General features: G+C 49.6%; 1 protein-coding gene across 1 annotated transcript; it reads right to left on the bottom strand.

Moving 5' to 3' along the window:
• Positions 1-18,901: 18,901 nt before the first annotated feature.
• Positions 18,902-117,141, bottom strand: SCN5A (sodium voltage-gated channel alpha subunit 5). The gene is made up of 28 exons (XM_081288520.1): positions 116,979-117,141; positions 99,511-99,835; positions 96,950-97,067; positions 90,547-90,637; positions 89,019-89,147; positions 82,649-82,740; positions 79,172-79,402; positions 77,644-77,707; positions 76,218-76,359; positions 75,523-75,720; positions 74,267-74,446; positions 73,294-73,665; positions 67,979-68,111; positions 67,341-67,579; positions 56,921-57,094; positions 55,281-55,637; positions 50,489-50,929; positions 48,953-49,114; positions 45,999-46,119; positions 44,973-45,127; positions 36,638-36,811; positions 32,816-32,938; positions 30,942-31,223; positions 28,440-28,493; positions 27,700-27,841; positions 26,702-26,802; positions 25,201-25,471; positions 18,902-22,392 (listed from the first exon to the last, which is right to left on the bottom strand). The coding sequence occupies exons 2-28, from the start codon at positions 99,781-99,783 to the stop codon at positions 21,152-21,154; spliced, it is 6,060 nt and encodes a 2,019-aa protein (XP_081144646.1). The 5' UTR covers positions 99,784-99,835; positions 116,979-117,141; the 3' UTR covers positions 18,902-21,151.
• Between the last annotated feature and the right edge of the window lie 12,147 nt (positions 117,142-129,288).

The raw sequence follows: 129,288 nt of genomic DNA, 5'->3' as shown, positions 1-129,288 counted from the left end.
GTTTCATTTATTTCCTCTTTTTTTTCTTGAACCATTTCAAAGTAATTTGTGTTTTTTTTTTTTTTTTAAGTAATTTGTAGACCTAACAGTTCATTTTTTCCCCCCTTGGGAATTGAACTCGGGCGCGTGATCACTGAGCCACATCCCCAGCCCTATTTTGTATTTTATTTAGAGACAGGGTTTCACTGAGTTGCTTATTGCCTCACTTTTGCTGAGGCTGGCTTTGAACTCGCCATCCTCCTGTCTCAGCCTCCCAAGCCGCTGGGATTATAGGCATGCACCACTGTGCCTGGCTTCACACTTCACTTTTTAATACTTCACCTTATATTAACCTAAGAACAAGGATATTCCCCTGTTTTCCTAAAGTATATTATCAAATCTAGGAAAATTACCAAGGATTCAATATCATCTAATAAATAATTGCCATTAAAATTTGCTATTGTGCTCCAAAATATCTTTTAGATTCTTTAAAATGTAGGTTTTGATCAAAGTTTCTATTGTCATGACTCATCTCTTAATCTAGAACCATCTACCTGGTTGGTGTCAAAAGAATACAGATTGCCCAAGCATGCTTTTGAGATGTTGATTGATAAGATCTGATGTGAGGTTAGAATTTATTTTTTAAACAAGTGACACTGGTGATTCAGATGGTCACCTGGGGTTTGGAGTCAGCCTGTTCACTACTCTGCCCCCACCTGCATTCCCTATTAGGGGCCCTGTCAGACAAGTGGTCTTTGTGCTCCTGAATCTCTGAGGGAGTACTTTTTCATCCCTTTGGGCCCAAGCTGCCATATTTTCTCTGTAGTAGAGCATAAAATTCAGCCAAAACTTAACTCCTGCTCATCAATGGCAGGCCTAAACTGCCTGACAGAGTGGCTGGCACCTGCCTTCACCTGATAGTTCTTTAGAGACAGGAAGCTCATGAAGCTGTCAGGGCATCTCTTCATGCTCAAGTGCTCATGGATTTTATGTCCCCTCATGATGCAGCCGTTGCATCTGGGCAAAACATTCAGGATGGGAGATAGCAATTGGGTCAGGATTGAGTTCTCTTCTTAGGGACACTCTGCTCTCCTCACAATACCATTGGTTCATGTGGGATTCACTCCAGCTAACTGCTCAAGGTCGTTTTCACAGCATCTACTGTCAAATCAATTCCCCATTATGCACTTACATAGTCAGGTTTTGGAACCCAAATGTGGGATATTATGTATGCCCAACTTTTGAGATGTCCTCTTATTGCATTTTCTACCCATCTTCGAGTAAGTTCACATTCTTGATGATCCTGATTTGGCCATCTGACATATTAGCTGTGCCTCTCAGCTTTGAGATTGCAGATTGTATAAACAGGCTTCCAGTGTGTTTGTTGAAAACATTGAACGAGACAGAACCCAAGAAGATCCCTTTGGTAAAACATTCATCTTAAATGGCAGCCCACATCCCACACCCAAGAAGCTTCATGTGATGATGTGCTCTGATCATTTCTGCCAAATTAATTTGTTTCTTTAAAAACACTATGTTGACTACAGAGTATAGAAATGGGTCTTCATGACAATTTGCCCGTGAGTTACTCTAGGACAGGGAGAGTGCCTGCTATGTCTCTAGGTCCACATGGCATGACTGGGCCAATGCTTTAGACACATGCAGCAGGTAAGGAGGCACACTTGGATTGGGTGCCTGTCTCATCATCCTCTTCAGTGGGGCAGCCTTGAGCAGTGACTTCCTCCTCCTCCATCAGGTTCCTCATCTAGGAACAGGTTTAGATGACCTGAAGGATCGGTTGGGGATTGAATAGATAACATATGTAGTTTATTGAGCTCTTAATAAGTGGTAGCCAGTTACTAAACATTCTTGAGGTTGATTATCAGGTGGTTGATGAAGGTTATGTTGTCCTTAGAGGCTGAAGTACAGGGCCTGACCTCAGTATGGTGTTAAGCTGTGGACCAGTTGGAAGCAGTTCTGTCTTTTCCCAAATCTGAAGACTTTGATATGCTGCTACCACCTCATTAACCATATCAGCCATTTATAGTTTGTAAAGCACTTTCCCAGTAACATTCCACCTCTTGGTTCTACTTCACAAGCGAGGAAATGAAAACTCAAGGAATTTATCAGGGTTTTCAAGCAAAAATCTTAATGTTTACCCTCTACCCCTGAAGGACACTCATTATTTCAATTCGCTTTATGATTCAGTCATTTATGCAGTTACTCAGTCCTGCAGTGTGCTTCTCGGGGTTCTGCAAATAGTAGGTGATCAAATGTCTTAGAATTACCCAACAAGTCAGAAAAGTGGAGTGTATCATGTCCTAACTATTCATTTTCCCTATGGGGGGACCAGAGATGGTGAGGTCCAGGGCCTGGCTCTGTGGTTGAGGGCAGATCTGTGAGTGTGGCAGAACAGCAGGTCTGTGTCTTGGATTGATAACACCAGGTACTGAGCTTTGCTGACAGCATACCTGGGTTTCCAGGGGACTTTGCCCTGTGTCTCCCACATTAGCTCTGCGGTCTGTGCAGTCTAGTCTGGTCTGAGGCAGCCTACCCTATGGGAGGATGCGAGTGAGAAGGTGACAGTGTGCTGAGCAGGGGTTTCTGTATGCTTGGGCCTGGGGAAGCAGAGCTAAAATTAGATCTTCCAACTGTGTGCAGGTGTGAAACCCCACCCTCTCCCTCACCCCCAGCCATGATTTCAGAATGTATGTCCTCTCTCTCTTCCGGCCCAAGTTACTCCACAGGCACAAGATGAAAGGTCTGTTTCTGGTAATGTCAGGGATCCCTTCTACCCAAATGTCCTCTAAGGCTATGGGGGTGGGAACAGTGGCAGGCAGTATCCTTGAGTTTGCTGAGCCTTGCCATACTTCTGAGGCCTGGGTACAGCTGTCTTCTTGTTAGACCACCAGGAAGGCTAAGCAGTGCATTGCAGGGCTGAGCATATACACAAATGACCTAATTATAAAGTCAATTGAAATAACAGAACACCTTTCAGGGGTAGAGGGTAAACATTAGATTGGGCACTTGATGTCACCACCCATGAAAGGTCGCTGACTTCTGCTGGTCTCCCAATTGATGTGCTCTGTGCCCCCACTCAGCTTACTTCAGAGAGAGCCTTGGATTCCTCTGCCGGCCATTGTGATTCAGACACAGGTGGAGAAGGCCTGGTCTGGAGCAGAGATGGAAGAGCCCTGGCCTGGGGGATCTTACGCAGGTAAGTGGAGCCCTGGACAACATGACCTGATTGCGCCTTTTCTCCCTACGTGAGGCTAAAACTTAAATAGACTATCACTGCTCAGGGATAAATGTACCTGCCATTCTTCTTCACTATGTCCTTTGGGACTCTGCTTTTGTCCCCAGGCTCGGATCCTTGCTTGTTCTTCTGGTCTGGGGTCAGAGCCTATCTTTTGGCTCTGGCTTTTAAGGGTACTTGTGACATGATTTTAGGTAAGCAGCATCTCCTTAGTCCTCAGTTCCCTACCTGTAAAGAGAAGTGTTTGGCTAGACCATCTCTGGGGTCCCTCCCTATTTGGTGTCTTAATTGCATAGAGCAGAGCCTTCTCTGGAGAAAGGCAGCCTGCTGGGGTGGTTTGCAGAGGAGGCGTGGTGGGACAGGCGGGAGGCCACAGGGGCAGAGTGGCCGAGGGCCTCTGAGGAGGTGTGAATGAGGGAGGCAGAGCAGGGCCAGTGTGGACAGGCCTGTCCCGGCCCTATCTCCCGTCTGAGACACCCTCTCCACACCCCAGCCCCTGATAAGCGGGTGTGAGCCACGGCCGCCTTGTGACAGGCCCTTCGGCAGGGAGGGTGATGGCGGGGGTCCACTCCACTTCTGAATTCAGACGTCAGCATCTTTCTCCCCTCACCCCCATTTGCCTGCCAGATTAGGCAGGCCAACCAACTAGGCATCCTTCCTGACACTCGGCCCTGGCTCTGAGACTTAGTTCCTACTCCATGAGATCTGGCAGGGAGCAGACTCCTCCAGTCTTCTCTGGCAAAGTGCCAAACAGGATGGCCCCCCACCCTCCCAGGCCTGTTCCTGCAGCCACTGCTGCTGCTTCTGCTGCTGCTGCTTTTTGTTTTGGTGCTAGGGATCAATTACCCAGGGGTGCTTTACCACTGAGCCACATCCCCAGTCTTTTTATCTTTTGAGACAGGGTCTCTGCCAACTAGGCCAACCTCTAACTTTCAATCCTCCTGCCTCAGCCTCCCCAGTTGTTGATATTACAGGTATGCTCCACTGCTCCTGGCAGACCTGTTCTTATTAACTGATGGATCTCAATAGCTCGTCTTCTTTTGTCCTTACCCCATCTTCTCAAGTCCCTGTGGCCATCAGCTTCCAGCCATCCTCCCCCAGCTCCAGCTTTTGGGCCCCTCCTCTGACTGGGCCCACCCACACTTTTTCTTCGAAGGCCCCAGCTACTGTTCACCAGATGGCCAAGCCCCCTTATTTGTGGGTTTGTGGCCTGGGGGTGTACAGAGAAGTTTTTTGTTTTGTTTTGGTACTGAGGATTAAACTCAGGGGCACTCAACTACTGAGCCACATCCCCAGCCCTATTTTGTATTTTATTTAGAGACAGGATCTCACTGAGTGCTTTAGTGCCTTGCTGTTGCTGAGGCTGGCTTTGAACTCATGATCCTCCCATCTCAGCCTCCCAAGCTGCTGGGATTACAGGTTTGTGCCACTGTGCCCAGCTCAGAGAAGTCTTAAAGAAAGGAAAAAAGCTTGAAATTCTAGGGAAGGAAAAGGAAGACAAATAGGACTGAGCCAGAGGCCACAGGAAACTCTCTGGTATGGAGGGTCTGTCCAGGGCCCTATCACCCTGCAGTCCAAGTCCCTAAACCTTAAGGCACTTAACTCTGAACTTCCTTTCACTTTCTGAATGACTCTCTTCTCTGTTCAGATCTGAAGATTTTTGGGGAGTTTGTAGGCCGTAACCATTCTATACCAGTTGTGTGTGTGTGTGTGTGTGTGTGTGTGTGTGTGTGTGTGTGAGGTGGGTGGGAGAGGGAGAGGGGGAGAGAGAGAAGAGTGCTTGTCTTCCCCTGTGCGTTTCTGTCTGGGGGTTCCATTCTCCACATCTGCAGAGCAGCAGATCACTCTGGCTATGAGCACAGACTTCAGAGCCAGATGGATTGATCTGAGATCAAATCCTAGCTCTGCTATCTCACCATGTGGGAAGTTGGGCAAGTAGTTTAACTGCTGTGTGCCTCGGTTTGCCCATCTATAAAACAGCAGAACTGTTGTGAAGGGTTTTGAATAGTGCCTGCTACTAAAAAGTACCATTAACTTTTGTTTTTTATTAATATTTTTGTAAATTTCATTTTAATATAATGATAAAGTTACAGAATGTTGCAAGAAATCCCCACATATCTTCTATGCACATTTACCAATTGTTTATATTTTGATCATTTATCATTTTCTCTTTTTCCTCATATACCTATGTCAGTAGTGTACTCTATATTTTGCTTATACTAAACATAACACATCAACATATACATATGCACACATTTTGTGTGTGTGTGTCTGTGTGTGTGTGTGTGTGTTGCCGGAGATTGAACCCAGGGCCTCATGCAGTGTGAGGCAAGCTCTGTACTACTAAACCATGTCCCCATACACATATGCACACATTTTTTTTTTCTGAATTACTTAAGAATAAATGCCTTTTTAAACCCCGAAATATGTCATTGTCCACTGGTGAAGACAAGGATCTCTTACAGAACCACAGTCATTATCAAAAAAAGGTAAGATTGACCTAGTACTTTTTTTTTTTTTAGTTGTAGTTGGACACAATACCTTTATTTATTTATTTTTATGCCTTTATTTATTTATTTTTATGTGGTGCTGAGTATCGAACCCGGGGCCTCACACGTCCTAGGCGAGTGCTCTACCACTGAGCCACAATCTCAGCTTCATGACCTAGTATTTTTGGCTAGTTCGCAGTACATATCCACATTTCATTAGTTGTATCCCTCTTACCTCTTTTATGTCCTCTTTTAGGTAATCTCAGAGTTACCTATTGCATTTCATTGTCATATACCTTTAGCCTTTTCATTCTGAAAAAGTTCATCAGCCTTTCTTGGTGTTTCTTGAAGAGTGTAGGTCAGTTAGTTTGTAGAATGATACTCTCAAATTCTGTTGCATGTTTCCTCATTACAATTTCAGGTTATGCATTTCCAGCAAGATTACTACAAAGGTTATGTCTGTTTTTGAGTATTATGTCAGGAGGCAAGCAATGTCGATTTTTCTACTTGGTAGAGATGTTACCTTTAAATCGCTTGATTTTTAGTAGCACCTGCAGAATCCCACGCTGAGAAGAACTGTCTTTGTAACTAATACATAATTGTAGAAGGACACTTCAAGATTGTTCCTCATCAAACTTTTACCATGTTTTTCACCCATTGATGGTTTTCTGCTCCATCATTTCCTTCTAAACTTACTAGTTGGCCCAAACTGGTTCCTGTGTCCTTTGTCATACTTGCATCAGTCCCTGAGCACTTTCTTCATTTTCTGGAACAACAAGATGTTCCAAACTCATCTGATATTTTCTCTGGTCTTGCTCTGAATTAACCATTTTACCAATGAGTCTTGGTTCCTTTTTAATGGAGGATGGAATTAGAAACCAAGCTTTGGCTGCTGGTGTGCTCATCAATACTGGTGTGCTATTGCTTCTTGTTGACCATTTAAAAAATCTCTTTACTTATATGTAAATGGGGGGACACTGAAGAATATATTAGCTTAGGGATGGAAATAGGGCAAAGGAGCAAGATGAGGAGGTAGAGAGCCCCCTTCTCCAGCTCTCTGGGTCCTTCCTGATTTCTCTTTCCTTTCTTTCTCCCTCCGTCATGACCTCATCTCCCCTTTCTTGGTCAGAATTCCTCTAGAGGTTCCAGTGTGGGAATCTCTGAGGCCGTTTCCCCAGCCACATGTGTGTTATCAGAGGCAGACAACTATGTGACCTTTATGTGTGAACAGCCAAAGGCAAAGATAATTTACGAGAAAGTTTTTGCTTAGAATAATCTGGTGACAAGGTGATTGGGGAAGACACATTTGGAAGATTTCCACCTGGAAATGTTCCTTCTTTTCGCATGAAAGCACTCAGGCCAATGCCCGCGTGGAGGCTGGGGATGGGCTGCTGTTGGAGGTCCCTGTCCAATTGAGTCTCAAGGTTCTGGGGACCAGTCAGGAGGATTTAAATGCTGGCCCAGCTCACTCTTCTGTGCACAGGTAACAGGTACAGTTGAATGGCTTAGTCATGCAACTGTGGAGTGAGTGGGTAGCCTTGTTCCCCATTTAGTTAACTGTTTTGATTTTCAAATCAAAGCTTCCTGTCCCTGAGATTGTGGGTATGCAGAGCTGGTCCCTGCAGCAAGTGCAGCAGTTTCTGTAAGGACCTCAGAGTCTCTGGGAGGGAAGAAAGTACCACCCAACCGCTGCTTCCTAGAATTGAAGAGCAGAAGACCTTTTGGCATGGAGTTGGGAGGGCACACTAAAGGCTTTGGCCCAGGGGGCTTCTGAAAAAAAAAAAAATGTCTCAAGGATGAAAAGAGTCTAGATGCTGAGGTTAACAAGTAGGGCGAGGACATTGTTCAGAGTCCTGCAGACTCTGCCATGCTAAGATTGTACCTGTGCTCTTGACCTGGGATTGTGGTTATCCACAGGAGTGTCACCTAGAGATGGGTCCAACTGGGAGCCCTGGGTCCCCTGGACTTTCAGGAATGGGTCTATCTTCTGGTAGCCTGGGCTGGACCCGCTGAGGATGTGGTGTCTTCTCCAGTGGCGCAGCTGTGCTGGTTAGATCCCACCCCCCCCCCCTTTTTTTAAATTAGTTCAAGCAGAAGGTGAAAGTCCCTCAAAGGAAGGACTGCATGTCACGTAAATTCTTTTTTTTTTTTTTTTTTAAAGAGAGAGAGAGAGATGAGAGAGAGAGAGAGAGAGAGAATTTTTCAATATTTATTTTTTAGTTTTCGGCAGACACAACATCTTTGTTTGTATGCGGTGCTGAGGATCGAACCCGGGCCGCACGCATGCCAGGTGAGCGCGCCACCGCTTGAGCCACATTGCCAGCCCCATCACGTAAATTCTTGATTGGTTAGCAGAAGAAATTAGAAGTGGGTGGAGGCCACCTTTTGAGCTTTGTGCTTAAGGGACAGTTCATACAGCTGCATCCACAGCTACCAGAGGAGCCAGTGCTTTGCCCATCCCCAGCAGTTGCGCCTGCATCGCCAGCAACACTTGCTCTTTTCAGAGTTTGTCCTGTGAGGCAAGATGGGGGCAGATGGGACCCTGAGCATATTCTTAGGTGGAATAAGCCCCCAGGGGGTCACCCATTCACCCATTGCCAAAGCTCAGTGGGGCAGATGGGAAGGAGGCCTGAGGGCCTGCCTGGAGGTGATCTGAGGTGGCTTTTTGTGGCACCTCCCTGCTGTCTTAGCCAGAGCCCTCAGGAGCCTCCTTTCCCACTGCCCAGTGCACTGCCTTTCTCACATCTGCAGTAGCTCCCACTTTTCTCACTCTCCATGGTCTCTATCCTGTTCTAAGCCACTCATCTCTCCCCACAGAGGCCACCTGGCTGGTTTCTTCTCATTCATTTTTTTGTCTCCTTCAAACCTTTCCCTCAGAGCAGGAGGTGGGATCTTTCTAAAGCACAAGTGTGATTAGCAGTCGCACCCTTTGCTCCAAATTTAAAAAAAAAAAATGGGTGTGTTAACAATAAACTAAACCTCTTCCAATGGCTCTGCCTACGTGGGATCTGTGCACATGATTGTGTCCCCCTTCAGGTCAACTCCAGTGCCATGTCTTCAAGAGTGGTCTTCCGTGACCCTGTCCCCTGGATAGTCTTACTCATTGCACTTTCTCTTTCCTTCCCAGTAACTTTGTAACTGCAGACATAGGGTTCTTTGTACAGAGTTTGAGGTTTCTGTGTCTCCCAATTTGACTGTGAGCTACATGAAGTCAGAGTCCCTGACTCTTTTGCTCATTAGAACTTCAGAATCTACAAGAAGTTCTATTTGTGTTTGCTCAATGAGGAATGGGCTCAGTTTCCTCTACTGGTCCTCTTTGGCTGACCTTATTTGGTGACAGTGAAGGAGGGAGGAGACCCCCTCTGGCTCTGGAGCCTCCTGTCACTCTCTCTAGAGGTGGCCACTGGTGTCAGCCCAGCTGCCTGGGCTTTGGCTCTGCTGCTTGACATACATTATCCTCCAAACGTCAGGAAAGAAGGAGTCTGGTCAAGTGGCAGGTAGGGCTGGCAGGGGGCAGACTTATGGCCGCACCGTGAGGCTATCCTTGAGGCTGTCTAGTCTTCAGATGGGGTGCAGGGACAGACAGATTGGCTCTGAGGGGCTTTGTGGCTGAGGCCTAGAGGCAGTGGGTGGTGCGGGTGGCACTCAGGTGGTGACTGGCCCAGGGAGAGGAAGACAAGGAGGGGCCAGGGTGCCAAGAGGCTTTTGGCGAGGGGTGGTGGCTGGGCAGGGCTGCCCACAATTGAGGAGGTGACAATGAGTGTCAAGAGCATGTTTAGTGGACTTGAAGGGCTGGGAGGATGGGGAGGGCAGAAGTTGGTCTCCCCCTGACCTTGCCCCTGCTCTTTGCCTCTCATCTTCCCCACCCTCAGGCTCTCTGGTCTCTTCATGCCTCTGCTTCTCCCTGATCTGGTCTTTAAGAGCTCTGTAACCTCCAGTCCCTGAACCCCTCAGCCCTCCCGGCCACTCCGCTTCCCCACTCAAACCCCCACCGACTCCTGCCCTGCCGGTGGCCTGGGCCCTACTGAGCTGCTGTGCCCTTCTCTCATCACCTCCTCCTCGCTCCCTGTGGCACCCTGGCGCCAGCCCCAGATCTGTGTGTGCTGATTGCCCAACACGCCCGCCCTCCTCCCTACCCCACTGCCCCTGAGGGAGGGGCTCAGGGACTTGAGATGCTTTGCTCATGGGTCCAGCTTTCCCACAGAGGTCAGGGGGGATGAGGGTGGAGATGATGGAGGCCTGGACCCCACGGAGCTGTGGAACTGTCTGGGAGAGGTCCTGGGGGGTGGGCGGGTGGGGAGAGCATACTGAGCCACTGTGGGGCAGGGATGGGACCTCACACTGCTTTCCCCAGCCTCCCAGTGACTCTTGGTCTTCCCTGGTGTCACTGCTGTTCCCAACTCTTCCATCTCCCTGGTCCTTACAGTTTCTCGTGGTCCCTTCCTTTGGAAGCTGAACCCTAGGCCATTCCTTGAGCCAACAGTCAGGAATGAGCTTCCTGCTGCCTGATGTGTGTAACTCCAGTGCCCCACTTGCAGGTGGCTGCTGGGGTGGCCCACGGGGCCAGGAAGGAACCTGAACAGTGTATCAATAAACAGAGTAATTCCAGGACTCAGTGGATGGGATTTAGAGATCGCAGCATCCCCACACCCCTGCAGTCATTTATAGATGAAAACAGGGTCTGAAGAGGGAAATTGGATTGAGATGAACAAGTCACATAGGGATTAGTAATCATCATCATCACCATTGTACTGAACATTTATCAAGTACTTACTGTGTACCAGGGATTATTGTAAATTATTCATGTCTTAACTTCCACAATCCTCACATTACCCTGGGAAGTAAGTGTTGTTGTTATCCCCATTTCACAGATGAAGAGACAGAGAAGTAGAACAGTGAGGTCAGTTTGCCCAGATTATACAGTAAGTTCATGGCATGGTCTTTCTCCTTGGGAACAGTGATCTAAGTATATAAGCATATTTTTAGAGTTCTTTAGAAACAGTGGCAGACATTTCACCAAAGAAGATATAAATATCCAGTAAACATGAAAACACACTCAGCAACATTAATCATCATGGAAATGCAAAATAAAGTTAGGAAATGGACTTTCTGGAATGGCTAATGTTAAAAGAAAAAATTAAAAAGACTGATAATACCAAATGTTGGCTTGGATATGGAGCAACTAGAACTCTCATTGCTGAAGGAAAAGCATACACTTTGGAAAAAATTTTTCTTCAAAAGTTTAATATACACTTACACTTATAACTTTAAAATTCTTTTCCTAGGTTTTTACTCAAGAGATAAAAACATAACCACACAAACATCTGCAGGCAAATGTTCATGGTAGCTTCATTCATCATAGCAAAAAAAAATTGAGCTACCGAAATGTCCATCAAGTATCGAATGGAAAGCAAACTGTGGTACATCCATGTAACGGAATTCCACTTGTTCTTTTGTAAAAAGAAACAAACCGAAGAAGGTGACAGCACTGATGATGGCAAATGCATTATGGAGACAGACAGGCACAAAAGGCTAAATATGACATTATTCCATTTATATGAACTCTCCAGAAAATGCAAATCTAGAGGAACAGAAAGCAGAGTAGTGCTTACCAGGAGCTGGGGGTGGGAAAATTGTAAACTTGAAGGAGGTGAGAGACCTTATGTGTGGAGATGTTTGTTATCTTATTTATGGTGGTGGTTATCCTGCTTATTAATTTTCAAAACTTAACAAACTGTGCATTTAAAAAGGGCAAATACTGTATTGATATGTAAATAATACCTCACTAAATCTGATTTAAAAATTAAAAACAGCTAGGCACTGTGGCACACGCCTGTAATCCCTGCAGCTCCGGAGGCTGAGGCAGGAGGATCCTGAGTTCAAAGCCAGCCTCAGCAACTTAGAGAGGCCCTAAGCAACTCAATGAGACCCTGTCTCTAAATAAAATATAAAAAAAGACTGGGAATGTTGCTCAGTGGTTAAACACCTCTGAGTTCCATCCCAGGTTACTAAATAAATAAATAAATACATAAAAAATAAATAAAAACGGTGGACCAGTAAAATTAGAAGATAGAATGGTCATGGTCGGCCTCGTTGCAAAAGTGACATCTGTGAAAAGTCTTGAGGAGGAGGGGGTGGCCAGCTCCTCCCTGGGGAAGAGCACGTCAGGCAGAGAGAAGGTTCTAAGCAAAGGGGTGGTGTGAGATGACTTGATTTTAACAGTCCCATTGGCGGACATGCCGAGAAGAGTGGGGAGCAAGGCCCCCTTAGGAGGCCATTGTGAAGATCAGGGGAGATGATGGAGCTCGGACAGTGTGGTGGCAGTGGAGGTGTTGAGAGTGGTTGGATTTGGGATATATTCTGAAGGCAGAGCCAACAGGATTTCCTGCCGGATGGGATGTGGGGTGTGAGACAAAGAGGAGGCAAGGGTGACGTCAAGGTTTTTGGCTTGAGCAGCTGGAAATCCAGCCGGGCACCCCCTGTGGGCACTGTTGAGTGGTTTTAACCGTCTCCTGGGGCCTGTGGGAGAAGTCAAGACGGAGACAGGAGGGAGGGGCAGCTGGGCCTGCTCCCAGCTCTGGGGCTCAGGGAATGGGCTGCACATTCTGGTTATTCCATTACCCTTTATTTATTGGCCTTATTGGCTTTTGTCATTTCCTTGTTGTCTCCTGTCTGGAGTGAAGACTATAAATGTGATAGATTGACACAGGATACAGGAGGCCCAATTATCTCTGTTCAACTGACCTCTCCTCTTGGACCAGCCCTCCCCAGCCTCCCTCACCCCTGCAGCGGCTCCTACAGCCTTGTCACAGAAGCAGCCTGGCTTTGGCCTTCCAGAAAAATGGCTGCCCCCACAGGAGAGATGGCTTTAAAGACAAATATTGGAAGCAATCTCAGCCCCCTGTTAGATGTACTTAACATTCCAGCCCACGTAGAGGTGGCCACAGGGCAGGGCAGGCAGGACAGGACATACTGCTGGTCAACCCACATCCGGGAAAGGGGGCTCTGCTACGACCACACACGCCTTTCTGGAATCTGAGCTAGCCTGTCTCTCCACAAATGCTGGGATGATGGGGCTTTTCTCTCCAGCAGCAGGTGCCTGGCAGCTGCCTGGGGATGCCAGGCCCGTGAGCTGGCATGGGAGGAAGTGCTTGTCAGGGTGGTCATTACACGTGCCTGGCTCAGGATGGCTCTGGCTAGACCCCTGTGGATCAGGCTGACTTGGGATACCCACAGGAGGGTGGCCTCCCACTGGGTCCCAGGGGCACTCTGGGATCCCCCTAGATAGCTTGGCAGGGGTTGAGTGTCACTTCTGAACAAATTCCCTCGCTACCCCCTCTGATGGCCCTTTGGCCTGTCTGCCTGCCTCTGTCCCTGGAAATGTCCTGAGGCCCTAGCCCTAGAGGGTTTGGGACAGGAAGCCTGAGATTTATTCCCAGGACTTTGGACATCTCCCTATGCCCCCCAGCTCCCTGCCCGACATGGACTCTGATTACCCACTGGGCCTAGCCGATGCGTGAGTGCCTGTGTGTGAGTCCATACATGTCTCCCCATCTGGGTGAGAATCTCAAATGGCCCTGCATCTGGCTTCCTTCCAGAAAAACACACAGTAGAAAGTGGGACTGCTAGTGAGAAAAGGGACAGGAGACCTCAGAGGACAGGAAGGATTCAAATGGAGAGGAGAATCCAGGTGAATCTGGCAGAGTGGGTTGATGGAGGGACAGGTCTGTGTCTTTTGCAAACATTCCTGATGCCTCATCTGCTCCAGGCACTGTGGTGGGTACTGGAGTCTGAGCTGTGCACAGCCTGGCCCTCTTTAGCCCCAGCGAGTGGCACAGGACTGGTGTGCTCAGAGCCCTGGAGCTAGGGGGTAGCAGGTGCAGAGGCAGTATGTCAGCACAGGCAGACCCTGAGAAGCAGCTGGGGTCAGAAGACACCAGTCCTTGAGGCTTCCCTGAGCCCACTGGGAGTCTGCTGCCATGATCTTCCTTTGCTCTGGGTCGCTGCCTTTGTTTGTTGCCTCCACCTGTAAGAGTGCCTGGGCCTCTGTCTCCCAGCTCCTCCCAGTCTCCCGGGCACTGAGTCTCGTGGCTGTCATGGCTGGTGGTGGAGGAGCTGCTGGTATGGGGGTAGGGGAGCTGCCAAAGCCCTGGCCCCAGGGTGAGAGCTGACGTCTGTCCAGGAGCATCTCTCCCTGCCAAGGGCTGAGCTCCTCGAGCTGAATGCCTTCCCTCTGACGTGGGAGCCGGCATCTGTCACTCATAGAGCCACCCGCCTGGACCCCAGCATCACCCCAGCGTGGCCCAGTGACGGCTGCAGCATTGCTGCAAGCACAGGCCTCCTCTCCTGACCTTGTCCCTGACCACACTCATACCTGTGTCCAGGTGAGCCTGCCCACATCCAAGGGCAGCAAAGGCCCACTTCGAGCTTCTGGGGAAGATCCCACAGAGGGGCCGAGAACCCCAGACTCCAAGCCTTGGATAGAGGTGGGTAGTTAGTTGGGTCTCTTCTCTCACTACAGTGAGACCCCAATCCCTCTCAGCCTCATGGTAGGGGCTGCATCTCATACACCAACCCCTGCAGTGCATTCAGGAGACCATGATTGAGTTCCTAGCATAAGCCAGTCTCTGGGTGAGGTCCCGGCATGCAATTAAGGAAAACAGACATGGGCCTGACCTTGTGTTTCTTTTACATTCTGTCCTCTGGGGTTTCTAGTAAGACATTTATTTGACATCACTCACCAAGGTATACATACAGGCATGCCCCCCAAGTTTTATGTCTATCAGAAAGAGCAGTTTCACAAATGGACTTTTTAGAATGGACTTTTCCTGCCTTGGTTTTGACCAAGGGACCAATGTCAAGGGTTCCAAGGTTTCACACCATGTGTCTCTCATAGGCAGATTGTTTACAAGGGAAATAGCAAAAGAAACTCAGTCACTTTAGGTTTTAAAAAGGGTTCTGAGAAAGCACATTAGGGAAGAGGGAACCTGCAAGTGGGTTTCCTTTGGAGAGAGCTGTCCTATGTTTTCACTAGGACCCTGCAGCCTTCTCTTGGTAGGGGGGCTGTGGGGGACATCGCCACCTTTTAAACCCAGGCCTGGTAAGAGAGCTTCAATGGGCTTCTCAGGGAGGTGTGTTTGAGATATGATAGACATGGAGGTCTGGATCTCTCTGGGCTTGAGAAAGCTCAAGTGGATGCATGACTGTGATTTGACTCTGGCCCTGGCAACTTTGAATGAGGGTCTGGGGTCAGCTGTTCTGGGGGCTGGAGGTGCTGCAGAGTGTGCTGCTGTCAGGGCATGGGAACAAGTGCTTCTAGTGTTTCCCATGGACCAGAGGTGGGCAGGCAGAGAGAGAACCAGTGTGTGCCACCACAGTATGGCTGCCTGCGGGGATCAGGGGTCTGGGCAGGAAGAGGGAACCATGGGAGTCTATAGGCAAGAGAAGAAGCCCCTGGAAGAGAGATGCACTTCCTTTCAGAGAGAAGGTTCAATAGGTCGTTGCTAAGAAAACCCACAGAAATACCTGCGTGAGAATCCCTCTGATGGTCTGCCTGGCCTGGGGAGGAGAAGCCATCTGGTCACTCTGTCTACTCATGGTGCTGACACTCTGAGCCAGGCTGAGACTGGATTTACAAGAAAAGTGACTGTTGGCTGCTATTCTGTTATCCAAGACTAAAGCTATGGGATCCATCTGCCTGGGTCTCATCCAGAGCCAGGAGGATGCTCTCCACAGAATTAAGCTGAAAGGGACAGGGAGGGACAGAAATAAGAAATGACATCTCTCACATCAGGGGTCCTCTGTGTTCACATACTGTCTCTGCAGGCATTTGTAAGGAGGGATATTGGGTGCTGTGGTGCCAGGGTTCAGGGGTGTGGGGAGAAATGGAGAAGGGGCTGGGCAGTGTCAGGGAAGGTTCCCAGAGGAAGGGACATTCAGGTGAGACCTGAGGCTGAGCAGGAAGGAGAATACTGTTCTAGGTGGAGGGAGCAGCAGCTGGAGAGGCTGAGGAGAATCCTGGAGCCATTGAGGGGTTGGAGAGATGCTGTTACAATGGTTGGGAGGGCTGAGGCCTTGGAGGGTTGCCTTGATCCCGAGGCTACAAGAAGCCACCGGGAGGTTTTATCCAGGGGGTCATTATCTTGGATTAAAATATCACTCTGGCAGCTGAGTAAAGAGTTTGGAATGGATGAAGTTGGAGGAAGAAATTGCTCTGGTGGTCTCCGTGCGGCAAGACACTGGCCTCAAAAAGGAAGGGGTAACAGAATGGAATCATGTGGTGGGATTTGAAAGACACCACGATGGTGGAACCAACAGGGGTTGGTTGGACAGGTGAGTGGCTGAGGGAGAGCAGCAGGACGATGGCGTCTGAGGGTGTCTTCACAGCCAGGCTTGAGGGTAAGATAGAGGAAGTCAGTGTTGGACACTTTGGCCTTGAAAGCTTTGCAGATGCCCAAAGTAGGCAGCTGGATATGCTGGCCTGGGGCATGGTGGAGTAGCCAGGGATCAAGGTAAAGATTTGGGACTCTTGGGCTGGGGATGTGGCTCGGTGGTGGAGGGCTTGCCTAGCATGCATGAGGTCCTGGACTTGATCCCAGTACTGGAGCCGGGAGTAGGGGTGGTAGGGAGATTCACGCTGTCTTCAAACCCATGTTTTGAATATTTTTCACTCTTCCTAGGCGAGGGCCTGGGGCCTAAAGAGCTTGCACATTTAGTCAGACCTGGAGGATGTGCTCCTGAAGGAGCCGGAAAGACGATCAAAAGGACAAGAGGAGGGCTGGGGATGTGTCTCAAGCGGTAGCGTGCTCGCCTGGCATGCGTGTGGCCCGGGTTCGATCCTCAGCACCACATACAAACAAAGATGTTGTGCCCGCCGAGAACTAAAAAAAAAAATAAAAAATAAATTAAAAAAAAAGGACAAGAGGAAGCACAGGCAATAAGGATTAAACCGACAGACTGGATTTCATGAAAACAGGAATTTTGTGACTCCGAAGACCATATCAACTGAGCAAAAAGGCAACCCACTGGAGAGGAGAAAATATTTGCAAATGATATAGCTGAGAATAAAGAACTTCTAAAACAAAAAACCTAAAGAGCCTAATTTAAAAATGGTCAAAGGCCTTACATGGAAATCTCTTCCAAAAAGGTATAAAAATGGCCAATAAGTGTACAAAATATGTTCAGCATCAATAAAGGTGGGAAGTGTCATCAAATAAGCAAAATAAGCCAAACCCCCAAAACCAAAGGCCGAATGTTTTCTCTGAGAAGCGGATGCTGATCCATATGGGGCGGGGGGTAAGGGAAGAATGAAGAAACTTTGGATTGTGCAGAGGGGAGTGAGGGGAGGGGTGGGGCTGTGGGGATGGGAAGGACGGTGGAGTGAGACATTATTACCCTATGTACATGTATGACATTACTGATGTGACTCTACACCATGTACAGTCAGAGGAGGGAGGTTTGGTCCATTTGTGTACAATGTGTCAAAATGCATTCTACTGTCATGTATAACTAATTAGAACAAATTTTAAAAAATTATAATGAGATACAATCTTATACCCATTAGAATGACTACTACCAACCAACCAACAAACAGAAAATAACAACTGTTGTGAGGACATGGAGAAATTGGACTCCTTGTGCACTGCAGGTAGGAATGTAAAATAGTACAGCCCCTGTGGAAAATAATATGGCTGTTCCCCAAAAGATGAAACAAAATTATTACATGCTCCAACAATTTCCCTTCTGAGCATATGCCCCAAAGGGTTGAAAGTAGGGTCTCCAAGAGATACTTGTATACCATTTTCATAGAAGCAGCATTCACAATTGCTAGCTAGCACATGGAAGCAACCACAGTGTCCACTAAGGGGTGAATAGATACACAGATAAACAAAGTGTGATATATCCATTCAATGGAATATTATTTGTCATTTTAAAAGGAAGGACAGTCTCACACTTGCTGTTATTGACATACTCTGAGAACATTATGCGAAATGACCAGTCAGAACAAGACAAATACTGGGTGAGCCCACGTTTTTGAGGCACTTATAGTAGTCAAAAATCCTAGATACAAGCTGGATGTGGTAGCACACACCTGTAATCCCAATGACTTGGGAGGCTGAGGCAGGAAGATTGCAAGTTTGAGGCCAGCCTCAGCAACTTAGTGAGACCCTGTTTCAAAAAATAAAAAGTGCTGGTGGTGTGGCTCAGTGGCTAAGCACACTGCTGGGTTCAATTCGTGGTACAAAAAATAAATTTAAAAAAAATGTGTGTGTGTGTGTGTGTGTGTGTGTGTGTGTGTGTATCACAGACACAGCATTGCTAGTGGCTGGAAGGAGAGAGGACTGAGGAATTAGTGTTTAATGGGTACAGTGTTCCTCCTATTTTACAAGATGAAGAGAGTCCTGGAGATGCGTGGTGGTGATGGTGGCCCAATGATGTGGATGTGTTTAATATCACACTTAATAATAATGGGAAGGATGGTGAATTTTATGCTGTGTGTATTTTACCACAAATTTAAAATTTGGGAAAAGAAAAGAAAGCAGGTGGAAATGCTGGAGTGGATAGTGGCCACGGGGGCACGGGAAATGCAGGGAAGGGGAGGCTCTTCCCCAGGGGGCTGCTGTCCATGGAGTGAAATGTGGCAGAGAGATGCAGATGAGGACAGAGGCAGCAGCACTGCACCCAGTGGCACAGAGGTCCTGCAGCTGGTGTCCTTTTGGTGTCTGGTTGGGAAGACAGCTGGGAGCCACAGTGGGCTGAGGAGCGAGGCGGAGAAGCCACTGCCAGGTGTCACATGGGTACAGTCCACCAGCCCCACTCAAAGCCCCGGACTGCGAGTCTTGGAAAGCAGGGCCTGGGTGTCCTCTCCTGGGTTACCCACTGCTCTGCCTGCACCCCACTTATGCTGGTCTGGCCCATGCTTCTGGCTATTTTCCAAGGAAAAGGACCCACACTCTTGGTCTTTGGAATCTCCCTTCCCCCACCCCAACACTATTGCTCTCCAGACTTTCTCAGGCCAAGGCCTCCTCACAGCCTGCCTGAGCCTCTGCCACCACTCCTGTCAACTCTCAGCACAAGAACGGAGCCCAGACCAAGTCATGTAAGCCATTTATTGGTTTGTTTTAAAAATATGTATTTTCTTTATACACGAAGTTTGGTGAGAAGTGCTCAATTAGTTCAGACAACATCTGGCACTTGATGCGTGTCCCTCTCTCCTATTTCCTACTCTCTTCTTCCCTCCTGCTGGTCATTGTGTAGTTCTGGGGGAAAAAAATGAGAGCCATGCTGTGCTACGAAGTCAGGTCTACCTTGTCCCTGCCCTCAGGCGCAGCGCCTGCAGCCAGCCCCGGACACCTGTCGCCAGGCTCCCGGGGCTGTCCATACGCACAAAAACCACAGTCTCTTTCCGGCCAGCTGGGCTGGCAGCCCAGCCTGCCGCCCAGCCACATTCCTGCATGGGCAGCGGGCAGTGAGTGCCAGGGAGGGGCATTCACCTCTGCAAGCCTTGAGAGCAAAGCACAGAGAGCTACAAAAATAAATCTCCACTCAGAGAAGTGTCACGGGGACAGTTAAAACCAAGTCCCACACTGGACTCAAAGGGAAAATGGGAGAAGTCTCTGGGGGTGTTTGGGGTGGGGGCTGGGGCTGCCACCAAGGGAGCTGGGGTGACGAGAAGAAACATAATACTTTACTCGACAGCAGTGCCCCCTTCGGCACCGCTACGAGCGTGTGCCATGAGCGTTGGGAACCTCCAGCCCTCCGACAGCTCGGCGAGGTAGGTTAGGAGCAGCCAGCCCAGAGTACAGGTGAGACTGAGGTGGCCTGTGAGCTGGATGCCCCCTGGCAGAGGGGTGGCTCTGCTGGAGAGCTGGAATTGGGCAGTGGTGGGGGGTGCCCCTGCCTGCTCAGGCTCTGCCAGCTGACCCTGTCACCAGGGCAACAGTTCCCTACGTTAAAAGATTTGCATATGCTAAATAGGATTGTCAGCAGCTGAAGAGGTCCTGGGGTGATTGGACTAGTAAAGGTAGTTTTCCCTGAAAAAGCCTTCTCACAAGGGTCACAGGACCCTGCCCCGGAGGAGGTCCTGTATATGAGTGCCCCCAGTGCCTGGGCTGAGCCAGAGAAGCTGGCCCTGAGCCACAATGCTCCCTTTCCCAGAGGAGCTCATGGGGAATAACTCCTTCTAGTGCAAGAGAACCAGGCCTGACCGGCCAAAGGTCCCTTCCCTGCACAGGGCCAAGCTACCCTCTCCACTTCCATGCCACTCTGCCTGGAGACAAGCTGGGGCACACACAGGAGTCCCTTCCTCGCATGGTCAGAGGAGAAAGACTGGGAGGAGAGCTTGGGAGATGGCAATAGGTTCCTTTCTTCACATGGGCTGAGAGGCTCCCACATCTGGGCACCGTTAAACCTAGCTCTAAACCCGTATAACTTGGCCTCTCTTCCCTTGGCCTACTGGGCAGGGCCTGCTAGGTTCTAGGAGGAGGGACTAGCTGTGGGTCCGGCCATGAATGGCTGGCTCCCCTGTGCCCTTGGGCTTTAACATTAATACTCTTACTGGAGGGACTAAGTTCAGCTCTGGGACCAAGGCCACTCCCTTCTGGAAGCTTTTCATTTTTGTAGGATTGACCCCATTGTGACCTGCATAAAAAGGCAGGGAGTTGGGGCATGGGACCTTGGGGACAATGAAAGGCCAGAGAGTGCTCCACTGACAAGAACCCCATCCATGGAGCCAGAAGGAAAGGCCTTTCTTCCTTGGGCCAGGGATACAGGTGGCTGCCTGACATTGGCCTGACGTGTGGCCCGCGTCTGGCCTCTGTGTATGTGAGGAGTGTGTGCACATGCGTGAGTGGGTGAGGGACTTTGGCCTTCCTGGCACCTCAGCCCAGCAGCAGGGGAACTCCAAACCTCCCCTGGGCAGAGAAGGCCTGCGGGAGCCACACTGGATTCCACTTTTGCTTTGAGGACAGAGTTCTGGCAGCTCCGTAGACACTCTTGTTCAGGGTTGAGAAGAGGCAGCAGGAATTGCTGCCTTCACCCATGGGAAAAAAAAATGTTAGTTCTTTGCTCAAGTAAAAAAATATCAAATATAATAAATTTATGAAAGCCCATTCACAACATATACAGTCTGTTTGATATTTCACCTCAGCAGCTGGGATGAAGTTGCTTTTCAGAGCCCCAGGGTGCTGCCTCACCAGAGAGGCCACTGCTGTGTAGAGCCTCCAGGGACAGGCCTCCCAAGGTGGCCACGGGCTCCTCCAACTGTCAACACAGTTGCCACAGAACTCTGCCTTGTGGATCCACGGGGCTGAGACCTGCTACTCACCCCCAAACTCAAAGCCAGGAAGGCCCCAGCAGATGCTGATTTTGAGCGTATTCAGGTGTGTCCTGATACAACAGGGTGTGTCCTGGCCAGCTGGGGCCAGGCTCACACTATTGACTCGCGGTCCCTGTCCGGGGATGGGGGGAAGTCTGCGAGATCTTCGCTGCGGCTGTAGTCAGATACCCGCAGCTGGAGGTTATCGCTAGTGGCCCTGGTGACACTGTCATAGGAGGGTGGGAAGGACGTGGAGGAGATGGAGGAGCTGGAGGGTGGGCCACCACGCTGGGAGAAATTCTCATTCATCATGTAGGCGATGAGACCCTCTCGCTCAGGGGCATCCTCTTCGGAGAGACCACTGCTGCCCACCCGCTGGCGGAAGAGGAAGGAGGCGTGCTTCACGGAGCGCTGCAGCAAGTGCCTCCGGAAGGCCCGCTGGATGACCGTGGCCGACACCTCCTCGTGCTTGCGCCGGAGTGTGGTGGTGATGGGCTCATAGGAGATCTTAGATGGGTTGGCCGCCATGAACTTCTCCTCCATCTGGATCTTCAGGGCATCCATCTCCCCAGACTCTCCCAGGACCCTCTTGGTGAAGGCAAAGAGGATGTCCATGCAGTGGATCCGGTCCCCGCTCACCATGGGCAGGTCCATGTTGATGAGGCTTATCTGGTTGGGCTTGGCGATTCGGAGCGGCTCAGAGAGGGCATCGGCAAAGTCGGACAGGGCTGAATACTCAATGAACTGGGTGGCCTCGGGGTCGAATTTCTCCCAGATCTCATAGAACATGTCAAAATCGTCCTCACTCAAGGGCTCTGTGCTCTCCTCTGTGGCCACGCTAAAGTTCTCCAGGATGATGGCGATGTACATGTTGACCACGATGAGGAAGGAGATGATGATGTAGGTGGTGAAGAAGAGGATGCCCACGGCTGGGCTCCCACAGTTCCCCCGGGAGCCATTGCTGTTGGGCAGATTGGGGTCGCAGTAGGGGGGGCCTGTGTTGAGGATGGGGCTGAGGAGGCCATCCCAGCCGGCTGACGTGGTGATCTGGAAGAGGCACAGCATGCTGTTGGCGAAGGTCTGGAAGTTGAACATGTCATCGATCCCGGCCTCCCACTTGACGTAAGCGAAGTTGGCCATGCCGAAGATGGAGTAGATGAACATGACGAGGAAGAGCAGCAGCCCGATATTGAAGAGGGCAGGCAGGGACATCATGAGGGCAAAGAGCAGCGTGCGGATCCCCTTGGCCCCTCGGATCAGTCTGAGGATGCGACCGATTCGGGCCAGGCGGATGACGCGGAAGAGCGTGGGGGAGAAGAAGTACTTCTGGATGATGTCTGAGAGCACGGTACCTGCGGGAAACAAAAGAGACTGTGGCCACTGATGGCACCTCTTGTCCTGCTTGCAGGCCAGAATTACTGTGTACAGTGAGGAGCCAGGGAGAAAAGGCTCTTCCAGGAAACTTGGATCAAGTGATGGGACCCTGCCTCCTCTTACCTCTCTATGATCCAGGAAAGGAGGACCAACCTCCTTTACAAAATGCCTTCTTGGTCCCTTTATTCCTTACTCTTCCAGGTATACCTGCACAACAGAGCTGAACTAGGCCCATCTTCTACATCACAGGTTCTGAGGCCAGAGGGGACTTAATTAGCATCTTGGCAGCCCAGCTTGGACAAGAACTCAGGCCTTTCAGCTCCTCCCTACTCAAAGTGTGGTCTGAGGACCAGCAGCTGTGGTAGCTCCTAGGTGCTTATTGGAAATGCAAAATCTCAGCTCCACCCCCCAGCTGATTTCTTTTTAATAAGCCCAGATAATTTTTGTGCAGGGAGGACAAGAAACAGTGGCCTTGAATCAGTGCTCCTGTCAGCACTCCAAGCCTGTCTTCTCTCAGCCTCTCTGTGACGGTTCCTGTCACCTCCCAACTCTGCCTTCCTCCAGGGTTTCCCATCCCTGTGTCTCTAGTGACTACATGGATTTGGAATTTTAAGGAACATAGATATAAATTGTAGAAGAAAGAATAAAATAAACTTGCTTCCTATTGGTCCAAGTGACAATTCCAGACTCCTCATATAATAATAATGTTGCTGGCTGACACATGTCAATAGGGCACTGGCCGAGCACTTTATAGCCTTCATTTCATTTAGTCCTTCTCATCACCCCAAGAAAGTGAGCTGACATAATCCTCTTCCCTTTCCAGAAGAGGAAACTGAGAGGCGAGGTAACTTACTCAAGTTGCCACCTAAGTGAGAAGCTAGGATTTGACCCAGACACTCTGGCTCCAAGTTGACCTCTTACTCATGCCTCTCTGTAGGGCCCAACCTCTGAGACCAGCAGGTGATCCTGAAGTACATGTTGCACCCCTGGAAGCCTTTCTTCAATGGTTCCTTCCTGCTTCTGATGTTTTACGTTCTCTAAAGCTTCTCTCCAGCCTCACAAGGCACACTGTCATCCACACCCCCATCTGGAACCAAAGGGCATTCCTGACCTTGCTTTATGCTTTAACCACCTGCCTATTACTGTAGCAACAGCAGTGCATGCATTACTGTTTGGGTTCACCAGAGAGAGAAGGATGCATATGGCAGAAAGACAAAGGTCAGAGTCACCCTAAAGGCAGAGATTCCAACAGGAGTGGGGTCAAGAGTTTGGGCTCTGAGCACAAATGACAAAAGAAAAATGTTAAATTAGACTTCATAAAAGTTAAAAAAAATTCATGCCTCAGTAGATACTACCTCCCATACACAGACTGGGAAAAATATTTGCAAGTCATGTATCTGATAAGGGATTATTATACAGAACACAGAAAGGACTCTTATAACTCCATAATAAAAAAGATAAATAGCCTAACTTTTAATGTGCAAAGCATATTTGTGCAAAGAGATTTCTCTATGGAAGATATATAAATGACTGATAAGCACGTGAAAAAATATTCAGCATCAGTAGTCACCAGGGAAATATAAACCAAAACCTCAGTGAGATAGTGTTTCATACCCACCAGGATGGTTATAATTTCAAAAATACAGTAACACATACTGGTGATGAGGTAGAATAATAGGAATCCTTATACATCAACGGTAGGAATATAAAATGACACAGCCACTTAGGAAAAGGTTTGGCAGTCCCTCTGAATTATAGATTAGTGATTGCCAGGGGTGGAGGGATAGAAAATATGGACAGCTACTAAATGGGTAGTTTCTCTTGGGGGTGAGGAAAATATTCTAAAATTAGTGGTAATGGTTGCACAGCTCTGTGAATATCCACTCATGCATCACATAACATTTTAGTCAATGACAGGACCACATATATGAAAATGGTCCTATAAGATTATGTTGTGTCGGGATGCTGTAGCCATCTTACTTTGCATTAAGTATACTCTGATGGTCACTCAGTGATGAATTGACTAATGACACAGAATATTTCCCTGTTATTAAATTGTTAACACACCAATTGTATACTATCAACTGAATTTTATAAATTAACTTTCTGTGAATCTTATGGTACATGAATTACATCTCAATAAAGCTATTACATAAATAACTTGGAATCTGAGGCCAAACAGACACACTGAAGATTCTATCTGTGCTGCTCCCTAGTTGTATGATATTCCTCCCTCACAGCTGAGGTGAGTTGCATGAAGCAGGTGATGTCTGAAGGAAGCTGGCGCACATCTTGGTGGACTCCAGAATTCTCCATTTCCAGGTATTACTTCTATCCTAGCAGGTCACCTACTTCCCATCCAGGGGGGATCTCACCTCACCCTACATGAGTCTCTTCCTCCTTCAGCCTAAGGTGAGGGCTTTCCTTTGGTGGTCAGAAGATCATCCACAGTGCCTACTCCCTCTCCTAAACTCATCCTTGAAGCTCTCTGAACAACCAGGGTGCCCAGGAGGGTGGGATCAGGAGAGAGTACTGAGTTTTCTGCCATCTTGGCTCCTTTGGATTAAGTGGGCCCTTCCAGACAAGTACTCTCTAAAGGGGTGTGTGAGTTTGTGTGTGTATGTGTGTGTGTGTGTGTGTGTGTGTGTGTGTGTGTGTGTAGGGGTGAAGAATGCAGAGAAAAAAGAAGGAAGGAGCCTAGTGTTGTCATTAAGGAGAGGCCAAAGGGCTGGAGGAGAGGCCTGACCTGGGGCAGGCTTTTCTGTCTGTCTGACTTGCATACCCACCCACGATGGAGAGGATGACAACCACGAAGTCGAAGATGTTCCAGCTGTTGGTGAAGTAATAGTGGCGCAGGGCAGCCATCTTGACAATACACTCGCCTGTGAAGATGGCCACGAAGAGCAGGTTGATCTTGGCCAAGATGTTGACCTTCTCAGGGCTTTGGTCATCTGTCTCCACCATCATGGTCACCATGTTCAAGCAGATGAGAAACATGATGGTGACGTCAAAGGCCTGCTTGGTCACAATGTCGAATATGAAGCCCTGGTACTTGTTCTGAAAGGAGGAGGGAGTGGGATAAGCTTCCCAGATGGGCTAGCACACTGCTCCCATCACTGCCCCTCTCCCAGGCTACCCCTCCTCCAACTCCATCCTTGGGTGAGGCCAAAGCCCCCACCATCCCACCGTGATGAGTGCTGAGGAAGAAGTTGCAGAGATGAAAACAGTTGTATTTTCCTGCCTAAACACTCCCTGGGATTTGAGCAAAGCTCCTTCCCTCCATGAGGCCTTCCCTGATGGATCCTCAGGGAGAGATTTTTCCCATCCTGAGTTTCCTTAGCATACTGTTCACTGTGCTTCTTTTCGTTCCCACAGTCTGAAGGTCAAATGAAAACTTCAATCCTAATAATTATATGAGACCTCAGATGAATACACTCTACTCTTTTATGGAATTGATTTTATTTATTCTGCCAAATAAAACTATTTTATATTTATATGCATCTTTTAAAAATATAATTATTTTAAGTTGTTGATAGACCTTTATTTTACTCATTTATTTATATGTGGTGCTGAGAATCGAACCCAGTGCCTCACACATGCTAGGCAGGCACTCCACCACTGAGCCACAACCCCAGCCCTATGTGTATCTTTAACTGTAAGTCAATCCAGATTATTTGGGGGGGGAGAAATAATATTATAATTAATTAAGCATATACATATACACCGAACTAACCTATAACAAAGCATAGTAAACAGACGAAATGATGAATGAGGTCTTAAAAAGTGGGTCTGCCACTAATGAGGTAGTGATGTAGGTTACATCACCTAATTCTTTTGAGTATTTCTTCCCACCCTTCCCCCACCTTTGCAGGGAATGACTTGATGGGGCCAAGGGAGTCAGCCTAGCCGAGGACTCAGCAGCCCCTCCTGGCTCCGTTCACCAGGGGACTTGATTACAGCCCCCTGCCTGCTCAGGGGGATCCAAGGACAAGGCTGTGAATGGAGGTGGGGCTGCAAAAGCTACCTGCTCTCCTTGGGGAAAACCTCTACCCCTTAGCGTTAGGAGGAGGCTCACGGGAAGCAGACGTGTTCCAGTGGATATGTAGTGTCCCCTGGAGACCACAGCCTTCTTGTGCTTTTGCCCCCACCTGTGTGGGGCTGAGACAGTATCTCTCAGCTGGGCTGAAAGATGGTGAGGAGACCCCAATGGCTTGCTATGTGGCTGTGGTAGGGGTGCCAGGGTTCCCCCAGAATATCCTCCCTACTCTGCTAAGAAACCTGGCTCACCAGGGGCCGTGGGATGGGCTTCTGGGGCTTCTTGGAGCCCAGCTTCTTCATGGCATTGTAGTATTTCTTCTGTTCCTCTGTCATGAAGATGTCCTGGCCCCCTAAGTGCAGATAGACAGGCACCAGACTCATTTTGGGGTTCTCAGAGGCCTAGTATGGAGGGCATAGGGGTCTTGCTTCCTTGATGAGGGTGCTAGGGTCTTCTACCTCCTCACTTCTTCTCATGGTGCAGGAAGTATGTCCCTAACATTTCTGCACCAGAAATTCTTCCCCAGGATCCCTGTCCTCATTCATCTGGAGTTCTTGCTGGCTTTCTGAGTTGCAAATCCAATTCTCCCTATGACCTTTCCCTCTTCTTGGCTCAGTCTGCCCTGGGGTTCTTTCTACCCACCTGGTTTACCTGCAACCCAATCGTGGCCCATCTGATGGAGCTCCAGGAAGACCTTGAGCCTCTGCATTTCTCCACCCAGGGCTCCTAATCATGGATCAGTGTTGAGAGCCACAGCCCAAGGGGCCCCAGCAAACTTCCAGCTGCCAGCTGATGATTGGCTCACAGCGGCCCCAGCAACTTCTAGCTGCCAACTGATTGGCTCCTCTTCGGTGATGCTCACTGGGCTGTTTCCCCGCCCTTTCAGACCACGGAGCTGCTCATTGGGGGACTTTTTTTGGCTCCACCCACACGACCCAGTCAATCATCAGCTGAATGGGTGAGTGGCTCTCAACAGATCAGGTGAATAGCCCCCAGCTCTTACCCCTGCTTTCTCGGGAGCCTTGTCTCAGGTAGACTAGGGCAGGCCTCTCACCAAAGCCCCTTATCATATTCTTACAGGCCGAGGCACAGCTATATTCATGGAAGTACCCCCCGTGGGATTCCAACAGGAGCAGAAAAAGGACCATCCTTAAGGGGGAGGGCAAGATGGGCCCTAGAGCCAGAATGGCTCCTCAGTCCCCAGCACCCTGCCTTTCCCTGCCCAGCCCAGGTGGAGCCAGTGCTCTACGTATCTTTTTCTTCTGCTGGTTGAAGTTGTCGATGATGACACCGATGAAAAGGTTCAGGGTGAAGAAAGACCCAAAGATGATGAAGACGACAAAGTAGATGTACATGTAGAGGTTGTACTCCCACTGCGGCTGCTCCTCATACTAGGGGAGAAATCAGACGGGGAGGTCAGACAGGCTGAGGCCTCAGGGATCAGGCAGGCAGGGGGTGTGGCAGAGAGCCATTCTGGGGGACAGGGTTTGTCCAGAGGAAGATGTGTGCAGGTGTGTGTGGCTGTGTCTGTGAACAGAGTGGAGACCGAGGTAGGTAGGACAGAGGTGAAGGGGGTGAATGGTGGCAGGCAGGACGTCAGGCATGCTGGGCTCAGGGCCTGGCACTGTGTCAGTATGTGGCTTCAGCCTGTGGGCCATTGGGAGGTTGGAGTATATTGGGGCCTCTCATTAATGAACTGTCAGTGTGATTGGGTAGGGTGAAAGGACAAAGAAGAAACTTCATTTCCATCTCTATTGCTTCCAGCCCATTCTGAGTATACTATATTGAGTTTGGAGGACTTCTTGAGAGATCACCCAACTTTGCCTCAGGGCTATGTCCAGGGATGCTAAAGCCCAGGTTGACACACTAGACATTGTCCTTGAAGATCTTGCCCTGAGCTTTTAGATATGGACACAGATTCCCTGGAAGCTAAACAGGCTGGAGTTTCAGATGCCTAATTTGGTGGGAGAGGTCAGTGTGACAACCTACCCCTCTGGAATCCACAGCTGCATACATAATGTCCATCCAGCCTTTAAATGTTGCCTAGGAGAAAAAGAGAAGATTAAGAAAATCATTTAGCTTTGCATCTTGCTTGAGTTAGGTAGAGCCCTTGTCTGGACCAATGAGGCCGGGCTTTTCCTATAAGAAGCAAGAGAGCCCCACTCACCCATTCAGTAGTGTCCAAAAGGCTGGGCAGTCCAGGGAAAGATCTTGTTTAGGGCTAGGGGGGCGGGGTGGGAAGCAGCTGAGCAGACACCCTAAGGAGGTCATGCAGTGTGAAATAAGCTTCATGACTGAGGCCAAGAGTCTGCCCTTCCGATGTGCACAGTTTAGATTCTAACTCAACATAGAGTTCCTACGGTGGGAGTGAGGGATGGAGAGGTGGGTCTTGAACTCTGTTCCAGTTCACGATTCAGTGCTGCCCTGTTTAGGCACCTCAGAGAACCATGAAGAAGTCCCTGAAGAATCCCAACCTTGCCTCATACTTAAGGGGTTCCTTTTGCTAATGGTGTGCTGTTAAGTGGCTAACAAATGGATTTCAAGAAGGAAAAAAGAAGTTCCTCACTGTCTGTTTACCAATTTCTCTGATTTAAATATTCTCACCATGCCTGATTTCAAGTTGCCAGAGTGTTGTGACTGAACCCAAAGTCAGGAAAAGATACACAGGAGAACAGCATTACAGCGTTTCCTACTGTTCAGACAGAAGCAATGAAAATAACTTCAACAGCACAGATGATAATGCAAAGTTATGCTGGGATCGGAGTATTTATCATCTTTGTTTGAACATCATTTAGTTAATTATATGTTTATAATATTTAATTTTTTATAATGGCTGTGTTTAACCACCAGCTTGCAAAATTTCTGCAAATGTCCCAATCGGCTCTTGTGGGCTGCCACGGGCTGGCCCCAGCACTCCACACCAAGGGAGTAAGGAGGGAGGGAGACTGATGGAGATGGGGCCCTAGTGTGGCACCACGATTGGCCCCAAGCTGGGCTGCTTCTGAAAGAAGATTCAGAAAGAGCCCAATAGACATGCTAGATGGTGAGACTGACTGCCCAGTGGATCTCAATTGTAGTCTTGGCAAAATCTCCTCTCTGAGCCTCCTTTCATGGCATATAAGCTCAGCTATGCAAATATACTGTGTCTAGAGGTCCTCCTGAGACAGGCAGGTGCTATGGTTTGGGTCTAGAATGCCCTCACAGGTCCACATGTTAAAGGTCTATCCCCAGCAAGGTGCAATTGGTGGGGAGGAGGGATATTTAACTGGTGGGGCCTAGTAGGAGACTTTCAGGTCATTGAGGGCATCCCCTTATGGGGAGCTAGTAGAACTCCAGCTCCTCTTCTTTTCTTTTGCTTCCTGCCCAGGAGGTGAACAGCTTGCTCCAGTACATAGCTCTGCCATGATGAGCTGCCTTGCCACAGGCCCAAAGGTAAAGGGGGCCTATAAGTCCATTATCTCAGGTATTTGTTCAATTAACAGAGAGCTGACTAGTTGTACAACAGGGCAGATGGGCAAGCTACGTCATCTCTCTATGCCATGAGTCCCCACCTGTAAAGAGAGGCTGGGAAGTGCTTTGGAAACTGCTGGGGACTTCCCGAGGTTATGAGGTGCTTGTGACTGAATTCTTCCCAGCCACAGAATGGTTCTGGGTGCAAAGGTGAGCAGTTATTGCTCTACAAAGGGGTTTTCCTTCCAGAGTTCTAACATTCAGAGGGACAGTGACAGGGATGGACAGCTCTCAACATTTGGCCCTGATCCCATTCTCTACCAGGAGCCACAGGGGACTCTTTCTGGGCTACTAGTGCAACTTATGTGTACATGAAGGTGTGAGTGGTGGCACAGAATTTGTAGGTGATACTCTGCTGAGTCTTTCTCTGCTTTGGGGACTAGCGATGGGTGACTGGATTTCTGATTGGGTAGCAAGACAAGCAAACTGCAGCTTCACCCACTATGGTTCTGTTTGCATTTCTGTTGTCAGAGTTAAGAGTAGGTTAATTTTATGGGGTATGTTATAGTCACTGAAGCTATCCAACTTTTGTATTCAAAATATCAATGGAAACTCTCGAAGGATGCTGTTTAAACATCACATGTCTTGCACATTGAAGATGAAAACAAACATTTTCTTTTAAACAACTCAAGAGGTGTCATTACATTCCATAACAGAGGTGGTCAGAATCACAATTTTGCAAAAAGTTCGGTACCTGGGGGAGTCTTTTTATTATTATTATTATTATTATTATTATTATTATTATTGTTATTAATTATTATTAGTCTTTATTATTATTATTATTATTGGCTGGCCCACATGCCATACATCTTGGAGAAGATGGTCTCTACTCTAGAACCGAAAATCTGCAGACCTGCCAAGGTACCAAGGGAATTTCCCTGGGAAATCCTTAGCTTCCTTTGGACCCTGTGACCGTATGCTGGACCCTGTGCTGCTGGAGGGCCAGTGGGAGGAAGGAAGTTCCTTCTCGCCAAGACTTACCACCTGCAGAAGGGCCAGGTACCCGGCCCCCACGTTGTCAAAGTTGACTTTCACCTTGGTCCAGTACAGTTCGCCAGTCACGTTGAAGGACTCACACTCGCTCTTGTTGTTCACGATGGTGTAGTTCAAAGGTAGGTCCCCCTCGGTCTGATTGATGCACCTCCCAAACTTCCCCGCGAAGAGGTTCACGCCCATGATGCTGAAGATGAGCCAGAAGATGAGGCAGACCAGGAGGACATTCATGATGGATGGGATGGCGCCCACCAGGGCATTGACCACCACCTCAAGTGGACAGAGAGGAGACTCAGTTCTTGGGGGTGCCTGGAACATGGGCCCTTTTCAAGATCCCTTGTGGACTGAACTCCCCTGGCTACAGGTGCTGAGGGGGTGGGGGGTTGCAAACCCTCCAATCATGGGAGAGGCCAATTCCATGGCTAGGAGCCTTAGTGGGGAGTAAGGGATGTGAGAGAAAACACACTTTTCCTTTGCACCCTAAAGTCTGATGCAACTCCAGAATACACATCTTTCTCTTCTTGGCCCTGCCTTTCTTGCATCCATGACCTTCACAACTTGACTTTCATATAAGCAGGGTCTCTGGTAGTTGAGGATGCCATGCACATGTCCCCAAGACTTTGGGCCTCCTAGGAATCTCACTGGTCCTTACAGCCTCTAAGCTAAAATTTTAGTATATTTTTGAGTTGCTGCCACTGGAATGGATGGATGGATTTTTTCCCTAAAGTCCACCCAAAAGACTCCCAGGTACATGTCTGGAGGGGCCTGTGATTGTCTCCAGGTTCTGGTAAGAACAGCACTGGAGGTGAAGCTGGTGTGGGACTCCATGGTGTGCTCAAGAAGGTCCAGAAGCCAGGTAGGAAATGCTGCTCTCTAGCAGAGATGATGTCCCCTGACCCAGCTCTGAAGGGCACCAAGCTTCCTGGGGAGAGGGTAGGAGCCTTTGGTTGGCTTCTGAGGCCAGTGGCCAACGGGCATTCCTGGAACCTACCATCTCCCCATGTCCCTCTGGAATCAAATGTCCTTGCTTCCAAAGAGACATTTGACTCTAGTCTGATTATTCACTTGTGAATGGGTATAAGTGATGTATTTCTTCATGAACAGGAGATGTGGTCAAGGTTCAAAGCCACCAACCCAATGACAAGCTGTGTGATGGTGCCTGCTGGGTCAGATAGACAATAGAAGTGTTTTCTGAAGTCACCCAAAATTGTGTACATTTTGTTTAAAAAAGTGCACACACCAACACACATTTGTTTTCTTGCTGTGTGTCACAGCTAACGCTCATTTGCCTTCCATGCTCACATTCTTTGGCGACATGTGATTACCAGAAATGCATGGGCAGCTGCACCAGGAACACAGTGCAAAGGTGTTAACATGCACATGACTCTCGCCCTCTGCAAACTGGCACCTGATGTGAGAGTGTAGCAGGCTTCGTGCCACCTCCTCTCCCCTGTTCCCATCACAGAGGGAAGGCCACCTGTGTTTGCCAGGAGAGGCAGGGGGTGCAGCCTTACAAGCAGTGGGCGCATGGAGAGGGGACCCTGCAGCAGAGCAGAAGTGGAGGGGCCCTGGGTGCCAATGGGGCTGTGGTGTTACCAAGGCTCCTGGGCCCCAGTGAGCTGTTGCCTCCTCTCCCTTGTCCAGTGTCCCTGGCCCTCACTGGACCCCACAAGGCTGCAAGGCTGGGGGTGGTCTCGCCTAGCTCTCTGTCCCCTGGTTCCCCTCCCCCCAACGCAACCCAGTTAGACTCTCCCAGAGATTCTGAATCATGCTCCTGCCAAGTCACTGAGGCCACTGTCCTAGCTGGGTCCCTAGCTGAGCCTGTGGCTCTCAGTGTGACTGCCTCCCGCAGCTCCTCTTACCCTCATGCCCTCAAATCGTGACAGGGCTCTCAGGGGACGGAGTGCACGCAACGTCCGCAGTGACTTGATGGGACCCATCTCGGCAAAGCCCAGGGTGTTGGCCACCAGGCTGACCAGTGAGACCTGCGGAGGAAAGTGGAGGTGGGGGGATGGGGGTGGCTGAAGACACAGAGGGCAGCGCTCTGGGCCCACCTCAGACAGACTGGGCCTCCCCCATGTCCAATCTTCATTACTCCCAAGCTTCGCAGGCCCACTATGCACTGGGCCCGGCGTCCTGGAGCCTGAGAGGCTTGGGGAGAACCCAAGGGTGTCCTGGCTTTAGGCCCTTCTGAGATCCCACTATTTGCATGCCACACATACTCTGAATTGCTCCTCTAGCTCCCTGGTGTTGGCTTGGTCACCCCTACTCTCCAAGTGAGAAAACTAAGTTCCGAAATCACCCTGCTGCTGGGGCAGAGCAGGGACACAAAACCTAGGCATTGAGTTCCCAAATGCTTTCCTTCAAGTCAAATTCTGTTGTACCTCTTGTGGAGAAGAAAGGGCAGTCCTGGGTGGAGCGTGAACAAATAGCCCAGGGGCACTCCCTGAAAGCTGGACTTTGCGACTTGCCAGCGTCTTTTAAGGAGGACAGTGTAAGTGGGGACTTGGTGGCAACAGGAGCCTCGGCAATCTGTTCCCCCTGCCCTAGCAGAGCATCCCCACCATGTGGATTTCATTTCTCTAAAGCTCCATGGTCATCCACTCCCTTCCTACTGCACTGCTGGCCTGTGCTCACGGGCTGGAAATAGCTCTCGTGGTAGGTGACTGTGGACAGGGGCCTGAGTACCCAGCCTCCTCCCAGGTTTAAAGTACCAGGTGGCAGGTGGCTGGAAAACGGGGCTTGGAGGAAGAAGACCCTGGGATTAAGTTCTTTGCTGCCTCCACCCACCCCTTGAGGATGTTGGCCTCTGGGTCCTCGGTCCTGGAGAGGCAGAGGGACATCTCTCAGGGACCTCCTCCTGAGGGCAAGGCCTCCAGAGCACCAAGCCTGGCCAGTCTGCTTGTCCTCTTCCTAAACGCCATCTGGTCACCTGTGTTCTTTCCAAGGCTTGCCCCCCTTGCTCCATCCCTACCCACCCCCATCTCAGTTGACGATAGCCCCATCCTTCCAGCTGCTCAAGCCACAAGCCTTGGCGATGTCCCTTCCTCCTCTCAGTTTCTGACACCCTGCGTCTAACCCATCAGGATTTCCTGTTGGCTCGGCCTTCAGAATACTCCAGACCTCTAAACATTTATCACCACGTCGATTGACGCCCTCCTGACCAGGCCACGTCATCTCTCCCTGGGTGACTGCCAGAGCCTCTAACTCTTCTGCCTGCTCCCACCTGTGTGCCCTGCCCCTCCCAGGACAGAGCGATCCTTTAAGAATGAAAGCTGGTCCATGTCCCTCTTCTGTTCAAAGCCCTCCGATGCCTTTACATTTCATTCTAAATAAAAGTCCATGTTTTTCCCTCTCCATTTGTTCCTGTGCCTCATCTCCTGCCTTCCCTCTGCTCCAGCCACTCTGGCTTCCTGGCAGTTCCTCAAATATGCCTAGGCATTCTCCAGCCACAGGGCCTTTGCACTGCTATTCCAACCTCTGCTGGGAACATTCTGCAAGACATCTGCCTGGCTAACCTCAACCTCTTTTAAATCTGCTCAAATGCTGTCTCTGTGGGTCAGCTCCTGACAGACTATTTAAAGGGAAGGCACCTTCCCTTCCAGCCTGGCTCTGGTCCTGGGACTCCTAATCTTCCCTCCCCCTTTTTTTCCATGCTACATCTCACATTCTGACATGAAATAAAATGGACTTATTTTGTCTGCTTATTGTTGGTTGTCACCCTTCCTCCACGTGGGAAGGAGTTTTGTCTGTTTTATTCCCTGAGCTCACAATAGTGTTTGTACATAGTAGATGCTTATAGCATTTACTGAAAACGTGCATGAATAGGTTCCGGAAAAATCCTGAGCCTGAGACCACCTTTCCTGGACAGCATGGCCAGTGCCAAGAAAGCCAGATTCCAGCTATTCATGTGGTGTGCTCCTGTAATTCCAGCAACTTGGGAAGATGAGGCAGGAGGATCACAAATTCAAGGCCCCAACTCAGCAATTTAGTGAGGCCCTGAGCAACTTAAATGAGACCTTGTCTCAAAATTAAAAATAAAAAGGGTTGGGGAGGTAGTTCAGTGGTAAAGCACCCCTGGGTTCAATCCCCAGCACCTTAAAAAAAGAAAGGAAGAAAGAAAGCCATCTTCCGGCATTTGCTTCCTCTGCCCTACTATAGACAAGGCCCCACCTTGCTGTCACCTGAGGTGCCTGCTCCCAGCTCATCCTCCTGCCTTGGCCTGAGCCAGGCAGGCCTTCAGCTCCCTTTACCCTCTCTGCCTCAGCTCTGAGTTCCCCATGGTGGCGGTGGCAGTGGTGGGTGGCCTGTGGCTGGTGGGAGTCTTTGCAGCCTCTCTGAGCCTGCCCCTGGGGAGTTCCTCAGCAGACCTAACTTCCCAAGAAGCTGCAGCAACAGCAGGCAGGCAGCCTCAGGGCTGAGTTGTCAGGACCTCAGGCTCTCCCAAGAGCCTTCTTCCACTTGCAGGGCTCTGAGGGCTGGACCAGGGTGCTCGGGGCATCTAGAACTCTGCCCCTGGTCCCCCAGCACTGCTCAGCCTAGCAATGGCATCGATGCCTCTTGGCCTCTTGGGGTGATAGAAAGAGGCTGGGACTGGAGGCACAGGAACCTGGGTTTGTGTCTCTGTGCATATTCTCCAGCCCATGGAGTCTCCCCTGCTAGAGCCTCCCGCACGGGCTTGGTTGGCTAGGCCTGGTCAGGTTCCACTACTAGTGCTGAGCCTCTCCCTCTGGCCTCTGAGTCGTGTGCAGGGACTGAGCACAGGCCTCGGCCGCTTCCATAACCACAGAAAGTCTGGGCTGGTATGAAAAGCCCAATGCCAAGCCCAGGAGCCACTGGCAGACCTGGAACCTTCTGGAAAGCCCTGTGCAGTCTGCGAATCCTGACCCGACTCTGCTCTATGGCACCCACCCTGAGCCCTCTAAGCCACTGGTCTTCACCCTCTGGGAGAGCAGACAGGGCTTTTCCATAGGCTGAGCCTGGACCTTGCTCAGGGTCCCTGACAGTCATCCTGGTAAGTGTCCTGGGGCCAGGGAAGCTACGGGGCAGGGGCTTCCCACTCCGTCTGCTCAGATTGGGTGCTCCAACTAGGTGCTCAGAAGAAAGGGCAAACTCACAGATAGGCAAGTCCTCCTAGCTTCCTGGCCATCCAGGCAGCCACCCTCAGCCCTCCTCCTCACAGGTGACTCCATCCTGGTCTATCCTCCCCAGTGGTACCTGCCATTGCAGCTGGAGCATCCATTACCTGACCTCCCTCCATCCCCTGTGTGGGCAGGGAGGCTCTGCACTGCTAGCTGTCTAGCGGGCCTGAGACACTCCGCAGTCCATATGGGGAGGACTGCAGATCAGGTGTGTCTGCTCATCCTCCTCTTTTGGCCACCACAAGAGGGTGAGTCCCCCAATCTTCCCTGGCTGATGCCTGAACTGCTAGTGAACTGTCACTCCAAGAAGCAGGGACCTAGGTCCTCTCCTGCTCCTGTTCCAAATGGGGGGTTTTAATGGCAAGGACCCTGAGGTCAAGTCCTGGGTCTCTCAGACTCATAGCCTCCTTCCTTTCTGCCTGCCCCACTGCACAGCTGAGCACCTCCACTTCCGGCTGCTGACTCTTACGGGCCCAGTTCCTCCATCCCTCTCTTGGCAATGGGCCACCCCCTCCTCTGTTCCCCACCTGTGGCCACACTCACATCCACAATGAGGAAGTCCAGCCAGCACCAGGCGTTGGTGAAGTACTTCTTGAAGCCGTAGGCCACCCACTTGAGCAGCATCTCCAGCACAAACACGTAGGTGAACATCTTGTCAGCATACTCCAGCAGCACCTTGATGGTCTTCCGCTCCTCCAGGTAGATGTCCTCAAAGGCCTGTGGGTAAGGACAGGTGGGTGTAGTGTCCTGACCACTACCAACTCCATCCTGCAGGAGGCACTGTTGCTCACAATGGCTGCTGCCAGGTGGGCGGGGACAGAGGTGAGGAACAGAGGAGGGGAGCTGAGGGGTGATTCCTCCCTTCAATGCTGGGCTAGATTCCACTCCAAGGTGGGGTTGGGCCAATGGTGGAACAGAAAATAGTCCTACAGTGGTGGACAACAAAGGAGCAGGTGTCAGTTCTGGTCTAGGGTGTGTTTAGGATTAACCTGTCCAAAAGGATTTTTTAAAATATTATTTTAGTTGTAGATGGACACAATATCTTTATTTTTTATTTACTTGTTTTTTTTCCTAATGTGGTGCTGAGGATTGAACCCAAGGCCTCATGCATGCGAGGCAAGTGTTCTACCACTGAGCCACAACCCCAGCACTGCCAAAACAATTTTATCATGGAAAGCTTTTATAGCTTTCTGCCAGACACAATGTAAAACTGTTTTTTTTTTTTTAGTTGTTGATAGACCTTTATTTTATTTATTTATACATGGTGCTGAGAATCGAACCCAGTGCCTCACACATGCCAGGCAAGTGCACTACCACTAAGCTACAGCCCAAGCCCCTAAAACTGGTTTTGTATTCATTCTACTTATTTAATTTTTTTTGTTTTTTTTAATGGTCTAATATTCATAACTCATTTTTAAAGAAATTAATTAATTTATTTGTTCTAATTTGTTATACATGACAGCAGAATGCATATCAGTGCATAGGACTCAAATGAAGCACAATTCTGTTTTAATATTAGAAAGGTATTCATTCCATTTATTTTGTACAGCTCCCCAATATTCATAGGGAGTAATATTGGCTTCCAATTGTAATAGTGATTAAGTTTGCTTTGGCAATTAATATATGTAAATAAAAAAACCCAGGGCTGGGATTATAGCTCAGTGGTGGAGCATTTGCCTCACACGTGTGAGGCCCTGGGTTCGATCCTTAGCACCACATAAAAATAAATAAATAAAATAAAGATATTGTGTCCATCGACAACTAAAAATATATATATTTAAAAAAAAAAAAACCACCGAGAGTTGGTCTAAAGCAGAATTTTTAATATATGTTTGTAAGAGTGATCTTGGATATGAAGTTTAGGAGGTGTAGGACTAGATGAAGTCACATCGCCTATTATCCTCAGGATTGAGGAGGCAAAGCCTCCAGAATGCTGAGGTGGTGGTTGGCCTTTCCCCACTTCCTCATTCTTGCCACCACCCAAGGGCCTGAGCCTACAGGGGCGCTCCTGTGCCTGCCAGGTGCCTTCTTCCACCTCCAGCCTTTCAATAAGTACCTGCCTCTCTCCAGTTACTTCGCCATCCAGAGCGCACTCTGAGGCTCCCCATCCAGGCAACTGAACGCTTCACTGAGGGCCCTGGGGAGCACCTTCCTCCTGCCACTATTGGCTCTCCCCACCTGACTGTAGGGCCTCTGTGTGCTGCACTGAACTGCGGATCAGTGCTGTTCACAATGCCTGGAGGTGCACTGCTGAGGCATATATATGGCTAACAGGGTCCATGTAGACAGCACAGGGGTATAATTCAGGTCCCCAAATGGACTTTGGAAGTTGTTCAAGACAAAAAAGCAGGCATATATATAAGTGTGTGTATTTACATACATATGTATATCTCTTTTTTTAATATTTATTTTTTAGTTTTAGGAGGACACAATATCTTAATAGATGTATGCACACATATCTTAATTTCAGAATACATATATTCTGAAATAAAATGTGTGCTTATTATAAAATTTAAATAATAGAGAAATTATAAAAACTGACATTTCCAATTTCATGACCCTAAAGCAACCACGGCTAACACTTAGGTGAACACTCTTTTTGACACCATTGATGTGTAAATGTGCATACGTATGCATGCATACACACACACACACAAACCCATATGCAATGCATACAGAATTTATACAATATTATTTCTATAAGATACACTAACTATTTGCTTTGAAATTACTTTCCAACAGTCTATTAGGTGAAACTTTATTCACTCAATAATGTGAATGCCTCATATAATAGTTATCAATCTTTTAAAGGGCTATATATTTTAATATTTGCATATTCTACTATTTACTGAGCTAAAACCCCTGTGGGTGCACATTTCAGTTTATCCTTAGAGGAAACAACACTGAGGCGAACAATGTGTCAGATTACTTGTCAAGGATAAATTTCTAGAATAGAGGGGCCAGGTCAAAGGTATGGTTTTTGCATAGACTGGGAAACAAGTTCCCAGAGGACAGCAATTTACACTCCATCTACAGAGCACAGAGGTGGCTGCTTCCCCAACTACTCCACCAACACAGGTGTTATTTTTCCTTCTTTTGCTTTTCCCAGACTAATGAATGAAAACTGTATTTCATTACATTCTAATTTATTTTACTACCAGGAATGCTGACATTTTTCCTTAGGTATCTGCAGTTTTCCTTTTGTGAATTGCCTGTTCATATCCTTTGCCTATTTTTAAGAGTACTGTGCATTTGAGCACATTAACTCTGTTTGATATACTTCATCCGACATTGTTGTGTGCCTTTAAATCTTGTTTACCCCACGTCAGTATCATTTATTAGTATGTTATTTAATATGGTTATAGAATTTGTTATAATTTTCACTTAGTAAAATCTTTGGTGTACCAAGAAAGCCCTTTGTTTGTTCCAAGACTACAAAATCCTTCTTTCCTTTTTTTTTTTATTTTTATTTTTTTGGTAATGGGGATTGAATCCAGGGGTGCTTTACCACTGAGTCACATCCCCAGTACTTCTTATTTTTTATTTTGAGACAGGGTCTTACTAAGTTGCTTGGGCCAGTTGGTGACGTTGGTCTCAAACTTAGGCTCTTCCTGTCTCAGCCTCCTCAGTTGCTGTGATCATAGGCATGTGCCAATGCACCCAATGGGTCCCCTACTTTTTTAAAAAGTTTTGTGGTTTGATTGTTTGGTATTCCAATTTTAAAGATCAATACGTTTTGGTAAAGAGTAAATACCTATTTTAACAAATTTTAAAAGTGATCTGACAACTGTCTCAACACTTTATTAAGTGATCCACTTAAAATCCATTCATTAGAACTGAGTGCTTTGGCGCATACCTACAATCCCTGTGACTCAGTAGGCTGAAGAAGGAGGATCTTAAGTTTGAGGCCAGCCCCATGCATGCTAGGGAAGTGCTCTGCCACTGAGCTAAGCTCCTCTGTGTGGGTCTGATGATGTCTATTCCCGCATTAATATCACATGAATTTCCTAGGACCTTTTTTGTAATTTTCATGATAAACTTTGTTTGTCAAGTTCACTCAAAAAGGGATAAAATTTACTGCTATCACATGGAATCTATTAAATGCTTTAGAAACTAATACGGAGTCTTCCTATGTGAGATTGGAGTATGAATTCTATTTGTTTTTTAAAATGCTTTTTAGCAAAGTTATATATATATATATGGTTTTCTTTCTTTCTTTTCTTTTTTCTTTCTTTTTTTTTTTTTTTGTACCAGGGATTGAACCCAGCAGCATTTAACCACTAAGCCACATCCCCAGCCCTATTTTGAATTTTATTTAGAGGCAGGGTCTCACTGAGTTGCTTAGTGCCTCACTGTTGCTGAGGCTAGCTTTGAACTCTGGATCCTTCTGCCTCAGCTTCTCGAGCTGCTGGGATTGCAGGCATGTATCACCATGCCTGGCTTATATGTTTTATTTAGAGACAGGGTCTCACTGAGTTGTTAGGGCCTTGCTAAATCACTGAGGCTGGCTTTAAACTTGAGATTCCTCCTGCCTCAGCCACCTGAGTTGCTAGGATTACAGGTGTGCGTCATCATGCCCAGCTCTTATATTTATTCCCAGTTATTATGCTTACAGTGTCTGGCAGGTAAGGAATATTCGAGAAATGTTATTTGTAACTAAGTGGTTTCTGTTAGTGTAAAGTAATAACAACAGTAACAATTCTTTGTTACTTTATAACTAGACATATAACATTTTTGAAAGGTTTTTAAATTGTTCTAGGTGACCATATTATCCACAAACCATGATATATTTCTATTATTTTTAATTCTTTTTTATTTTTGTGGTGTTGAGGATTGCTGGGCAAATGCTCTACCACCAAGCTACATCATCAGCCCCAATTTCTATTATTTTTAATTCTTGCTTTTATGCTCAACTGATTGTATTGACTTCACTTTCTTCCATTTTCGAATTTTTACACTGTGTGTTTAATTTTCTTGATAAATCACACTGGCAGGTACTTAAGACTGTTATTTAATAATGAGCAAGAGCTAAGAAGTAGTTAAATGATCCTTCTTGTATTCTTAACCTTAATGAGAATATTCAAGGGCTTTACTACTAATGATGATGATAGAATTGGAGAGTTTTTCACTATATTTAAAAAAGTATGCTTTATATTTTCACCAGAGTTTGAAATAGGCATTCATTGAAATAATTGTGTTTTTTAATCTTTGTCCTATTCATATAAATATATTTCCTAATATGCACTATACTAACATTTTCGAATATAACTATGATATATTTTATCTTTTAAATATGTTTCTGGATTATATTTGCATGTGTTTTTTTTTCGAGATTTTTGTATTACTATTTGTAAGTACAGAGTATGAACTATGAAAAAGTGGTCTATTGCTTCTTTTTCAGTATACTGAAATTTTAAAAACCAGCATTCTTTAGTTTTCATAAAAATAATCAGTAGACTTTCCACCTCTTTTAATGTTCTAGAATTTTTTTTTAGGATTATTTTTACATTCCCAAGGAAGAAAATATTCTATTTTCTTCCTTGGGAATGTAAAAATGATCACCTTTGGAGATGTGAGGGATTAGATTAGCTAGTGGCTTATTTTATTATTTTAATTTTTAAGGTTTGAGATTTTATATTATTTTCTAATTCAGTAATTACTTCTCATGATTTCTTTAAGATTATTTTGTTATGTTTCTAATTTATCTAATTTTGTTATGTTTCTTATTTACTTTTTTTTTATTTAATGATAAAAGTGTTCCTCTAAGAATTTTCCTCTTATTACAGCTTTGGCTGCATCCCACATGCAGTATTTTCAATATGTTATATTCCAGGTGGCCCCATTAGTTTTTTCCTCAATCTTTATTCTTCTTTTCTTATTTTCCTAGTTTTCATGTAGGCAAAGTTGGTGGAATAATAATCTTTGATTTACTACACACTGTCATCACTGGTCCATAAATGACCCTCTTTATTTTACTTATTTATTCATTTACTTATTTATTGAGCATTTATGAACCTAGCACCAACATATTTTCTGTTTTATTCAAAGTCTGGTTAAGAATGACTTTTAGGGCTGGGGATGTGGCTCAAGCGGTAGCGCGCTCGCCTGGCATGCGTGCGGCCCGGGTTCGATCCTCAGCACCACATACCAACAAAGATGTTGTGTCCGCCGAGAACTAAAAAATAAATATTAAAAAAATTCTCTCTCTCTCTCTCCCTCTATCACTCTCTCTTTAAAAAAAAAAAAAGAATGACTTTTATATTTTAAGTGTTTGTTTTTCATCTTTTATTTATTCATTTATTTTATGTGTGGTGCTGGGGATTGAACCCAGGGCCTCACATATGCTAGGTATGTGCTCTACTACTGAGCTACATCCCTAGCCCCTATTTTTGGCATTTCTAGCAATTTCCTTATCTGTAAAATTGTCTTAGTAATCGTACTTATCTTATAGGCTTATTGTGAGAATTAAATGAATGAATGTTCATAAAATGCTTAGAATAATCTCTGGCATATAATACTATTTAGGTGTTAATTTATTAGATAAAATTACATATATAGATAGATAGATAGATAGAAACAGATATATGTATATCCCATTGTCTTGTTCTTTATACTTGATTTGTCTAAAACTAACAGAAATGTGGTAAATCTCTCAGTACTGTTTCACTGTGTCATTTTTTCCTGTTTTTTTTTTCCCCCTGGTGGTTTTTGTTTTATATATTTCAGTGCTATGCCATCCTAAGCTGTTCATTACAGTTATACTTTTATTGTAGATTGGACCTTCACTGTCTCATCTCAAGGTTTTTAATTTAAATTAAACCACATTTAATATTAACAAACAAAACCTCTGTTTTTTGTTGTCATTGTTTGCATTTGCTTGATACAGGTTGAGCATCCCAAAATGCAAAATCCAAAATACTCCCTAAACTCTGGTTGCTGACATAACTTTCAAAGTTTTGGGTTTTGGACTATTTCAGATTTTGGGTTAGGGATGTTCAACTGGTAATGTCTATGCAAATGTTGCCAAATTGAAAAATATTCAAAATCTGAAACACTTCTGGTTCCAAGTATTTCAGATAAGGGATATTCAACCTGTAACACTTTTATTTTATGTTTAATATCTCTGAGACTCCTTGTTTCAGGTTTGTCATTTGAGAGCACATAGCTGGTGTGTGTGTTTTTATAATTCATTCAGAGTCCTTTTCTTTTTAAAAGGTGAATTTTATCCACTTATATTTATTATTAAAACATGTTTGATCTTGCCTCTGCTATTTTATGCTTTATTGTTACTTCTTTTTTTTCTTTTCTTTCTTTCTTTTCTTTTTTTTTTTTGGTTGTAAAATTTGTTTTGCTTTTTAAAAAAGTTCCCTCAGCAATTTGGAAGGGATATAGTTTGCTTTCTGCTGAACAAGTTTGTAACTTTAAATAAAACACTGAAGACTTTTTTTTTCCCAATCTATCACTGACATGGTGCTTTTTTTTTAACAACAGTGCTTGGCTGTCTCCCCTGATCAGATTCACCAGATGCTTGCCAAAACTCCTCCTCACTTACGCCAGGCTGAGATTTTCCTCCACAGCCTAGACTAAATGGCTCTGGCTGCCCTTGCTTGTGGCTGTTTAAAAACAAAACTTGTTAACATATTGTCAAATCATCCTTCTCTGAAACCCACAGAGATTTGGCTCTGGTTGCCAATGGTAAAACAGCAGGCAGACTGAAAACCATGGCTTTAGGCCCACTCTGAAATAAGGGAGGGGCAGTGTTTGGGGCGGATAGTAGGACCAGAGGTTGAGATGTGACAGCCACAGTGCCTCCCCACAGATAGCTTTGGATTAAAGTGCCCTTCCTCCCATTCTGTGGCCCAACGTACTTCCTGTTAGTTGTTCATCTGTGTGGGGCTCTCACCTCCCCAATAACACAGGTGCTTGTTCCCCCTGGACCAGGAACTTTTCCATTTCTTTGGAAGCCCTCTCCCTGTTCACTAGTACCTACCAGAAACCTCTCCAGGGCTCTCCTGAGAGATCAGAGCAGGGTGCTTGAAAGCCAGATAGAGCATCTCTGCAGGGCTTCACTCCTCCTCCTGGCCTCAATAAACCTCCCTGCTTCCACAGCTCAGCTCCACCTGCTGCCTCCGGGAAGTCTCCCCTAATTGCTCCAGTTCCCCTGGCTCAGTGCTGAATCAAACTTCCTGAATCTGGTTTTCCCAACTAGACTAGAAGCCCCTGATGCCAGGGCTGAGGTCTCCTTTTCCTGTTGCTCCCCCACAGCTCACTTCGAAAGATACAAGGAGAGTATAGAAAAAAAATCTATTGAACAAATAAATGGAAGGTCAAGAAAAAGGACTGTGGAATCTGACTGCCTGGGTTCACATGCCAGATCTGTGGCTCCTGATGGGTGGGAATTTGGACATATTACTTAATGTTGCCGCAAAGATTTGTTGTAGGCATTAATGAAAATGTGTGAACTACGTGGCCTGCCTCCCTAGAAGAGGAACTGAGTGGAGCTACCACTGTACCCTCAGTTTTAACTTTATTATAATGGCTTGAAAAAATGCCTGATGCTCTCTCTACGCAGGCAGGGGAGTCACCAGAGCTCCGGTGTGGGAGGTTGGTGATCTGGGGCATCCCATTTCTCTTTCGTGGAATAAGGAAGGGGGCTGGACAAATGGCCTCTGCAATCCCTTCCTGGTCTGGCCTCCACACATTGCTGTGGGCATGGAGTTTGTGAGCAGTACTCTGTTCCAGGAGCCTGGGGAGCACATTTTCAGCAGAGGTTCTGCCCCAGTTTCTGACCTGGCTTTCTAGCTGGAGACCTCATTTTCCTGCCCTCCCCTTCTTCTCCAGCCCTCCCTGCCCCAACTCTGCATCCCGGGGAGAGTACCAGAGCTCCACTGCTGAGCAGGATCATGAAGATGATGAATGTCTCGAACCAGCTGTGCTCCACGATGCGGTAGCAGGTCTTGCGCAGTCGCCACCAGACCTTGCCTGGGGCCTGTGTGGTGTCCACTGCGCAGCAGGGACAGCGATGGACGCAGCCTATGGGAGAGGGTGACAGATAGGCCCAGCTCAGGGCCTGTCAATGCCCATGTCTGATGGGCAGAAGGCTGTGGAGCTGAGGGAATGACTGAGAGAAAGAGGTTGCAATAATGGGGTAGTAAACAGGGCAACATGGCGGGTGGGCCCATGGTGGGGGAGGACTGTTGGTATTCCCTGCAAGGGCCACACACTCAGCAGGTACTGTGTGGAGAGGCTGAATGGACTAAGCATTCAGAGAATGGGTGAACAGCCTGATGGGGCTGGGCAGGGGCAAGACGGGGGTTGGCATGGGTTCCAGCTTATTCTCTGCTCATTTGGGAAACCCTCCCCCTGGAGAAATGCTCAGAAACTCCTGGGGTACTCTGTCCCCAGTCCTTCTCCTTTTTTTGCAGTTTCAGAGCCTTGGGAATAGTAGACCTCTCCATGACAGCCTCTACTGAAATGTCACATGAAGGGAAAACCCTCATTTTGTCCCCAGCTACCAATTCAGGAGAACTATAGATGTCAGTTACTAACACGGCCACACGCCACACCTACCTTAAGTATTTACCAAGGGCCTACTATGTGCCAGGGCCTGGGGCACTGGTGCAGTGGGGGCATGTACAGTTGGGCTACCACACCACACAGTGTCACCAGGCCTTGGTGCTGCTGTACTATAGCTGGCCAGCCCTGCACACCACGGCAGACGTGCCATGACTCATGTCAGTGGTAGATGGAAGAACTCCCAGGGTCACAGAGGAATGGGGAAGGAGAGTGGTTCCAGGTCAGCGTGTGGGTGTGACGTGGCCCTGGATGCTAGAGTTGCTGGTCCTTCTGTCTGTCCCCTCTGGGAGAGGTTGAGGCTGGGGCAAAGGGCTTCCCAGAGCCGTACCTTCAGTGAAGCAGTCTTCCGGATCCTTGACGTCCTCACCCAAGTCAGGGATCTGCTCCAGGAGGTCAGCAGTGTTGGTCATGTCTGCTGTGCTGCCCTCAGAGTAACTGTCCTCATGGGTCTGTGGGCAGGGGAGGGCAAGGGCATGAGTGGGCTGGGAAGCAGCCTCCAGCCTTGAGCCCAGAGTCCAGGGGGGAAGCTTTTGGCTCTCTCAGGGGAGGAGCCCCAGTCACCCCCCCATTGCATACTCTGAGAATCTGAGGTGAGGGAGGGTAGGGGGCACCCGCTGCAGAGACACTTAGGGCCAGTCAGGCCTGAGCCAAGGCTGGACCTCAGAGCTCCTGGGTCTGTGGTTCTGGTCTTCTGGGGTTTAGACCTGGGAGGTGGTATAAGAAAGGGCTCTGGGAGCACACTGGGATGGAACAAAACAGACCCGGGAGGGTACAGGGGACACACATTGGGGATGCAGATGCACATTCAGAACAGTCAGAACAGGGCCGCAGGCACACACAGCAGCAAGTCAGACATGCAGAGAACAGGCCAGCAACCCAGCCCATGCTTCTCGACCCATCCATATGGATGCTGATGTGATGTGCAGAGCCTGGGGTAAGACTGAGAACATGCCACAACCTTCTACCGGCCATGCAGGGAATTGCTGCCCGGGCCTGATAACTTGATGGTGCGTGCATGTGGGTGTGCCCTTGTGTCTGGGTGTCTCTTGTGGGCATATGAAGGTGTCGCAGTGGCCACTGCTGGTGCTCTTCCCAGTTCCCCTCGACTAGGCCAGAGCACCCATTCGTGGCTGCTGTGAAGACTGGTGGCTTAGCTGACCTCTCCTCCAGAAAACTCCTGTTAGCCAGGGAGCTGCCATCCTGGGAAGAGTCTCAGTGGTTACCCCCTGGGTGGCCAACACCCAGAGCCTGACCAGCAAGACTGAGGAAGTGCAGCCCCTGCCTGTGGCACACTTCATACTCCTGAGCTTCCCTGCAGACAGGACAATGAAGGGGACTCAGCGAACAGGACTTTCACAGCTCCCTCCTGCACCTCGGCTGCGTCTCCTACTTCCTCATGGATCTCTCCTGAGAGCCCTCCCTTCACACGTAGCCATCCCCAGCTCAGGCTCTGCAGCTAGGGAGTCCAAGCTAAAGACAGATGTCATCAGGGTTTTCTGTGAAGAAAGGAAATCCCTCATCGGCCTCCCGCCAGGTCAACCCCCGCCTCAGCTGGCTCCGTGTCACAGCAGCCCAGGCCCACGCGGCTGCCACTCTGCTTGGATGTGGAAACAGCTTTGATCCTCCAGCCTGCCTTGTTTGTCCCTTCCTCTGAAAATCACTCTGCTGATGTCTCCACATCTTGTGCACTTCTGAGGTTTGTGATGGGAAAGGGCTGACGAGTTCCAGGGGAAAGCAGTTGCTCTGGGTGCCCCGAGGGGTGAGGCTCTATTCTTTGTGATTTCTGTGACTTTGAAGGCTCCCTCCTCTCTCTTTCCAGCTCAGCTGGGCTGTGAAAGGGGTAGGCCAAGAAGGTCCAGATGCTGACGATGCCTAAAATACATGGGGCTGTCACTTGGAGGACACTTTTTAGGATCTTCCTGCAGATGAGACATGGAAGTCCTTTCCTGGGGAAAAACCCTAGCATCTCTCTCTTTCTCTCCCCCTCCCCTCCCTCTTTTTCTCTCTTTCTCTCTCCCTTTTACTGGGCCCATCATGAAGTGATTTGAAGAAAGGAAGAAATGACAATACTCCAAGGTCCACATGCTCTCCAGTGACTATCTGTCTTCTATATTCCTGCTCCCACACCCCTTCAAGGTTAAGACCATCTAGGGGGAGGACTGTGACCTGCCCAGCGGGAAGGATGACTCTTCTAGACCCTCATACTTCAAACTAACTGTGACCATAAATCCTTCCCCAGGTCTGTCTCTCAGCAGGGAAAGTCACAATGCTGGGCTGAGGAGCAAGGTCAGGTGGCAGGACAATAGCACTGAGCTCTCTCTGCACACGTGACCTCTACATTTCACTTAATGTGAGCCAAGTTGGGCAGTATAGTTAGCCATGCCATGATCCCTTAGCTCAGAGGCCACAAACTCGAATGACTATGGGGGCCAGGCAGGTAACCGTCAGTCAGGCGGGTGGCTCTGTAGTAAGTCAGGGAGCTCCAGCCTGAGTCTGGGACATGGTGACCACTTTTCTTCAGCAGTTCTAGTTTTTCAGGAGAAGCCAGAAACGCAGATTTTTATGAAAGTTCCCAAATTTGAAGGGGTGGTAGCTAAATCAAAGTAAAACTTTTGTGTGTGTGTGTGTGTGTGTGTGTGTTACTGAGTATTGAACTCAGGGGCACTTAACCACTGAACCACATCCCCAGACCTTTATTGTATTTTATTTAGAGACAGGGTCTCACTGAGTTGCTTAGGACCTTGCTTATGCTGAGGCTAGATTTGAACTCATGATCCTCCTGCCTCAGCCTCTGGAGCCACTGGGATTATAGGCATGCGCCACCACTGCTGGCTGAAAGTAAAACTTTTTTTTGTGTGTGGCCAGAACAAATTCTTATGGCAGGCTGGGCGGGCCTCCCATTTGTGGCCTCTGTTTTAGTGTAGGTGACAAGCAGCTGGTGATAAGGTGCCAAAAACAGTTCTCAGAGCTCCCTGAAGGTCTCTTTGGATGGCAGATTCACAGGACAGGTTGCCAAATAGGACAAGAACATGGGAACACGGGGTGAGGAGAGGGTGAACACACAGAGGCGTTGGGTTAGTCCTGCAGCAGGGTCCTGGGCTGGCCACTTCCCCATGGCCCTGTGCACCCCTCTCCTGTCAGAACACATTGCCCAGTCTGCTCTCTGCAGATGGGTCTTCCACCAGCAAATGCAGGCACGTGCTGGTGCAGGCACCTCTCCCAGCCTGGGACCAGCCCAAGCAGCAGCGCCCCGCCAACTTCAGGGACAAAGGCGTGCATTACCTCACTGCACCCTGGGGCCCGGGGCTCCGCTTTCTGCTGTTGCCGCCAGTCTGCCTGAGATGCGCTGGCCTCAGCCTCGGAGGAGGCTGTCTCGGACACCTGGCTCCAGGCCCTGGGCTCTGGGTGGGACTCTGGGCCACTGGACACAGGCTGGGATTCCTGCTGAAGAGACCCCAGCCCGTGAGTTGAGCCTATACACCCTACCAGAGGGTCTCCAGAGTCTTAACTTTGTGGGCTTCCAGCCCTGCCCATTCAACAAGGGCCCTGCCTTCTGCCCTCTTCATAGAACCTCCATCTCACTGAAGACCCTCCCCCAGGGGCCCTAACCAGGTGTGTGGGAAGCTCCCAGTAAGTCCAGGTAAAAGATCTATAAATATCCTCCACTCCCAACTCCCTGGAAGGGTGTGGCTGGGCTATGATGATCATCAAACAGCACTAATTTGATGGGCATCATAGCCCAGCTACACCCAAGCCCCCTGGCTTGCTTGCTTGTTCTCTCTCCCTCACGCTCACACGCACGCACGCACACCCACACACACACACACACACACACACACACACGTACACATGCATGCTTCCATGCTGGCCCCAGGGAGCCAGAGCCCACAGGCTCAGGAAAAGGAAAGGAGAGGTAAAGAGGGATAGGTGCAATTCTTCTTCTGTACTGGAGACAATTGGAAGCTGAAGTCCTGGCAACCCTACTCTCCCTGTCCCCCAACTGTCACTGCCACGGTCCCACAGCCTGACTCAATGGGCTCAGGCTAGCCTCTGGGACCACAGGGAGGTAGAAGGAGACAAAAGCAAGCCCAGAGCCTCAGATCAAGTTCCCTGCAGGGGGAGCATTGCTCTCTAGGCCAGGTGCCCTCTGTGCTGGCCAGAGGAAGCAGCCAGAATGAACCCAGCTAAATGGAGAGAACCACCGATCGCTGCTTGGCCTACAGACCTAGGAGGAGCCACCGGTGTCTGGCTCAGGCCAAGGGAAAATGGAGGGGGAGGGGACTGTCTCTTTTGTCCAGACCCTGGTCCCAAGTGTTAAAAATAACAGGTTGGGAGATAAGATAGTGCTGTCTCTGACACCTCCGTCTTAGGGATGCTTATTTTTAAATCTCAGAATTAGCCCTGGGCATGGGAGGAGGAAAGGGGGCAGTCAGGAGGTCAGGAAATGGCACCCCTCCTTTGCCAAGACCTGCCACCTTGCTAGTCCTGGAGATGGACAATGGCCAGGTCAGGGTGGAGTTATGGGGCCAGGGACTCTGGCTCTGCCTTAGACACATGAGAACTCCTAGCAGTCTCTCTCTTGCCATGCCTCGGTTTCCCTGTCTGAACACTTAGTGGCCTATGACCAGTCAGGGCATGAATGAACAGTAGCTGGTTTTCGAACCCCTCTGAGAGTTCAGCTGTTGGGCAGAGGCCTTCTCTTCTACCCCACCCACTCCACTACTGAGGCAGGGGCTCTAAGCCAGGCTGGTTCTTCCAGACAGCAGTGCCTGGGCCCTGAAGAAGAAGGTGCTGCAAACATGTAAGGCAGGGACTCACCTGCTTGCTGGATTCTTCCTCAGTTCCCTGGCTGTTCTCCTCATCCTCGTCCTGGTCATCTGTGTCTGATTCAGCCACGGCAATGGGCACACACACCGGCTCTGGATCTCCAGGGGTGCCCTGGCCTGGACGCTTGTCTTCCTCAAACCTTGTTTCCTTACGGGCTGGAGGTGCCTTGTCCGTCTCTGGGGGTGGTGGGGAGCTGGGGTTGGCAATGCAGCTGGGCAGCTGGCCATGCGAGGCAAGAGCTGCAGGCTTCTTAGGTCGCCGCCGTAGGAGTCCGCAGCAGAAGTCCCAGGTGGTCCTCTTGACAAAGCGCAGGCCCCGCTGGATGCGGGCCAGGGCCAGCTGGAGGTTGTTCATCTCCCCATCCTCATCCGGGGCCGTGAGGTTGTCTGCACTGAAGGAGCTGAGCAGCAAGGCCAGGAAGAGGTTCAGGACCTGTTGGGGTGACAGGTCAGGCTCACCTGGGTGCTGAACCATGCCATGGATACTGAGCTTCAGCTCCATAGGAAAACTTGGGGTCGGGGCCCACATCCTAGCCCCCACCTCCATTCTCTTGAATGTGGAGGGTTTGTCTATAAAAGAAAAATAAATTTGCTGGGTGCAATGGTGCATGCCTATAATCCCAGCAGTTTAGAAGGCCAAGACAGGAGGATCCCAAGTTCAAAGTCAGCCTCAGCAAAAGCAAGGCACCAACCAACTCAGTGAGACCCTGTCTCTGAATAAAATATAAAATAGGGCTGGGGATGTGGCTCAGTAGTCGAGTGCCCCTGAGTTCAATCCCCGGTACCCCCCACCCAACAAAAAAGAAAAAAAAAAGAAAAAGAAATTCAAATTCCTCCTCCCAAGTGCTCACCATGCAGTCTAAATCCGGGTTCAGTGGGAGAAGCATATCAAAGGCTACAGATGGAAATGAACTCCAAAGAGGGGCTTGCTTAAGGTCACACAGGCCTCATCCCTGTTCCAGATACTTCCATACATAGGCCTTTTTTTCTCTTCTCTCACCTCTTTCTGCAGCATTGGGAATGGGGTCAGGATGGGCATGGGGTTCCTTCCTGGGAAATGGGTGTCTAGGAACAAGACAGATTCCCACCCAGAAGCAACCCAAATTCTCAGGACTTTCTTGAGAACGGAGCTGGTGTATCTGATGCTGAAGGAGGAGAGTGGTCTGCGTGAGCTCCCGCCAGAAGCAGGCTCTCTGCTGTAAGACCTGCAGCTGCTGTTATGGAAGCCTGTCTCCCTGTGTTCTAGGTCTGTGTTTTCCAGGTGAAGGATGCAGGGGATTGAGCAGAATAGAGAGTAATGATAGGAAAAGAAGACTTTCAGAATCACTGTGGGGTCTGGCCCCACAGAGGTGGCTGTGTCTATCTTGTAAGGGCACCCAATGGGTGCTGTGAGTGGGACCACATAACTGGGATAGGGTGGGGGACCTGGGACTGGTGCCAGGGTCAGCCGTGGTTCTAAGGCCCATTCTGCTGCCAGGGGTGAGAGGAGGGGTTTGCATCCAAGAGATTCCAGAAGGCACAGTACTTTACTGAAGTTATTTCTTAGGGGTTAGGGATGAGAGACTCCTTAAGGAGAGTCTGTCTAACCCCTCAGCCTTTGGATGGTTCTGGATAATTGCTTGTTGTTAAAACATCCTGAAAATGTGAAGTTCTGTTTTTTTGCTAGGAGTGAGAATGTTTGCTGTATGACAAGGGGCTGCGTTTCAGTCCTGTGGAGGGTAAAGGAAGATGGCGGTGGGCTTATCGCATACATGGGTTGGACTGGCCTAAGAGCATCACCAGGTGCACAGCCCAGGGACATAATGTCCCCACTGAGGGCTTGATGTCTGCTCCTCCCAGTCCCCAGGATGGACTGCAGTTGAACAGGGCCCTGGCAGCAGGTGGCTGGTGAAGGTGAGTGCACAGTGCTTATCAGAGATCCATTCGGAGCTCCTGCTCTGACTTCTTGTAAGCCCCTAAGAGATGCCACACACCCCGTCCAGGGATGCCACACTTGTCAGAAAGCTGTGAAGGAGATTCTGGTGAAAGTGGTGGTGAAGTGAGGCCAGGCCTCTGTATTCACGTAACAGGTAACATGTATTCATGTAAACGGTATGGAAAGGTTAAGGAGTAAGACTCTCCCCTGGCATCTCACTGACAGATGACCACTTTGACACCTGGCAGCCCTTTTGATGTCGTCATCTGGGGGCAAGGCATGTGATGTGAATCAGAGGCGCTGGCCTGGCCCAGGCACAGCCTGCCTCTGTTCCTGCTGACCTCTGCGGTCCCCTACTCCAGCCCTCACTGCATATGTGGCCCCCCATCTTCTGATCCCAGGAGTCCTGGGCCCAGGCTGGGGGCAGGGTAGGAGGGCACCTAGAAGCCTTGTCCACCCACACAGGACCTGAGTCCTCCCTTGTCTAAAGCTTCCAAAGTTCGGCTTCTTCCAGTGCTTCCCTGTCAATCATGCCGCTGCTCCCCAGCCTGTGCCTGATCCTCACTTCCCATTTCAATGGCAATCTTGCTTCCACCCACGCCAGCCAGGCAGCGGCCCAATTCCTGAGGCGGCCAGGGAGGGGGTTGCGTGGGCCGGCGCTAACTTCCCTCCTCCAGCAGCCTCTAATCTTCTCATCCCCAGGCAGATCCGCTCGGAAATGGCAGGGCTCTGTGTGTGAGGGGCGGCTCAGCCTGGCCAGGGGCTCGGTGCTCAGCACACTTGTATTCTTCTTAGAACAGACAGGGTCTGGCAGACCCTGGGGCTTGGTCAGGGGCTAAGTGAGGCTCCCACCCAAGGGTCAGCAAAAAGAGCTGGGTTCTTTGGGCACGGATACTCTTTGGGCTGTGAGCTCTGCACCGTGGAGGTTTGACTACAACTAGTCTTGTCCTATCCTATCCTGGTTAAAGCACATGGAAGTAAAAGCAGGCAGGTTTGGCGAAAGGCTCTGAAATCTACAGCCCAAAGTTTTCATCCCACAGCAGTCTGGAAAAGTAGATCTAAAAGTTCTCTATGCGCAGATGTGACCCTGTGCTGCAGCAGCAGAGCCAGACCATGCAGCCGTGATGTTGGAGCATGTGTGGGCCACCTGTGCGCCCAGGAAGGTGGCTCCATGTCCACAGTGGATGCTGACTTGGTTCTGAACCAAAGACTCACCTCAACCTTGTTTCTTCCTAAGGTCTATCCTCTGGCATTTAGACCTTGATCTCTCTTAAATCTGAACTTCTGCACAGTTTAAGGACACAAGGCAAGATCCTAGGACAGAGAGGGGGCCATAGGAACAAAGGCCTGGCTCCTCTTTACGGGACAGTAGGAACTCCCACCAAAACTACTCAGGGTAGCTTAAAAATCTCCTACTGGACCCCACATGGACCACCATCTGTTCATACCTAATGGTCAACCTCTTCCACATTACCTGGTTATCAGGACAGCTTCAAACCCTCCTCCAGGAAGCCCTCTTTGATTCCCCTAGCTGGAGGGGAACATACCCATGGGTTCCTCCATGGTGCTCTGGTCACTTTACCAGTCTGAATTATTTCAGACCTGTTTAAACTCCCCACCTCCCAATTCTCTCAGGTGAGTGAGCAGTGTCAAGGCTAGGGCTAGGCTACCTTTGCTTCAGTCTGCTTACTGGTGTTTGGAACATTTACATGCAACAGGGGCTCAGTGAACATATGCTAAGCTCAACTGAAAATCATCTGGTGATTCATTGATAGTGACCATAAAAGAATGCATAGATGAGTCAATAAATAAGTTAATGAGATGAGTAAATAATGAATAAACAGACAAATAAGTGGGTGAATGAACGAATGAGCAAAATTCAATTAAGAGTGAGTGATAGGTGGACGTGGTGGCACATGCCTGTAATTCCAGCAACTCAGGAGGCTGAGGCAGGAGGATCACAAGTGCAAAGTCAGCCTGAGCAACTTAGTGAGGCCCTAAGCAACTTAGTGAGACCCTGTCTCAAAAGGGGGAGTGGGGAATATGGCTCAGTGGTAAAGTGCCCCTGGGTTCAATTCCTGGCACAAAAATAAATAAATAAATAAATAAATAAATAGGTGGATGGATAGATGAGTCAATGAGTAAGGAGTGAGTAGCTAGCTGAATGGATGGGACTGGTAAATAAGTGAATAGAAAGGTAGGTTGATGGATGGATGAGTTGGATGAATGAATTAAGGAACAGACGGGTGAGAGGACAGATAGGTGATAAATGAATGGATGGATAAATGGTGGATATATGGAAGGGTGAAGGGTGTGTGTGTGTGTGTATGTTTGTGTAAATGGTTCATGAGTGGATGGTTGATGGACAAATGAATAGATGGGTGATGAATGAGTGGATGGATGGATGAATGGATGAGGACATGGGGTTGAAGGATGACTGAATGGGTGAATATGGACAGGAGATTGGTAAGTGAGTAGACAGATGGATAAGAGAGGCACATGGTGGGAGTGTGATTGGTAAGTGGATAGATGGCTGTAGAGGTGAATGTATTAACAAGTAGGTAGATAAAAGAATGAATGGGTAAGTGAATATATGGGTTAAAAATAAGTGCATAGACGGATGGGTGAGTGGGGGCATAGGTGGGTGGATGAGTTGATAGGTGAATAGAGGGAAGGACGGGTAAACAATGGGTAGGTGGATGGATGAGAGATTGAGGGGTGGGTGGTTTGATAGATGGCTGGATGAGTGGGTAGAGAGGAGGAAATGTAAGCAAATGGGTAAGTGGATGGCTGGGTTTGGGGTAGCTGGGAGGATGAAATGTTGGTCGGTTGGGTGGGTATGCATGTGCGACACCCCTGGCCGACTTACCACAAGGTTGCCAATGACCATAACAAGCAAGAAGACCAGCAAGCACAACGACTGCCCAGACACCTCCATGCAGTCCCACATAGTTTCAATCCACTCGCCACAGAGGATGCGGAAGATAATAAGGAAGGCGTGGAAGAAGTCCATCATATGCCAGCGGGGCAGCAGGCCGGAGTCACTGATGCGGTGCCTCAGCTCGGAGTAGTTCTTGCCAAAGAGCTGCATGCCCACCACGGCAAAGATGAACACGATGATGGCCAGCACCAATGTCAGGTTCCCCAGCGCTCCCACTGAGTTCCCAATGATCTTGATGAGCGTGTTCAGGGTGGGCCATGATTTGGCCAGCTTGAAGACCCTCAGCTGGGGAGGGAGGAAGAGGAGAGGTCCATGTGAGGGACTTCGGCTCTCACTTCTCATGAACACCCTTCCCCTCCCCCAGCTCCTGCTTGAAAACTCAGGGAAGCCTTGGAGGCCACTGACACCCACCTCTCCCCATTTCTCCAAGAGCATGCACTCGCACCCATTTCTGAGAGCAGCCTGGCTGGACTCTGCTCTGGGAGTCAGGTCAACAGCTCCAGCGCATGCCCCTCAACTTATCACCTCTTTGTCCCATACCAGCTTCCTACCTTCCTTGGTCTTACATCCAGGAGCTTCCCAATAGATTTCTCCCAACCTGGAACATCTTTCCTCTTTCAGATCTGTCCTCATCAGCTATCCTTTGGGCCATCTCAAACCATCTCTGACTCATCCAATGACCTCCATCTTTCTCTCCTCTCAGTTACCACAGAGAAAGGGGGCACATGCTAATGTGTAATGCATGTGCCATGCCTGTGCTTAAGATGATTTGCTTAATTCAGAACTTCCAATAACCACATGAGGCTGGCACTATTGCTACCTTATTTGACAGATGAAGAATCCAACCCTTAAAGGTGGAATAACTTGTAAATTCCTCGGCTCATGGCAATGGAATCAGGATTGTAACCCACATCCCAGGCTTTCTTTACTTACTGCACCACTCTACCTTCCTATATCCCCCAGAGGAGCCACCCACAGAGCTCAGGAGCTATCTCTAGGAAGACTTCCATGACCACAACTCCAGCCCCACATCTGGATCTTTCAGGCATTTTGAGCTCCAAGTGTGGTTCACAGATGTGCACCTTTGGCATCACCTGAGAACTACTGAATCAGTCTCTGCATTTTAACAAGATTCCCTGGTGATTTGTGTGTACATTAAAGTTTTAAAAATGCTGCCTGGATGAGTGGCCAGCCGATCTGTCTCCACCTGTTACTTGCCATGTGGCTTTGGGAAATTCATTTCATCTCTCTGAGTCTTTATCTCCTCATCTATGAAATGGGGAGGTGGAAATACCAGCCTTACTCCTGGGTCCTATGAGGACTAACAGGGACACTGTGGACCATGAAGGGCTTTGAAAATCATTCAGATATCACCCCGATTGCTCTTTTGGAGAGACGTCTCCTTCTGTCTCATCCACCTCCACTCCTAGGTGCTAGGGGCACTGAGCGAATGATTTGGGGCTGAAGGCATGACTTATCAAAGCAGGGGCATTTGAGAGGTGACCCAGAGAGGGGTGTTCCCAGCCACCCACCCGCCCCCCCCCCCTGCAGTGGGTCCAGCTGGGTACCAGGCGAAAGGAGCGCAGCACCGACAGGTTGCCCATGCGGCTCAAGCCCAGCTCCATGAGGCTGAGGATGACGATGATGCTGTCGAAGATGTTCCAGCCCTGCTGGAAGTAGTAGTAGGGGTCGAGGGCAATGATCTTGAAGGTCATCTCTGCTGTGAAGATTCCGGTGAAGACCTGAAGAGGAAGCAGGAATCAGGGGCTTCTGAGGTTCCGGTTGGAGGACCCTCTGGCCAGCAAGGGCACTTCACTTCCTGACTCTGGCTCTGGCAGGGTCTTCCTCTTGGCTGGCAGCTCTGACTTGCCCTGGGCTCCCAGTGCTGCTCACTCAGTGCTGGCTCTCTTCTCCAGCCTGGTGTCCCAGCCCTCTCAGCTGCTCATCAAGCACGACACCAGCCTGGGCCCACTGGGACTCTACAGACTTCAGTCTAAGAGGCCCCTGGTGTGGGGGAGGCAGAGGAGGGAGGTGGTGACCCAGCCCCAGACTCCTTCCAGCATGCTTCTCCCTGGGGAGCACTCCTGGTGGAATGACCAAGGAATGCTCCCCAGGGAGCACTAGCCCATGCTGTTCCTGCTGCTCAGAATGCCCTCAATCCTTGTCCACCTGCGAGCTCTTCCCACCGTAATGTTAGCCACCTGCCATTTCTGGATCACTGGTGATGTGCCAGGTGCAATACTAGAATACTCTGCATGCATTGCAGCTTTTAATCCGTTCAACAACCCCATGAGGAAAACATCCTTGTCCCCATTTACAAGAAAGGAAACTGAGGCACTGAGAATTTTTCACGTATCACTGCTCCCAAGGGCATTCCTAAGTGCAAGGCCTTTCCTGAGCTCCAGGCCCCAGAAATAAGTATTAGTTCTCATAGATCTAACAGTCCTTAAGAACACACCCTCCCTTGCTGTACCCAGGCAGGTGCTGGGGAGGGTCACGGGTGGGACTCAGAGGAAGGGACAACCCAGGCCTCACCATTAAGGACTCTCTGGGAAGCCTGGGGCAGGGGGCGCCTCTGCCTGAGGTCTCTGAGCACAGGTGCATGAGGCGTAGGCTGGGCAGGGAAGGCTCCTGAAGTTAGGATCCTTGGGGTCATAAAGCTATCAAGTTCAGGAGCCAGGAGAATAACCCAGAGCTCTTTCCTCCAAGCTTTTGAGCTTCCCCTCTCTCCAGCAGACCTTCCTGAGTGGGTGGAGGCTGAGCTTCACCTGGTTTGTTGATTCATGAATCCCAAGCTGCCTGGCCTCGGCCATTGGAGCCTGTGGTTCAGAAACTCATACTGTGGTGGGCCAGGCTGCCATGACCATAGCCAGCTATCCTGAAGGCTGCCAATTGCTATAACAGGGGTATGGTTCCAAGAGTGGGGGATGTCTAATGTGAAGGGAAGTCAGAGGTCTGTACATGAGCCTCCTTGATCTTGTTGAGGAGCCGTGAGCTATCCTAAGGGAGGCGAGAAGGCACTCAGGGCATTCTGGAGGGGAGGGAATGCTGTGGGCAGAAGACTGGGGAACCTCTGGGAACAGCGCTGGGTCTGCAGCAACAGTGAAGACATGGGAGTCGGTGACAGGCACGGCTGAGCTGGCTCATTGGGGTCAACAATCAAAAGGGAAGGTCACTCTGGCCTTGGCACCTGAGGGGTCTCTGAGCTAAAAGGAGAGAGAGAGAGAGGCATCTGTCCATGGCCACAGCATCTGCCTGTCCCTTCTGTTCAGAAGAGGGCCCCTAGAAGTGGGCTTGGGGAGGCATGGCCCTCATGGAAATGTTCATTCTTCCACCAGCCAAGTTCTTGGCAGTGTGTGTGTGTGTGTGTGTGTGTGTGTGTGTGTGTGTAGGGGGAATGACTTGAAATATTTCAGCCTCCACCCAAATTCTTGGGTGGCCCCAGGAAGGATCCTTGGGCTCTGCTTCTTTCCCAGGACCAAGGCCTATTTCCATAGTTTCTCTATCCCTTGGACCCCATCTCCTTGCTGTTCTCTTCCCAGGGCCTTTGCACTCACAGCTCCCTCTCTCTAGAGCCTCTTCTCCTTCATCCACCGGGCTCCCTCCCTTCAGGTCTCTGAACAAAAGCCACTCAACCCCTGGGGCCTCCTGATGCTTGAAATCACGTGCCCTCCATCCCGCTCCTGGTCCCCTTCCTTTCTTTCTTTCTCACCTACCACCATCTGACAGCTGCATGTTCATCAAGTCCCCTCTGTTCAGAAGCTTCTTGATAGAAAGGACTTTTCTGTCTTGCTAGACCTAGGATAATGCCCAGTGCATAGGTGGCCCACCAGTATTTGTTAAATAAACAAGGGCTGGGCCTTTGACCTGCAGGCACCATGGTCCTTCTACCTGGCACCAGCCGGGTCCGCTTTCCTGACTTCAGGGACCTTTCCCCACCCAGCTGATGTCTCATGCACCTGTGCTCAGAGCCCTCAGGCAGCAGTGCTCCTGCCCCAGGCTTCCCAGAGAGTCCCCAGTGGTGAGGTCTGTGTTGTCCCTTCCTCTGAGTCCCACCTGTGACCCTCTCCAGCACATGCCTGGGCACACGAGGGAGGGTGTGTTCTTAAGGACTGTTAGATCCTTATTATTTATTTCTGGGGACTGGAGCTCAGGAAAGGCCCTGCACTTAGGAATGCCTTTGGGGGTAGTGATACATGAAAAATTCTTTGGGTACCAATAGCATCATCTGGGAGCTCTTTAGAAAAGCAGAATCTCGGATGATCCCAGACCTGCCGAATCAGAATCCTCATTGGTGCTGATTCCTAGGCTACTGGAAGTTGGGGCAGTGCTGTTTGGAATGCACGGACTCTCTGACCCGAGAACCGGAATCACCTTGGGAGCTTTGAAAATGCCAAGGCCTGGATCCCATCCAAATGACTCCAGTTACAGGAATTAAAAAAAAAAAAAAAAAAAAAAAAAAAAAAAAAACCTTCCCAGTTGACTCTAATGCACAGCTAAGCTTGAGAAGTACATGAAGTCTGGTACCTGCTCCTGCCACAGGATCAGGTGTTCTAAGGCCGTGTGACCACAGCTTGATGGTTTAAGATGTGCAGAGGATGGCAGTCAGACCTGCAGTATAAAGCAGGGTCTGCCCCGTGTGATCTTGGGCCAGTTTCTCCATCTCTCTCTGAGCCTTGAGCGTTCCCATATGTAAAATGGGGATAATAATAACTCCATAGAAGGTTTCTAAGAGTTAGAGCTAATGGATGTAAAGTGGACACTTTATGAGAGGGCGATTGTTATGACCATCAGAGGCATTTATTATGACTGCTGAGAGTGGGCAGGGGCTGCTCCAGATGGAAACAACTCTGAATATTTGATAGGCTCACTGGGATCTGGCAGATGGCTCTGAGTGTGGGGACCCACTTCCTCTGACTCCCCACTATCAGTGCTCATGGTGGAGTCCCAGCAAGTGGAAGGGCTTCTGGGGAACCCCAAACTCTTCTTGACCTTGGCATGTCTTTAATGGGATCACACTCTACATGCTATAAACCTGCACTTAACCCAGAATACCCTGTGCACACGCTTCTGTGCCAATTATGCATTCTACAGTATTGCTTTCTTTCTTTCTTTTCTTTTTCTTTCTTTTTTTTTTTTTTTTTTTTTTTTTTGTGGCCTGTAGAGTGCCATAACCAGTTTAACTATTTCCCTGTGATGAGCATTCTTTTTTCCCCTCTTAAACACAAACAAATAAGTATCCGTTTACATATATACTTTAAAACAACTTTCCCAATTCTTTCCATGGGGCAGATTTCTGGAAATTGAATTGTGTAGTCAATAATCATTTTTAGTGTTTCCAACACACTGCTAAATGATCCTCAGGGGCAGGTTTTCACCAATTCCATGAGCTATGTGTGAGTAGCTGCCTCTCTGCTAGTATTGGGTATCCTATTCTTATTACCTTTTCTAATTCAACAGGACAAGGCTATTTTATTTGCTATTTCTTCGATTTTTTTTTTTTTTGGTAAAATTGCCTTCGCTTGTTGTTCATATACATTGCTTATTGTTCCACTAGGATGTTTGCTTTAAAAATTATTTATCAATATACTTTATATATTAAGGATATTACCATTCTATCTTCTCTATGCATTGCCATGATTTTCCTGATTTGTTACTTATCTTTACCATATGTTTTAAATTATAAAATAAGAATGTATATTTTAAGTATAGAATAACATAGTGGGTACCTTTGTACTCGCCACAAACTGCCAAATATTAACATGTTGCCACGTTTGTTTCAAATCCTGTTTTATTTGTCCTCACAAAATAATAATAATAAAGACTTAAATAGCATTTGCCGTATGGCAGGCATTGTTCGAGTGTTTCACACATATTAAACCATTTAATTATCATGATAAACCTGTGAGGTATGCCATGTTTATTATTAGCTAGGGAAACTGAGATACAGAAAAATTTAGCCGTTTACATATATACTTTAAAACAAGGACCTAAGGTCAACGATGGCTTCCACCATGTTCTGACCCACCATGTGCCACCACAGATAAAACTGAAGTCCCCTGCATTCACTCCAAGGCAGTCACCATCCCAAGTCTGATGGTGATCATTCCCATACATGTTTTTACATTTTAAATGCACATAATAATTTATTCGATTATTATTAAATGGACTATGCTCATGTGTTCAAGACCTTCAAAGAAGAATTAACACCAATACTCCCCAAATTATTCCATGAAATAGAAAAGGAGGGAACCCTCCCCAACTCATTCTATGAGGCTGATATCATCCTTATCTCCAAATCAGACAAAGACACATCGAGGAAAGAAAACTTCAGACCAAAAAAAAAAAAAAAAAATCCCTGATGAACATAGATGCAAAAATTCTCTATAAAATTCTGGCAAATCACATACAAAAACTTATTCAAAAGATAGTGCACCACGATCAAGTGGGGTTCATCCCAGGGATGCAGGGTTGGTTCAGCACATAGAAATCAATAAACGTAATTCATCACATCAATAGATTTTAAAAAACAAGAACCAGATAGATGATCATCGCAATAGATGCAGAAAATGCATTTGACAAAATGCAGCACCCCTTCATGTTCAAAACACTAGAAAAACTAGGCATAATAGGAACATACCTCAACACTGCAAATGTTATCTATGCTAAGCCCAAGGCCAACATCATTCTAAATGGAGCAAAATTGAAAGCTTTCCCTCTAAAAATTGGAACAAGGCAAGGATGCCTTCTTTTCACCACTTCTATTCAACATCATTCTTGAAACTCTAGCCAGAGCAATTAGACAGGAGAAAGAAATTAAAGGGAAATGAATAGGAAAAGAAGAACTCAAACTATCACTATTTGCAGATGACATGATTCTAAATTTAGAAGATCCAAAAAATTCCACCAGAAAACTTCCAGAACTTATAAATGAATTCAGCAAAGTAGCAGGATATAAAATCAACACCCATAAATTGAATGTATTCCTATACATCAATGATGAATCTACTGAAAGAGAAATTAGGAAAACTACCCCATTTCCTTTTATTCTTAACATCATGTTTATGAGATTTAGCTATATTGATACATGTATATGTATTCATTTTAAATTGTGTACAGTATTTCATTTTATGAATACACTGAATTTTATTTTATTTTTTTAAGGATGGAGGAAATTTATATTGATTCAAATTTCCCTATGGCTAATAATCCTGTAAAGAAATTTCTGTTTCCCTGTACAGAAGTCTCAGAGTTTATTAAGAATATAAATTCCTGAGTTGTAGAGTATGGATGTCTGTTATGAAGCAGATACTGTAAATTGTTCCCCATGATGGGTGTACCAAATTCTCACTCTTACACAGAGTTCCCACAGTACCACATTCTTGCCAACCACAGGAGTTTATTTTGTACCCTCTTATAGGTAAGAACTACTATATTAAGTTCCTCTAGTTTTCCTTTCTCTGTGTTTTACTTCATGCGTTTATAACCACCTGATTTGCTTGGCATTTTGTTTGTTCACTGTTATGTTGTGTTTTGACCATTAAATTGACTCTTTTTTCCTTATTGATGTGTAAGTCTTCAATATTGTCTGAATTTCATGAGTTTCCATGTCTGTCCAATCAAATGCTTTTCCTAAGGTCAACTTCTAGTTTGTGGAAAAGTGATTTCACTTAGCTTTTGGTATCTTTTGTTGTGCCGATATTATAAATGTGAACACAGGTAAATTCAGCAATCTTTTCTTTCATAGTATAAACTTTTCAAGTAATTAAATCATTTTCTCTTAATTTTATTCTAAAAGCTTTTAAGTTTTGCTTTATTGTATTTATGTGCTAAATCAAATTACTCAGCATTAATTTATGAGTATGATGTGAGTAGGGGTCTCAATTAATTTTCTTTCATAAGATTAACTATTCTTTCCAGAATTGTTTAGGGAATAGTTCATCCTTTTCTACCCTCTTATAATGCATTTCTGTTATTCATTGAGTCTCCAAATATGAATTGTTCTATTTCTAAGGACTTATCATAGCACTGGTCCATTTTTTTCTACGTCTATTCCAATACTATAATGTTTTTAGATTTATAATGTATCTTAATATATAGTAGTAAATTCTTTACCTTATTCCTTAATTTGTCTTGATAAGCTTTACTTTTCTATATAAATTTTGGGATTACCTTGTCAAATTACATGAGATTTTGATTGGAATTATACTGAATTTATAGGTTAATTTGGAAAAAATTAATATCTCTACAATAGTCAGACTTTCATCTATAGAAATGGCATATAATTTCAATTTTTAAGTCTTATATTTTCCCATAGTCTCATAATCTTCTCATATAAACTGTATTATATGTGTGTGTTAAGGTTTTTTGTTTTTTGGGGCGGGGCACGGTATTGGGGATTAATCCCAGGGTCACTTGACCACTGAACTACATCCATAGTCCTTTTTGGTCCTTTTCATTTATTTATTTATTTATTTATTATATTTATTTTTTAGTTGAAGGTGGACACAATACATTTATTTATATGTGGTGCTGAGAATCGAACCCAGGGCCTCACATGTGCTAGGTAAGTGCTCTACCACGGAACCACAACCCCAGTCCTCCTTTTGATTTTAGATTTTGTGACAGGATCTCACTGAGTTGTTGAAGAAGGCCTTGAATTTGTGATCCTCCTACCTCGGCTTTCTGAGTTGCTGGGATTACAGGTGCGCACCACTGTGCCTGGTATGTGTTAACTGTCTTAAAGTTATGTTTTCCAATCTATGGTCAATGGTGACGAGGTGCACGCTTTGTGATATTGAGCTTGTAACCAACAACGTTGCTGAACTCTCTTCCTAGAGCTGAAGACCTCCCTGTGGATTTCCTTGGGTCACCTATGTAGACAACAGCATAAGCTGGAAAATGATGTCAGGTCTGTTTTCCTTTCTTCTATCTGTTTCTGTCCATCTCTCTGCACTGTATCCTGAGCAGCTTCCTTACATATAAATTTATATTCATTGGTCTCCTCGGCTGTATTAATGTGCCATTGGATTTGAACGCTAAGATTTTAATCTCAATGGCTATATTTTTCATTTCTAGAGATCTTGTTTGGTACTTCTTCAAAATCATTTTATTTTCATGTTTTAATTTCCTTCTCTCACATCTTTAGTTATTATGAATATTCTTGTTTTTATTATCTCTATCCAAGAGTTCTGCTTTATGACATTTTAAGGGATTAAGCCTCTCTCTCTCTCTCTCTCTCTCTCTCTCTCTCTCTCTCTGTGTGTGTGTGTGTGTGTGTGTGTGTGTATGTATTTGTGACTCTTGCTCACAGTGGGATATTTCCTTAAGTGGTTTATAATTCAGGGAATCTAGCTTGACCTGGTTTAAAGACATGTCTTTCCAGATAATTTCTGTTCACCTCTTTCAGGGTCTTCCACAGATCATCCCGGGTTATTTTATATGTTAATCTTCTCAGGTATGGGCTCCGGGAGCAATCCGGTATAAATATGAACCCTGACTTTTTTTTTCTTTTTTTTTTTTAAAGAGAGAGTGTGAGAGAGAGAGGGAGAGAGAGAGAATTTTAATATTTATTTTTTAGTTCTCGGCGGACACAACATCTTTGTTGGTATGTGGTGCTGAGGATCGAACCCGGGCCGCACGCATGCCAGGCGAGCGCGCTACCGCTTGAGCCACATCCCCAGCCCTGAACCCTGACTTTCTATAAGGCCAAATCCATGCTCACTAGCTTCCAAGGGTGACTTTCCCCCTCTCTAGCCTCAGCTAGGACAGGCCTCTTTGACCATCCCAGGTCAGTGAGTAGACCTCTCTGGTTTGCCATTTTACTGAATGTACATATGGTCACTACTATGGTTTGAAGGTCCCTTCCAAAACTCATGTTCAAGTTCAAGTGCCATTGTGTTGGTATGAAGAGGTCGGACCCTTGAGAGAGGACTGGGCCATGGGGACACAGCCCTCATGAATAGAAGAGGGCATTATCAGGAGGGTGGATTAATTATAAAAGGGGAGAGTTTGGTCTCCTTTTCCTTCCTCTGTCTTTCTTGCTCTCCTGCCGTGTGGTGCCTTCTTCCATGTGAGGACACAGAATGCAGGCCCTCATCAGATGCGGCCCCTCAGTCTTGGACTTCTCAGCCTCAGGATCTATGAGCTCCCCCTCCAAAAAAGAAAATTCTGGAAGACGGACTATAGCAGCCCAACCCCTGCCCACGCTTGCCAGACTGTGTCTCGTTTATATGGCCATGACACGCCAAGCCTCCAGAGCTCTCTACCCAGCACCCACCCCCAGGGAAACTGCAGAACCATTTCATGGGTTTAATGCTGTGTGTGTGGCCTCTGAGCCCCTCTGTGCTCTGGACACTTGGAGATTCTGTTACTTTCCATGTATTTAGTTACATTTAAGTTGTTTCATTATAGACTTTTCCGGGGTTTTTCTGTCCATAATGTTGTTGAGAACAGAAGTTTCAGTTGCCTTCTACCTTTTTTTATATGATGGGCCAAAAAAATGACTCAAATCTATCAACCTTCTCTTTTATAAAAGTTGTCTTTAGAGATAAGCTTGGAAAGTTCTTTTCCAATATCAAGATTATTTACCCATGTTTATTTTTGTGGTTTTGTGTCTTTACATTTCACATTTAAACCATTTACAATATATTAAATGCAAGAAAACCAAAATCTTACATATTAACAATAAAGCTATTCAAACAGAACAAAATATAGCCATAACCCAACTGTATCTCTTGCTGCCAATAACAGAATTTCATACAACTGCCACTCAACCACAGCCTGATGGTCCAGGGAAGCTTCCAGGGCTCTGTATCACAAGTGACTCAGTCCAGTCCAGGGGTCACATTCCCATAAAACCACATCAACCCAAACCCTGTATAATCACCCAACACCCCAGCAATGCCAGGAGACTCTGACAGACTGAGATGTAGCTTTTACTTTTGTTTGCAAAGAGAAGAAGAAAAGTAAAATTACAGCCAGACGGGCTCAAATTAGTGAAAGAATTGGAATACACCCTGCGGACAACTATCTAGAGTCCCAGGTTTAGAAAGTAATACAAGAAGAAAATTTTCTTGCTCTACAGTGTGGGCGATCTACCTGCCTCTACCTAGCTGGATCTGAGACAGGGCTAGTTCTGCTGTAAGAGAGAAAAGCTGAGACCCATAGGCTAGAGGGCCTTTCCCACCGGCCTCAGTGACAGATCCCAGGATCATGCTGCTTCCTGAGGTCAGCCCTGCTCCATGATCCCCTAGAGAAGGTCTGGCTCTGTGCCTGGCCAGAGCCAAAATAGCCCATGCATGTGGGTCAGGAGACAGTTACTCCATGCCTGACTCTACCTTGACTAAGTCACAACCTCCTATCTCTGGGTCTCAGTTTTTCCTGTTGGTATGGTGAAGAGGCCAGACTTAATTTTGTCTCAAGGGGAAAAAAAAATCAGAATTAGAACTCAGACATTCTGACTTCCAGGGTCAGTCTCCATAATTACAACAATAACGAGAATAACCACAGCTATCATTTATTTTGAATGCTTATTGTTTATCAGACTCTGAGCCCAGCACATAATACACATTATCTGATTCAATCCTCATTAGCTTCCTATGAGGTTGATATTGTCATACTAATTTTACATTTATTAAATTTGACAAATACTTATTGTGCCAATTACCAAGACTAAATGATTTGCTTGAGGTCTCATAGTCAGTAAGAGCTGAGTCAGAATTCAAATCTGGCTCTGCCTGATGTTCTCGAGGTGCCTAGCTATCTGTCCATCCATCTAGCTGTCCATGTCGCTGTCCTAACCTCCCTCCAAATCCACTCCAAATCTATATCTCTCCAGTCCTTAAAAGCTGACCCTGAGACCCCCTCTTCCTAGAGGTCTTCCAGGATGTTGCCTGCCCTCAGAAGACCCTTTGTGTTCAGGATCCCTTCCCCCTTCCCCCTCGCTTGGGGACGCCTGTTGGAGAACCGGTGGCAGGTGGCTCTTACCAGGTTTCCGACCTGCAGCATCTCCTCAAATTCGGTGGTCATGTTGTAGTGCTCCAGCGCCATGAAGAGCGTGTTGAGCACGATGCACATGGTGATGGTGAGGTCGGCAAACGGGTCCATGACCACGAACTTCACTTTCTGTTTGATGGACATCCACAGCGGGCAGCACTCCCAGATCAGGTAGCGCTGGGCAAAGCGGTTCCAGCATGGTGGACACTTGCGGTGAGATTCCTCCAACTCTGGGGGGACAGCCAGGGAGTTAGCTGGGTTTTGTTGACTGGGTCACACTGTCTTCCTGGGATGCCAGGAGTGTGGGTATGGCTGGGCTGAAACGGGAAGGGCTGCTTGGGGTAGGATGATTCTAAGGAGCCTGGGGATGCTTGGGAGAGGCAGGGATGCGACGGATAAGAGCTTGGGACACTCCAGGACAGATGTGGGCATGCTGGGAAGATACACAGACATGGGAATGCCTAGGAAAGAACAAGACACCGGAGGCCAGGCAAGCACATTTGAGGCTACGGAGGATAGAAAAGTCTGAGTGAAATGCGGTCAGATGGAGGAGGCCCGTGCAGGCTGGGGTGGAGGCAAGGGTCCCTAGAGCGGAAGTGTGGAGTGCTTGCACAACACAGGGGACTGACCTTCCAGTGCGCTGGTGAGGATACTGACAGCACTGAGGGCCCGCTGCCGTGCTCCTGGCTCCTCAAAGCCATCCACACATGGAGCCTGGGGAGTCAGCATCTGGGGTCCACCTGGGTCCTCCGATGGTGTGGTCTGGGTGCAATCAGAAGATATGTGTCAATCTGGTTTGGGTGTCGGGGGGGTCCTGCTCCCAGCTGTAGTCCTGCTGGGCCTGGGGTGGCCAGTCCAGACTCAGGCTGGGGACATTACAGAGGACAGGATAGAGGTCTTGATGGGACATTAGATATTGGGCTTAGAAAAGCTAAGTCCAACTCTCTCCCAGCTAATAATTGCCCTGCTCCCATGCCTCCTGCCAATCATTATTACCTTCATTTTTCTTTTTTTAAAAAAATTCTCCACCACCTCTCATTGGCAGTGATTCTTGAGTGTGGTTAGGAAAACACAAGCACAACACAGGTCCTTTGTGTGCCAAATGCTGTCATATACATTGGCACATGCAAAAATGATCTGGGAGTCTTAATTGACCACAAGCTCCCCGGAGTCAAGAGCACAAAAGAGCCTGGAAAAAAAGAAATCTAACATGCTCTAAGATGACCTCAGTAGAAGCATAAAGCAATCCTGCTTAGATGTGGCTGGTAGGGGGCCATGTATTCTGTGGAGGCAGGTTTGTATCTACCAAGAAAATTTTAAATTGGCCCTGCAATTCCTTGTCTAGTAATCTAACTTCATAAATAATTATACACACACACCCAAAATATACATAAATGACGTTCATGGCGGCACTGTTCTGAATACCATAAAAACAAAACAACCAATCAATAGGAAGAATATTAAAATCAATTATAGATACAACCCGACTCTGGATTCTGATACAGACAACAACGAGAATGAGGTGGTTCTGTGTATGATCCCATAGGAGCATCTCCAAGACAAACAGTTGGAGGAAAAAAAACAAGACCAAGGTCTGGAAGACAAATACTGGTTGTTAGAGTGGAGCTCTCTGGGGAACTGGATTGGGGGCAGGGAGGGGCAGAGGTTCTCTGTTCGCTGTGTGCAGCTCTGCACAGCTGGACTTGTTTCCAACATGCGCATTTGTATCATTTGTATAAAAACAGGCCTAAAAACAGAGATGCCTGGTGGATGGAGCTGGCTGGCAGGTGGTCTTCAGGCTTCCACAGAGCTCCCCAGAACCAAGGAGAGCTCACAAGAACTTCATGGGAGTAGGGCCCTGCACAATCACAGCCCATGAGCTGGAGCTGTGGAGGGAACCAGGTTGCTCAGCGGGCACTAGTGGGGCTCTACAATCTGTGCAGGGCAGAGGGGGAGACAGGTGAGGGCCACCCAGTGTGGCAGAGCCAGGGAGTGGGGTGGGTACCAAAGAGACCTGGGCTCAAGTTAAGGTCAACCTTTGCAAATGGTTAAGAGCTCTGTGAAATGTGTTCAGTAAGGTAGTGAGCTCCCAGTCATGGAAGCATTCAAGTGGAGGTTCTGGAAAGGGCTGAGGTCACTGGCACAATAATAATACCATAGGTTCCACAACCATTTGGAGGTGGTGGTACAGGGGATTGAACCCAGGGGTGCTTTACCACTGAGCTCCGCAGTCCTTTTTATTTTGAGACAGGGTCTCACTAAGCTGCCTCAAGCCTGTGATCCTTCTGAGTCACTGAGATGACAGGGAGGTGCCACTACACCCAGTTATAAATTTAGCCATTTAAACTCATAAGCACATTTAAGTCCTCCCAACTTCTCTGCTACTTTGTTACCACCTAGGATGGTTTGAGTTAGCACCAAGAAAATATTCTCTCTTTCCCTTTCCACGGTGGATGATGGAGACTTTCCTGCCCCCTGAAGCAGATTTACTTTGGCCAGGAGCATGTAAGTGGATATAATGTGAACAGAAGCCTAAAGTACACCTGTGCTATTTGCCCTCCCTTGTGCTCCAGAAAACTTGCATGAATCCAGGAATCCACCCTTCCAGCCCAGGCCTCAGAACAAAGACAAGCGGAACATCCCCAACCTAACCCACAGTGTGAGCAAGAGGTATCCTAAAGCAGAGTTGCCCAGCCAGGCCCAACCTAGACAGGCCAAATCATGGCCAATGTGCAGATGAAGAGCTTGATAATTGACAGGCTTATTGTTGTCCATTGACTTTTGGGATGGTTTGTTACACAGCATTATCGTGGCAACAGCTGACTGATAAACCATCTTGGTGTAAGCCATCATTATCTCTTTGCTACAACTACTGCAATAACCTACTAACTGGCCTCACCTCCTCTCTCTTCTCTACCTAGCAGAAAAGAATTCCCTAAAAAAATAAACTGGATAACACCACTGCTTTGTCCAACTACCCCCCTCTGCTCCCCATCTTTCTCAGAGTACATCCAAACTTTTTTATGACCTACAAGGCCCTATATACTTCAAATCCTAACTCTCCAAACTCATTTCTTGTTCCTTTCTTATGTTTCCTTCACACCTGGCCCTACCAGGCCCTCTTGTCCCTTCAACCTGACAAGCCCATTCTTTCCCCAGAGCCTTTGGGCCTGTTTCCTCTGCATCTTTGTGTCTGGGCTCCCTAAAATCATGTGCCTGTCAGTTTGAATGTCACCTTTTTGAAAAGGCCTTCCCTGAGCGGTCTAACCTATAGCCCCCATCCCCAACCCTCCCCAGCAACTTTCTACTGTGACCTGAACATATTTATCATTTCTCTGTCTGTTTTCCTGACTCCAGGTGAACTCCATGAGCTCAGAGGTCAGGTTTATTCTATTCATGGCTATGAAAGCGGGAGCCCCCATGCCACCTGGCACTCAACACAGCTGGATGGCACTAGATAAATAGTGGGTGGATGGAAAAATCAGTTGGGAACCAGGAGGTGCTGGTTAGAAGTCTGGCTCTGTCTCTAACTTGCTAGATGTAAGGGAAATGAAGACGAAGTTCTAACATATGGAGGAAGAAGTTCTAACATACGTGATGGCGGGTAGAGGTCACAAGGATACTGGACTGCAAGGCTTCTCCTGACTCCGTCTGGCCCTCCAGACAGGAACACTCATACCGATGGGGACAAAGTGAATCGTCACCCTTTCCCGGCCGTGTGGATAAACTGAATGTGGGTCCTCAGTGGCCGGCCCTTCCTCCTGCCTCTCAGAAGCGGTCTAACCTATAGCACCACAGGGCCTAACCCTGTGCTGTGTTTTCAGACCAGAACTGGGCAGAAGCCACTCACTGGGGACCCAGTGGAAGTGGAGAAGGAATTCCCAAGGGCCTGCTGCCTGCTAATCTCTTTGACTTTTCAAATGTCTCCATCTTGGTCGATAATTCCTTTAACTTTGCAAATGACCCCGTCTTGGCCTGCTAATCCCTTTAAGGATACAAATGGGCCCTACAGAAGTGAGAAGGGGTGAAGTCAGAGTTCCCGGTAATGAAGTGTTTGAACTTAGATTCCTCCCGACATGTGCTGCACAATGAGATGATTTGCTCCCTAATGAGATTAGGAAATTCTATTAGCGCTCCAACCTGCTTCCCCGAGGCCGAGGCTCCAGAACTGGACCGGCCTGCTGCATGTTCCTGGAAGCCAGACATCCACCCTCCAGGTGATGGGTCCAGAAGCTGCTCTGCTCAGTTCCTCCCCTTCACACACCTGCCCCACCCAGGTGCCCTGCAAGGCACCCCAGGAGGCTTTATTCAATGATACTAATGGCAGATACTAATGAATAGGAGGCAAAAACTAGCCAAAGCGCCGCTCTGTTTTAACTCCCCTGGTCCTCACCACAACCTGATGACCTTATTAATTTTTTAGAGACCTTTATTTTATTTTTTTTTAATGCAGTGCTGAGGATTGAACCCAGTGCCTCCCACGTGCTAGGCAAGTGCTCTACCACTGAGCCCCAGCCCCAGCCCCAACATTATGAATTTTCTTTCCACTTTACAGCTGAGGTAATGGAGGCACAAGAAGGTTAACCTGTACCAAGCCCCGCAGCTAGGGCAAGTCCGAGCAGGAGCACATGGGGCCATGGGGCAGGGTCCTCCCTCCTCAGCCCCACCCCCACCATCCTGACCACGTCTTCCTGCCAGTCCAGTCATGTTCGCCTCAGAAAGCTGGCCTGCCTTTGTCCCCTGCTGGCCTCGGGGTCTGAGCCACACAGTTTATTCCTGGGTGAGCTGTTCTGGCGCTGTGATGGCGGGTAGAGGTCACAAGGACACTGAAACAGCTGATTGGCAGTCGTCAGCTTGTCTCTGGATCTGTTGACTGAGTGACGGAAGCTCTGAGTGGCCTTTCATGACCTGGATGGACCCTCCCCAACCCCTCTGACAGTGACTCCAGCCTCTCTTCTCGCCTCGCTGGCCTCATGACTCAACGGCCTCGGCATGCTTCTGCCTCAGGGCCCTTGCACCTGTTATTCTTTGTGTCTGGAGCACACTGGCCCAGATGACGGTAGTGACCGTGTCACTATCGTGTTCTAATATCAGAATGTTCATAGTCTGCAGGGCCTTGCCATATTAGCTCATGGCATCCTCACAGCTTTCCTGAGATGGGTATTTTTTCACCCATTTTATAGATGAAGACACTTGAGTTTACTGAGAAATAAAGTAACTTGTCCACAGCCATCCAAGTGGTCAGCTATGAGTTGGGATCCAAACCCAGGGTGTCTCCAGAGCCAGGGTGCTAACCACTCTACTACACCACCCTAGTTTCTACTATACTCTCCTAGTTTCAGAAAGCAGCATGGCTCCTGGTCTTCTCCCAGACTTTGTTCAAAAGCCTCCAAATGAGTATGGGGTTCCCTCTCCCCTTTTTTCCTGCTCTGACCCCCACGGCACTTATTGCTTGGGCTGATATTGATTTGCCACTTGGTAAAGTACTGCTTATTTCCAATCTGGTGAATAATCGTTACCCAGAATCCCTTCAGTGTCCTCTCGCCATCCCAACCCTTCTTGGAGGACCCCCGGGATGGCTTTTCCTTGACCCTACAATTTAAAGGGTGATTAGATGGCACAGTCAGGGCCTCCAGGATACTGGTCTTGCACTATCGTGTCACCTCGGCGACTAAACCTTACCAGTGAAATATCTTAGTGTCATCCTCATTTATTACCATGACACACCTCATATGCATTCACACACACACCATTCTTCTTCTTTCTTTGATTTTCGCCAGTCTGCCCTTACTGACATGGAAGCGCTAAGCAGGCAGAGATTTCTTGGTAGGACAGCACACAATAGGTGCTCAATCAATACGTGGCCAGTATTTTGGCCCCTGGCCCAGAGGGCAGTTTGGGAGATCACATCTTCCCTGGTGTCTGCGTTGTGGGGCTGGCTCACCGTGTCCGGGGGGCGCTCCAACATCATAGGGCGAAGCAGGCGGCTCCCTGGCGATGTGGCCTCTGGGTCACCTGCCCCCAGCAAGGAGACCACCCCGTTGCAGTCCACAGTGCTGTTTCTTTTGCCATTGAAGACATGGCCAGGAGCTGCAGCCCCAGGACTGGGCTGTCCCTGGGCACTGGGCCTGCGCAGGGGCCAGGGCACCAGTAGTGACGTGCGGTGGCTCTCGCTGTCCCCTGCTGTGCTGTTTTCGTCATCTGCAAAATCCGTCTCGGAGCCCAAGTCTCGCCGGCGAAAGGTGAAGATGCTCCCGCGGCTGGAGCGAGGCTTCACAGAAGTCCTGCTGAGGCCGTGGGTGAGGCTGAGGCGATTCTGAGGACACAGGGAGCGGTGACATGACCAAGACGCTCTTCACGTGCTCACAGCCTAATTCCCGTGGCACTGGGCCCAGCTCAACCTCTTGGAGCACTGGGGACTTTTGCCAGTCACACAGGAACTGGGTGGGCTGAGCCCGGGGGTACTCAGAAGGTGCCATGTGGGTTTAGGGACATCCTGCCTCTCCGGCTCCTTTCCTCACCTCAAGTCAACGCCTCTGGAGCGTTGACCCTGAAGTTCATCAGGGCCTGAAGGTGGGGCTGAGGCTGAGAAAGGGGAGGAGGAGGCAGGAGCCTCCTGGTGTGGACAGGCCAGCCTGTCACTCACACGGGCATATTCTTGGGCACCTACCACCCTATACTATGTGAGGACCCATCCCCAGTCCCCATGATGGAGGACCAGACCCAGTTTGAAGCTATTATAACACCTAAATCTACCTTGTTCCTCTGCCCAGGGCTCCTCCATACCAAGAATGTCCCTGGGAAACAAGAACAGCTGGAAGGGTGCCCAGGGATGTGTCTGGTTACCAGAGTCCTAGCAATATAGCCATCTGTGGCCAGATCTACCCTGCAAAGGCTGTGACCACGCCGGGGATTACCATTACTCTGGGACCATCTTCTGAGTCAGATTTGGGGAACCTGTCATCCCCACACTCCTCCGTCCCTGAAGACATTCGTTTTCTCCTCTTGCTCCTTCTCTCGTGGTTGGTTACTGGGGCCAAAGGGGACATCTCCAAGGAGCTACGGGACACAGTGTCCACACCCCTGATGGTGAGGGCCTGGAAGAGAGTGGAGGAAGGGACATCTCAGTCATTGAGAGACTCTGTGCAACCTCAGGCTTAGGTAGGCCAAGCAACTCTTGGCCGTTTGGTCCACCCTATCAGTAAGTGGACTCGCACACTTAACCCCAAACGGGGGGCATCATGGAGATAGTCTCAGGCCAAGTCAGAGTGTTCTCAGGACAATCAAGATCCTCGAAGGAAGAAAGGAATGGCTAAAGTGGGCAGCTCTTGGAAGAGCTGAGAGTGTGGGGCAGGTGGAAGGAGATGTTGATGAGGAGAGGAAGTAGCAGAACTAAAGGGCAGCGGATCAAGAAAGTTCAGCTGGCCAGGAGAGTGCTGGAGATGGGGCAGTGAGAAGAACCAGTGGATGCCTATGGTCTGGCTTCTAATAGCTGGCTCTGTAACAGTCTCCTGCAGCCAGTATGTGGGCGACTATGGGCAGTCAGGGAAGCACTGCCTCGTCTTATTTTTTTTTAGTTGACTCAGGTCCTCAACCTTGGTTCTTCCTTACTACCCAACCACTTGACCAGGATAAACTATGTCCATAGACACATGGATTTCTTTTTCTCATGGTAGGGAATGGAGATTGAACTCAGGGGCACTTGACCACTGAGCCACATCCCCAACCCTACTGTTGTATTTTATTTAGAGACAGGGTCTCACTGAGTTGCTTAGGGCCTTGCTTTTGTTGAGGCTGGCTTTGAACTTGCGATCCTCCTGCCTCAGCCTCCAGAGCTGCTGGGATTACAGGTGTGCACCACCACGCCCAGCTGACACATGGATCTCTTCATCCAGCATGTCATGTGCTCACAGGGACCACCTTACCCAGAATGCACCATTTTTACCCAGCTGGCACCACCTTCACCTGGAATACATCATGGCCACAGAAAAATAACTTTACCCAGCAGATACCACACTCACAGGAAATCTCTTTACCCAGCAGGCACTGCTTTTTACCCAGTGTGTACCATGCTTCCAAGAACCAGCTCTACCCAGCATGCACCACGCCTCCAGGTACCCCTGATCAGGTGAGGGCTTGACCTGGAGGCTCCTTGCCTGTGCTGCTCACCTACCTCATGCTCTTTCTTGAGCATCTCCATGGCCTCCTGGAAGCGCTTTTCCTTCTCCTCCGTCTCTGCAATGGTGGCTTGGTTTTGCTCCTCATAGGCCATGGCGACTACGGCGAGAATCAGGTTCACCAGGTAGAAGGAGCCCAGGAAGATGACAAGCATGAAGAAGATCATGTAGATCTTCCCCGCGGACCTCAGGGTCTGGAGGAGCAAGGGTAAAGAGGTCATCCTCACTGGGGCCCCTTCTGGGTTATGGCATTTCCAAGTGATCAGTCTGATGGTGCCAGGGCTTTAAAGGGCCAAACCTGGGGGGGAAGGTACAGAGAGCTTGTCCCACCCAGAGAGAGGGCCATCGCTAACCTACAGAGGACAATAACCTACACACAGGACAGAATTCTACCTGCCTGGGGGGAGTGCAGTGCTCACCCAGGAGAACATCCCACCCTAGAAGGTGGAGGAGTGTCCCCTCACAGAGAAGACAGAGTCCTGTAGGAAGGGATGGTTACTTGGTCACCCGCAAAAAGAAAGTTTCTTTGTGGCTGAGCCCCTCTCCCTCAGATGCAAGTGTCCTTGGCCCCTGTCCCCTCCGCGGCTCTCACATTGGGAGCTGCTGGGGTCACTTCTGGCTAGTCACGCGCGCAGCCTGGGCCCTGAGCCCATACCTGGCCTCCCCCTGCTGGGCCGGGGAACCCATGTACCTGCTGGTAGAGGCGCTCCCAGCAGTCCTGCGTCATCAGGCGGAAGAGTGCAAGGAAGGCCCAGGCGAAGGAGTCAAAGCTGGTGTAGCCATGGTCAGGATTCTCACCTGCCTTTAGGCACCGGTAGCCCTCGGGACATGTCCTGCGGTCAGACATGCACTCTGTCCCATGCTGTGAGGGTTCCTCTGCCCATGGGGCCTGGCTCATCTCCCTGTGCAGCCCAGTGCTCTGTGAGGCTGAGCTTCACAGCCCTAGTACCACATTGCTGGGTCCTGTCTCCATGCCTGTTCATGCTGTGCCTCTACTCGGGACACCAGCTCCCTCTTCTCTCGACCTGTCTGTATTCTCTGAGATCTATATACAGCGCCCTCCACCCACACGACACACTGCTGCTGTCGGAGCTGCTTCTTCCCAGAGTGGAAGTGCAAGGGTCTGGTTGACGTTCTTTCTTCTGTCTGCCCACCCCACAGGGAGCTGGGCACAGCATGGGCACCCAGAGAGGGGGCACAGTAGACTTGGCTAAGCCTGGGGTAAAGGCAGGGCTGTGGGGTGGAGGAATGACCCTGGGGAGGACAGGCTGGGCCTAGCCGTGTCTGTAGAACGTGCCCATTTGCATGATGGCACACACAGACATTTGTCCAGGGAGGCAGATGCTCAGCTCATGGAGCTGGAGGTGGGAGCCTCTCTCCCAGAGAAGGAGCCCTGGATTGGAGTGTGTGTGTGAGAGAGAGAGTGGGGGGAGAGGGAGGACACACAGAGAGAGAGAGAGAGAGAGAGAGAGAGAGAGGACAGAGATGGGGAGGGGTGCACTTGGCAAGGGGGAGGACGCAGACAAGGGGTTCTGTGCCTTGCTAATGTCCTAAGACCCTCTCCCACCAGGGAAGCGTGTGTCCCTTTTCTTAACAACCCATGCACCGTCACCCTGCCCCAGACCCCAGGGTGCTCAGAGCCCTGGAAACTGCACGTGGATTCTAAGTGCATCTGGGACCACAGTCAGGTGCAGCCAGGATCGTGGCCTGCTTGGCCTTGAGGACAGTCCAGGCTTTGCGGGGAGGACATTCACCTCTGAGGGGCAGATGTGCAGGGAGAGAGTAAAGCCTGGGGTGGAAGGTGGACCCTGGGGAGCTAATGGAAAAAAGTGGAGTCAAGGTTGGGCTGATAGGAGGCCCTGCAGGGCATCCCAGGCTACCCCCATCTTCAGGGGTCTATTGGTTCTCCCTGCCGACCTATCCCTGACCTCTCTTCACCAGTTGTCTCCTCTGTGCTGGGAGTTGGATGGAGAAGGTGTCAGGGTCCTGACAGGAAAGAAAGACAAGGGAAGACCTCCCTGTCCCTAGGGTTGGGGCATACAGAGAGGGCACAGTTAGTTGAGAAAGCACCAGGAGACGGCTGGGGGAAGTGTCCCTGGGCAGGGGGTGCCACCTACCCGGCGTCTGAGCTGTTCCCGCACAGTAACACGTCAGAGGTGCCATTCTTGATCAGGTAGTTTTCTATAAGGGAAACATCAGAAGGTGAGGGGCACAGTGGGCAGCCCCCTGGGGTTCCCACTTGGTATCCAGGGCTTCGTGGAAGTAGAAACATGGTTGGTGGTTACTCTCTATTTCTTTGTCCCTGCTCTGACCCCTACCCTCGGCCTGGCCAGGCCTCAGGCAACTCCAGTTGCTTCCCTGGCCTTCATCCTCCTCTTGCACAGACATGCCACTGTCAGTGTCCCTCCCACTCTAGAAGACACGGGAAGGCCTGGGCAGGGCCTCAGTGGTCTCCACAGGGAGCTGCTCCCAGCCACTTGCTGGGGGTAGGGGAGTGGGGTCAAGAGAGGCCATGAACCAGGAGGCAAGGGCCTGGGCAGAGTTCCAGCTTGGCTTGCTGAGTCACAGCCTGGCCTTGACGGGCTACTGCCCAGCTCTGGACCCTCTTCCACTGCATAAAAGTGTGGAAGAGATGCCTGCCACCGTCGCCATGGAAACACTGGTCTGTTCAGACAGGCCTGGGGCGGGACCAGGTGAAACACAGGACACATGCTCTGTCCTCTCCTCACTGAGGCCCTTGTCAGTCCCCATCACTCCTCCTTACCTGCCTTTGTCTAAGGTACCAGTTGTCAAAGTGTGGTCCCCAACCAGGAGCCTCAGCAGCATCTGGGAACTGGTTAGTGATAGCACCCAGAGTGCCAGCCAGGCCGACTGATCCAGAAACTCAGGCTGGGACCCCGCAGTCTGTGTTTTCTGGAGACCTCTAGTAACTCAGGTGTACACTGAAGTTTTAGAGCCACTGCGAGAGGTCACAGCTGGACCACAGGCACATTGACTCATTGATCTTCTGTCTGGTTCTATTTTCCAGAGTGGCGTGCTGGCGCACATGTAAGTGGCCCTAACTTCAGAATGGCCCTCTGGGTGCTTGTGGCCTGGCATCTGGCCTTGTCCCAGTATCTACCTTTGATCTAAATTGATGGCTTGAATCAAGAGAGGCCCTGAACACAAGCCTGGAGGATCGTAGTGTAAACCACAGGACAGCGAACCGAGGGGCTCTCACAGCTGCACCACAATCACCCACTTATTCTCTCGCAGGGTTCTGGGGTACACGTGCGTGGAATCAGCACTTGGTAAGGAACACCCATAGTGACTGGAAAATTCCCATGCCAAGGGGGTGGGTCTCTACCCTGAAGCCTCACCAAGGACCCCAGCCCCCCATGGCCCCCTTTCTCTAAATTGATGCTCCTTAGCAGGAAGGCTATTCTCCTCACCATTCCCAGGTCAGCCCTGCTTCCAAACATTACCCCTCCATCTTACTCCATCCTTCTCATTCTTCAAATATCATTTCTCTGCCTAGCCTGGGAACTTCAAGGGCAGTCTTCTTTTGAAAGGCCCTGGGGGCCTGCCCTCTGGTGAAGCCCATGTGTAGGTGGATGGCCTTGGGTGTCTCATAAAGTGTCTGCAGGCCACAGAGCCAGTCTGCACCTGGATCATTGAGGTAGAGGTCCAGCGAGTCCCAGACCAGGCCATCGGCCTCCACGGAGCCATTGGTGCCGTTGAGCTCCGTGAAGTTGCGCACACACTTGTGCCTCAGGTTGCCCATGAAGAGCTGGAGGCCGATGAGGGCAAAGACGCTGAGGCAGAAGACTGTGAGGACCATCACGTCAGCCAGCTTCTTCACAGACTGGATCAGGGCCCCCACGATGGTCTTCAGGCCTGGCGAAGATGAGAACAGGCACAGGGTCACCCATGGGCGCCCTGCTCCACAATCCTCTGGGAGGGAGCTAGGCTTCCCTGGGGTCCTGAGAGCTGGGGGGTGGGGTCAGGGAGGGCAACTATGAAGTAGGGACAGAGTGAGGGAGGTATCTTTAGACCTTTAAGACCAAAGCCCCCTTTCCTTAGCTGAGATTCTATCCTGACTGCCCCAGGCAGGAATCCAGCCTGGCCTTGTATTCAGAGGGACCTGGGCCTCTTTACGCTCCACTAGCCAAATATATGAAATGGTGTAGAAAGTGCAGTTTTCTTGATAACTTTGGCTGGTTCCTAGGTATGCCAGGCCTGGCCTGGCCCTGGCCCTTTTACTGTAGCCCATGGGAAGAGACCCAAGTCCAGGCAATATAGGTACCTCGATGGGGAGAGAAACAGCTCTCTGGTTAGAGGGTCCTCTTGTCCTAGCCAGAGGCTCCCTTTGATGACACAGGGGTTTTGATTATTTAGAGGCAACCAGGAGACCCAGGGTCTGGGGGTTGTCCTTGGCTAGTGTGTATGCACTGGGGACATGAGGAGACAGCTTTGGCAGGATGGTGGTGGGTGGTGTCCGAAGAGGCCTGCTCTGGTTTGGGCCCGTATTTGGGGAAGGTTCAAGGGTGGAGAAAGGGGTGACCTATGTGCATCTTTCCCACTGGCTTGTTCCTCTGAGACCCTCCCCAGACCTCCCATTCTCCAAAGCTGAGAGGCTGTGGTCTGTTAGTTGCAGTCCCAGCTCCCTGCAGAAGCCAGCACCACACAGCGGGGTGACAGAGAAGCACATGTAGACGCATTCAGTCCAACCCTTAGCTATAGTCCTAGGACCAGTGCGAGCGGAGCACAGGGCGCCAGGGCTCCTCTGCCAACAGCAGGGCCCCGCCCCCGCCCAAGCGGCCAGATCTCAGATTAAGCTCCATCCATCCACTGTCCAGCCGGTTAATGTGTTAGGAGCACCTATGGCTACTGTACCCATGGCCCAGAAATGGGGAGGCAGTGATGGGCAGTCATGGGAGAGTGCAGAAGATGGCTTTCCCATGGTGCTGCTGTCACTCCTGCCTGCCCAGGGCTCAGGCACTCAGCACTCTGTGGAAATTGTCCTGGCAGATGTTGGCAACTGTGGGGACAGTGAGTGGATCTGGCAGGGGTTGGGGCACAGAGCAGTGGTAGGATCCACCAACCCTTTGAAGTTCAGAGATTATCAGTTGTAGAGGCCCTGGGACCCCCCGTGGGACATGTATCTGGGGCTGCTCCCCCAGCCTGGAGACACTGCTCATATCTTGTGGGGAACAAGTGAGGGTTTGTGGGCAGCAGCTTAAAAACCCAAACTGCCCCAACTGTTAGGCTGACATATTTTGGAAAAATATCCAGTTTGAGGCCAGCAAAGCACCCTGCTCTGTTCTAGGAAGACAGTGGATGAGGTTAACCCATCCCTTTACATCTGTCTCATATCAATGATGGATATCATTTCTGACATGAATGGTTTCAACTGAATCATAGGATTCTTTCTTAAAAGCCCAGGAAGGGGAGTCCTAGGGGTCAGGCGGGAAGTCCTGCTATCACAGAAGTTGTGACAGGCTACATGGGAGGGCCCTTGGGACCTACCACTCTGACTTCACTCTGGTTTTACAGAAAAGGAGACTGAGGTCCAGAGAGGGCTGAAGCTGTGAGGGCGTGGCCCTGGGGAGTCCTTTTGCATGCCCCCCACAGCATTCTTCTGATGACTACTTCTGGGGTCTGCTGTCTGCTCCCTTGGTGGGCTGCTGGTGGCCTTGAAGAGAGCAGTGGTCTGGGCTGGGGTCAGTGGTCTTTCTCCTTTTCTCTAGGACCGAAAAATATTTTCCTTTGTAAAATCTTTCTTTTAAAATAGACTAGAACGTGCCTCTTCATAACTATTGTGGTCAGTGGTTATCTACTCTGGGGAGGGAGTCCCCTGTGAGGCTTTCCCTGGAAACCTGGAGAACTAGGAGGCCTCTGAGCACTTACGTGTGTTCCTATCTAATGGTGGCTTCACAGGAGTGGCAGAAGGGGGAATGCCCTACTTGCTACTGGCTCTTGGTAGTTTGAACGTCTGATGGTCCCAGAGAGAGAGCGGAAAAGGGTCCCTGTGCATATACCATGGTGGGTTCAGAGATAGGAAACACATTTTGAAGCTTAGTTTGAAAACAAAATAGTTGGGGGCCCCTCTTACAAGGTAATTAACCTGCCCAGGGAACTCTCAGGGCAGGGACTTCAGAGAAGGCCTTCTGGCCCTCTGGAGGCAGCAGTAAACAAACACTGTGGTAGGCCTGGGTACCACCAGCATTCCAAATTAGAAGCGGATGTGATCACCTGGTTAGAGAAGGGTCTGGAAGGAGCCTCTGGACACTGTCTCTCCAGGGCAAGTTCCTCAAAACAGGGGGAACTTTGAATCTGGCTCTTGTTACTCTGGGGAGTGTGAATAAAGACTTGGGGCAAGAGTCCCCTGGGTGGTACTCAACTTCAGCACTAACACCTCATCCAACTCGGCCCTCAAGACTTGGCCATCTTTGGAGTTTCCTGAATGGATGAATGGAATGGTTTCTAGTAAGACCTTCTGGGCTTAGAAGATTTTTGGTGCACAGTTGCCAACATCTGTCGAGGAGGATTTCTTCCCGAGGCTACCATGCACGGTTTGCTAAACCTCTACCGCACCATGCAGCGAGGGCTGTTAGACGCCATGGCCCAGTGGTGCCTGTCCACAGAGCACACTCCCTTCCACCAAATGGGGCTTCAGCTGTGCACTTGTCACTAGAGGGGCACAAGGCTGGGAATGGGCACTCAGCCAAAAAAGACGGTGCCAGGGCTTTCCTGTTCTGATCTGGGTGTGCATGTGAATTCCCTCAAACGAGGTCCTTTTGCAATGTATGTGCAAGCTTTTTAGCTTTGCAAGCAACTAAGTTCAACTGGAAGAGAAATTCACCATTTGGGGAAGAGTTAGGGTTCAATGCAGGTCCTGTGGTGGGGTGCTCTGTGGCCCCTGGTGTCTGAGAGTGAGCTAGGCTCAGGTGGGCAGCCTGAAGCCCATTCTGAGACTCTGGGGGGGCGGTGACAGGTGCATCCACCACTCTGAGCTCTGGGAAAAGGTATTCTGGTGACAGGCACATTCACAGGGCCTTCCTGAGGGTTGCCTTGACTCCCAGGTGGTTGGAAAGTCCCAGGCAGGTCCCTCCAGCCTTGGCGTTTAACCTGATTTTTCACCTGAAATGACTGATATAGTTTTCAGGGCCCGGAGGACTCGGAAGGTGCGTAAGGCTGAGACATTGCCCAGGTCCACAAATTCAGTTGTATATCTGTAACAAGGGAAATTCACACACGAGACAGTGACAACACGCCAATAAGAGACACACGGTCGTAGGAGGAGAGGGGTGGGGGAGACAGAAAGAGAGTCACTTGTAGCTGAGATCTGAGAGGCAAACCTGGGCATCTTACCTGGGATAACTGAAATAGTTTTTAGAGCTCTCAAGACTCTGAAAGTTCGAAGAGCCGACAAATTGCCTAGCTTTATATTTTCTGATACATACCTGCAGAATCAAACCACAGTTATTGGGAATTACAAAGCAGAACCTCAGCCTGCCCTCCCCAACCAGCCTTCTCCCCTCTCCCTGTCCCTCAGGGGAGCTGTGGATGGCCTGGGCCCTCCCCTGGGCTTTCTTCTTGATCTTAACCCTCCTGGTACCAGAACTCAGCATGGGTGACTCAAGGATGTCCACACAGCGAGCCTCACAGGTGACTCTGTCTGTGGTGCTCCCAGGAACAACTGTCACCAGGAGGCAACTACTCTGACACATTCTCTAAGCCACTAGGGACTGAGATACAAAACCATGTGATAGGTCTGAGGCTTGGGCCACATCAGAGTGAAGAGGGAAATTGTTTTCCAGGAGGTAATATTGGAAGCAAGTGGGTGTCTGGTGCTGATTTTTCCTGCATCTTGTGCCGTCTGTTATCAGCTTGTGCATGGCTGCTCTGATCCGGGAGACCCTTCAGTCCTGGCTGAGACCACCAGGGTGGGGTGGCTGGGTCTCCAAGGCTGCCTACTTCCTCCTTCCAATTATGAATCTCTCTGAAGTCACAAGGTGGAGGTGGCATTGAGTACTCATTGGAAAAAAGAGACATTGAAGAAGGGAAGGGAGGTTGCCTGAATATCTGTTCTTTAACTAATCACAGCCAACCCAAGAAGAGAAAGGTGCTGAATGAGGGTCCCCTTGGTGATGTCAGTGCCCCACCACAGGGTCATCCTTGTACTCTTGGTGTTGCCCAGGGATGACCCTGGGTCTCCACAGGAGTGATATTGGGAGATGAACAGTTCTCATGGTCTATCCTGCATGGGCCTGAGTGACGGTCCTCAGGGTTGAGTGGCTGTGGGGCTCCCATCTAGGACTTGGACAGCTGTCCATCTCGAGCCCCACAGTCATAGGAGGCATTGGTTTCTTGGGGGAAGGGACCTGCACAAGCAGAATGTGAGGACATGCAGTGGACAGGCCACATGATCAGATTGGATGTCTGAGAGACAGATGGACAGTGTGTGATCAAAGCCATTGGGACAATGGCAAATGACCGGTGATATTTAACCAAAGGCCTCGCATCCAGGGTGTCTGACATTTAACTGAAGGTGTCCAGTGTTTAACAAAGAACAGCGAACATAGGATGTCTGATGTTTAACCAAGAGTGTCTGACCCAGGTGTCTGAATGATTGATGTCCGGCCCAGGACACCGGCCCTGCAACACTGGGCAAGTGTCAGGAATGGCCTGACAGTGGGCACTCATTCTGCCAAGCAGCCTGGGCCTCTAGGCCCCTCCACTCTGCTCAGAGCCTCTGAATTCTTCTTCAGGCCACGGGTATCTACAGGAAAGGATTTGGCAGGCTGTCAAGAGACTCAATGTCTTGGTGTCACTGGGTCAAGCCCTGACACTAAGCTGACACCAACATCCTCTTCCAGTTGTGGGGCCCATCCATCTTCATGGGGCTCTGTAAATGGGCCTTCTCCCTCCTCACTCATCTATCCCTACAGAGATGGGGAGTCTCCAGATACATCCCCAGAGCTTTTCTGCCTCTGGTTACACCAGACCCTTCCTGTGGCAGAGTGTCCATTCCTGGACTCACTTTAGCTTGCAAATTCCACCATAGCAGTCAGATGCAGCCCCATGGTTCACAGGGGAGCAGAAGTCACCTCCCTTGTTCTGGCCCATATGTGCCCGTTAATTCAACTTTCGAGAGTTATTCCATGTTCCTCAATGGCTCAGAACCCAAATCCTCTGTCCCACATTCTTCTTGGAGTCTCTGTCTAGATATGGTGTTGCCACGGGACTGTGAGCTTGAGCTTGGTATACCACCAATGCTGTCATATCATGGAAGCCATGGGTCAGCCCCCAGAGGCTGTGGGCTCAGCCTCCTGCTGCTGGTCTACTGGGTGTGGCTTGGAACAGCACATCCTCTCATTCAGGACACTGACTTCAAGGCTGCTCCTCTGGTAACAGGGAGTCAGTGGACCACTGTGCAGGTCAGAGAGGGAACAACTGTCTTTGCTTCTCTCCTCCCACCCCTGAGAGTCCTGGTGGCTTCCCCGGTGTCTCTAGGGAAGACCCTGCCTATCCTTACCTGCCTCACTTTCAGGGTCCTCAGCACAGACAGTACCTGCTCTCCACTTAATCATCTGCCTCCTCAGCAGCTTAAGCACAGAGAAGCCGGGATCCCCAGGTGACAAGGATAGACGGGTGACAGAACAGGGAGGAACACATCTGTGCTCCTGGCAGGCTTCCAAAGCTGGCCAAGTGGTTGGGAGTGGGAGTGGGCCTGGTGGTGTGTTTGTGTAGGAGGGCAGCTGTGGGTGAGGGCAGCTGTGGGTTTGAGGGAGTCTCGAAGGAGGAGGCAGGGCTGGGTGAGGGTACAGTATGTCTGGGACCATGCCTATGACGTGAGAACCTGCTGGCTGCTGCACTCTACCTAGAACTTGGTGTCTGGCTGCCTCCCATATTGGGACCCCAGACCCCACTGGGCCCTCTCCTGGGGCCCCTGAATGTGTCAGGGCACAGGGCCAGTTTCAGAGGTGAGAGGGGTGGGTGGTATGGGACGTGGCAAAATCTGAGCCAGTCCACTCCTCTGCTACGGCCAAGTGACTAGCCAGGGACAGACAGGTGGGATGAGATTATGGGCCCTGCCTCAGAGAAAGCAGAGTTGATGCCTGAGAATTCTACCCTGGCACACCAGCCCCAGCACCGTGGGAGCCTTTTTGAAGGCCGAGGAGGGGCAGATGCTGCTTCACCCTTGTCTTGAGATGGCGAAACCCACACTGCTAGCAACTGTGGGTGACTGCCACCCCTCCTCTCTACCCTCCCTCCTTCCCCTCCAGGTTTGGTTTCCATAACAACCCCAGAAGGTGGGAGGCTGTGCTAACTAACAGGTAATGCCCAGCCAAGAGGGGGGCCACAGGAGGAGCTCCGGCTGGAGGGTTGCAAGCTGAGCCTGGAAGGCTTCCAAGCACTCCCCCAACCCCGCCATCACCTCTCAATTGGGTGGGGTGCGGCATCAGGCTGATAGCTGCCCAGAAACACCAGACATGGGATACCTCTCCCATCCATCCCTGGCCAGGAGGTAGGACATTTGGTTCTAGTTCCAGCACTGCTACTGATTCATTTTGGGCAAATGGTAGGTTCTCTCTGAGCCTCAGTTTCTCCATCTGTACAATGGAAGGTGAATGGGGAGTTTCACTGAATTGAACTTCTGCCATCCAAGACTTCTTTGATCATCCCAGGTACCCTAAGGTATTAAACCATTTCATATTTTACAGAATGCTCTTCAGAAGCAGGAATGAGCTGGCTTTTGTCGGGCAGAATCACTGTCAACCAAAGCTGTGGGGCCAGTCCCACCAAGAGCACAAAGCTGAAACTCCAATGTGTCCGGGCAGCCTCACGGAGAGTGAGTGTGTTATGGCTGCAAGATGCTATCGAAGCCTCTGAGGTCTTGTTCTGCTGCTGTGCCTGGTTCTGGTGAAGTGCTTGGTGAGGAAGGCTGTTCCTTTGCCTGGGTAGGGAGCATCTCTGTGGTGACATTGCTTTGCTTAGGCTCCAGGATGGGGAGGTAAGAAAGGCTCAGGCACATACTGACCTCTCTTCTGCCTAAAGCCTCCTTCCTTCTATGTCACCTGGCCTCAGGGCCCTGTGGATCACTGCCCCTGGCCCATAGAGCACCTTAGAGTCAGAGCTCCCAATCTGGCAAGCATACTCCGTCCCCAAGTCGGTACAGCCTTCTGGCTGTGACACAGGGTTCTCCCTTTCTCAAGCCTCAGGCAAGCACCCCATTCTCACTGATGATCCTGCATATTTCACAGAGAAAATAGAAGCAATCAGAAGAGAAGTTCCTTCTCTCATCATCAACTCCATCAATACATCTCCATCTCCACCTGAAATTCTGCCTTCCCTAGGCTGAAGGTCAACTTTCTACCTAGGCACTGGATTCCTGCTCCCTCTGGAAGCTCAAGGGCTTTGTTCCTGCAATCTCTACCCCTTGTCTACACCATCAAATGTCCCCTCGCTACAGGATCATTTCCATTAGCCTACCTTCTTTCAAAGTCCTCCCTTGACCCATTTTTTTTTTTTCCGTTTGGCTACCATACCATTTTCTATTCTGCTTTATAGAAGCCCCATAAAAACCATGTCTATATGTCTATGCTTCCCCTCCCCTGCTTTCTTGAACACTCTTTAACCAAGTGCATATCCTTCCATTCCACTGGGACCTCTCTTGTCAAGGACTCCAATGACCTTCCTGAACCCAACAACAGTCCCTCCTTAGCCATCTGCTTCCTCAACCTCCTCCAGGTGTACTTCAATTGGATCATGCTTGTTTTGTTTTGTTTTTTTTTTGTGTGTGTGTGTGTTTTTTTGGATGTCTTTCTGGATATCACTCTCTCCAGTCTTCTCTGCTTGATCTTCTTCTTTCCTGACACAAGATGTTGGCGTGTCCCACAGCACAGTCCACAGCCACGTTCATCATCTGGTGATGACCTCATCTGGTCCCCTGGCTTTATATACCATCTGTGTAGCTACCTCTACCTTGAACCTCTTTCTTGAACTCCAGGTGGGAATATCCAGTTTCCCGCTCAGTATTTCATTCTGGATGCTTCTCAATATTTTCCAAACCTTCCATTCCTTTTCCATCCACTCTGCAGCCCACACAGTAGCTGGAAGTGGACTCTATAGAATGTAAATCAGGTCACAGGTCTGCCCGCTCGTATCCCCCAGTAGCACCATCACTCCTTGCTCTTAACATGACCTATAAGATGGTATAACATCTTATATATCATCATACCATTCTGCAACTTCATTTCCCACTACTCTTTTCCCTGCTCACTTGGCTCTACTCGGGCCTACATCTACACAGGGCCCAGCAGCATTGTCTTGCCTCAATTTCTCAAACTGTAAAACGGAGGCCTGGAGTGAGTTCACAAACAGCCTGTCTGGAAACAGGTTCTAATGCATTTTTTAAAAACCAGGGTCTCCACCAAGCTTGAAAGTACCCCATTAGCAGAGTCCAGTCCCTGTCTCCCTCCACCACAGATGGCTGAGCTCAGGGTTGCTTCCATCTGGAGTTAAAGACTTTGTCACAAATAGGTAGATTCAGTGAATGCAAGAATCTCAGAAAGTAGGAGTTAACTGAGCCTCTGATCCCAACAAGCATGACGCTGACCTTTCACATGTGGGGAAATCAAGGGCTTGCCAGGGTAGGAGGAGAATCTTCTCAGTTCTCTCCTTACTGAGATGCACATGCTGAGTCCTCGGCTTGCAGAAACAGTTAATGGCTGAGCCCCTGATCAGGACTTCTGCATGGCAGGGTCATCCACCTGATCAGTTGTCCCATGTGATCCCTGAGACATCCTGGGCAGAGCACCTCCTCAACACTGACCCCTATGCAAAGACGTCCTGGGAAAGGAAGTGAGGCTTCATCCAGGGCTGCGGCAGGCGGGGGTCACGTTCACTTTTTGGTGGGCTCCCTGTGCCTCTTTGGCATGAGTTTTCTCATTGGTAAAATGAGGCTCAGTGGCCTCTTCCAGCCCATGTCTCTGGCTAGTGTGCGGATCCACTGGATTGGATCAGTGACCAGGTGCTTTACAATGTGCCAAACGCAGGGCCTCTGAATGGAGACAGAAGTTGCCCTGGTCCACATGGCATGAGCTTCTGGGGGTATCCAGTCACTTCTCTTGAGAAGTGATACCCTTACTGTAATTTCATTCTTAATCACCTTGGAATCCAGGTCACTGATCATAGTGGGCCTGGGATTTGGGGCTATAATATTGGTTTCTCTTAGTGGAAAGGGAAGAGGATGCTAAAACAGAAACTTAATTGATGTCCCTTGAGCATGGAATTGTCATGGGCCCCAGACAAGGAGCCTGACCACCATGGCCACCTGAGCTACCATGGATCTGCACCAAGGCTGGTTGCTCTACAACCTGAGCTCAGAGCTACAGGAAGCCTGCAGTGGGGAAGCCTGGAAGGCCTGGGGCCTGGGCAGGGGTTGTGCAGACCCTGCCGTGTGGCCTGGCACAGCACAGCATGGCGCAGCAAGCAGGATACTTACGCCATGACAATCACACTGAAGTCCAGCCAGTTCCATGGGTCCCGAAGGAAGGTGAACGCGTGCAGACAGAAGCCTCGAGCCAGAATCTTGACCAGAGACTCAAAGGTGTAGATGGCAGTAAAGGTGTACCTGGGAAGGAGAGGTCCATCGGGGTTCTCAGGGAGGCTGAAGCCCACAGACCAGTCCCACCAGGTTTCCCACGTGGTACAAACTGCATCAACACCGCACGCCAGGAGCTAGCATATCAGGCTCTCTATAATATCCCGTGGCAGATCTGCAATTGGGGATTGCAGTTCTGTTCCAAATATCTGGCTAATTAACCCATCTTCCCATTTATTTTATTGAGTGCCTTCTCTGTGTCCAATGAACTCTCCCTTTTCTCTCTTGGTTGTCTTGGTGTAAGATGATCCCTACCTATCTCCTCACCCTAACCCTGGGGGTCCACGTGCCTAGGTCCCAAGTCTGCACCATGGGACACCATGGATAGTCAGAGTCATTGCCTCTCACCCAGGTATATGGATCTTCAGTAGCTAGCAAAGGGAACCTGGTCCATCCTCAATCGCCTATAAAGTAGGTGGGTCCAGCTGTCCACCCTGGACTTGAAGAGTGTTGATGTTCCAGTACATGAGGCTGAGTGGGGGCTACTCAATCTGCTTGGGGAAGCCTGCAGAATCTACAATGTCTGGATGCTGGTACTGTCTCACAAGGCTAGAATGGGAGAAGACCACATCCCAGGTCTCAGAGCAGCTGGACACAGCCCCAGCACCTCCAGCATGACGTGGTCCTTTGTAAACATGGAGAGAAACCTGGCAAGTCACAAGTAATGAAGGGTATTGGACATTCTGTCAGTCTCCGATAAACAGGAGCCAGGTACAATAATTCTCAAAATGCTTAGTCAAATGCTTAGAACCTTCTTAGAAACATTTTCCCCCTCTCACTTGGGAAAGAAAGGCCAGAAGCACTTTTCTCAAATTGTGCAAATGGTTCTAGAAGAAAAAAAACCTGAAAAAGGCAGCAGAATATGGTACCAAAGTGGGGACAGCCCTGGCCTTTTCCTGCTGCCATGCTGCCTCACTGCATGATGTCAGGCCAGTTACTGCTCCAACGCTCAGTCTGCTCATCTGTCAAATGGGGACAGAGGCTGCACTTACACTGTTGGATTGCCAGAGGGTTGAAGGAGATGATGTTTGTTGTTCTTTTCAGTGTCCGGCCTGCACTAAGTACTCAATGAATTACTCTTATTATTTCAGAGGCTTCTCCAATGTCCTCAGTTCTCTTTAGGGGTTGACAAGAGAAACTCCCCACTTTGCCAATCAGGGGAACTTCTTCCCCTGAGGGCACGACTTACAACCAGTGCTTGGCAGGACTGGCGAAGGCAAAAGAGGATGGAAGGTGATCCAAGCCTGCAGTTGGGGGTGATCTCTGGCTCTGGACACAGTCCTCTTCTGGAGTGACTTTAGGGACCATGGCATGCAGTAGAAAAGGAAGGGATGAAGCCAAATGGAGGACAGGTGCGGAAGATACTCACTCGACATACTTGGTCCAAGGCGGAGGGTCGTGCTGGGCCATGAACACGCAGTTGGTCAGGATGGTGCACATGATGAGCATGCTGAAGAGCGTGGCGCAGGGGTCAAGGAAATCTGTGGACAGAGGGTCAGCCGCGCCACCACCACCGAGGTTTGTTCCCCTGTGGCTGTCACTGCCAGCACAGGGCTGCCAGATGGGTAAGAGAGACTCTGTGACGGGTCCATGCCAATGCCTCTCTATTGAGGTCAGTCTCTGACCTCTCCCTGGCACTTGCTGTTGGACTCCCATCCTGCTCCACAGCCCCTAGCAGGCTCCAGACACTTGACACTACTCTGTAGGGTTCAGCATAGAATAAGGGGAGGAGAAAGGGCAGATCTCAGACCTCAGAGTTTTTAGCTGGTTGTGTGACCAGGAGATGGGCATTTACAAACGGCTCTTTGGGTTGGAAAAGCCCGGGTGTGCAGGGCCCTAAGTTCTCTCCCTCACTTCTAGGGGAGCAGGCCAGGTGGGCTTTTGCTTAGGAATGCTCTGCTGCCAAATAACTCACCTCAGGGGGACCCACCAATCCTGGGGAGCAGGGAGCTGCTTCCCTGGCTGCTTCCTGCTGCTGCACCCACTCTTCACTCTTGTCCTCTGCTCTGTCTAGAAAAGTCCTTCTCAGCAGGAAACCCCCCGCCCCCAGCATCCTGCCCTGACTTTTGGGCTTCAGCACCCCCAGAGCATCAGTCACCTCCCATTTAGCCATCTCCTCTTTTAGGTGTGGCTGCTCAAGGAACGTCAAAGCCCTGTTTCTCCACCACAAGGGGAATTCCTCAAATACCAGGACTGTGTCCTGGACATCCCTGTGGGCTCTTGGCCTTACAGTGGGGGCCCAGGCCTTGTGGAACCCCTGACTCTGGCTGCTGTTTCAGGCTGGACAGGACTCTCCATGACCTCCTCCACCCCTTCCTCATTTTTGTAAGACTTGCAGAGAAGCAAGGAGCAGAGCCTGGGCCTCATGGGGCTAGGGAACTTCCAGGGGTTCTGGCCATGGGCAGGAGTACGGTGCTGCCTTCACAATTCTCCTCCCTAGCCCAAGAGGAGAGGCTGTGCTTTCCCCGCGCCCCGGCCTCAGCCCTGAGCACACAACTGCCAAAGGCGATTCCCACAGGCAGCCCAGGAGCTGCGGTAATTGAGCTCCAGGAGCTGTTCTTTCCTCCCTTGCACAGTGCCACTCATCTGAAGGGGAGGCCTCTGCAGCCAGTGCTGATTGCCCTGGCTGGAGACAGTAGGGTGGCCCCTCATGGAATCTAACCAGGCAGATGCTCTTCCCACCTCCAGTCCTCCGTCTAAGAGTCCAGGCAAGAGGATGTCAGCCTCCGAGACCCAGCCTCCAGTTGATAACAAATTCTCCTACTTCTCATGGGAGCTGAGGGGGTGATCTGGCTTTGAGAACCTCTCTCAGCCAATCGGGGATGGCCCACAGGAATGCTCAGCTCTAGTGCCCTCAAGGAAGCCCTTGGTTTCATGCTGGCCGAAGGGCACCTCTCCAGGCACTGGGGTTCCTCCCTCAATGGGCATCTTTCCAGCCCTCTGCCTGCAAGGATCTCCATGGCCACGTCTAGCTCCTTTTCCAGATTTCAGAGGTGGATCAGGTATTCATCTTGAGACCTTCCTCCCTTACACATGTTCCTACACCAGGTCTCATTCCAGAACTCTCCTCACTGGAAAGACGGTTAACAAACTCCTTAACCAGCTTTATTCATCCCCACAGATCCACTGCCAAACTGTCCACTGAGGATCCCAGATGATTCCTGAAACAGGTAGGTCATGGTGTCAAGAGCAGAGACTTCTTGAGCCCTTCCTGGGAGCTAGGCTCTGCTCTCTGAGCCCGTTAACTAATCTGATTCTCTCAACAACCCGATGAAGTGGGGACTCTGCCTCCATTTGAAGAGATGAGAAAACTGAGTGAAGAGGTGAAGTTCCAGTTTACTGTCCTAGGCAGAATAATAGTCTGCCCAGAGTTGACCACTTCTGAATTCCTGGAAACTGTGAATACATATTTATATCACAAAAGCAATTTTGCAAATATGATTAAATTAAGTATCTTGGGAGTGGAGAGAGTATCCTAGATGCTCCAGGTGGGTCTAATGCGATGACAAGAGTACTTATAAAAGAGGGGAGCAGGGGTCAGAGTCTTGTGAAAGACACAGCTAATCATTGCGGGCTTGAAGAGTCCTGATCCACAGAATGTGAACAGCCTCTAGAGAGGGGGAGAAGCCTAGAAAACAGGTTCTCTCCTAGAGCCACCAAAAAGGAACTCAGCTCTACCGATCTTTGATTTTAGCTCAGTGAGAACCTACAGACTGTGTGCTGTTTTAAGTGACTGGGTTTGTGACTATCTGTTCCAGCAGCAACAGGAGACTACTGTATACAGTACAAAGCCGATAGGGGGCAGGGCCAGTCCTTAGCCTCATCCCCCCTCCTATTCGGGCCTCACCTCTGAGGCTCCCTCTCTGCACAAGGACACCAAGGGCCTGGTCCACTCTCTGCCTCCAGAAGGATAGGCCTGCATGAATCACATGGTTTCAGACCCTTACCTGCCAAGCAGGTATGCTATTCCTCATCTGGTTTATGTTACCCACAGGAAATACAAACACCAAATGAGGTAAAGGGCTCCATTAAGAGTGAGGATACTGACAGCCAGAAGCCAGTGAAATGGAGTGCCATTTTTAAGAGCAAACCTCACCTGAGCATGAGGGCCTGGAGAGTGCAGAGCCATTCTCCTGAAAAGCCCCCAAATGGGATATTATGAGAAACCAGACACAACTCTTCTGGAGGAAGCTTGGTTAGGCACCAAGACTGGCCACAGTTCCTCCATCAATCAGTCACCCAGCTGGCCCTGGGGAAGCAGTGGGGACTGAGGACAACCAGACCTTCCCTGGGCAGCCAGCTCCTCCCAGCTCTAGGTGACTGCTCACAGCTCTCCTTAGCAAGGAGTAAAGGCTCTTCTGCAAAGAGAAGGGTGGACAGGACCAGAGGACTTGGCTGAACACACACAGAGGGGAGGGAGAACTCTAACATGGAGGCTAAGAGGAAAGCTGGGCTTGTGGGCTGGTCTCATGGTGGCAACCACAGGACATGTCTATCTGGGTTTTTGTGTGTACAGTGCTGGGATTGAACCCCAGGCTGCATGCTTCCTAGTACCAAAATCCTAGTACCTGGGTTTTGTCTTTTCTAAACCCACTCATGGCTTTGGAGTGAGTGAGGCAGCTTCTTGTCCCTCTGCCACTTGACAGCTCAGAATCTTGCCTGGCTGCCCCATCTTGAGGACAGCACAGACACTATTTTCAGTCATTCCTCTGTGTGTGTGTGTGTGTGCGCGCGCACATGCGGGTGTGAGCGAGGTCTCTTCCTACCTAGACTGAGCCCCTAGTCCATGTGAGTCTGCCCAAAGCATCCCAGGTCCCCCATGGAGCCCAGCATGCGGCCAATACCAGACAGATGAGTCAATTGAATGCCCAGCCAAAGCATACCTGTTTGCACTGCCTGCTAATTTCAGGCCGATGATCAAGCTGGTCCTTTGTGTGGGCAGAGGCAAAGGCCAGCTCTCCAGGCCTGAGCTCAGCTGAACATCTTCAATCCTGTCGTGTCATTGTCCCAAACACCCACTCCCATCCTCATGATTAAAATACCAGCAAGGACTGCCAGCGCTGGTTGTGGGGAATGCCTGAAACTTGGGCTGCTTAAGTCTTCAAATCCCAGGGAGTCTAAAGACTTCTAAAGAGAAGGGAATTAACCACGGGGGTATTTTCATGAGGGTGTGCTACTGAACAAACATGCACACACACACACACACACACACACACACACACACACAGTTTGATTGCCCATTTGAATCTGGTAGAGAAACGTGGGAGGGTTTTGTGAGCAGATCCTGGGCACCCAGGAAAGCAAAAATGCTTCTCATTGTGAACACGAGGCCTCTCTGAATGTGACTGCCATGGAATCTGGAGACCAGTGGGTCTCCTTTATTTAATCCCGGCAGGAATACATTCGGCAGGATTATTACAAAAATATGTAAGGAAAAAAAATAATTCTACGTGCCTTATTTACTTTTTCAGCAACTTCCCAGGGACGCGTTGCAAGCAAAGAGCAAAGTGAAATGGAACAACGTGCAGCGCTAGCGTGCCACGGGAGGGGGGGGGGTGCTCTTGGTTGTTCTAGGGGAGCAGGTTTCTTCATCAGGCTGTGTTCCTGCCCTCTTCTAAATGTGCCTTTGCCCTGCCTGCCCTTTCCAAAGAGCCTGGCACGGAATTTAGCACATGCAGGGGACTCAATAGATGTTTGGATGAATATAAAAATTTAAGCAGAGTGAAATTCCACAATTCAAAACATCAAATCTGACTGTTCATTAGAAATGCGCTGGGGCTGCCAGTGGGCACAGGGGTTATTTTGGGGGTGATGATAGGTAGAAATGATGGCTGCATAAACTTCTGAATATATTAAAACTACTAAATTGTGTGCTTTTAGATACATTGTATGATATAGGAAGTATACCTCAATTGTTAAAAAAAAGGAAATGTGGGAAGAACTCCTAGATTCCTAGGCCTAGCACTGGTGGTTCTGGTCTGGAAAGGCGTAAGAATCTCCCTTTTAAACAAACCTCCTGGGTGACACTGAGGTGGCCCTCACAGGCAGGCATTTGGAAGCAACCACAGTGAGGACCTTGTTAAAACAGGTTTTGGGGTGGGGTCCGATTTGGCAGTTCCTACCAAATCCTAGTGATGCTGTTGCTAATGATTAGGACAGCACCATACACTCAAGGTGTGTGGCTCAAGATGTCAGGGCTCAAGGCCTCAGAGGGGCAAACCCCACAAATTTGGGCCCCTTCTTTCCCCAATGCCCACAAATCCCACTAGGTGGCGCTGGCGAGGACCAACAACCTGTTATCCCTAGGCAGTGGAGGGCCAAGGCTGCCACTGGAGCCCCGTACAGGGCCTCCAGGATGCTGATCACTTCCCTAGGGCAGCTGCCTTGGGGGAGAGAGGCTGGCTCAGAGCCCTCAGGATGGGTCCTACCAGATGCCATCAGCACCTCACAGCCTCAAAGTCACTGCTCAGTGGACCCTCTGGCCAGGCTGGGGACTCCACCATGCCCCCTGCCTCCCTTGCCTGCCCATCGGTCTCCCTGACCTTTCATTGGCTCTGTGGCCCAGCCCAGCTCCCAGCAGGGGCTCTGGGATTGCCGCTGCATCCCTGGGGGGTTCTGTGGCTGCCAAACAGTGCTGGGTTGGTTAGATACCTGGAGGAGAAGCCCCAGGTGAGAGACGCGGATGCTTTCAGGGAGGCCACGCCCCTGCAGTGAGGCCGGAGACAGGCTCAGAGCACAAAAGTAGCTGGCCTTTGTGGCTGCATGATTTTTACCCCGCTGTGACCACCGTCTGGCAGGAATGACAGCTATTTGTGTAGCTGCCCTATCACTCTTAGGGGACTGTAAAATTCCCAAGGGGAATGCCCATTCAAAGAGGAGAGCCAAGGGGGACCTTGAGGAGCTCTGTAGGGCCAGTCCAGCAGACCCACCAGCAGGTACCCCGCTGAGTCAAGCAGCATGCCCTCGCCCTGGTCCATGCCTCTCCCTCTCTGTGAAGCTCTGCCTGTGTGTGAGGCCCCTTCTCTGAAGTTCAGAGAACAGGCAGGAATAGAGCCTGGCACCCCATCCTCTGTGCTGCCTGGAGGAGGCCCCTCTCAGGCCCAAAGCCAGTGCGGGGCCCTTATTCCATGGCACCACTCCGCTACTCTCTGCAGGCTGGAGCTTTTTTAGGCTGTGGTTTATGTAATTTAACGTTAACCAGAGTTCTTTCAGATGCTCTGAAACTGCAAACATTTTGTCAACACCTCGTCCAAAAGCAAGTGTTGCCTCCCTCGAAAGATGCCCACGTGAGATAAACTGGAGGCCTCTTTACTGGGAAATGGCTTTTCCTTGTCTGAGCCTGGGGAACCTGCTTGAAGGTCCCTCCCTGCATGTGGGTGGGATGGTAGAGGGCCCAGGGGTCATGGTGGGTGGGAATGTGTGGAGCCAGGAAATGCTAACGGGTCTCATTTATTCTGGGGTCCTCAGGAGCTTGACTTCTAGGATACTCTTCTCCTGAAGAAATCAGAAGGGTTTCTCAAACTTTTATATGCCCGGGAAATGCCCTGGGGATCTTGTCAGATGCTGGCTCGGCAGGTCTAGGGTAGGGTCAAGTTTCTACATTTCCAACCAGCCATTCCTTGGTGGCTGTGCTGTCTGTCTTAGGAGCAGTGGGGAGTTGGCACCACCTCTGGCTCTAAACTAGGACCGGATGGGTGGGGGCAGCACCCTATGCACAGCCCCAGTGAAGTCCCCCTGGGTGCACACAGCAGGGATTAACTGCAAAGGATATGAATGAACCAGAATCTTCACTGCTGCTCTGCGGACAGGGTGGAAGGGGCTGAGGACATACAAGGCGTTGGTGGCACTGAACCGGAAGATGGTCTTGCCCTTATTCAGCACGATGAAGGTCTGTGGACAGAGAGCCATGAGAGGTCAGGAGCAGCAACCCTTAGGCCCTGTGGACAGGGGCTTTTGGGGGAAGCTGTCAGAGCCCTAGGACTATGGCTAGCTGGGGAAAGAGGAGAGGGAAAGGACAGCCAGCATACCCAGTGGGCTGGCTGTCCCCATTGTCTCACTCATGGGTGAGGTGGGGAGCAGCCTAGTAAAGGGTCAGGTCAAGTTGGTTGAGGCTTAGTTTAAAAATTATAGCCCCAAGAAGAAGGGGCTTTCCATGGTCCTTGCCCAACTGTTGTCACAGCAGAGGTCCAGACCTGGGATGGCTCCTCCTTCCCCTTCTTCCACCACTGACCCCCCTGGACCTGCAAGGCTCCCTGGGAATAAGGGTATGGCTGGGGGGATGGGTAAGCTGGGAGGACATACGGCTAAGGAGGAGGAAAGGGGAAAACACTGAACCATCCTGGGACAGCTTTCCCTGAGACCCTGTCTCTAGGAGTCGAGGGCAAATGACAGGCTACCATTTTCCTCTGGAGGAATCATGAGCCGCTCAAGGGAATCCCATTGCTTGGTTTCTAGAAGATGTCTGCCTACAGAGTAGCACAGCAAGCAGTGTGGGAGCAATGAAGGCTGGAGGTGGAGCTGTGAGCACAGAAGGACAGAGGTCTTCCCAACCTGCCCAGATGTGTCATGGGCACAGGTCTGGGATCTCATTTGTCCAAGGGCTAAGCTGGTGACATAAGGTTCTAGCTTATCTGGGCAGGGGAGACAAGTTGACCAGATAGATTAGAACTAAAAGTTCTGCTGCAGTGCCTCCATCAGCCCACGGGGCTATAGGCAGCGTGGCCAGGGGAGACAGGAAGTTCAAGGCCAGGACCACAGCTGGAGCCACTATTCAAACATTCTCAGACATAGGGACAGAAAAGATGGTGTTCCCAACTCCTTCTAGGCTAACTGACACCAGTCTCTGAAAGCCCACCCTTAACCCAAACTCATTCAGGTCCACCTGCAGTGACTCCTGCCTGCCCCAGCTAACTCCAACCTAATCACCATCCATCTGCCCACCGTAACCTTGACTCATTGCCCGCTGTGGCCCAACCCCAATCCCAGTTCTTATTTCCAGCTCTCACCAACCGTGACATAAGATCACCCACCTTCCGGCCTAATAACCCTGACCCCAGCTATGCCCATCCCCCAACCTTCACCCCACTTCAGTCACTTGAACCAAGGGGAAGTTTATCTGGTCCTGCCAGGGAGCAGGACCAGGGTCAAGGTTTCCTTTCCTCCTGTTTATATAGACTCGGAGAGGGGACACCCTTCACATAGGCATCCACTCACTTATACATCCATGCGCACACACCCTCAGGCTTTTAAACAGTCTCAAACCACCATTGCATACACTCAGTACTTGGTAACACAGGCATGTGTGCTCACACCTGCCTTGTGCTCACATGCGGGCACACTTGCCCTTCCTGCCCTTCAAGTGCCTCCTTAGCTTGAGGCTGGCTAGAGAAAATGTGAGCACCCACCATTGTCCTTGGTACTTGGCTTTCTGGGGGAGGATCCTCCCCAGGTCCAAACCCACCTCCCTCCAGCAGTGAGGCCTGGAAGTGCGGGCAGCAGGTGGGAGTCTAAGCCTCTAAGGAGTCCTGTGTGTCTGTGGTCTGTGGCTGGGTGCAAGGTGGGGCACATGGTCCTCACAGAGAAGGCTAGGGCAGCGCAGGGCAGGAGATCCAGACTGGGGAACTTAGCTCCTGGGAGGAAGTTGGAGTCACCTGCCCTAATGGACAAAAGCCGCTTCCTCTCCCTACACTCAGGAGGGACAAGGGCAGAACAACTACCCCACCATACGACACCCCCAGCAATCACTATCCTTTCTCCCTCCACCCCTGAGATTTTCCAGTGGTCTTCATGGCCCCTCTGCAGGTCCACAAGGCTCAGAGGCTGCTGCTACGGCCCTGCCTGTGGGACTCTCCCATGCCTGGTGAGTTCGTGCTGCCAGAGGGGTGGGGCGTGGGGGCTGTGCACTGTCCCTAGTTAGGAGAGGTGGCCACATGTTGTGCCCACACTGGATCCAGGGCAGGACTCAGGGCTTGGTTCCAATTCACGTGCACACCTCCTGACGGGGAGGACTCCACGGAGTCCCAAGGAGGGAGGTGAACACCCAGCCACAGGTCATTCTCAAAGGAAGCTTCTGCCAGAAGGCAAGATGTCAACAGAAGCTGCTCTATCTTTGCTTCATAGCACCAGACCAGCAGCTTGGACTGCATAATTCCTGTCTTTTATTTTAGAACTCCAAAACTGAGGTGATTGGAATACAGATTGACAGTGAGTCATTACCCAAAAGCCCAGGGGAGCTTGCCCCCCACACAGTCCTTATGGAGGGAAGGCCCTCTCTCTTCTGCTGCACTGCAGGGAAGTGCCTGGAAGGGAAGGGGGTGGGGAAGCTGGGAGTCACCTTTTGGGTGCTATAGAAGGGGTCCAGGTCCTCCAGGGGCTCCCCAATGAGCTCTCGGGGTGGGTTGCCATAGAGATCTGGCAACTTTTTGGAGGCCTGCAGGTCCAGCTGGGGCCGAGGAGCCTCTTCCTCAGGCAGCCCCTCCCGGCTCTCCTGCGAGGTGGCCGAGCCACGGGCTTGCTTCTCCGCCATGCGTTTCTCGATGGCCGCCAGGGACTCCCGTGTGAACCTGCGGAAGCTGCTGGTGCCCCGAGGTAACAGGAAGTTTGCCATCTTCTCATCCTGCTTCTGGGGCACAGGCTGTCCTCAGGCTGCCTGGGGGAAGCTGAAAGACACAGATAATGGGCCTGACGGGATGCCAGGGCCAGAAGGCAGGATGCCAGGGCCAGACCTGCGAGGGGTGGCTGTGCAGGTGGAGCAAAGGACCTGACTTGCAAAGAGGCTGGAGACCCCAGGCTACCCATACAGCACACACACACCTGGCTGACACTAGCCTGGGAAAATCCAGAGCCTGTGGGGTACTGGCAGGGAGATCAGTTTCCCTATCCCACCCTAACAAGCTTAGGTGCAAGTGAGCATCGTCGCACTGTCATCCTGCCCCATGCAACCCAGAAGGAAAGGCTCGCACCCTTTGGTCCCTTAGCTGTCTGCATTGGAGACACTCCCACCACTGGTGCCCACACCCCTGGGCTTAGGAAGGTTACTCCGTGAGTCAGGGATGGGGTCTGTCATTTTTCTACTCCAGATCCTTGGCAGAGCAGGCCCGGAACAAATGGGGGAATGACTCAAGGAACACATTTAAGGCATTAGAAGGTACCAAGTCCTGCTTCTCCTCTCCAAGGCTATGGTGTCTGGTCCCCCACAGCATCACATGTCTCTGTGGGGCACTGTGGGCAGATCTCACCTGGGGCATCAACTGATGGGACTTTTTCATTTGCCACAGGAAACCCAGGAATATCCTGTAAGTTTTTAGAAACAGCTGGGAGCTCTCATCCAGATGTTGGCAGCCTGGTGTACACAGCTGTGATACAGCTCCTGCTGAAGCTCTCAAAGGAATCCCCAAGGTGCTACATCCTCCCAAACGAACCTGCTGCCAAACATGGGAAGTGCTGAGGGCTCCTCAGGCTGCTTCTTACTCCCCTCCTCCCAAGCAGACGAATAAATGCCAATCCCAAGGGACGGCAGAACCAGAAAACGGTGACCACTATCCACTAGGACATCCAGCCAGCACACGCGTGTGACGTCAAACCGAGAGAATGCGGCCCCTGGTGGCCTCAAACGATCCAGAACCTGGTGTGAACGCACTCTGCCAATGACAGCAAGGCAGAAGAATGCATTCCCTACTGCCCCACCAAAACAGGATGTGGTCAGGAGGGCTCCTGACCGTGACACCAAGCCAGGAGGCTGTGCTGCTAATTACCACATCAGACCGGGAATGCTGGGCACCAGCTTGAGAGGGCAGGATGGACACCTGTTGGAGATCTCTGCCAGGACAGAATCCCTTCCTGTCAACCAAAGGCTTTGCCCTGATCTTACTCCTGCAAAGCATGTCACCAATGACCCCATGAGCTGCTGGGGCATCCAACCCGCACAGAGCAGAAAAAAGGCCCGGACCTGGGGCTGCCCTGAGCACTATGGGTTGCAGGCACTTGGCCAAGTGGCAGGTAAACAGGGAGCAAGCACAAGACAGCCTGGCCTCAGAAGGGTGCCTCTGTCCCCAGGGAAGTGCAGCCTGGAATGTGTTGGAGGGAGGCGGGAGGGCGGAAGTCATGGACCATCCCATCCTCTGCATCTTTTTTGTGTTTCATTCACATGAAGTTAAAGGAGCATCTCCATTAAAAATAGCAGGTGAGGGAGTGGGTTTCCACTTCATAAAAGCATTTCTACCTTCCTTCTCTGAGTGAATACAGAGACTTCTATAACACTTGTCACCAAATGGGAAATATGGCTCTTTTTTCTCCTCAGCTGCCAAGAAGTTTGGGTAATTTTAAACTTTCTTTGAACTTTTCTTCATTGCTTGTTTTTGTTAATGATGAGCTTGCAAAAACAAGAAGGGTCATTGCTTTTTTTATTTAAAAAACAAAAAACAAGCTGGATGACAGCAGCCCCTTGTAGGGCAACCCTCTCCCCTGTGAGCAATCACTAGTTCTGTAAATTGGGAAGCCACCCCTTAAGCTTGGAATTATTTGTTAAAAATAGTGCTGTCTGTCTGACTGTATCCATCTGTGTACATATGCCTGCAAGGGTTCTGGAGACACACACACACACACACACACCTGTGGATGTGCACAGGCTCACTGGTACACACTGGCAAAAGTTGTGTGTGTGTGTGTGTGTGTGTGTGTGTGTGTGTGTGTGTATGGAGAGAGAGGGGGAGAGGGGAAGGGAGCTTGCACCTGCATATACGTCTGTTCTAGCAAAGATGTGTTTGTAATTTGTATTGAAATAAACGATCCATGCAGATAGGTGCCCATTAAGTGCACAGGTGGATGAATTTCCACAAACTGAACACACCTGATAACCAGAACCCTGACAAAGAAAGAGATGGTTCCCACTCCCTCCCTCCTGGGTCCCCTTCCAGTTACTAACTACCCTCCTTCAACAAGGGTAACCAACCACTCTCCTGACTGCTAAGGGTATGGATGAATTTTGCCCGACTCCATAGTTCAGGGGTTGGTAACAGATTCCTTGGAGGGATGGGGAGAAGATTCTGGAGAGAAATCACATCCCCGTCTCATTCACCTTCAACTCAAATTTCTTTCATTTATGAATACAGGCGACAGAACACAGGGTTAGCAGTATCTGTGACCAAAAGAAACTGCAGCTTCCTCTGAGCCATCACAGTGGCTGCTCGTATATCAAAGATTATTCACCGCTACTTTAAAATCATAGTACTTACACCAGCAACTCGATCTTATTTAAGATATTAATAAAGCAGCACACACATTAACAAAGATTGGTTTTCAAGTGTTCTGATAGTTGCATTCAATACAACTGGTTTCCTGTGTATTTTATGCTGTGTATTTTATTGACTTGAAAAATGTGATTCTGAGCTGAGCTTCACCCGCCTGCAGTAGTCCCTGCTGAATTGCTGACCCTTGGGTCCCCTCCTCTACACCACACTTTCCTTATCTGAGTATTGAGGAAGGTGAATGAGGAGACCCTCAAGTCATTCCTGGGATTCTCTGATGTTGTCACCATCTCCCCCACCCCCACCCCTCTTCTGCCTTTCTTTTGGCCACCCTGGAGAAAGCACTGAAGGCTCTCCCAGGAGAAAGTCTAGCCTGAGGGCCCCAGCCTGCGCCCCCTTGGGTCTGACAAATTCCATTCTGAGGCTTGCATTACCCGAGTGGGGGAGGTAGAGGCAGGCCCCAGGTCTTGGAGGATGCGCAGAGGTTATGGGGAGGTGCGTAGGTTCACATGCCCAAGCACTATCTCACCCTCTTTAGTTCCCCTTCACTGGAAGCCCTGATGATGAGGTTCTGGGTCCTAAGAAGGGTCTGTCTCAGCTGGCCTCCAGCACAATATCCACACTCTCAGGGCCCTGGCCTGGGAGGGGTGTGGGCCTCCCGGGAAAGCAGCTGAAACCAGATTCCAGATGAAGTTCCCAGCTCCCCAGCAGCCAGGCAGCTTCAGGTTCCAAAGTAAACCTGCCAAGAGCCTTCTTTGTCCCTGGCTGCTCCTGGTGGGTGGCAGGATCCATTTCCGCCTTGTTCTCCTGTTTCCTGCACCTGGCTCAGGCCCTGTTCTTCCTTCAGCAGCCGCCCCGGGGCCCACGCCCTGCTTTGGCCACGCCTGGCTGAGCCCCGCTGCTGCAGGGTTACCAGTGATGTCAGGGTGAGAAGGGCCCAGGCGGCCAGAGGATGCTCAGCCACACCCCTTAGGCCTGGGAGGTCAGACCTGCTGATTAGGAAGGGTCCACAATGGGGAGGCTGCAGTGGTCATTGGAATCCAAGACCACAGCCACCCTCCCCCAAGACGGCAGCATTGCCTGCTGCTCCCCTGGCCCACGCTAGCTTCTCCCTCTGCACCAGCTCCACAGTTGCTCTCTAGGATGGGACAGCGCTTCCATCTGACCACTCTGCTTAGGCATGTTTCCCCAGTCTTTTCAGCCTTACTCCCCCCATGTTCATCTACCTCTGGTTACTGGGCACATCTTTCTCTAGGTCCCACTGGTTCTGGAAAGTTAGTGAATCCTCCTTTTCAAACTGGTTCCTCTTGACACCCTTTCTTCTGACTCTGACCCCAAGCCCTCCAGTCCCACCTATTATTATCACTTCCATCCCCAAAGCCACTGCCCTGGGCCAGGCCTTCTCACCTCTGCTTGGACCACAACCATGCCCCTGGTAACCCCTACCTTTCTTTTTCCTTCCACCTCACTTTGTGACTTCAACATTCCCACTCTCTGTGCCTTGTGTGATCACAGAGTTACCTCCCACTCTCTTTGTTACCGGACTTCCTCCAAGATACCTCTGACTGTCCACTCACTCATGTCCCCCTGCCTCCTCCACACCTCCACACCCAGGCTTTGGCCCTTCTTGACAGTCCCTGGAGATGACTCTGGTCTTCACTGTCTAGTCGTCACCTCACCTCTTCTTAGGGCAGGGCGGGGAACTCTTCTAACCTTTGGATTGCATTATGAGGATTCCCACCAAGACAGAAATGGCTGTTGGGGGTGTGTGAGGCAGGGGGTGGGGGGAGAACACGGTTTACAGCAGGAACTGGCCTCCTGAAGTGTCTTCTCAATCAGCCTTGCTGAGGTGGGCATGCAGCTAGTGACCCATGGATGGTGCTTACAGGGCTGCGACATGGAACACATCAGCCTGGCAGCCTGGAGTGCAGCCATGGGCACTGCCTGGGTTGGGGGACTGATGCTGGATGATTAACTTGTCCAGATTTGCCTGGGACTTTGCCAGTTTTAGTACTTAAAATACCTGCATCCCAGGATAACTCTCAGTTCTGGGCAAACCAAGATGGTTGGGAACAAGCTCTGGTCTTCTAGCTCCTTGCAGCCCCTCCCTGCCCACTTCAAACCCAGATCCCCAAGACAGGCACACACCAGCGTCCTGAGTCATGTCTGGCATTTTGGTCGCCTTGGAATCAGAGTCTCTGGAACCCAGCATGCAAAAAATATTCTTTGCCATGTAAATTTATGCAAAGCGCTGTGGAAGTGGCTCCCAGGCTTCCTAGGAAATCTCTGCTGGCTTCCTCTACTCTGGGCTCCTCTCTTCTGCCTGGCAGTCTGGTGACCTTGGACTGAGGCACCTACCACCCCAGGCCCACAATCTCATTTGCCTCAGGACCACTTTTGCCTCATTCTGGGGCCCTTCTCTTCTGCCTTCCTCTGCTCCCAAAGAAGAGGTTCAGGGAGAGGGCTGAGTGCACTCGGAGCAGGTACCGAACCACCCAAGCTGGAGGCCAGGGCACCAGTGGTTCCCTGGGTACACCCTGGTCACATGCCACATGTGAGCATAGAGTCTGTCCTCTGCTCAGGTTGATGGGACACACTGGGAAGACAGGCACTTCTAGACTGACCACACCAGGGACAGGAGGATGGGGTTGAGGGAAGTCTGACAAGTCATCCACAAGATGCCAAGTGCTGACATGAGAACTAGGGACCTTCCTCACTCTGGGGCCTCAGTGCCTGAAATCCCATGAAGAACTGTAGCCCTTGCACACATCAGGCAACTTCCTGTCTTATCTGAGGAGAACATGCTCATGAACACCTCAACTTGGGCTCACTGGATTAACTACATGGTTGAGGGGAACATTTACTCAGCATCTGTGTACAAGTTCCTACGGATGATTTCATAGAATACTTTTCTTCTCAAGGTGACAGATCCCAAACCAACAGGTGGTGATGAGGAAATGAAGTCCCCAGAGATTCCACACATACTTGCCGAGAATGGCAATGAGAAGACGCCTGGGCCAGAGAACCTGCCCCTGTATCTATCTCTGCCTCCCCTTCTGGCCTCCCCACTTCCCTCTCTTGAAGATTTCCTGTCCTTATGTGGGAGGAGGAAGTGGTTAGGGCTGTGTCTTGGAAGCTAGTTTGCCTATATGAACTTGGGCCCTGGCTCCTTTTTTTTTTTTTTTCCTTTTTTTTTTTTTAGAGAAGAGTGAGAGAGAGGGGGACAGAGAGAGAGAGAGAGAGAGAGAGAGAGAGAGAGAGAGAATTTTAATATTTATTTATTTTTTCTTAGTTCTCGGCGGACACAACATCTTTGTTTTTTGTATGTGGTGCTGAGGATGGAACCCGGGCCGCACGCATGCCAGGCGAGCGCGCTACCGCTTGAGCCACATCCCCAGCCCGGGCCCTGGCTCCTTAATTGCCTATATTCTCGGGCAGGGGAATTGGTTTTCTCCAGCTTAGTTTTCCCATTGGCAAAGTGGGGTTTCTAATAGTACCCACTTCCCGGGACTGTTGTGAGGCAGAAGTGTATTGATATTTTCCCAGCCTTGGCACACAGCGCGTATTCACTGAATATATCGGTTGCTATTATCATGGTGGTTACGGCTGTCATTACGATCACGTGTCACTTAACAATGAAGATAGGTTCTGAGGAAAGCATCATTAGGCACTTCCGTCATTGTGTGAACACCATAGACTATATTTACACAAACCTAGATGGTGACGATCAATCATTATACACAGCCTCTCCCCTCTGCCCCTACTTTGGTGCTGGGATGGAACCTAGGGCTTCGCAACATGCTAATGCACACGCTATACCACTGAGCTACACCTTCAGCCACTGAACTCAACATGGCCTCTTGATACAATAGAGAAAGGAGATTTACATGAACTGTACGGCACAACACAGCCTACTGTTATATGGTAAACTTTATTTTATAAGTAAGCGTTCGCTCTAAAATAATGATAAAAATATGGTAAATACATAAATCAGTAAGGTGACCCTTTGTTGTCAAGTATCACGCTCTACACATAGTTATATGTGCTGTGCTCTATGCGCCTGGCGGTGCAGCGGATACGCACACTCCAGCCTCTCTGCACGCTCAAGGCCAGGAACTGCTAATACAACGGTGGCTATGACACCACTAGGTGACAGCTATTTTTCAGCTTCATTACAAAATCCTGGGACCACCGCTGTTTATGTAGTCCATTGTTGACACTGTTATGTGGCACAGAGCTCTATTATTATTCTCATACGAGATCCAGCTCAGAGGGCCTCCCTTCCTCACCAGCCCTCCCTGCCTGGCTGGCTCTTCTCCTCTCTGTGCTCCTGGCACACTTGAATTCCCACATGCATTTTATGGCAGGGTAGAGTTTGCTTCCACATATACTTTCCTCCTTTGGGGTTTGTACTGAGCCCCTAAAGGGAGCCCAACCCAGTAAGGTGCCTGATGGATGAAGGAATAAACGCAAACCCACACTGTGACCCTGATCCCCTTTCTGGACCTCAGTTTCCCCAACTCTGAGCTGGAGTGAGCACTGACAAAGGGCTATCCCAACAGTGTCCCATGTTCGTTATGAGCCCAGCATGGCACTAAGCACTGTTGTGGATTACTTTATTTCATCCTCGCAAAAATCCTAGGAAGGGGGTTGTGTTCATTATCCTCCTTTTACAGATGGGAAATCTGATGCTTAGAGTAAGTCAGTCTCTCAGTCTGTTTGAAGTCTAACTATTGCACGACATTGCCTGTACTTCAGAGGGCACAGAACTGGGAGGAAAGGGTGTGGCTTACTTGTGGATTGAGCAGGTCTGGGACATCCCCTCCCCGCCCCCAACACACACACACACTCCAAGGCTAAGAGTTAGCTACTGGCCTCAGCAGAGGCTGGCCTGGCCCATGCCCACGCCTGGGCAGATGCTCCCAGGGAGACCTGGCCGATTTCTGCCCATGCCCAGAATCAGCAGTTTTCCTGAAAGAAAAGATTCCCTAGCAGTTTTCTCTCCAGCTCTGACACTGTCCAACAGGGTAGCCACTCACTGTGTGTGGCTACCAAGCAATTGGAACATGGCTAGCATGAACAGAGATGTGCTGCTGGGAACCCATACTAATTGGAAGGCTTAGTAGGAGACAAAAAATGCCAACTAATTCATTAATATTTTTTTTTCCTGTATGAGGGATTAAATCCAGGGGTACTTCAACACTGAGTTACATTGCCAGTCCTTGGTTTTTTACTTTTTATTTTGAGACAGGGTCTTGCTGAGTTGCTTAGGGCCTCGCTAAATTGTTGAGGCTGGCTTTGAACTTGCAATCCTCCTGCTTCAGCCTCTGGAGCTGCTGGGATTTACAGGCGTGTGCTACCACACCCAGCTCATTAATAATTTTTAATATTGATTACAAGTTAAAAAAAGCTACCATTGAACTTGATAATATACTGGATTAAATAAAGCATGTTCAAATTGATTTCACCTGTTTCTTTTTACTTTTCTAAATGTGGCTGCTAGGAAAATCTAAAATTACATGTGTGACTTGCATTTGTGGCTCATGTTATATTCCTGTTGGAAGCCACTGATCTAGCGTTTGGGCTACCAGACCTTAAACCAGTATAGAAAGCCACCTGCTCTGGAGCCATGCCTCAGGCTGGCCTCTGGGGGATGAGGTGGAGGTGGGGATGTTGGGGGTGGGGGGGTGGGGGGGTGGGGGGGGTGGAGATGGGTTCAAGGAGAGTTGTCCAGACAGACCAGGAAGTGCCACCATGGTTTCTGGCAGTGGCTGTGGGTGGCTACGGAGGCTCAAGCCACAGGTTGGGGTGGTGCAGTGGAAGGGGGAGGGGTCCACAATGAGTTCAGACCATCCTTCCTGCCCAGGCAATTATCTGCACGTCCTGCTCTCCTCTCCGGGGTAACAGCTTGGACAAAGACTCCGTGGGGGTGCCAGCTGGTGCTCCTGGCCTGTGTATTCAGGTCCTTGCTCCCAGATCAAAGGCACATTGACACATCCTTGCACAAGGGCCTCAGCTAACCGGCTCCCTGCAGGCTCTATTCCTTTGAGACTGCACAAGCATTAACCCTGTGCAGTCCGGAGCCTGCCCTGAGGAGCTGGGGCCGTGGAAGGGGGCTTTCTTTCCGTGGTCCCAATCCAGCCTCCAGCAATCTTGGGAAGTCCTGCAGAATCACCCCCATCCCTCTCCCAGGCGAACACGCCCACCCCAGAAGCTGGGGATGCCCTCATTTACACACATTTGCATCTCATTTATTCCAACACTCTGGGAAGCGCTGGCTAATTCAGCAGACAGGAAAACCCCGCCCATTTTCACCCTGCCAAGTAATTCCCCTACAGGGATGAACAGGGAGGTCTTGGAGACCAGAGCCCCCTTGAGGGGTGAAAGCTGAGGAGAAAACTGGCACTGTCAGCCCCAGCCCTGCATTTAGTCCACTTCAAAAGGACAGACTGGTTTGAGTTCCCCTAAAGTGCTGCTCGCCCCCCTTTTCCCTCCTCACCCCTTCCCCACAGCAAGAATAGGGGTCAAGGGTCAGGGCTTGACAGCAGCACATTCACTGCATCCACTGTTCAATAGTGTCTGGGTGCCAGGTCAGGGGACCCCTCCACAGGGCACACCGTGCCCTCTTCCTCCAGGTCCGGGTCTTCCCTGTCAGCCCCGGGGATCTATAGTGCACTGAATGGCACCACACTTCTGGCCAGGACCCATCATTGCCAGACCCAGAGGGTCCAGGGTGGAGACCTGGAGGATCTAACATGCTGAGACCACAGTGATGGGGTGGGGGAGGGGCAGCCCAGCCATCCAGGGGCACTTTTCACCCTAGACCCCCAAACCAGGTGTCTACCCTTACACAGCACACATAATCAGGGCAGAATGGTGCCCACCAGAGAGAGGCCCCATGGAACACTCTTGCACTCTGGTGCCCATGAGACTGCAATCAGCATCCTCTCTCTAGCCCAGTTCCTTCCAACTCATTTTTCTTTATTCCTGAGCTGAAAAAAGGCCTTCATTGGGGAACTGCATGGACGCCATGGCAACAGAGGCATTTATGAGGCACCTACTGTGTGCACTGAGGGAGATAAGACACACCCCCCAGAGGAAACTGGGAGGCCTACCCTCTGGGGTCTTTCAACTCCAGGAGGGAGATAAGTCAATCCAAGACACTAAATCTCTGCCACAAAAATGTCCACAACACAGTATAACTCCATATGCAACCCCTTTTCCTTAACACTGCTTTAAATTAAGGTATAACTAAAATTCAAGAAAATGCACAGTTTAGATATAGTTGGATGAGTTTCGATGACTACATATACCTGTTAACTGCCACCACAATTAAGATAGTAAACACTCCCCTTACTCTAAAAGTCCCCTTCTGTCCCTTTCTGACACCTGCTCTGATTTCTAGCACCACAGATTAGTTTTGCCTGTTCTAGAACTTCACGCATATGGGCTCTTTTGTGTCAGGTTGCTTTTGCTTCACATAATGTTTTTGAGAATTTTTTTTTTTCTTTTTGGCGAGTGCCAGCTAAGATACCTGTGTCATGCAATGTGAGCACAAGGAACTCTTCTGGGGACAAGTTCTTAATTGGATCAAAAAAAAAAAAAGCGAGGACCAGAAGGGACCCAAAGTCCAGTTGTCTCTGAGGACGGTAGGCCCCCAAGGATTCATAGGGAGTGTTTTTTTTCTCCCCCTCTCCTTCCCTCAGACAGTTCTTGAAACGGAAGTGCAGCAATTATACCTCTAATAGGCACCCGGGCTCAGCCAGTGAGTGGGGGCTTTCCCTGGGTTTCCAGTTCTGTTGGCAACTCGCTGTGGCTTTATTTAACTGGCAGTCTGTGCTGAATCCGACCCAGCAAGGCGGCAGGGCTGGCGCTGCAATCGGCCTGCGGCTGAGAGCCTGTGCATCTTCCGCTGAGCTCTACTTTGGTGGTCAGGCCTTGGTCCCTTAGCCTCCCTGCATCCCTCACCCCACCCCAGCTGGTGTCCCCTGGGTGGGGGCCCTGGCCCAGCAGGGAATGAACTCAGGGGCAGCAGAACTGAGAAGCCACCTCTGCTCGGAGGGGCTCGTCTGGGTCCCCTTCCTGCTTTTGGCCTGGGCTGAGGAGGAGGCTGGGACTTGGATGGTTAGGCAGGCAGTATTGATTGGCTGGGCTGGTCCCTCCCATGGTCTGATCCACCCCTTAGATCATCCTGGCACGTCCCAGCCGGGCCCCAGGTGTGGGGGATGGCTAATGTAGCCTGAGAGTGGATTTGGTGCCTGAAGTCAGATGACCTCTCCTGCCCTGACATCTCTTTGAAACCTGCCTCTGAGCCAGCCCCTTCCTTCATCAGGCCTTCCCTTCGAGGAATCGATAACCCGCCAGAAAGGCCCTTTCCACTGTTCAAAATCCATTCCCAGAAAGCTCAGGCTCCTTGGGCAAAGGGCGTGGCCCTGGGCTGAGCTCCGCCCCCGCATCCCCGGGTGACCTTGAGCCCACGGAGGTGGGCAGCACAGGCCCTCAGCCTCCCAGGGGTGTAAGGCCAGCAGCAAAAGCCTGCAAGTCCGCGCGATGACCGAGGCCAGGGGATCTCCGAGAGGGTGAGGGACCTGCCGGGATGCACACCGACGCCTCCATCCTTCCCCTCTGCTAATACTCCTGTGGGGCCTCGACTTTCCACTGCCTCCCTGGGAGATTTAATCAGAAGAAACTGAAGAGGAGCGAGAGAACTCCAGCCTCAGATCATAAACATTCTCTCCCGACAACAGCCTCAGAGACACAATCCGATCCCTTTCCAAATCTCGTGCCTCCTCCACAGCTGGGCTCCAATCGCACCTCTGCCAGGAGGCCTTCCTGGCTGCTCTGAACCCCACAGACCTCCCACTGGGGAGCCCAAGCCCCTAACCATGACCTTGCACTCTGCCTGTCCTGGGCAGATCGCTTTCTGGCCCACGGGGTTCAACCTGGGAGGACCTGTGGGTCCTCGGGATCCTTGTCTGCCCCTCCAGAGATGAAGGAAGAGAGGGGACTGAACAAAAGAGGCTGACAAACTGTCACATCAGACTGTGGCTCTAACAGTCACAACTACATTTTTTTTTGGGGGGGGACGGGGTATATCAGCCCCCCTTCAGGAAATGAAATTGTTGGAGGAGGCTTTGGTACCTGGCTGCCCCCCCCCCCCACAGAGGTGACTCTGCAGGGAAGGGGTGAGGGCAGACCCAGCAGAGAAGGTGACACAAGTTGTAAAGAATCTATGTCAGATGTCCCCAAGGTTGTGCCAGCTGTGGTGCCCGTCCCCACAAAGCCTGGTCCCCGGACTTCCTCCCCTATCTGGGGGGTCCCAGGCCTCAGGAATTGACGTGGGGTCTCTATAAATAGTGCCATTCCATATTGATCATCTTAAAAAGACACGGTATGTTCTAGGTCCACAGAGAGGAGAGTTGTGTCTAAAAATAGACTCATTCCCAGGAACTGCTGCCAGGGAGGAGAGTGGTGTAAGCTGTGTGTAGCCGAAGGGGCAGTCCACTGAGAGGGTGGGGGTTAGGAGTGAGGCACAGCACCTCTTCCTCCCCACCCCATCTCCTCTGCTCCTGCCACAACCGTCAGCCCACTAGCTGGTTCCTGCCTCAGGGCCTTTGCACGGGCAGTTTCCTCTTCAAAATTCTTCTCCCAGATCTCTTAAGTATTGGTTCCTTCTTGTTATTCAGGTCTCCGATCAGTTTCCTACTTCAAGAGGCATTTCCTGGTTAGCCAGTCCTATTGTCTCCAACCCCTGTTTCATTTCCTTGATCGCACTCACCAAAATTGTCTTCTGTACTTATTTGTTTAGTGATTATCCAGTCTGTCTTACTCTACTAACATGCAAAAACCTCATGAGAGCAGTTATTTTATCTGTTTGGGATACCTTCTAGAATCTTCCATGGCACAAAGTAGGTGTTGAATGTCCTCTCCAGGCTCTCCCTCACCACCCCAGGCTGAACTCTATGTTAGGCCATCCTGGGCTAGAAGGAGGCAGGGGTGTCCAACCCAGGCTCACTCTGCCCCCTCTGTCAATCCTGGTAGTTGATCTGCTCCCTGGCTGCCCAGCCTCTGCCCTCAGGCAGCTCACTGGCCTTCTCTTCCCTCTGCCTCCTTTAAGGTTCGGCCACAGGACTTTTACCCCAGCCCTTCCATTCCCACTTTTGTCACCCTGGATACCTGCCCTAGACAACCTCATCACGTGTCCTTGTCTCTGAATACGGTGTTCTGGAATACCCTTCTCTTACCAGAGCAAGGGCTGCTCTCCTGCCTAGCTCCACCACTGCAGCCTCTCTTGGGGTTCACAGGAAGAGACACTTAACCTGGGCCTTCCTGACTGGCTCCATGAATAAACAAGGACAACTGTATACCAATTGTGTGAAGTTTTAAGCTGCAGACATCCGGCCCCTCACTCTGGGGGAAAGGCTTTTCCCCGTGAGTGCCTGCCCACGGGTGGGCTGCGGAACACACCTGCTAGAGTGTCCACGTCAGGCTTTCCCTACAGCTCTCCCTGGACCCCACCTCTGGCCAGCTCCCCTCTATCTTTCTCCTCCCTCTTCAACCATCAAGCCCCTTGAAAGTGCTGTCTACACATGCTGTCTCCACCTCCTTCTCACTCCTCAACCCGCTCCATCTGGCTTCCCTTCCCACCAATTCATTCATTCACCAGAACTGTCTGTGAGGGGCGCCACATTCTGTGGCACTGGGAGCGGGATTTCTCCTGCCAAGGTCAACAGCACCTTCACTGTTGCTCAGCCTAATAGGAACTTCTTTTTAAAGCACTTATACTTTTTTTTTTTTATATCTATCCATGAACTTCCCAGATGCAGTTTAAAAAAAAATATTTTATTTATTTATTTGTTGGTATTGGGGATTGAACCCAGGGGGTGCTTTACCACTGAGCCATATTCCCTGTCCCCCCCCCTTTTTTTTATTTAGAGAACAGGGTCTCGATGAGTTGCTTAGGGCCTCCCTAAGTTGCCGAGGCTGGCTTTGAACTTGTGACCCTCCTGCCTCAGCCTCCCAAGCTGCTGGGATTACAGGTGTGCACCACCATGCCTGGCCTCTAGAAGGTATTTTCCGAAGTCTCTCAGTAGAAAGGTCAGGGGACTCCTGGTTTTCCTGCTGCCACTCTGGTTGCTCCTTCCGGCCTCTGCCCACTTCTGCTGCCTCCATTGTTGAAGTGCTTCTGGGCTCTTGACCCCACTCTCCTTCCTCTCACTCTCTATACCCCATTGGAACCACTTGGATGCTTTCAAGCTACAGATGCCCCCAAGCTCCACTCCAGAACCAGATGAACTGGCATGCTTGGGGGAACAGCCTGAGCACGAGTATTGTTATATACAGCTTTCCAAGTGTGGTGAGTGTCACCAGGACTGAGAATCAAGCCCTCTCCCTGGGCAATCTAATTCACCACTGTGGCTCCAATGACCAGCCTCTGCTGGCCGCTCCAAGTTCCCACCTCCAGCCCAGATCTCCTTCTGGAACACACTTCCTTCTTGGATCCTTCCCTCCAACTCCCTGCTGGATGTTAGTATCTCCCCCTAGGAGTACGACAGGTTCAAGGCAGAGCCTGAGAAGTCACTTTTCCTTTGCTCTTCATCAAGTTTGTCAACCCAGATTTCATTTGCCCATGCCGCCTCACAGGGTGATATGGGGACAGTACACCTCACTGGGTGAGCCGCCAAAGTCAGGGATGGCAGAGAGCATATTCCTTAGTGGAGAAGGAAGATGGCTCTGTCACCTGTGCTAACTTGCCTGTCACCTCTCCTTCAACTGAAAGACTCTGGTTGGCACCTATGGTCTGCCCTGGAGAGGTTGGCATATTGCAGAGCAGATACATTGACACTGGGGCTCAAACCCAAGGTCTGCCACTTGGTAGACATGTGACAGTGAGCAAGTTCTGAGCCTCCAGTTTCACCATCTGCAAAATGGCCATTATTATTGTCCTGGCTGCCAGGGTTTATGCACTTGTAAAGTGCGCAGCGCATCCCTGGCCCAGAGAAAGCGCTCAGTCAACGTTACTATTTTTAGTACCATTACTGAGGATAAATTCCCAATTCTTGAACATAGCTCATAAGGGTCCCTGCGACGGTGATCTTGGCTTCTACTTTGCTCTTTTCTCCCTCACACCAGAGGACCCAGCAGATCACTCAACTAATAACTGTGCTGTTTCACACCTCAGTACTTTTGTACATACTGGTTATGATGGCTAAAGTGTGCTGGTCTCGCCTTAAAACTCCTATTCACCCTTCAAAACCCAGGTGGAAAGTTATTATTATTTTTTTTCTTTTTTGAGATAGGATCTTGCAAAGTTGATTAGGACCTCGCTAAGTTGCTGAGGCTGGTCTTGAACTTGTAATCCTTCTGCCTCAGCCTCCCAAGTGGCTGGGATTACTGGTGTGCACCACCAGACCATGCTTGGAAGGTTTATTTCTGTTAGAAAGATAACCCTGATTTTCCTGTTCAAAGGTAATCACCCCCTCCTTTGAGTGGGCTCTGGGGACATCATTGCAAACCCTTCAAGAAACCTTCCCAAGGATCAACAGGAACTAGTCCCTGTGAAATCGAAACTGCTATTTATCACTGTCCTAGGCTGCCTTCAGGACTCCCTGCTCTTTGGATTGCCTGGGTACCAGCCTCCCCTGCTCCTCCATTCCCAGCTGTCTCTGGTGCTTCCCACCATTCCTTCAAGCTTGTTCTTCAGGCTGAATGAGTCAATCCTGGAATTTTTCCAGAGTAGCTTTGATCACCACACAACGCCAGGCTGAGCGCCCTGGAGTGCATCAGCTGCCCATGCCACACTGGGGCTGAATGTGGTTCTTGGCACCTTGGGGCTAGTTCTCTTTCTCCTCAGATCCTTATTGGTTAGTTCTAGGTCCATTTGGCCCCCGGGAAATGGATTTCAAGGGATCTTCACCCTGAGTGGTGCCCCCAATCTAATGCTCCCTCTGTGACCTTGGATAAGTCCTTGACCCCCTCGGGGTTTTGATTTCCCCACTTCTACAATGTGGTGGTGGTGATAGGGTTAGATGAAAAGTTTTAAAAGGCTCTTTTCAGCACTTTGTCCATTGTAGCAATGAATCTCTGCTCCACACCCTGTCTGTCCCTAGACCCCCTCCACCCCGCCCCCGCTGTGTGCTCTTGGGACAGCAGCCTGTCTCATCCTAATTCCACCTTGCCACTCATTACCACCACTCATGTACACCTGCCTAATTCTCATTGGGAGGAGATGAGGTCAAGGAGATGGGAGTGGAGGGCAGAATCAAGGGTCCTGACCCTTCTTAGTCTGGACCTCTGCTGCTCAGGGTCCCTCTAGGTTCTGAGGCCTGGTAGGAACTTGGGAGAGGGCTGTGGTGACCTGGCATAGTGGGGGTCATGAGGTGTGTCTGTCTGGATGGTTCTGTCTTGCTCACCGGGAGAGGTGCTTGGAGTCTCAGGGGTAAGCAAACAGTTGGGGAACGGAAAGCCATCCCAGGACCCCAACAGGATACCATGGCCCAGCCAGGCTCAAGGCAGGAAAGGGAAGAGTGAGTTCTGCCAGGGCCGCTGCTGTGCCTGTGCGCTGCCCTCCAACAGGTGTCTGCAAGTCAGGCCTACAGCCCGGCCTTGGCCCCAGCCTTGCCCCCATCACCACCACCACCGCCGCCACCCCTACCCCCACCTCTGCCCCCACCAGACCTTGGCCCCTCAGACAAGGCTAGGCACCTCCACTTTCTCCCAGGGCGCCACCAAAGACGATCAAATAGCACAGAGGCCAAGAGCCGCCCCCTGTCAGGGAGCGTCAATCTGTCCGGGTTAGAGCTAGGAGGGCAGAGAACTCTCCCGAATCTCAGCACCCAGAAATCTCTTCGCTTTCGCAGGGCAGAGATCAGATAGCAGCGATGCGGGTACTTTGGGGTGTCAGAGGGTGCCTAGATCTCTTCGTGGTCCAAGCGCCCAGAGATGGGGCACACACGTAGATCTCTCTCCCATTAGCGCTGAGATCTCCTTTCAAGACGCTCAGAGATCTCGTCCAACAGACAGAATAGCCCCAGCGGACGGATCCCCTGGGCCCAAGGAAAGAGGGTGCTTGGCCTTCTCCCCCATCCCCAGTACTATCCTGTCAGCCCCCTCACCCCCGCTCTCTGCAAACACATTCATTGCGCGCCTCATCGCCGCTCTGACCTTGGGGTCTCCGGCCTCGGGAATCCGGGTCCCAAACCTAGACTGTCCCCGAGCCTGCGCCAGGGATGGCCGGGAAGCCGGGGCCGGAGCTCCCCCTCCCCCGGCCCTCGACAGCGCACAGGGAAACCCGGAAGGAAAGGGAAGGGGAAGGAGGCACCCGGCTATCAGAGACGCCCCCGGGGGATCCCCTCCAGCCAGGGCGACCTGTGCCCCTTCTTGCCCGTTTCCACTCTCAGGAGCACCGATCGGGGAGGGAGCGACCAGCCGGACCCTGGGCAGGGGAGGGGGCGCGCAGAGGCTGGAGCTCCGGCCCTCGGGGAGGAAAGTTGGGCGGCGGCAGGCGCAGGGGGCTCCGGCCGGGTCAGGGCTGCCAGGAGCCGGGGCGCTCGCTCACCTGCTGGTCCCCCGGCCCGGCCCCGCGGTGGGCGGCTGCGGCTCGGCGCGGACTCGGCTCGGCACGGGCTTGGGGCACTGGGCTCAGGCTCAGCGGCCCCGGGGGCGCGATCCCCGCATCCCACGGGCGCCGCCGCCGTCTCGGCTCCGCGGCTCGGCTCGGGCTCCCGGGCTCGGCGGGCGGCGCGGGCTCGGGCTGGGGGCGGGGTCGGGGGCGGGCCCCGCCTGGGCTCGGCCTGGGGCTTGGGGCCCCGGGCTGGCTCCGCCCCAGAGCGACGCGCCCAGGGCTCCGCACGTGGCGCTCCGCCCGCTAGGAGGGTGAACACGCCGGCACTCTCCGGGGTGCACTCCCCCACGCTGACCCGGGGACGCCCTGCCATAGACAGCCGCCCACGCGGGCACCGGACAGACACACAGACACACGCTGGCTTACGCACACTGACCTGGGGACGCTTCGCCACAGAGAGCCACCCACGCAAGCACGGACAGGCACACACCGACAAACACCGGCAAGCACCCTGGCACAAGCGGGAAGTGTATATACACACATCTCCTCGCTGACTTGGGGACCCTCTACGCCAGCCACCCATCCACTGGACACACACTGACATCCATTCTGAGACAGACACACATCTGCATACCTGCACCGACACACACACACGTACATGCACATTGAGAGAGATGAGATACACCCTGACACCCACACGGAATTAAACAGACACATCATTGACACACTGACACTGAGGCAGTGTCACCCACACGGCTCAGACATACATCCACTGGCACCCTGACACACACACAAAGAACCACACTCTCCTAGAGACATACAGTACAGTACAGAAACCTGCACAATAGTTGATACCTACATGGACACACTGACACACATGTACTGACAGAAGCAAACACACAACCAGACTCAGAATCAAGCTTGCAACCAACAAACACAGACACCTACCCCGACACAAACACACACATACACTTTTGAGCTAGGTACAGCCTTCTCCTTGGCACATACAGAGATAAAGAGTCACTGACATGTATAGTCACTCACTCAAGGACTCTATCACAGTGTGATACAGTCATTCACATGTGGGCACAGATTTACATACAGAGAAACATTAATTTACACACCCAGGCAGATCGACAGGGTAACACTCGGAATACGGAATATGTTGGAGCACTCTTCTGTTTAAAATGACAGGCCACCAGGTTTTGTCTCCCAGGGAGACAGTGCATGTCTCCCTGGGACTGGGCCACTGCCCAGTGCCATCACAGGAGCACACCCGTGTACACATACATGCACACACACACAGCCTTTATTATTTTTCTAGTAGCTTTTTACTTTCCTGGACATTTTCAAGGCTCCTAGAAGCTTCTGTTTTGTTGAGCAAAACAGGTGCTGGGTTTGGAAGCCCAAAGGCTGGAACCTGATCTTCTATTATTAGGATTTTGAAGAAGTGGGGGTGGGAGAGTGTCAGCATCCCTTTGGGACCTGGGTGTGGGGCTCTCGGGGTCACTGGATGCCTTATGTGTATACAGAAGGGCTGCGCATGCTTGCAGAAGGCATCAGTAAGAAAGTCGGTCTGCAGGAAAGTTCAGGACACAGGCCTTTGGCTCTGAGTCGGACGGGATGTCTGGCGGTCAGACAGATGGACCACAGATCTCCTGCCTGCCTGTAGCCCCTGCCTGGCCTCAGGTTAGCCAGCAGCTCCCACTAGCGGTGAGAGTGAGAAACTGGGTCCTTGTCAACATTTCAGTTTCGAGCATGGGACACGCCTTCCCAAGCTCAGATCTACTAGGAGGGAGGAGAGTCAGTAGAAGGAAACTCCCACCTTTTCCGAGATCTTCCACCACCACCGATGTCTGAACCCAGAATAAAGATTCAAACTTGCAAATGGGCATTGGTCCAAGGAGAAGAGAGGGCTGGAACAGAAGTACTGGGGAGTGGGGGGCAGTGCTGAGAGCCGGCACAGGTGGGCTTTCCACATTCCTCCTTAGGGCTGGGGATGCGATGTAGCCTGCAGGAGAGTTGGACTAAACCAGTGATCGACATTCACCGGGGATTTAAAGGAGGTGGGGAGAAGTCCACGGAAGAGAAGTAATCAAAGCCGTGACCCTATGGAGAGTCAGCCATAAAAACACATCTGGTGGGGGGACAGAAGCTGCAGAGTGCAGGAAAGGGCAAGGCACCTGGAGACCGTGCCTCAAACAAGTAACCCATGCCAAGATCTGGCCAGCTCCCCTCTTTGTGTCAGATCCTATTTAATTAAGGCAGTAAGAAGAATATGCAGTTAGTAGTTAGTCAAAGGGTTTTTAAAACCTGTATTCCCTATTTCTCACCCTTCCCCTCACCTCAGACCTGGAGCTGGATTAAGCGTATTGTTGCGTGGATCTGTGCAAGATACTTCTCTTGTATTACTGTATTTCTTTCCCATTACTGTTACCCCACTGCTAATTACCTCCCCACGCAAGGCGTCCTCTCTGATAGATGAAAGTAGGTCTTTAAGTACATACATACCCTTGTAAAATACGTGTTGTTTGTGCACTTTTTTTTTTGCCCTGTCCTTAGCTTTTCTATGTATGTTTTGCTTCTGTTGAACCTACAGTTGGAAATGTGTACATCCTCAATATTCAGCTGTAGGGCTTCCCCCCAGTAGAACCCATCTGTAAAATCAGCACAAGGAAGCCAATCTACATCTCTCTCTCATTCTCTCTTCCTGCATTTTTGTTACCCCCCTCCCCCAGGATTAACTACTGTGATATCATCAAATTCCCTCTGCTAGTTTTTCCTTGTTTTGATGTTTATTTAAAATGGAATTGTGAGCCGGGCGCAGTGGCACACTCCTGTAATCCCAGTGGCTCTGGGAGGCTGAGGCAGGAGGATCGTGAGTTCAAAGCCAGCCTCAGCAATGGTGAGGCAACTAAGCAACTCAGTGAAACTCTGTCTCTAAATAAAATACAAAATAGGAGTGGGGATTTGGCTCAGTAGTTGAGTGCCCCAGAGTTCAATCTCTGGTACCAAATAAATAAATAAATGGAATCATAAAGCACCAATTCTTTTAAGCTTGGATTCTTTGGATCAGCTTTGTGTTTGTGAGATTCACCCAAATTGCTGTTTGTTGTAGCGTATTTGTTCTCATTGCTATATAGAATGTCATCATGGGAATCTATCAACATTTGTCCACTTTGCTGATGATGAGGGTTTGTTTGGGTAGTTTCTAGCCTGGGTTCATTATGAACAGTGCACTATGCATATTTTAGCGCATGAATTTGGGTGAATATTTATATGCACTTCTGCCAGGCACATACCTGGGAGTGCAATTGCTGAGTCATCAGAGAGCAAGTGTTCAGTTGCCAAGTCATTGGAGACCAAGTGTTCACTTATAGTGGACGTGGCCAGTTTTCCAAAGTGGTTCTACCACTGTGCCTTCCACTAGCAGTGAAAATGCGTTATGTGAATGTGTACTAATTCTGGTTCATCTACATTCTCCAGCACTTGGTATTTTTGTCATTTTCATTGTAGTCACTTGAGTGGGTGTGCAGAGGTTTTACATTGTGGTTTTAATTGGCATTTCCCTGATGACTAATGAAATTGAACACTTTTGCATGGTTTATTGGCCATTTGTGTGCATGCACTTTTCATTTATATAAATGGGTATTGTTCTAGATTTCATTCTTTTCTTATGTTTCCCCCTGAATGCTCTGCTTTTGAGCTCAATCCATGGTGTGGGCAGCCAGTTCTTTGCTTCTGATAGCTGCAGAGTGTTCCATATTATGCATCTACCACCCTTTATTTATCCCTTCTCCATAGAGGTGAGGGACTGAAGCTGATACGTGGATGAAAAGAGTAGTAATTGTTTTGTTTCTATTTTTGTCACTCTGCTAATTCCCGAGGTGGAGGTGGGCAAACAAGCAAGTGTATTAGGGTCTTAGAACCCAGAAACACTGGACCACGAGGCATCTTAGAAGGCAGAGGGAGGTGCAGGGTGGGACTGGGGGAAAGCCACACAAAGACCAGCAGACAAAGAGATGCCTTCTCCAGTCTCCCAGCCAGGGAGTCCTCCCCTGTTCAGTCTCTTGACTTTGGGAGGGGGCATCTGACACATCAGAGGCAAGAGTAAGGAGGCTTCTAGCTCCCTACTTCTGTTGGGTGTTGGAATACTGGCTGTCATGAGCACATTCCTGCTAGGCAGAGGGTTGGAGAAGTTCCCTTTGAGAACCCAACCAGCCCAAGAAAAGAGACCCCCCCCCAATACCTCCTCCCCCACAATCATTGCTTCTACCTGTCAAGAAGCCACACCCCATCCTTCTTTTTCCTGCCTGCCTCTCCTGGGAAGGCTGTATGTAATGCATGGTGTCTCTCTTTAGTTTCTCTGTATCCAGTGTGGCGTGGAACTTGAGGATGGCCAAGAGGCATAAGCACACCTCAGCCAGGGAAAAAAGAGAGTGGTTCTGGGAAAACATTGGCTTCCCTGATACAAGAGGACAGGAGCCACGGGATCTCCCGGCTTCCTTCTCCCGGCTCCTTCCCTCTTTGAGCAATGGCAAGGTGCTCAGAGCATCCTAAATGTGAGGCTGGGAGATTTTGAGACTTTGGCCGGGATGACAGAGAGCTTCATTTCACTCTTTGTTTCAGCAGAGAACTGTAGGCTTCTTTCATTTGCAGCCTGCTGGTGTTGGGTGGGGAAATACCTGGGAGCCCAGTTGCTCTGGATACAGACTGTGTTGCCAATTGTGTTTTTTAGCTTCTCTCCTCCTCCCCACTTTCAGGGTTTCAGGAGATGAGTACCCTATGCTTCTTTTTCCAGGAAAATGGGGACTTCTCCCTCTGCAGGCGCTTGGAATCTAGCCTTTTCTACTCTGCTAAGTTACTGCTCAAACTTCCAGAAAAGTTGTTGTTTTATCTGTGGATGGCTCCTCTTCCATTCATTTTGGTCTCATGGGGTTTATATCTATTAAAAAGAGCTCACTATCATTTCAGTGAAGTTTCAAGAGGTACAGTTACTCTGCTATCTCTTGAACAATGGCCCTCCATGTCAGTTTCTCCTCCAGATAATATTAGGTAGTAATCAGAGGCTACCCTCATGGGTTGTCAGCATTCTTATTTTATTTTCAGTTTCTGAGCAACTGAGACCCTCTATCTCAGGAAAGGCAGAGAAAAAGAGAAGGGTCAAGGGCAAGGAGGTGACCTGCTGCCAAAGGGGGATGGCACTTTGATCTCCTAGTTGACGGACAGGTTAGTGCTTTTATCTGAAGGGCCACTGCTAGTCAGAGAGTATCTCCTGTCTCCGACAAGCACACTTAGCCCAAGTCAGATGCCAACCGCCTCATGCCCAGTCTCCAAATGAGGAAGAGCCCCCACCTCCTCAAGACACTTGACTGCCATCTGCTGGATATTTGAGAAAAATAGATATAATCTCAGATGACCAGGAAAGCCCATGGTAACCCAAAGTTGTGATGTGCAATTGTTCAAGGCAGCCTGCTCCTGCCTTTGCTTATCCCATCACCTCCTTATAAAATGCTGTCTCTTACTCATCAATTCTGGCCACTGTAGTAATTAGAGAGTGGGGCGTGGAGTGTCAGAAGTCTAGATTAGATTCATCACTTAGAATCCATATGAACGTGGTCCTTTCTGGACCTTCTTTTACTCATATATATATATGATGGGATAATTACCCACTTCATTGAGTTACTGACAGGAGCAAATGAAATAACACAGGAAAGTGTTTTTTAAGTGGAACAAATGTTTTGCAGATTGAATTTGACAGTTCACCGTTTCTCTTCAATTGGGTTCCCTAAAACCAGACTCCAGAGATGGAGATTTACCCCTAGGAGGTTTCTATGGAGTGAAGAGGACCAACATCCAAAAGGGTGGGTGGGACGCAGGGCCAAGCAAGGGAGAAGTTGGATGCATTTATAGCAACGGCCTCAGCTAAGGCCTTGGGATGCCCTGAAGCTGGGATAACCCCTGGGTGTTGTCCTGCTTTTAGGCAGGATAGGGGCTACCTTCATTGGCAGTCGGCTGCTCCTAGGGAGGGGTCATTGCCTTGGGTGAGGCAGCTCCCATGAGGCCAGAGCAGTGCTCAGAAAAGGGCACAGCATTCACTCCTCCAGCAGCTGGAAGAATTCCAGACCTGGGTTCTGAGAGGGCTCTGGACAGCTCCCCAAGGCATGCCCTCTGCCTTCTGTTGTATTTGTAGGTGAATGTGTCGTTTTTGGTAGATCCCATCGGGAAGGTATAAGAAAAAGAACATTATAGACTCCTCCTAGGTTTGAGCTTTGTTGGTAAGAAACACCAGACTATGGTGGCTGGGGTGGGGGCGTCTCCCCAGCACTCTCCCTTCAGCCCAGCTGGCCTCTGATAACTGTATTTGCTAGAAGCACATTTCACAAAAGCTCACCGAGGGCAGCCATTGCGAACATATGGTTGCCCTGAATTCTGCCACCTTTATAAAGATTATTCAGCCTGGTCACCTTGTATTCTGCCATATTTCCCATCAGTGCAGTAGTATATTGAGCAAGAGGGTCAAGTTGAGAGTCAGAGACTACAGACTGAGTCCTGGTGCTTGAATTCCTTTTACAGATGTATTCCTATGTGCTGAGGGGCAGGTATAATGTGTCAAATTGTGGTCATATGGAGACTGAAATTTTTGGGGGTGGGTACTGGGGATTGAACTCAGGGGCACCTGGCCACTGAGCCACATCTTCAGCCCTCTTTTGTATTTTATTTAGAAACAGCATCTCACTGGGTTGCTTAGCACCTCGCTTTTGCTGAGGTTGGCTTTGAACTCTCCATCCTCCTGCCTCAGCCTCCTGGGCCACTGGGATTACAGAAGTGTGCATCTGCGTCCAGCTATAGTTTGAATTTGACAGTTAAGGCATCTTAAGTCTGTTCACCCTTTGCCTTCAGCTGGGACGTATGCTGTCTGGGTTGTATTACTTATATTAACAATACTTACCCTGCCTTGCAGGCATTTGAGTTTTTCTTTCTTGGATTAGGGTCAAGATGTTCAAGAGGATGCTGGAGCATTCAGTGGGGCCACATGAACTAGGTTCAGAAGTAGGTATGTGTCCAGAGAAAGGCTGGGAATTTGGGGCTCTGGACTGGCTGCGTGTTGCTATGAGCAGCAGGTCTGGGACAACAATGGTGTTGAGTAGGTGGTGGAGGGTGATCATGGAAGAGCTGGAATTCTGGAAGAGCTGGAATTTCTCAAAAGAAAGGAATTCTGGTTGAAATTTCCACCAGAGTTTTATTTTTCTATCTTTAAGAAGCATTTTTCTGGATACACACAACACGGATGAATCTTAAATGTGTTATGCGAGGTGAAAGAAGCCAGCCTGAAAAGATTACTTGTATTTATGTGATTTCATTTATATGGTATTCTGGAGAAGGAAGCATTAAAGGAACAGGAAACAGATCGGTGGTTGTTGGCGTTTGGGGTTGGAGAAGACATGGATCCACAGAAGCCCAGTGAGAGGGAAGGAATGTTCTAGGGTGGGGGATCTGTTCTGCAGCTTGACTGTGATGGTGGTTGCATGACTTTGCATTTGTCAAAGCCCACAGAATTGGACACCAAAAGGAATTTGCCCAAGTGTGAGTTAGAATACAAATAAATAATTAAAATCTAAGAAGGCTTTTTTTTTTTTTACCTTTTTGAGTGGAAGTGGTACTTCCATCAGGAATGTGTGGGCATGTGGGTGATGAGAACCAGGAGGTGCTGTGGGTTTCCAGGAGGCGTAGTGGGATGGGGCAGGCCTGATCCTCAGGGACTCAGTGCCTGATGCTCTGTACAGGAACCAGGACTAGAAACAGGAGTACCGGGCTTTGACACAAGAGACTTTGTTGTTGTTGTTGTTTATTTATCTTCTTCAGACCTCTCCTCCCCATGCTTCCTGGCAGGGACGAGGGAGGGGGCCAGCCCACACCTAGAAGCCTCACTACGGTTTCTTCCCTTCCCAGCATCCTCAGCTTCCTCAACACAGAAACATCATGGAAACTGGACTGGGTGTGGGCCAGGAGAGTCACCGACTTTAGTTCCTTGCTTACAGATGAGCTAAGAGGCTGCTGTGGGCCTCAGTGTCTCCATCTCTAAGAGAAAAGCCCTGATCTCCTGAAATCCTCCAGTTGGGTATTCCACCTTGAATATTTATGTATTTCATTTTTTTCCAGTACTTGAGATGGAACCCAGGGATGCTGTACCACTTTGCTACACCCCCAGGCCTACTTTGTTTTTTGAGACAGGGTTTCGCTAAGTTCCTAAGGCTGTCCTCCAGCTTGCAATCCTCCTGCCTCAGCCTCCAGAGTAACTGAGATTTACAGGTGTGTGCCAGTGCAACCCCACTCCACTTCTAATATTGAATGAGAATGTCACCTGAATAAACGCAGGAATCTCATAAGGAGGACTCAGCCTCTGCCATAGCTTGTCCCCTGCTGAGGGCCATCTGCCTCATCTCTGCATCCAAGCTCTGACAAGAAGTCCCAGGTTTCCCTGCCTACCCCATGTCACCTGCACACACTCCCAAGACAAGTGAGTGAAGGAAGGTGCCAGACCTGACAGGAGAATTCAGAAAACTTTTTCCCCCCCCACTGGAAGTCAATGCTTCGGGCCAGAAAATGCTCAGAACTGGCAGCGACTGACAAAAGCTGCCTCTTGTCGGCAAGTGTGTCAGCCTGTGAGAGATGAGAGGCAGGGGCTGGAGTGCAGGCTTCTCAAGTGAACGCTGACAGGAGAACAGAGGAGCTGCCTCCCACTCTCACGGCACAGAGCATCCGGTGGTGCCTGAGCGGGAGACTCTGCCACTTCAGCCCCCTCCCTGTTCCGAGATGGGAGACAGGCCCACTGATGGGCGGTGACCTGCCCAGGGTCTGGAAGTGGCAGTAGCTGTTGCTGGGCTCCCTGGGGGAGGGCCGGGGGAGCTGGCATCCTGGCTGTGCACTGTGGGAGAATGGAGCTGCTCTGGACTGCAGTGTGGAATGCAAGGAGCCTCATCATTTCTGACAGCTGCAGAGAACAGAATCCCCGTGGCTCCCCTTCTGGGAAGGGAGTGCTGCAGGTCATGTTAGTCACACTCCCAGGGAGGTCACCAGGACCATGCCCTAATCAACGGACCTTTCCAGAGAAAGTTCAGGTGAACACTGGGCTGGGCTTTTGTTCTTGCAGAGGACACTACTGAATAGTTCTTTCCCATCCCCCAGGGTCCAGACATGGGCTGTAATCCCTTCATGCAAACCCTAGGTGCCCCAGGAGCTGCCCCTCCCAGACAGATGACACACAGTAGGAATGCCTTCCGTGAGCACTCACCTGGAAGTCTTGGTGTGAACATATTCTTTCTTTTCTCTTAGGTAAACGTCGAGGAGTGAAATGGTGGAATCATGTGGTAGAGGTTTTGCTTAGCTTTTTAGGAAATTATCAAAGTGGGAAATTCCACTTGATCCACATCCTTCCCAACCCTTGGTCTGATCATTCATTTAAAGTTTGAGCTATATGTGTAATGGCGTGTCACTGTGGTTTAAATTGCATTTCCTAATGACCAATGACACTGAATGGTGTTTTTGTACCTGCTCATTTGCTATCTTTACATTTCGTTTTGTGTGTGAAGCGTTCGTTTACATCTTTTGGCCCTTTTTATATTAGGTTGTGATTTCCTTATTATTGAGTTTTGAGAGTTCTTTGTATATTCTGGACCTTAGTTCTTTATCAGATGTGTGCTTTGCAAATATTTTTCCTCCAGTCTGTGGCTTGTCATTTTATTTTCTTAATGATGCCTTTTGCAGAACAGTTTAAAAACTCAATGAACTATAATTTATCATTTTTTTTTGGTGGGTATTGCTTTTTGTATTGTATCTAAGGAAACCTTGCCTAATCAAAGATCAATAACTATCTTCTCCCAGAAGTTTTATAATTTTAGGTTTTATATAGGTATGTGGTCCATTTTGAATTAATTTTTGTATGGGCTGTGAAGTAGGAATTGAAATTCTTTTTCTTTGCTGTATATGTCCAATTGCCCCAGCGTAATTTGTTGAGAAGATCATCCTTTCTCCATTAAATTGCCTTTGTGACTTTGTTAAAAATCAGTGACATTCCATTAATCTCTCTGTTTCCCCTTTTACCAATGCTTGCACTACCTTGATTACTAAAGATGTACAGTAATAAAAAAATGATGTATAGTAAATAAATCAGTTAATGAGAATTTACCAATTTTATATTTTTTTGAAAAAACTATTTTGGCCTTTTAAGTTTTTCTGCCTTTCATATAAAATTTGGAATTATGTTGTCAATTTCTGTAAATAACCCTGATGGGATTTTGACTAAGACTGTATTGAATCTATAGATGAGTTTGGGGGAGAATTGACAGCTTAGTTGTGTTGAGCCTTATAATTCATAAATATTGATTACTATTTAGATCTGATTTGATTTCTTACATCTGTGTTTAATATACATGGTTTGACATATATCTCCTGTATACATTTCATGAGATTTATACCAAGTAGGGCATTATATGTTCATATTTATATCAAGTATTTCAACTTGTATTTCACCTTGGAGGGTAAAATACAAGTTGAAATACTTGATATAAATATGAACATATAAAAATGCTCCAAATTACAGAATCTTCATTAGAAGCTTTGCTGAGGCCATGTGCCCTTGTATTTTAATAGGATTCCTCTCTAGTTTTCTGATTTGTATCTCTTACTGAAGGTACCAAAACCTCTGCTACTTCCTGTTCATCAGATTTAATCATCACACTATCAAGAATGACATGGATCATTGAGCTGTTGTGTAAATGTCAGTGTGTTGAAGACTACTTCAGACTATACAATTGCAGAGAACATGCAAGTTGAAATAGTCCTAAGGCAAAACTGTGCAGGTGTATTGTTAGTCACACCAGGTAAAAGCAAGATGCTACTGGTGATCTTTGTAAACTGATATGAAGGAAGAAGCATTTTTACCATTAATGGTCACATCTGAGTGCCAGAGGATGTGTTGATAGGTCCTAATAAAGATACTACATCTGGTGGGCAACAGGTGGCACCCTCTTGTAATTCCAGTGACTCAGGAGGCTGAGGCAGGGGAATTGTAAGTTCAAGGTCAGCCATAGCACCTTAGTCAAACCCTGTCTTGACATGAAATATAAAAAGAACTGGAAATGTAGCTCAGTGGGAGAACTACATTTCAGTAGCTGGTTTCAGTCCCCAGTATCAAAACAAGCAAACAAACAAACAACAACAACAACAAAATTATGTACATCTGAAATAGCAATTATAATCATTACTGGGTGTATAATAATCCACATTCTCTAAGATCCATCTGCTTCCTGCCTGGGCTAGACTAGTAAATTACTTAGGATATCGTTTGTATCCCTCCCTTTGCAACTTTAACTTCTTTGTTGGTGTTACTAATCTTTTAAATCTTTTAAATTCTCCTAAGAGTGTGATATTGTTTTTTATTTACTCTCCTGTTAAAGAAGCAAGTTCAAGGGACTTCCACTTGGCCTTTTCTACAATGGTGGCCCTTGCACCATGTATTACAAAGCCAATGTGGGGATTGTGCCTGTTGCCAAATGGGCCTATTTCAACTGTCAGGGCTCAGCAAAACTTTTTTTTTTAAATAACATTTTGTAAACCTTTATCTATCTATCTATCTATCTATCTATCTATCTATTTATTTTTATGTGGTGCTGAGGCTCAAACCCAGCGTCTTGCATGTGCTAGGTGAGCGCTCTACCACTGAGCCACAACTCCAGCCCCCTTAGCAAACCTTATTTGTATAGGACCAGATAGTAAATGTTTTAGGCTTTGTGAGCCACATTGTTGTTGTTTACCTCACCCTACTCTCTCCCCCTCATTCTCAATCTTTTTTTTTTTTTAATACTGGGGATTGATTGAACCCAGGGGCATTTTACCACTAAGTTACATCCCCAGCCCTTTTATTTTTTATTTTGAAACTGGATCTCAATATGTTTCTGAGGCTGGCCTTGAACTTATGATCCTTCTGCCTCTGTCTCCTGAGTAGCTGGAATACATAAACACATCTGGCCTTTTCTCAATCTTTCCAGAAGGTAGCAACCACCTTTAGTACACAGGTTATGCCAAGGGGAGGAAAAAGGGCTACAGGCCATATTCACCTAGGCCATAGTTTGCCAAATCTTGATATAGACAAGTGTTATATAATAAAACTTGGAGTGATAATGAGATAATGAAAATTTAAGTTTAAATAGCTGCAAATGGCTAGTGGTGACTATATTGAACAAGGTAGCTCTAGGTCCAATGACCACGGAGTGTGTCAGGGGACCTCCTAAGTTCACTACAT

The sequence above is a fragment of the Spermophilus citellus genome (assembly GCF_964194105.1).
Source record: "Spermophilus citellus genome assembly, chromosome: 3".
Taxonomy (NCBI): Eukaryota; Metazoa; Chordata; class Mammalia; order Rodentia; family Sciuridae; genus Spermophilus; species Spermophilus citellus.
The sequence above is the reverse complement of the archived record's forward strand: the minus strand, read 5'-3'. Positions and strand labels throughout refer to the sequence as shown.

Coding starts and splice junctions, on each gene's coding strand:
- SCN5A (XM_081288520.1), bottom strand. CDS start 99,783: ATGGCAAACTTCCTGTTACCTCGGGGCACCAGCAGCTTCCGCAGGTTC. Junction 97,068..99,510: donor CCTTCTATAGCACCCAAAAG/GTGACTCCCAGC, acceptor CTCTGTCCACAG/ACCTTCATCGTGCTGAATAA. Junction 36,812..44,972: donor TGCTCAGCAGTGGAGCTCTG/GTACTCTCCCCG, acceptor CCTTACCCACAG/GCCTTTGAGGACATCTACCT.